The sequence below is a fragment of the Giraffa tippelskirchi genome, chromosome 6 (genome assembly GCF_054371585.1).
Source record: "Giraffa tippelskirchi isolate mGirTip1 chromosome 6, T2T-mGirTip1v1.2.pri, whole genome shotgun sequence".
In the NCBI taxonomy this organism is placed as follows: domain Eukaryota; kingdom Metazoa; phylum Chordata; class Mammalia; order Artiodactyla; family Giraffidae; genus Giraffa; species Giraffa tippelskirchi.
The window spans coordinates 141,190,666-141,334,844 of NC_137280.1; the positions used below are offsets into that span (position 1 = coordinate 141,190,666).

Below are 144,179 nucleotides of genomic sequence, written 5' to 3' on the forward strand. Positions count from 1 at the left end.
ATGAGATATTGTATACCTTTTTTTTCTTATTAAGTTTCTGAAATCTGGATGATTCTCAATCTGGGGCAATTTTGACAACTGTCTGGGATGTTTTTGGTTATCAGAACCAAGAGGGGTAAAGGGTGGCAGGCAGAGGTATATGTGTGCAACTGGCATCCAAAGGGCAGAGACCAGGGATGCTGCTAAACTCCCTACGGTGCATAGGATAGCCCCCCACAACAGAGGGTTATCTGGCCCAAAATGGTAACTGTTTTACACATAAAGCACAGTTCAGGTTAGCCACTTTCCAAGTTCCAAATAACCACATGGAGCTGGTGGCTACCATATTGGACAGTGCAGCTCTATAACATAAAATATTTGGACATGCACTTAAAAAGTCACATTTTTAGGAATTTGGGTTTTAGTAAATTTGTTTTCCTGCTCCTCCCTGAATAAGTGGCCAAATGAGATGTAGCTGGTTCGCCCATCCCTGGCTGGCTAAGGACAGAGCCCATCTGTCTCTGACTGGTTAGACTCTTCCAAAGCTACCCACCCTCCCCTGGGAGACTGAGCCTGGGATGGACAGTGAACCCTGTTGTTCTTTTCTGGGGAGACAGTGCTGCAGGCCCTGATACCTACCTGACAGGGCTATTGTGGCTCAGGGAGAAAAGGGCTTTGTCAGGACAGCAGCCGAGGAGCCTGCAGTTCAATGGGGCCCTTTATGTCTGCACTCCGGGATGTTCGATGCCAGCCCTGGGGAGGCTCCACCCCGTCCTAGAACAAACAGGGACCCGGAGGCCCAGAGAGGGTGTGGAAGGCCCTCCAATAGATCCCAGCTCCCTCCACCTCAGCCCTTTGCCCTAAAACATGAAATCCATCTAACTCTGAGAAGCCCTGCCTCAAAGCACAGGGTGAACTCAGTATTGCCCTTAAACTGGGCAAGGGGGCCCCTGACCCATACTCTGAAATTTAGCAGCTCCACAGATCACAAGCATGTATACAATTAATGTATTAAAGAACACGCATGTATTTGTCTCCCATGATCTAGGCTCAGCTCTGGCACAAGGCAGTGATAACCCAAGATCTTCTCTGGTGACTTAAAAAGCCCAGGCCAAAGCAAAGCACTCCATCTCTCTTGTCCTGTGTTCTTGGAACAATACAGTGAGAGTTTGAGGGTTGTACCTTGGCCAGCCTCAGAGATGGACTCCGTTTTATAGCACAGGTGGGATCTGAGTGGCAGAAATGCTTAGGTAAGAGTGTGCGCATGCTCAGTCGTGTCCAACTCTTTTCAACCCCATGGACTGTGGCCCGCTGGGTTCCTCTGTTTTCCAGGATTTTCCATGCAAGAATACTGGAGTGGGTTGCCATTTCCTTTTTCCAAGGGATCTTCCCAACCCTGGAATCGAATCTGTGTCTCTTGCATTTCCTGCGTTGGCAGGCGGATCCTTTACCACTGCACCATCTGGGAAGCCCAGGTAAGAGAAAAGACAAACTAAATCTCTCATCATGTCCTCCCTCATGGTGGCATAGACTCATTCATTTTCCTGTAATGAAGTATCATTTCCCAGGAGGGCCAATCTGTTTCTGACTGCTGTGCATTCCAGTTCCCGCTGGTCTTGAGAAGTACTCACCTCCATTTGAACTCCTGTGCCACATCCCTCCAAGGTTAAGGACAGGCTTGGATGTTAGGGGTTAAGACACATGAACTTGGATCTGTTGCTTCCCTTTCCTTTCTAATCTCTGGACCTCTGCCCTACCTACCCTCCCCTCCCCATGGTAAAGTTTACAGATAATGGATACACACAGACACACACACACAGACAGAAAGGAGCAGCAAGGGCTGTCTTATTTGACAGGTAAGGAAACTGATCCTTCTGGAGACAAGATAACTTTTTAAAGTCATTCAGTAAGTTAAGGGAAGCCACATGCTGGAAGAACCCATCCTTTGAGGCCCAGCTAGAAGGCCACCAGTAAAGGGTGGAGGGTGGTGGTTGGGGAGACAGCTGGGGGCATAGCAGCTCTTTTACTCCTGACACCCTCACTTACTGGCTATGGGACCTTGTGGTGTTGGGAGGGGTGTGTTTCTCAGTATTTAAAATACGACTTTTTCTATTCCTATATAAGATGTTATTATAGGAATCTGGTGACAGGTATATGGGAACTCTGTAATATTTTTGTAACTCTTCTGTAAGTTCAAAATTATTTCATAATCAAAAAATTATACAATTTTCCCTTATCTGTACCATGGAGATTAGCATCTGCCTCACAGAAGGCTTCAATGAAATATGCCTGTAAGGCTTTAGTACCTGTTTGGGAGTGAGGACTCAGTAAATAACTACTTTAAGAAGCTATTTCCTCCAGGAGGCCAGTGACCTAACAGAACTGACCACAACATGGGAGTCCCATGTCCTCACTACTCAGGAGCACAAGATTATTTTGGCCTAAAATGCCAGGCTTGGTGTGGCTGCTAGGAGCATGCATTTCATTTGGGCTCTTCCACTTCCTAGCTGGAACCCCGGGGCAAGTTGCTAGATCTCTCTGTGCCTCAATATCCTTTCTTTAAATCATAAAGCTGCAAGTAAGGTTGTTGTGAGGATTAAATGAACTGGGGACTTTTCAGCACTAACAGCTGTGACTGGCCCATAAGCAAGGACTGCCCAAGTGTTTTTATGGTCCAGCTCAGTGTTTCTTGAACTTTTTAGTAGCCCCCACAGTAACAAATGTAGTTTCCCTCACCTCCATTTTCTTTTTAATGGTGATTTGGAAAGCCCTGGTCTCTGGAGAGTTGATCCCATTTTGTTTCCCCTATTAATGATACATAAGGTTCTTAGGGGACAGGGAATATTTCTGATTCATTTTGATTTCTAAGTACTTCATTCCCTTCTCTCATTCAGTTTACCAAGTTTCCACCCCTCATTCATTCCGCATATATGTATGGACCATTTGTTGAATACTTACTTTGTGGGCCTGTTACCTATTAGTGTCCCCGTGCCCATCAGACATAGGTTGAATGAATGAATAAGGCAGGGAGGCGGGAAGGCAGGCAGGAAGGAAAAAAAAAAAAAACAGGGTCCCAGACACCCCTGGCCCGAGAGGGCTCCAGCTGACAGCAGAGCCCCCTTTTCCACCCCCACGTTCCCACTTCCACCTCGGCCAGAAAATAGCTCCTTCTGCAGCCACGCCGCAGCCCATCAACTGTGTCACCGGGGACAGAACTGGGTGTCGTCCGGCATCGCGCGGCGGGGCGGCGGCGCCCGGGGGCCCGCCCTCTCGCATCCTGTGGTGTGCGGTGGTGATCCCTCGCAGTGTGTCAGGCAGCCTCCGCACCCCAGGAGGGCATGCACCCCTCAGCGGGCAGCTCAGCACAGAGCCCCCAGCCTCGTGGAGTTGCCCAAGAGGCCGGGTGGCTCCTCCCCGGGGACCCTCCCCCTCTGGGGCGCGTCATTCTCCCCACCCCCGGGCCCCGACCCCAGCGGCTCCTCGCACGCCGGCCACGCTGGGACAGTTCTCAGCCACCTGCTCCGGAGCCGGGGAGCTGGGGCGCCGGCAGCCCGTGAGTCGGTGCGAACACCGAGGGCCCCATGGAGCTGCCGGCCAGCAACAGCAGCTGCGAGAACGGTGCGTGGAGCCGGCGGGGACCGGGGGGGACCCGGTGCACCCTGCGCTTTGCCTTCCCTTCGCGCTGCTCCTTTCTTCCGCGTCCTCTCCTGCCAGGGGACCCCAAATGGGGCAGGGGGTCCGCACTTGTCCCCCCACCTAGTTCTCAGGGCCATCTTGGGAAGGAGCAGGACTCTAGCTGACTTTCCCCCTTTTTGGACCTGGGGGGGCGGGGAGGTGGAGGGGGAGAAGGAGGCGTGGCATGATTGGAGCTGGTCCATCAAAAGGGTTGAGGGGAGGGTGTCGGGGTTTCTTTTATGTATAGTTGCTTTGGATATTAGTACCTGCCCAGGCCTGTCTTCCCTGGGGCTCACCAGAGATAGGGGAGTGGGCACAGAGCCCCACCACCCCCAAACCCATATCCACCTTTTAAGAAATAGAGGGAAGGAACAACCCAGGAAAGGAAGAGGAAAGATGCTGAGCCTCTTGCTCGAGTTATGAACCTGGGGAGTGGACTATGCTCTTCACTCGCATTATCCCAACTAATCCTTAACACAGCTCTAGAAGGCAGGTAGATATTACCACCTCTGTCATCATTCCAGAGACAGACAGAAATTGAGGCTCTGAAAAGTCTGATGAACTTGCTCAAAGTAATACAGTGGGGATATGGAATATAAAACCAGGGCTCTGCTCTTGGATTCTAAAACCTGTGCTCACACTACTGTGCTCACCCCATTTTCTGGCATATCTCCAGTTTTCTACCTGTCTTGGTATTGCAGCCTGTGGAATATCCCTGTTTTTCTAACTTCTCCAGTGAAGCTTTCAAAACAGGCCTGTTGGGTGTTGGCTGTCTTTGGTTTTGTGAACAATGCAGTCCATTTTCAGCCTCACCTTCCCCTGGGGATAAATATGTTCCTGGTCCTAGCATATTCTAGTGGGGAGGTAGGGACCATCTGGCCCAGTGTCCATTTGTCAGCCGCGCATCCGCCTCAGGATTGGGTTCCCTTTGGCCCTCAGCCTTCCCTCCTTTTCTTTTCACCCCTATGGGAAGACTTGACTTGATAGAGGGCACTAAATTCCTTGGGTGCCTCGGGCCTCCCCCAAACTGCCAAGCCCACCCTTTGGCTCCACCTGCTGGAGATGTACCTTCAGGAGGGCAGGGGAAGGGCATGGGGGTGGGCTTGGACTTCCTCTGAGGAGTTGCCTTCCTTGGCCGGCATCCTCCCAGCTCTGACTCTTTTCCTGAGCTCAGGGAACTCCCAGGACTTGACTCCTGTCTAAGTTGAGGAACAGGAGTGAGCAGTCAGGACAAGTCTGATTAAGGACCCAGATGGTTTCTCGTCTCCTCTTCTCTGGATTGTGACACAGGTGTGGGAAAGCGAGGTCTCCCACTGCAAAAGACGCCTGGCTGTCTCCTGCTGGGTTCCAGACCCAGTTCTGCCTCCAGGCTTTTGTGAGACTCAAGCAAATCCTTCCCCATCCCAGAGCCTCCCTTTTCCCAGCTGAGAAGAAAGAAGGTTAGATGGGCTGCTGCTATTCCATGCTTTCTATGCTGTGCAAGAAAAGTCAACATTGCCCTTACTTTGTTCCACCAAAATGCCACTCTGTGCTCCCGATGTGCCAGAGCTAAAGCTGCCTCACCTTTTGGGCATTGAGGCTCTTCCAGTGCAGGCCCAGAGGTCTAGCTTGGCCCAAGGAGAAGTGCTAGGCCCAGCCTTATATCCTTGGCACAGGAGCTTGGGTCTTTGTGACATACAGTTTGAAAAAGACCTTCTACCACCAAAAGTCACAAACTCAGATGCTTCAAGGGGCCGAGAACATAACAACAATGACTGACGGGAGCTGGGTATGGACTCTGGGGAATCGCAAAAATCGTGTCCTATCTAGGGGCAAAAACCCTAGCTGAGCTGTGGCCAGCAGTTGCCTATGGGACAGCGTACCCAGCGAGGTAAGCAAAGGCAGCCCTGAAGTGGAGTTTTTGTGGGAAATCTCCTGATTTTTAAGTGTTAGCAGTGAGTTCATATTTTAAGATAACCTTCAAGAGGCTGAGTGAAACCCAGCCCTCTTGCTGCCTGCTTTGTGAAGGGTATGTAGTGACTGAGAGCATGGACTTTGGCATTCTATGCACTTGAGAAATAATTCTGGTTTCACCGCTTATCACCAGTGTAGCCCCAGGTTACAGAGCTTGTCAGGGCCCCAGTTTCTTCAGGTAAAACCCTGAGCATCATCACTGTGCTGTTTCCATGATAGGGATGCTCCTGGAAAGTCCTGGAGCCGTGGGCCTTGTGAGTCCCAGCCTGTGTTTTGTACTGATTCCTTGAACTTGGGCAGCTTCATTCTACTGAATAAAGGCCTGCCCCTCATGCCCAGGTTTGTCCTCTTGTCCTTGCTGTTTGGGCCAGAAGTCTTCGAAGTAAGGCCTGGGATGGTTGGTTCTCATAGACAAGGATGCTGGTATTTCATCACCTTCAGGCCTCAGAGGGGCTGTTTACTCCAGCCTCGCTCCCTCCTGTTACTTGCAGGGACTCCTTGCTGTGGCTGGAGTTAAGTATATGTAAGTGAAGAAGCCTCTGGAAGGGGAGAATATGTGTGTTCCTGAGCTGTTGGAGGCCTCTGTGCCCAGAGGGTGGGAGATGTTTCCTGTGGAGGCCAGGAGGTTGGATTCAGTGACGCCTGAGAGCTGGGGGTGGGGGCCCTGTTTGGTGTGTGGAAGCATCTTTCTGGCTTAGTGATGAGGTGCTGGAGCTCCGGAGTCAGACAGCCTGCGTTCTTAGGCAAGGTTCCTGACCTCTCATGGCCTCCATCTCCACATCTATGAAATAGGAATCAAAGACAGTGCTTACCTGACATGTGGTTGGAAGGACTTGATGTGTTCATAAAGTCCCTTGTCTGGAGTAAGCACTCAGTGAACCTTAACTGTTCCTTTTTAGTTTGGAGCCCGGGATGTGGATGGAATGTGGCAGTAACTGAAGCATGGAGTCTGAAACAGTGGCCAGTTCCAGTGCTTCTAAAGCACGCAGATGTCCTCACCTGACTCTCTCACCATGCTCTTCTCAGGTTCCCTGATCAGCCTGTACTGCTCCTCCCAAAAAGTCCTGTGCCAGATCGTCAGTGACCTCCAGGCTGAGGTGCCCAGCAATGTCACCTCCAGCAGCTGGCAGGAGAGGTTCAGAAAGAATTACAGCTTCTACGTCGGTCTGGGGCTGGCCATCCTGTCCAGCTTCCTCGTTGGCAGCAGTGTCATCCTCAAGAAGAAGGGCCTGCAGCGACTGGTGGCCTCGGGTGCCACGCGGGCTGGTAGGCTCCTGAGGGGGCAGGTGTGGACGGGGTGTCAGGTGGCAAGCCCTCAGCCAGCCCTGTGTGCCTCTATTCATGGGGCCACTGGAGCAGCTTGCGAGCTTGTCCTCGGTGGGCACAGAAGGCCTGCTGTCAGTCCCATTGGGAATCTCATCCACCAGCAGGAGACTCTCCTTTATAATCCAGTAGTTTATGAGAATTACATGATCAGTTAATTGGGGTGAAGACAGGGAAAAGTCCCAGGACCAAGACTAAGAAACCCCACATCTAGTTCTGTTTTTTGTTTTTGGCTGCACCAGGTCTTAGTTGCGGTACTTGGGATCTTTGATCTGAATGCGGGATCTTTAGTTGTGGCATGAGAACTCTTAGGTATGTCACGTGGGATCTAGTTCCCTGACCAGGGATCAAACACAGGCTCCCTACATTGGGAGCATGGAGTCTTAGCCACTAGACCACCAAAGAAGTCCCCTGGCTTTATTTCTTATCAGTTGTGTCATTGCAGGCAAGGCATAACTTCCATAAAAAATGGGAATATAAAACTTCTACCCATAACAGTGTCAGGCAGTAATGTGTCCTCACTTACTATCAATCTGAGCTCCTCTAGAGGCTACAAAAGAATTACTGAGTCTCTGTCCACTGGGATTTGCTTGTTTGGAAAATAAGATGTGTATCCATGAAACAGTTGTTGAGAAAAGGAATCCTATGTAAAAGAATCGCTCCATTTAATCATCATTCATTATGTCCCTACTGTGTGCCAGGTGCCATGCTAGACCTGGGGACACAGGGCCCTTGTGGGTCATTGGGTTGAGTGAGAGAGATAGGCAAGTCAATGAGCACTTGTTCTGTAGCATGTTAAGTGCTATCATGGGGAAAATGGTTTTTCTAGTAGTCATATCTGGATATGAGAGTTGGATCATAAAGAAAGCTGAATGCCAAAGAACTGATGCTTTTGAACTGTGGTGTTGGAGAAGACTCTTGAGAGTCCCTTGGACAGCAAGGAGATCAAACCAGTCAATCCTAAAGGAAACCAGTCCTGAATATTCATTGGAAGGACTGATGCTGAAGCTGAAGCTCCAATACTTTGGCCACCTGATGCAAAGAACTGACTCACTGGAAAAGACCCTGATGCTGGGAAAGATTGAAGGCAGGAGGAGAAGGGGACAACAGAGGATGAGATGGTTGGATGGCATCACCAACTCGATGGACATGAGTTTGAGCAAGCTCTGGGAGTTGGTGATGGTCAGGGAAGCCTGGAGTGCTGCAGTCCATGGGATCACAAAGAGTCGGACACACTAAGCAACTGAACTGAACTGATGGCAATATTTTGGAGGGGCATGTAAATCTTAGGCTTGGAGGGTAGGGGAGGTTTTATGTAAAGGCTAATTTGAGGAGCTGAGACTATATGACATGGAGATAACAAGGTGGGTAAAAGAGAAAGATGTAGAATTCCAGGCAGAAAGAACATCATGTGCAAAGGCCCGGGGTGAGAGAGTGTGATTGATATTAGAAGTTGCAAGTATCTCAGGATGGCTGGAGCATGGAGGGGTAAGAGATGGGGTGAGGGCCAGCTCATGAAAGGTCTTGTAAACTAGGCTCCAGGGTTTAAGTGTAATTGCAAGTGATGGAAGTTTTAAACAGGCATAAATGATGTAGTTCGATTTATGATTTGAAAAGACCTCTAGCTGCTGGGTGCAAAATGGATTTGAGGGTAAGACTGGAGGCTGAGAGACAAGTTAGGGGAGAAAAACAATAGAACTTGGGCAAGGAAAGTGCAGTGGGAATGGAGACAAGTGGTGGAGTCCAGGGATAGTTTTTGAAGATAGAATGTACTGAGTTCGATGGTGCCTAACTCCAAAGGGAGGGTGAAAAAGTGAGTCAGGATGACTCAGAACTCTCCAATTTGAGCAACTGAGAAGATGATGGTGCTATTTTCTGAGATAAAGGATTCAGGAGGAGCAGGTTTATAGGAAGATGATGTGTTCAGGTTTGGACGTGTCCAATTTAATGTTCTGCGGGACACTGAGCTTTGGAAGCAGACTCCTTGAGTACCAGCTCTAGCTCCTTGGTTCCTGGTGATGTGATCCTGGGCAAGAAAACTCATTTTTCTGTGCCTCAGCTTCCTCATCCGACAAACTGGGGATAGGAATAGTCCAGGCTAAAGGATTGTTGTGGAGATATGTAGTGTGTTTAGAGAGATGCTTGGCACAGACTAAGCACTAGTCTTAGTATTACCGTGATCTAAGTGGGAGGGCCTGACTCACAGTTGGATACCCAGGACTAGAATCAGATGTGCTCTAAAAATGGAGAGCTGTAAGGTTTGGGGATAAAGTCGGGGTCGGTGGTCATTGCTGCTCTATCTCTACTTCTGGACAAGTGTTCCAAAGGCCGGAGCCTCCTAAAGTGCCAGAAAAACAGCTGCTTGCACTCAGGAGAGAGCAGGGCAAGTATCATTGACCATTCAGAAAGGCAACTTTCCTGGAATGAGTTTTTTCTCCAATCTGCTATTCCAATACCTTCTGAGATTTCCACTCAATAAAATGCTCTCAGAACTCTTAGCTTTTATGGGAGATTCTGACTCCTTTAAGAACCTGATGAAAGCCAAGGGCTATCTTAGAAAAATGAGCATTTACAAAAAACCACATTCAAGTTTTAGACAAAACTGTCTAAAACCCATCCTCCTCCTTCTCCTCCTCCTCATCGCTAACCTTGAGTGTTGACTGTGTGCCAGGCTCTGAGCCCATCATGTGAGCAAAGCAGACACAACTCTTGGCTTCGTGGAGGTTCCATTTTAGTAGGGGAAATGCCAGAAAATAGATCAATTCAAATTATAGACAGTAAGTGTCACTAAGGAGAAGAGCTGAGTGTGATGAGAGAGAAACCCAAGGGAGGGCATTTCAGGGGAAGCAATATTCAAGTGGAGACCTATAGAGTAAGTAAAGATACAGGCAAGTATTGTTAAGAAGACTATTCTGAACACGGAGACACACACACACAGCCCTTAGCACACAAACTCATCATTTTGAAGAACACAGACAGCCGAAGTGGCTAGACTATAGTAAGAAGAGTGGTGGGAGATGCCTTTGGAGAGGTGAGGAGGGTCAGAACTAGGATCAGGCTTGTTAGGAATTCTGGTCTTTATCCTAAGAGTATTTTGAAGCCACTGGCCAGCTCTAAGCTGAGGAGTGACATGATTGTTAAAAAACCCTGGCTACTATGAAAGGGATGGATTATAAAGGGATAGGATTGAGCTGGAGGAATGCTAGCAGGCGGTTGCCTCCACCCAGACCAGAAGTAATAGTGCCTGGGAGTTGGGTGGTGGCAGTGGAGTGGACACTTGTAGATGCTTTTTGGAGACGCAATGCACAGGATGGACTGGATGCAGACAGTGGAGGAGTGGGAGGGTCCAGTGTGAGTCCCTGGTTTCTGGATCAAGCAACTAGATACACGGAGGCGCCCCTTACTGAGTTTCATTTGGTGGGTTATTGTAGTTTTGGTTGCTAACTCTTGTCAACTCTTTTGCGACTGTATGGACTATAGCCCACCTGGCTCCTCTGTCCATGGGATTTCCCAGGCGAGAATATTGGAGTGGGTTGCCATTTACTTCTCCAGGGGATCTTCCCAACCCAAGGATCGAACCTGCACCTCTTTTGTCAGCAAGTGGATTCTTTACCATTGAGCAACCTGGGAAGCCCTCATTTGGTGGATGGGAGCATTTTAAAATTAAGAGTTCATTTAGGACAGAGTTTCAGATGCCTATGACAGACCCAAGAGCTGTCGAGTAAGCAACCGGATACACATCAGGGCTCAGAAGAAAGGATCAAGGTGCATACATGAACTAGGGACATGAGCATCCAGATGGAATGTAAAACTTTGGAAAGAATGCACTGGCTCAGAAGAGGGCCCAGAAGGAAGCCTGGAGGATGCACCACAGCTGATGGGCACTGAACCTTTAGAGACTGGGTAGGGGAAGGAGAGGAGGAAAGGTCCTGGGAAAACGTGGCCAACCTCTAACTTAGTGTCCATTCCTTTCTACAGTGGACGGAGGCTATGGCTACCTGAAGGACTCAATGTGGTGGGCTGGATTTCTCACGAGTAAGTAGGTCCTTTCTCTCTCTCTCTCTTTTTTTGGCTGTACCGGGTCTTGGTTGCAGTACACAGAATCTTCGTTCCCCAAACAGGGGTCAAACCTAGGCCCTCTGCTTTGGGAACTCAATGTCTTAGCCACTGGACCACTGAGAAGTCCCTTGTCAGTGGATTCTTTGCTACTAAGGACAGTGCCCTATCTATGATAGAGGCAGAGATGGAAGAAGGAATAGATGTCTCTATTGTGCAAAATATGCATCCAAGGCCCAGATTTCTAAAGTGGAAACCTTGATAGTCTTTGCAGGTAGAACATTTTACCTGGTGTCTCAGGTTACTTTCTCCATCCACAGTCAGTCTTTCATCCACAAAGCATCTGTCCCCAGAGAGGTTTGTACAGAACTGATAATGATAAAGATATAGTTTCTCAACTTCCCCTGAAAGGCAGGGAACTATAACTGCCTGTCAGAGTCTCCCAGACTCCTGCAGGGCACGGCCTGGGGCTCCTAAGTCAGCTGTCCCATTCCACAAGCAGTTGTTGGCTCACTTAGGATGTGACTGGTCTGCCACCTAAGGTTTGTCCAAACTTGCACGTTCACACATTTCCCCCCACTTTCCACCACCCTTTCTGGATTTCAAACCCTAATTCTTTGGGGTGGATAGAGAAGTAGTGAGCTTTCTGTTTATAATCCCCTAAGTCAGGTTTTGATCCCTGTCTTAGCCAGAGTTATCACATTCATCACCTGCTTTCAAAGGGCAGACCCAGGTCATTCTCTATGAGCAGAGAGACAGGAGTCTGCAAACTGGAAACTCATGTGGGGAGAAGTAGACCTTTTGGGAATGTCTGTCTAACCACCTGCCTGTCAGTCTAGACTGTCCACAGCTACTCTGGGAAAGACAGCTCCATGGACCATTTGGTACCTGGAGAATCGATGACTGTGCCTGTTTCTTTATTTGATAATTAATACTTGATAGTTATTGAGTCTCTAAGTCATGTCCGACTCTTTACGACCCCAGAGACTACAGCATGCCAGGCTTCTCCATCCTCACCATCTCCCAGAGTTTGCTCAGATTCATGTCCACTGAGTCAGTGATGTTACCCACCTATCTCATCGTGTTGCTTCCTTCTCCTCTTTGTTCTTAATCTTTTCCAGCAATATGGTGTTTTCCAATGAGTAGGCTCTTTGCATCAGGTGGCCAAAGTACTGGAGCTTCAGCTTCAGCACCACTCCTTTCAATGAATATTCAGGGTTGGTTTCCTTTAGGATTGACTGGTTCGATCTCCTTCCTGCCCCACTTTCTAGAACTTACTTTAATCATACAGACCAATCGTTGGTCTGAGATACCCTTAATCGTGCTTAGGCTAGAAGCCAAGAGACCTCTAGAACAAGAAGGCGCCATGTGACCCTGGACTCTAGGCCATCTCTTTATCTTTAAAATGAGAGGATTTGGTCAGGATGGTCTGGGCCTGACCTTTAGATGAGATTCTGCAGGGAGGAAGCGTAAGGACTGGGATTGTAATGAATGCTGGTCTGGGATTCTGTGAATGGGTGAACACTGAAGGAAGCTGTCTCCACCCACATTCATTTAGGCTGGAGATGGCGCATCAGAGCCGCTGTGACCTCTTCTCTCCCTTCATTTCCTAGTGGCTGCTGGGGAAGTTGCCAACTTCGGGGCCTATGCGTTCGCTCCTGCCACAGTCGTCACCCCTCTGGGAGCGCTGAGTATCCTCATAAGGTTAGTCATCTCTCCTGCTCTCTCTGACTCCTTCATGTTTTCAATTGATGTCTGAAACTGCCATATGGGGTCAATTGCTACTTGCAGTCAGGGACCTGGGTCAGTCCCAGCTCCTGGAAAGAGGCTCTGCACTGGGGATTGCGTGCTGCCTGTTGTTCTAGCATCCCTTCGGCTGCCTGGGCAGTGAAGGGGCAGGCCAAAGCCCATCCAGGGAAAGGGCTGTCCCTGCCACCAGGCTGAAGGTCTCATGTCAGTGTTTTGGTGCCATAGTAGGAATGGCACACACATTGAAAGTACAAGCCCTACATTAACTGTCCCTGAGTTCTAACCTTATCTCTGCCACTTTGTAGTTACAATTTATGGCAGGTCACTTAACTACTCTAAGCGTCAATTTCCCATCTCCTAAGTGGGGATGTTCATAATACCTGCCTGAAGGCATTGCTTCAAGGCCTCAATGAGATAATGCACAGAAAGTGCATAGTACAGAATCGGCACTGAAGAATAACCATGGCTAACATGTGTTTAGGGTTTTTGTTGTTGTTCTTGTTTAGTCAGTAAGTTGTGTCCAACTCTTGTGACCTTGTGGATTGTAGCCTCCCAGGTTCCTCTGCCCATGGAATTTTCCAGGCAAGAATACCGGAGTGGGTAGCCTATTCTTTCTCCAGGGATCTTCCCAACCCAGGTATTGAGCCCAAGCCTTCTACATTGCAGGCAATTCTTACCAGTGTGCTACTTTTAATCCTTACAGTATCCCTACTAATTAAAAAGGAGGGGAGACCTGAGGCCGAGAGAGGTTAAGCATCTTGGCCAAGATCACCCAGATCCCCGGAGGCTGAGCCAGGATTCCCTCCCAGGCAGTCTAATTTCAGAGTCTTGATGCTTAATCACTAGGCCATGTTTCCTGGAAAATGTTTGATGATTTTAAAGATAACTGGTATTACATGTGTGTGCTTCCCATTGCCCTGTTCCTCCCAAGCTACAAGACCCCTGCTCTGTGGGGGTCCTGTGTCCCGTTTTAAGCTGGCTCTGATTATTGCCCTAACCATGGAGTCCTGGTAAGTGCCAGCTCATCACACCCAATACCTGTAATTTCCTGTTTTGTTTTACCAGCTTGAAGATAATTTTGCAACATCTATACAGTCAAAAACCAGATAGAGCCGTGACTCACACTGCATAGTTGGCTGATGTAGCTGTGATACCACTATTGCATATCTAGTTAGTTTACAAATTCCCATCCCAGGTAGTTAGGAGAGGCAAGGAACCCTTCAATTTGTGACTTCTGCCTTTGCTAAGGCCACCAAATGCTGGTAAAAAGGCATCGTGGGTAAAATGCTTTTTGTAGTTTTAGAGGAGAGATGGGAGACATTTAGAGGAGCTTAGACATCAGTCCCCTCTTTCCTGATCTCTTTAAATAGGACTTGTGAAGCTCCCTGGGTGACCTTAGGTCAGCAAACAGATTTTTACCCTAAAGTAACGCCACCCTTGTAAAGAAACAGAAGCACGCCCCAGTGATCATATCTGACTTGTCCCATTTCCCTCCTGTCTTCCCTCACCTTTGCCAGCTCATTTGGAGGAAGTGATAGGAATGAAAGTCATATTACCAAAGAACAGCAAGGAACTGGAGGTGTTTTGCCCAGAAAAGACTCAAGTCACAATTCTCCTCAGTGAGATGTAGAGGGAAAAACCATGGGCTTTATAATTTGAATTTGAGCTCAAATTCTGATTTGTCTCTTACCAGTTGTATGATCTTGCCACCATTTAAGCTTCTATGGGACTCAGTTTTCTCATCTATAAAATGGGCATAAGTATATTTTTTTACTTCTCAGAGTTGTAAAATGTTAGTGAGGTAATAAATAGAAAGCTCCTAGCATAATGCCAGTGCAGGAGATGCAAGAGACATGGGTTCGATCCTTGGGCCAGGAAGATCCCCTGGAGTAGAAAATGGCAACCCATTCCAGTATTCTTGCCTGGAAAATTCCATGGACAGAGGAGCCTGGTGGGCTACAGTCCATGGGGTCAGAGTTGGACACAACTGCGCATGCACACATGCAGTGCATGTTGATAAAGTGTGCTCAAGACACAGTGCCTGTAATGGTCATGATGGTTGTTTATACTGGCATATACAAATGGAAGAAGGAATGTTTGTTCTGTATGGTGCAAGGAATAAGATATGGGATAAGTAGAAATTACATTTGGGTAATACCTCATAGAATGAACCTACAATGGATTCATCTGCATTGTGAAGGGGGGTGAGCTGTTTGCCACGAGAGGTATACAAGCCAAAGCTGAAAGCGTTTAACATTTGTTTGCAGTGTTACAGAAGATGTGCTCATTGGGTAGGAAGTTAGACACGAGTGCTCTGAAGGGCTGTTCCAACTCTTCTGTTTGGGGATACTCTCTGTCTCTAAACTGAAAGAAATTCACGTGGCTGTTGTCCATTCCTCCAGCCTACACTGTAGCCCTCCCATAAGCAAGTTTCTATTTCAGACATTTTCAAGGGGTCCAGAAAAGCTCCCACGTGGGACAGCAGTGAGCCCTCACTCAGCCTCAGCCTTTCTCCGGGATGCTGGGGCCAGCCTGGCTACTCTGAGCCCTTTCTCCTCTTCTGCACACAGTGCCGTCTTTTCCTCGTATTTCCTGGGGGAGAGTCTGAACCTGCTGGGGAAGCTAGGCTGTGTGATCTGCGTGGCCGGCAGCACAGTGATGGTGATACACGCCCCTGAGGAAGAGAAGATCAGCACCATCATGGAGATGGCTGCCAAGATGAAAGACACAGGTAGGTTCCGGCTCCCCTTGAGCAGCAAAGCGCTGGGGGTGAACCTTGGGGAGGGGCTGACTGGGTTATGGCCGTCTCAGGTGCTGCCACCTGGAGGAGGAGGAGGAAGCAAGTTTGGGGAAGAAAACTGATGGGCTGGTACTAAGGCTGGTTTACAGGGTCCCAGTCTGATAGGTATTGATGCTGTTTATTATGTGATGGGCACTGTTCTAAATGCTTTGTTTGCATTGCCTTAGTTCAAATATCATAGACTGGGTGGCTTATAAACAATAGACATTTTTCACAGTTCTGGAAGCCATCAAGTCCTTGATCAAGCCCTATAGATGTTGTTCATAGACATCTGTGTCCTCACCTAGTGGAAGGGGCAGGGGAGCTCTCTGGAGTCCCCTTTAGAAGGGCCACTAATCCCTTCATGAGGGCTCTACCCTTACGACTTAATCACCTCTCAAAACCCTCACCTCCAAATACTGTCACATTAACGATTAGGTTTCAATGTATGAATGGGAGGGAGCATTCAGTCAATTGAGTATATTATCTCATTTAATCTCACAAAAAAGCTCTTATAGGGAAGGTCCTATTATTATTCCTATTTTACAAAGAGGAAACTGAGATCTTGAGGGTTTAATGAATAACTTGTACAAGTTATTAAAAAGTTGTATTGTTGGGACTGGAACCCATGTTTGATTCCAGAGCCTAGATTTCCTTTTTTAACAACACAGATTTATTTATCTATTTATTTTTACTTATTTTTACTTGGCCTTGCCACAAGATGGGCTTCCCAGGTGGCACTAGTGGTAAAGAATCTGCCTGCCATGCAAAAGATGTGAAAGATGTGGGTGTGATCCCTGGGTCGGGAAGATCCCCTGAAGGAGGGCACAGCAACCCACTCCAATATTCTTGACTGGAGAATCCCATGGACCAAGGAGCCTGGTGGGCTATGGTCCATAGGGTTGCAAAGTTAGACACAACTGAAGAGACTTAGTCTCCCGACCAGGGATCAAACTCACACCCCTTGCACTGCAGGTGCAGAGTCTTAACCACTAGACTGCCAGGGAAGTCTTCCAGAGCCCAGATTCTTAATGTGACATCCCGCTGCCATGGTTGGGGGGAAGCTCTAGATGCTGATGGCATCCTCCCAGCTCAGGTCCTCTCTCTCCCTCCCCCACAAAGGGTACATCGTGTTCACTGTGTTTCTGCTGGTGTCCTGCCTCATCCTCATCTTCGTCGTCGCCCCACGTTACGGACAAAGGAACATCCTCATCTACATCATCATCTGCTCTGTGATCGGGGCCTTCTCCGTGTCCGCCAGCAAGGGTCTGGGCATCACCATTAAGAACTTCTTCCAGGGGCTGCCAGTTGTGCGGCACCCTCTCCCCTACATCCTGTCCCTCATGCTGGCACTTTCCATCAGCACTCAGGTCAACTTCCTGAACAGGGCACTGGACATCTTTAATACCTCCCTGGTGTTCCCCATCTACTACGTGTTCTTCACCACGACGGTGATGACCTCCTCCATCATCCTCTTCAAGGAGTGGTACAGGATGTCGGCCGTGGACATCGTGGGCACCCTCTCTGGCTTTGTCACCATCATCCTGGGTGTATTCATGCTTCACGCTTTCAAAGACCTGGACATCAGCCAGAGCAGCCTGCCCCACATGCACAAAAATCCACCTACCACTCCCGCCCCAGAGCCCAGTGTCATTAGACTTGGAGACAAGAATGTCCTGGTGGACAACATGGAACTCTCTAGCACCCCATCACCAGAAGAGAAGCCCAAAGTGTTTACAGCCCATTCGTAAACCCTGAAGTAGAGAAGTGAGAGGATGAGCCCCATGGTGTAGCCTGACTGCTTGATTTCAGAGCCACCTGGTTACTTCCAACACAACTCTTACCAATGGGCTCTTTTCTTGAGACTTTCATTTATACCTCATCGCTGTTTCCAGGAGAAAAATCCCTACTCAGTGAGCAGTGGTGGTATAACTTCCTGGAAACACAGCCTCAGTGACCAAATATCCTACTTTTCTTGGTGCCAGTAGGTCCCCTGGACCTCCCTTCCCACTTGTTTCCTTTGTGTTGTAGGGAAGAAGATCGGATTTGACCCATTGAATGTAGCCAGGAACTTCCCCGAAATGTTGGTCATCAGGAAGTTCTCTTCCTGAGACTCACTGTTCCCGAGTCCAAGGCTGAAGTACACCTGGCTCCCCAAGGCCCAGAGAGCAACTCACCATGCTCCTATCCAGAACTAATAGACACACAACTCTTGTCAAATGTCTTGTTGCTGTTGCCACCTCATCTTCGGAGACGGAAACAAGACCTTAGCTGACCTTCTTACTGTGAAAGCTGCCTGATAACTCAGGGAAACTCTGCCACCAGCCCCATTCCCAGAGGAGCCAGCCTGGAGCTTAGCATCTGCTTCCATCCGCCCCAGCCCCACCCTTCCCTCTGTGCTGTGCTCAGCTGCTTCAGTCATGTCCAACTCTTGCAACCCTGCTCCTCTGTCCATGGGATTCTCCAGGCAAGAATACTGGAGTGGGTTGCTGTGCCCTCCTCCAGGGGATCTTCCCGACCCAGGGATTGAACTCGCGTCTCTTATGTCTCCTGCATTGGCGGACAGGTTCTTTACTGCTAGCGCCACCTGGAAAGGCCTCTTCCCTCTCTAGATGCACCCCACGGAGTTGGTCACAGAGATATTCAGGTGGTTGTCCAAGAACTCAAAACAACACAACCAACCACCACAACAAAAGGTGGCGCTGGCCAAGCCCAGAGTTTCATTCTGCCTCACTCTAAGAGAATAGCAGTTGCACCACTGTTAAAAGTAGCCTGGTTATTGAGTAGAATGCACTTTCCTTTTCCTCAAGGAGTAAACCACAATATGATTTGGGGAGACAGGGAGAAGAGTGAGGAGCAGAGTCAGGATTTGGCAGAGAGCAGACACAAGCTCTCTGGAAACCAGGGGCTAACCTGTGTTTACTCTGGTGGCCGACCAAGAACCCAGGTGGGAAAAGGTAACCTCTGGGTGTGTGTGTTTTTTTTAAATGCAGCATGTAAGATCTTAGTTCCCAGACCAGGGATTGAACCCATGCCCCTTGCAGTGGAAGCATGGAGTCTTAATCACTGGACCACAGGGAAGTCCCCTTCTGCAGTGGAAGCTCAAAGTCTTAACCACTGGGCTGCCAAGGAAGTCTCCTCTGGGTAACTTCTGGGCTGAAGCCTTAGAGGCTTGGCCAGCGGGATCAGCTTTGAAGTTCAATGACCAAGTTGGGGTGTAAGCTAGGTACGGGGTGCATTCTGGCCATGGACCAGATTGCCACCAAGTCCCCACTCCACTGGTGAGCTGCCCACCCCGGGAGGCAGTGTGTCACAACTGCTGCACCACCACCTGCTTTGGGGACTGCCTGTGGTCCCCCCACATTTGGCTGGAGGCAGTCAAAAACCAAGAGCAGCTGGAGAGAGAGAATTAATATAGTCTCCCTTCCTTCTTTCCAGCAGTGAGAATGTGACAGTTGACTCAAGGACCATTGATACGGAGGTAAGGGGGTCAGTATATTTGTCAAGAAGGAAGCCCTGGCCCTCAGCCCCCCGAGCTGGTGTAGAGCCCCCCTGTGTAACTCCATACCTGTGCCTGTGTTTATGTCCTGGGCCCTCAGCACAGACAAGCCCAGGCCAAACTCCTGCTGGCCTTAGAGCTCCAATGAACAGACTGGCTTTCTGCACACATTCCAGCTGTAGAGCCCCAATTTTGAATGACTGTGGATTTCTCTCTATAACTAAAATCAATGCAACCCGTTGGATGTTGAGAATGGCCATGAGCTGAGGACCCTGAGAGTGTGGTCTGCGGGGTCAGTAATAAAGACCTCTGAGTGTGTTTACCTGATGCTTACATCTCGGCCCTTGGAGATGGAACAATTAAACTGGTTCTTCGAGTGCTGGGGGGACCAGGCCAGGCCCCAGTCTCTGGAGAGTTGTGGCTGTCAAGGAGGTCCTGTCCCTCCAGTGTCTTCTGCAGCCCAGCCTTCACTAGAGAGGGAAAGGTTGTCTGGGGAATACAGTCCGCTGAAGACTTCTGCACATCCCTTGTTTTTTTGTTGGTTTGTTTTTACCATCCCTTGTTAATGCTTGAGCCCTTAGGAGGAACCAATCACAATGCTGAGAGCCTCCCATGAATACTTTAAGCCCTCACAAATCCTCAAGGTAGGTCTATATCACTCATGTTCCGGGTGACCCCAGGCCTATTTAAACTAGACCAGCCTTTGTCCGGGTGCAAAGACAAGCAAAGACCCCAGGCTTACTCTGTAGCTCAGGTTCTTCCATGGTGGTCTGACAGGCTGGGCGGATGTTCCCTGTGGGAACTCTTCTGAGGAGTCCTCAGGGATGGATCCTATCCAGGCTAGCCAGTACAACATGAAAACAAACAAGAGCTGTCAAACCAGCCAACATTTCAAATGACAATTTAATTAAATACAAACAAGGAAAAAAGGCACCGTGGCCCATTCAAGTATTTTGCATAGATATACAAATATTGTAAACAATTAATAGGTGAATGAGAGAAAAGATCTGTTTTCCGTGAACAATCTCCCAAATTAAAAGAAAATTCACATTGCCCTGGATCCCAGACACATACGTACGTACACACAGTGGGTGGTGAGAGAGGGTGTGTGGAGGGGTGGCTCTGGGGGCACTTGGCATGGATTCTGCAGATCCTCTCCTTTACCAGGTTCCCTAGGGAGGGGTGGGGCACCATTCCAGTTGGCATAGTCTTGGTTTTCTTGGGTGTCCTGCAGAGCTGTTGTACATACATTTAATGCAATCTCTGACTTTAAAACCAGTCCCCGATTTAAAACATGAGAGTCTTCTATACCCCCGGCCAAAAAAAAAAAAAAATACAAATTGTGACATGGGTAAGAGGAGGCTTTGCTCTAAAGGATCACAGCAAGAGATGGAGAGGGGTCATGGCCATAGTGGATGGGGCTACGACATCACTGTAAGATCTACAATGAGACACTATAAGATCTGCAAGGCTCTAAGAGCTGGGGCAGAAAGGAGCTTTTCTTTTACAGGGAGAAGTAAACAAGGCTAAAAAGAACCGAAGGTAAGCAGGCAGTTACCACTGGAGCCCAGTGCCTGGGCTAAAACCCACTGAGACAAGGAGAGCCAATGCAAGCTCGCTTGAGATCCCTTGAGGTTTACATTTCAGAGATGCCTCCCAGGCTCTTAAGGAAAACAAGTCTAGGATTGAAAAACCGGTAGGAGGCTAAGTTAGCTTCTAAAAAGATTTACATAGTCTCCATCTGAACAGAAGGCTGGTTAAGTCACTCCACCAAGCCTCAGTTAAGCTCCTTTCCTCCCCATCATACCCTGAGCATGGACTCACCCTCGGCCAGACCCGACATCAGCCCCTCCCCCAAAAGCTGACCACAAAAATCTCTGTGGTTCTTTCCAGCTATGCTCACTCCTTCCTATAAAAGGCCTCTTCCTTCTGAGCGGTGAGATGCTTACAGATCTTGCAGCTGCTCAGCTCACCCGAGCAGTCTCCTAAAGCAACTGCCCTGTGCCCTTGACTCAACATTCCCTTCCCCAGTCTTGCAGTAATCCCTGCGAGTAAAGTCCTTCCTTCCCTAAATCCATACTAGGTTTTGTCACCTCAAAGCAGCACATGGACACAGGAGGGGAAAAGCGGGCCACAGCAGCCAGTCTTGTCCCCCCCTGGGCAGCCTCCCTGGCCTGCCAGAATGGTGCCTCCTGCCTCCCTGAACAGAACCAGGAGAGAAACAGTAAATAGAACAGGTTGCCAAAAGTCTTACCAGATTTTAAAAATTCAACCATCTTCCAGTTCACAGTACAATTTTTATCACATGGAGGTGGTACTAAAATAATGGAAAACAAACTCACAAGAAAGCAACAACCCAGGTCTCTTTCCGGTTTGGTTCCAGGGAGGGTGGATTTCAGATTCAAGAGGCTCACACCTCAGAGCCTTCTTCTACCTCCTGATGTGGGGGAGGAAAGCTGGACGGAACCACAGGATCATTGGTGAGGCATGGGATTGGGCTGAAGGGTGATTTTGGTGGGGGAGGTGTTTTAGCCTTTCATTTTCTGGGACCCAGCCTTGAGGCCTGGGGCATCTAGAGTAGCATACTTAAATGCAAGGCTGTCCCCTGACCCCACCAGGAAGTGAGGATGACGGACACTGGGTATGGGGTGCAACCAGGACCCTTGTCAGCAAGACAGAGGTGTGAATATCATCAGCATCACAACTACCTGATTACCTGAGGGAGGAGAACTTCATTTCCTGAGCTCTTTCTAAATCCACCCCGAGTCCCCCAGGTGCACAGCCCAAATATCCCACTTGTCTCCAAACCCAGAACATCAATTAAGCACCCACTGTGTACGGAGAGCTAGAATGGGGCCCTGGGCTAGTGATTGGGGGTGAGAACTCAAGCCTCTTCCTTGAACTGAGGTTTTCAAGAGCAAACATCTGTTCATTGCAGGAGGTGGGCAGCTCCCAGATGCCCAGCACCTTTCTGGGGTGGGAGACAGTCCCAGAGAACCTCGCCGGTGACTCTGACAACCGTCCCAGCCTGCAGAGCACCGCACAGCCCCCTTCCCTGTGGGGAGGACATGACCAGAGGACATCCGCTCCCTTCCCTACACCTGCCGCCATCCCTGAGGACTATGCTCAGATTCAGGGCAGGGAGTGAGAGGAAGACCTGCGCTCTGCTGAGGTCACAAAACCATGGACAATAAAGCCAGGAGCTCACAGCCATGGCCCAAGGCCATGCCAGTCATCACTCTTGAGAAACCAAGAAATCCCGGGGCCAACCGTCAGGCAGGACCCTGACCTGCAAGTCACAGCACCAGGTCCCAGGAAGTCAGGACTGCTGGGGAATCGCGTTCCACAGCACCACACATTGGGCAGGTCCAAGCGGGGAAAGAGAATCAAAAGCACGAGGCACTTGGAAAGTGCAGAAAAGAGAAAACAGAGCAAGCAAAAATCATGGCAAGCGGATGGCGACCTGTGGCTTGACGGCTCAGAGGGGCCCAGGCTGTGCTCCCCCTGCTGTCTAAATGCCTACAAATAGTACCTGTCTGAGTCAGAGTGACCCGTGGGAATAGGGGGAGGTAGGGGTTTGGGGGTGGTGGGGGGTGGTAAGGAGAGGAATTGATTTGTTCACATGTGACCACTGAGCCAGGAGTTATGACCTTGACCAAGCCCTGGGCAGTGGGAGGGACCCCTCGATCTCAGAGCTAAAAGGGAGGCTAAGTGCCCGCCTCCAGCCAGCCTGGGACCATGGAGGAAGACAGAAGCAATAGAAAGCTCTCACGTGTACCCTCCACCACAGATGTGGATGGATGGCTTCTCCAAGCTGAGTCCTGGCCTGAAGGTCTAAACCAGCTTCCCAGCTGGGCTCCAGCTCGGACCACCGGCACCAGCTGGACTGGCACCTCTGGGGGGACGGCCCAGCTGGAGGGTGGGTGTGGGAGAAGCAGCCATTCATCCTCCTCCGCTTTCCTGTTCCTACCTGGGGCTGGATATTGCACAAAACAACACTTGGATGCCGTGGGGTAGTAGTCACTCTGGGCCCCTGAGGAGGCTGAGGAGGCACTGAGTTGAGAAGGAGATTTTCAGAGATGCGCTGGTTCCAGAAGGAGGCGAGCGGGGGAGGAGGAGCTCGGAGGCGGCCAGACATGCTTCTTCCACAGCCCGTGGCTAATGGCTCCTCCGTGGTGTTCCAAGTCCTCAAGGGAAGGGAGAAGCCCCTTTAGACGAGTCTAGATTTTTGAGCTAGTCGTCCCCACAGCCCTCTGTGATCTGTATTCAGGAAACTGGGGAGAAAAAAGGAGATGAGGGGGAGACGTCAGATCCGTGCAGATGAATGCAATCGGTGGGGCGCTGTCCTCTTGCTTATGACAGGTGAGCAGACGTGACAGACAGCTGGGAATGATGGTTTCTACAGCAGTCTGTCCACCTGTCTTCTTGTCCATCAACTCTCCAGTGAGAGGCGTGGTGGCGCCCCCCCACCCCCCTCCCAACCCCAGCTGATCAGCTACCCCTACTCCTCTCAGCAAAGCTGTACCTCAGTCTACAGAGTTTGCAGGGCCTCGTGGGAACACAGGGCAGTCAGCCAGCTTCCTCACTGGCTCCCGTCTGCCCCAACCCCCAGGACTGGCCGCACAGAACACGTCAGCTTCAAGGAAGATATATTAGGAAAGGCCATTGTGCACAGCCTACCAAAGGCTGGCAGTTAATGGCAGTTAACTGCCTGGACCATCACAGCAACCCAGGGTGTGTGTGTTGGGGGGCGGGTGTTGTCTACTGCTGCTTCCTAAAAACCTCTTTCAAGATGAGGCATCAGAGACTCAAGAGTGACTTGCTCAGGGCCGCTCAGCTCATCAGCTGCAGAGCTGGTTTGAAGGTACCAGAGCTCAGCCTCCTTAACGTTAGCTTTCATGTGAAACTAAAACACCTCTCACCAGGGGCTGATATCACCAATTTAAGGGACAGTCATTCAGGCACCAAGAAACACTAAGCTTTTTGGCCTTGGCTTTTGTTCTGGAAGTTCAGCCTTACCCAAGAAGCATGAACTGGTCTGTTTTCTCAACCATATTTTTGCCCCCTGGATCCCTCTGTTCTCAGCTTTTACTTCAGGGGTTTCTGAAGACTCACCTTTGGGGCAGGTGCCACCAGGGGCCGAGTCTGCTGAGGGCCGGAGGGAGGGGGCCGCAGGATGGAGGTGCCTCCTGGCCTAGGGAGGTTCTTGCGGCCTGGCACCGGGTTAGCCGGGAGCGCCTTCTGAGGAGGCCGAGGCCTGGAGAGATCCTGTGGAGAAAGCCACAAGCCTCACTTAAAGGCCAGAGGCACCCGTTCAAGAGAAAACGTCCTCAGTATGTTACAGGCCAAAAGCAGATGAGAAGAGGGATATACCATTTAAAAAGAATGGTCCCATTCATAAAAACAGATTGTGTGCGTACATGTTTACCTGCTTAGGAGAAAAAGCCTTTTTGGAGAGCAAGTTGGCAGTATCTATTAAAATCAGAAATCATACTAAATTTAGAAGTGATCATTCTCTGACCTAATTCATGATTCCACTTCCTTTTACCCATGTTAGAGAACTATTTGCACAGGGCCACAGAAATGAAACTGCAAGGATGTTCCTCGAAGCACTGTTTGTGACAGCAAAAGGAATTATAAATAACTAAAATTTTCATCAACAAATTACTAAAATTACACAGTGACATATGACGCAGCATTTTAAACAAATGAAGTAGGCTGATAAGTGCTGAGGTGGAAAGATGACCAAGAGGAATGGCAAGGTGTGGTACAAGCTGCAGAGGATAGTTTAGAGAAACAAGTCACCCTCTCTCAGTCCCCTACTAATGTAAATGCAAAGGTACAGGGGGAAGTCAGAAAGGATGAAAACCAAATTGATAACAGAGGTCAGAGGTTAAGAGTGGGATGTGCATGGTGAGAGGGGTCGTCAAAGTGAACATTCCATTTTTTTTTAACAAGAGTATATATACATATATTACCTGTGCAAATAAAATTTTTAAAAAGAAATCATATTTTCCATATTGGTTGTCTATGGGTGGCACAATTCTTTCCTTTGTACTTTCACGTTACCTTCATGTTTTACTACCTTCTCAATGAGGCCTTCCCGAATGGCCTTATTTAAAATTATAACACCCTGCAAAACACAACCATAAACAATCTATGGGATGCAGCAAAAGCAGCCCTAAGAGAGAAGTTCATAGTGATACAGGCCATCCTCAGAAAACAAGAAAAATCTCAAACAACCTAGCCTACTACCTAAAAGAATTAGAAAAAGCAGAAACTTTGTTTAAACAAACAAAACAAACAAAACTTAAAGTCAGTTTATGGAAGGAAATAATAAAGATCAGAGAGGAAACAAATAACAGAGATTAACAAACAATAGAAAAAATCAATAAACCAAGAGCTGGTTTTCTGAAAGGATAAACAAAATCAATAAACCTCTGGTCAGGCTCACCAAGAAGAAAAGACAGAGGACCCAAATAAAACAAGAAGTGAAAGAGGAGAAACAACTACAGACACTGCAGAAATACAAAAAAGCATAAGAGAAAACTCTGAACAATTTTATACCAATAAATTGGACAACCTAGAACAAATGAACAAGTTTCTAGAAACATACAGCCCTCCAAAACTGAATCAGGAAGAAATAGATAATTTGAACAGATTCATCACTAGAAGTGAGACACAATCTATAATTAAAAAAAACAACTCCCTGCAAACAAAAGTCCAGGACCGGTGGCTTTACTAGAGAATTCTACCAAACATACAAAGAAGAACTTACACAAATCATTCTCAAACAACTCCAGAAAATTAAAGAGAAGGGAACACTCCCTAAGTCATTCTATGAAGCCACCATCATCCTGATACCAACACCAGACAAAGATCATCAAAAAAGAAAATTACAGGCCAATATCTTTGATGAATGTAGATATAAGAGCCCTTAACAAAATATTAACAGACTGAATCCAACACATAAAAAAGATCATACATCACGACCAAACTGAATTCATCCGAGGGTCGCAAGAATAGTTCAACATACGCAAATCAATTAATGTGATACACCACATCAAGAAAAGACAAAAACCACATGATTGTCTCAATAGACGCAGAAAAAGTATTTGATAAAATTCAACATTCATTCATAACAGAAACTCACCAAAGTGGGTATAGAGGGAACATATCTCAGCATAATAAAAGGTATTTATGACAAACCCACAGCCAACATAACACTTGACAACAAAAAGCTGAAAGCCTTCCCAACTACAATCCCGAACAAGGATGCCCACCCTCACCACTTGTATTCAACATAGCATTGGAAAGTCCTAGCCACAGTAGTCAAGACCAGAAAAAGAAATAAAAGGTATCCAAATTGGAAAAGAAGAGGTAAAGTTGTCATTATAGGCAGATAACATGATACTATATATAGAAAATTCTAAAGACTCATACTACTACAGCTGGAATGTTCAGTGGTTAAGACTCTGTGCTTCCACTGCAGGGAGAGCAGGTTCAATTTCTGGTTGGGGAATGACATGCCCCATGGGGCAGCCAAATTTTTTTAAATAATAAAAAAGGGGAATAGGCTTAAAAAACTGCACCACCCCCTCATTCAGCATTCCCAGACCCCTTTATCCTAATCTACTTTTTCTTTTGTGGTATATATCACTTATCCCTTTCCACCACAGTATACTTCCTTATTTTTCATTTTCTCTCTCTGTTCCCCACTAGACCAGAAAGAGGAGCAGGGGTCCTTTTCTGTCTAATTCAGTGATACAGCTCAAGCTTCCTGAACAGGGCCTCGTATACAGTAAGCACTCAACATACATTAGTTGAAAAAAAATAATAAAACTCTGCACTAGTCAGAAAAGTTCAAATAACTATATTTCTTCTGTGATCAAAAAACAAATTTTAAGGGGCAAAGACTGGACCATGCCACCACCCACAGATCCCCAGGCTGGTACAAGAGACAAGCTGATTCCACAAGTGAGGGTTTCAGAGCCTGCTGACCTGGATGGTTCCCCTTCTTGAGAAGGTCACAAGCAAGCATAAAAATGGCTAAATGGCAAGCATGGGGAGAGGGTGGGAGCAAATCAGCGATTTTCTGCAAGAAGCTTCTCAGTCAGCAGAAAACGGAGCAGAAATGAGTAAGAGCAGCAGATTCTTGGGGCCAAAAAACCACGCTGTCCCGCTCCATTCCTTCCCCTAAGGACCAAGAGATCCCACACCCTTCCAGCCCAGACAGCTGCCAAACCAGAGTGGCTGCTGGAGGCCAGGACAGAGACGTTCTGGCTGAAGCAACAGCTGGGTGCAGATGTCAGGATGCAGTAGGGAAATGCTGTGCTCCCTTGGCTGCTTGCTGTGCAAAATGAACAATTTGTGTGTGTGTGTGTGTGTGTGTGTGTGTGTGTGTGCACGCGCACTAACAGAGGTGATTTGGGCAGGAACCTCATCAGCATGGCAACACTGGGCCTCCCTGAGCAGGGTCATGCCACTGGCCATGTCTGCTTCAACCCAGCTCGGCTCTACTGGAGGCCTCACCCAACACTGTTTTTCTGGGGCAGAAACAGAGCATTGCTCTGGCCCAATGCTTCCATCCTCAGCAGCAGCACCTCTGTCAGTCAAGCTGCACAAACCAAACCAGACACTGGGCAGCTGTGCAGGCGGGGATCATCCCCTCCCAACCCTCAGCAGTAACTGTTCCCCAAGTCCTGTCTATTTTCTTTTCTATACACCCCTCATGGGCTTCACGCTGTCAATGCTACCATTGCCTCTCCTCCAGACACGGTTTAAACCTTGTAACTGATAATGTCTGTGCACCCAGCCTCATCCCCCTCTGATCAAATGCCACTGTAGTGGGCCTTTCATTTTTTAAAACAACTTTTTAATTAAAGTGTAATATACCTAAAAAACATGAGTCATAAATATTCAACCAAATGAATTATCAGAGTGAACACACTAACATAATCTTCACCCAGGTTAAAAAAAAGAAGGAAGATTAATAGCCCAAGAAGCATCTCTGGGCCCTCTCTTAGGCACTGTGCCTCCCTCTTCCCTAAATGTAGCCCAAAATGAGATCCCAAAGCAAATCTGATCACATCACCCACAGCCCACCACTGCCCTGTTTCCATTGAATGCAAACCCAATTTGTAATCCAGGCCTATGGCACATTCTGGCCTCTCTTGGCTCTCCAGCTTCTTATCATAGCTCCTTGGGCCCCAGGCAAAGGGGGTCTGAAGCTCCTTCCATCTGTGGGCTCTCTTCATCACAAAGCTTCCCCACCAGCAGGTCCCTGGTCCAAGAACCTCTCCTGCCCCTCACAGCCTGCTAACTCCTGCTCACCCCTCAGGTCTCAGCTCCAATGTCACCTCCTCAGGGAAGCTCTCCCAGATTTTCCAGACTAGATCAAGTCCCCAATAACTCTCTTTTTAAGCAAGCTGAACCTCTCCTTCATAGCACTTTCCACTACTGTAACTACACACATACCAGTGTCTTCCCCAGCAGGCTGTGAGCTCCAGGAAGCAGAAATGGCTTCTGCTTTGCTCACCACTGCCAGGTATGAATAGAAGTTCACACACATGTGCAGAGAGAGCAGAAGAGGTTACAAAGCTTTGCCTACCACCTCTCACAAGTGGTCCATGTCACCAGGCTAGGAGGTGGTGGAGCTGAGACCTGAGAGTGTGGATCCCCCCGGAGCCTGACCAGGACCTGACACAGAAGGTGGTACTGGGTCTGGAGTCAGCCCTAGGCACAAGTCCTGGCTACTCTACTCACCGACCGCCCCCTTGGCCTGGCCCCTCCAACCCTGTGAGACAGCTCCCCCGAACAGAAACTGAGGGCAGCAGACTCAGTCCTGGGACGGTTCCCAGGAAGGGTGTCTGCCCAGACTGAATCCCGGCCGCCTGCCCTCAGCACTGTTGAGAAATCCCTGTTTGGGCCTGAAGCCATGCTTGGGGTGTGTATTTTGGGGTAGCTGCCATGGCTGAGGGGCGTTCTGGGCTCTGGATTCCTGCTGGCAGCCTCCAGGGCTCCCCGCAGCTGGAGTCCACTACCCAGCCCCTCCCCCAACATACTGCTCAGCACCTTGGGCTCAGGCTGAAGCCATCTCCATTCAACAAGCCTCCAGTGCAAGATTTTTTGGAACACTGGTCTCAATGGACTGCTCCCTCCCTCCCCCTCTGTTCTCCCCACACCCTCGTCTGTGCATGGTTGCTTTCTCCCCTCTTATTCCCTTTCTCTCTCCTTCTGTGCCCTTCAAAACTCACATGTGGCCACTCTAACCGCCAGTGTCTCAGAATGTGAGTGTATTTGGAGACATGGCCCTTAAAGAGGTGATGATGTTGAAATGAGGCCATTAGAGTGGGCCCTCATCCAATCTGATTGCTGCCCTTAGAAGCGGAAATGTGGACACACAGAGGCATTGGGGCACACACACACAAAGGCAGGACCACGTGAGGACACAGGAGATGCAGCCACCTGCAAGCCAAGGGGAGTCGCTGCGGAAGAAACCAAACCTACTGGACTTCCAGCCTCCAGAACTGTCAAGAAGTAAGTAGTCTCTGTGGTTTTGGCACCACCCCCACCCCCAGTCTGTGGTGTCTGTTACAGTTGCCCAAGGAGCCTAACACACTCTCCATGTCCTCTTCTCTCCTCCTCTCTCTTTCTTCTTGCTTCTTCTCTCCCTGTCAGTCTTTCTTTTCTCTTTCTGTATGGAATTTTCTATCCCACTCCTTCCCCAGATGAGAAAAATGGGAGAGCAGCAGCTTTGCAGGGCTTCCCAGGTGGCGCAGGAGTAAAGAATCTGCCTGCCAAATTCAGGAGATGCAGGTTCAATCCCTGAGCTGGAAAGATCCCCCTGGAGAAGGAAATGGCAACCGGATCCAGTGTTCTTGCCTGGGAAATTCCATGGACGGAGGAGCCTGGTGGATTACAGTCCACGGGGTCACAGAGTCAAACGTGACTGAGCAATGGAGCATGCACTGCAGCAGCTTTGCATCATCAGAGAACCAAACCTGTTGCTCCTGGCTCTGCTGAACCATGACACTGCTATGTCCCAGGGACCCCAGGACCTGGAGCCAACCACAGTCCTTAGGGGCAGGGGCAGCCTGGGCCCCCTGGAGTCCTCTGGACCATGCCCAAGAACAACAATCCCAGGAGGAAAACGGGCAAGTCCCCTACCCCAACTAAGGGTAAAACACAGGTGGTTCCGGAAGGCACCACGCCTGGCCACCACCCAACATCTGTGTCTGTGCTGTAGGAACTTCTGCCGGAAGGTACAGCTGGAACCAGCAGAGCACAGACACGCTGGGTAAACAGACTGCTGGGCAGGATGGCTCTGCTTCTAAAGAGCACCAGTGGTGGAGAGATAGCCCAGACCCTGCCCACCCCTCCCAGAGGCAGGGCCCCTTGACCTGCCCCCTAGATGAGCAAAGCATCACCCTACATCCCTCAGGAAGACTTCCCGACTAGTGCAAGGTACTGATTGGCACAATTTGGTGGAATAAGTACCATGATGAGAGACATACAGGGACACCAGACTTGGGCTTGGGGGTCAGAGAAGGCTTTTTGGAGGAAGTAGCATCTAACAGGAGATCTAAGAATGAACACGAGATGTTGATGCAAAGGGAAGAAAGTGTATGTGGCAGAGGAAACTGCATATGCAAAGGCCTAGTGGAGAGGAAAAGACCATGGGGAACTGAAACACTAACTGAACATGCATATTTGGGGTGGAAGATGGGCGCTGGCTTGTCATAGAAGAGGCCAACCAGGGAGGAAGTCCTCTGTAGTATATTTCCCCATCTCATCACCTCACCCTCTGTGTGCCCAATATGGACCAGAATGCAGAAAAGGCATCCAGCCCAGGACTCAGCAAGCTCTCTCTTCCCAGCCTCCATCATTCCTCATTCCTCACAGCTGATGGCTTGACAAGTGATGCTCCTGATTCAGGGTTGCTGAGAAGCCACTTACCTGGGAGAGGACACACTTAGGTGCAGGGGGCACTGGCCGGCTTGGGGGCGGTCCCCTGGATGATTCTTTCCTCTCTACTGATGGTCTGGGCCCTGGGGAGTTTCTAGCAGCTTTGCTGAGGTGTGCTGGCAATGGAGCAGGTGGTGACACGCTATGCAGGTAGTCTGGAGGGGGCCGGGGAGGAGGCTGAGAGGGCTTCCTTAGGGTTTCAGGAGTGTTGGTCACCTGTATGCATAAGATGAGGAATGCCTGAGACACAGGAACCCTTATGCACTTAAAAACTTGGGGGTGGCCTTGGGTATCCCACGGGCACGAACAAAGACCTTGGATCCCAGAGGTCAGATGCAACTTTTAAAGTCATGAGGGGATGGTAGAACCAGCTGACCATCTCTCAGGCCAAGAAAGTTTCATTTATTACCAATCCCAAGGGGCCCACAAAGGTGCTTAAGGGAAAATCTAGCAGAGTCCTAAGAGAGGAGGTCAAAGTAGCAAAGTTCATGGTGCAAAGCCCTTACCTTTCGCCTGCCCTGGGGTGTCTGCAACTTGAATGTCGGGTTGGCGTGGCCTGTTCCACTGTTCTGAGACACCCTGAAGGGACAACTAGTAACAAGAAAGAAGAAGCACAGGTTGTTCATTGAAGGTCACTGCCTGAGTTCACTCTGACCCAGGTGTGGCCAGCCAGCAGCTCAGTCTTCCCTAAATCTGCTCTGGCAGAAGTGGGATTGGCCCTCCTGAAGCCCACCTCCCTCAGTGTGGAGACGGTGGCCAGTGGAAAACTCCCAAGGAAAGAGAGTTGGCCTCATACATAGCACAGTGTGCCTCAGGATCTTTTCTTCACCCTTTAAAGAACTTTCTCCCCCAAGAAGACAAGGATGTTACCAGCCATCAACCAATCTCCCTCAGGCATCATTCTAGGAGGACCTGGGATTTAAAAATCCCCTTTGGAAAAAGTATGATTTATAACAGAGGACTTGAAGATTATACATCTTCAATATCCACAGGAATGAATTACTTAGGAAAAAAATTACTCTTTGTCTTGAGTTGATGTCTAGCCACCTCTGTGATTGACTTGAGCTAGTCAGTTTTCCTCTGTTGCCTCACTTTCTGGGCTTTAAGATGGGGAGGAAATCCATTAGATACAGGATAGATTTCATTTCATATTCCAGCTTGAATTGGTTGGGGGCATTCTGCTGAGGAGGCTTCTGAAGTGATGATCAGGCTCAATCAAGCTTGCTTACAATAAAAATCAGGTAGTAATGCTGGCCGTGGTCATGGAGCATAGCAGAAGGGGAGAGGGTGATGTGCACTGGGCATTTGCCTTCCAACTAAATGACACCCACCACCAACAACTTCTTTTTTTAAAACCAGGTACTGCTTTCAGAAAGCTCTGTGACCCCCAAGTAGACCTCCAATCCTTCACAGCACCCCGTCATACCTGAACTGTTGCCTCAGCTTGGAAGGGAGGGCTAAGGACTTGAGGTAGCCCAGTTTGTTGTTCTGTTTACAGCAGCGGTACATCAGTATCAGGGCCACCAGCACAAAGATGGCTGAAAACACTCCGGCTACCACAGGACCAGCGCCTTCCAGAAACAGAATCCAAGTGGAAGATTTAGAAGCAGTTGGAGCTTCAGTAGTGGATTTCAAATAATATGTTCCAGATACTCTTCAGATCCTTAATTTTCATTTACCTTGTATTACTTAACTTAAAAACTATAACAAAAAAACACATACTATGTCCCACTGGGAAGCCACTAATATTATTACTAGCTTCAATAATCAGGTCAATTTGCTTGGCAGAGACCTCACAGTAGTTTCTCCAGCTAATTCTGCTTAATTGAAAAGCGTTCCTTTTCATATAAGGCAAGGAGCTCTATTATTCCAGCTCTATTATTATTTACCACTTGTTTTCCACCTAAATTATGATTTTCCTGGACACAAAGCAACCACAAAACACTGAGACGTATAGATTGATCTAAGATTAGAAGTCTCACGCATAATCCACAATTTCACATTTGGTTTCACCAAACTCGCCTCAATGTTCTCATGAATTGTAAATCTAAATGTACAAAATATATATAGACCAGTGACACACTACTTTTAACTGTTTTATATATTGAGGTTTCTTCCTTGAAAGATTTTGCTCAAAAAAAACACAAAAAACAAAACAAAACATTTTGCTATTATTTTTTTAAAGTTTGAAAACCAAAGAGCTAGAATCCTTGAAATACATTTCTGAGTTTCCAGCTCCTCATTTTAAGCTTTGTCCACCAAAGAGCATCTGAGTCACTATAATGTGCCCTAGGTTCATGATTAATTTTAAGTGGCTGAGAAGGGGTAGTTGCTACCACTGACCCCCAGATAGAATGGATTATTCAATAACCTGTGGTCTGTCTTAACCTCTCTGTAAGCAGGAACAGGCTCCTCAACAGAAGGGACAGAGACAGAGGAAGAGCAACTGAGCTGGGCCCCACACCAGGCTGCTAGCCTGAGCCACTCCTCCCATTCAGCCCCTCTTGTTCTCTCATCTATAAAATCAGGATGACAGTGCTGACTTATTATTCCTCTGCATTATGCCACCCATCCCTCCTCACAAAGGTGGGCAGGAGCCCATGCAGGCCAGCCACTCACTCTCGGGGGGCATGGGCCCGCTGTCGATGCTGCCCCCTTGCCCCGGCGTGTTGCAGAAGGGTGGGGCCCAGCCCCGGAAGCAGTGGCAGTTCTGGTTGTTGTTGCAGACCTGGAGCAAGGGCAGGGCAGGGAAGAGGTGTCAGCACCCTAGAGAGCTCTGGCCTCCCACAGTGCCTGCCCCCATGGACATCATCGCAGAGGAGCCTCCGAACCCCCAGCATACGTACCCCATGGCCGTTGCACTTCTTCGCACAGCCTTCCATTTCAAAGAACGAGGTGTTCCTGCACTGCCCCTCGAAGCAAATCTGTAATGAGAGGAAACCGGTCAGTACAACAGAAGGGACACTGGTTGGCAATTAGGAGACTGAGGTTCTGCATTCAGAACATATGGGACTCAAAAAGGCAGCCTGTTTCAGGTTATTACAGTGAAAAAACAACCTAAAAAGCCAAGGACAGGATGGCAATTAACTAAGTTCTGCTATTTCTCTTGTGATGAGGGAGAAAACAAAAAATATTACATTTTAAGAAAATATAATAACATAATGTGCATGCATGCTCAGTTGCTAAGTTGTGTCCAGCTCTTTACAATTCCATGGACTGTAGCTCACCAGGCTCATCTGTCCATGGGATTTTCCAGGCAAGCATACTGGACTGGGTTGCCATTTCCTCCTCCAGGGGATTTCCCCAACCCGTGAATCGAACCTGAGTCTCCTGAATCTCCTGCCATTGGCAAGCAGATTCTTTACCACTGTGCCACACCTGGGAAGCCCATATAATAGATATGTGTTATTTCATTCTATGTTACTATATATTGGTTATATGCTAATTACTTAATTGTATATTAATATGTACTAATTTAAATAATATACTTGAAGATATTGACCATGGTGATAGCTGTTTACTTTGTGCCAGGTACTACACCGAGTGCTTCAGATGTGTTTTACAATGTCATTCTCAGAGTTAACTCTCAGATAGCCACCCCAGGCTTCCCAGACTCCTAGTTTAGACCATTTCATAATTCATATGATAATTAATGATGAGGACAAAAGAGATAATAGCCAACCCTTCTAAATGGTTTACAGGGATTATCTCATTTAATCCATACAACAATTCTATGGGGTGGGTCTTGCTCTTAATAATATGCTCTATAAAGGATGCAAGCCACAGGGCTAGAGAGGTTGAGGAAGCTGAGATCTGAACCCAGGCATCCTCCCTCCAGACTCTCACCTTCAATCACTGCCCTCTGCAACCCAGAGGCTGCGTGAGGCTGGAGGAAGGAACTTACATGGTTATGGCCACATTTGGTCCCGGTCATCACCAGGCCTGGGTCCAGCATGTCACCCTCCTCCTCGGGACCTCGGTAGACGTGGGTGCCCCGACATCGGATCTGCCTTCCGTTTATCACGATGACGGTGTCGATGGGCACTGCATTAGACTCCAGGGGCCGGGCCTCGGAACTCTGACACTGGATCTTCCCACACTTGGCATCTCTGAGCCCAAGAGAGGAGAAGGGAAGGAGATGGAATCAGAGACAGGGAAGAGCTGGGACACAAAAGAGCTTCAATCTTTCTCAACTGAGACACCAGGTTATATGGGGGAGAGGCAAAAGGCAATGAGTATGTTGTAGGGACTCAGCCAAAATTCCTCTGTGTGGTCTTAGACCAAGGATAGGATGCTGCATCCTTATTTCCAAGCAGATGTAGCCAGAGAGCTGGCCTTGGGAAGTCCTCTTTACCGCAAGAGCAACTGCCTGACCTGAGCAACCTAACCCCTTATGCTCTTTGTACCCCAAGCACCTGGGTGCTGCAGCCAGAAGAAGCCTGGTGTCATCCCCAACCTCCCCCCTCCCTCCTAAATACCAACCCAAGTTCACACCACCATCCTCTCTTACCTAGACACCAGGAAACTGATCTCCCTTCTCCAGTCTTGCCCTACAAGGGCCTAATTTCCAAACTGCTCTCAAGCCAAAGTCCAAACTCCCCTAGCCATGTACTCAAGGTTTTTCATGATCTGGTCCCTGCTTAACTAGCCAGGCTCATTTCTCAGTAGTTCCCCCATCCCACTGCACCCCAACATTATATTTTAACTATATCAAGTTGCTATCAATTCTTCCTACCACCAGTTTTCCTCTACTCATTTCTCTGCCTGGGACACTCTCCCATGTACCAGCACCATTCCTCATCCTGTTCAAACAGATACTTTCTCCAGATCACAGCTTAAGCATAACTTCCTCTGGGAAACCACCTCAGCCCACTAAGGTGGGTTGGGTGGCTCCCACCATATTTCCATTATTACACTATCCTGTTAAGTTCCATATACTCAGCCCAGTATCTGGCACATGGTAAATCCACAATAGATAGTGGATGGGTGGGTAGGTGGATGAATGGTTGAAATCAATGAATGAATGGGTGAATGACAGGCTATTCAGATGAGGGTGTAATTAGTACCCTGCGGAAATGACGCAAGAGGGCTGATGGGCTGCCCTAGTATAAGAAGGTCCCAAAAGGAAATGTGACCAGCCTTCTAGGAAGCATTGCATCCACACCCTCCCTCTGACTTCCTTAGGGCTGAATGGTGCATTGTCAAAAGGGCCTGGAAGAGATTTACTGAAGGGCCTGCTCTAGGGCCAGCCAAGCTGATGAGTGGGCGGGAGTGATGAAAGAGCAGGACTTGCTTTGTCATCCTCATCTCATGGGGTCCGCCCTATCGTCATCACCTCATGTTGCACTTCTTGTGTTTCCCATTCATGTCCTTCCCGCAGTTTCCAAAGGTGTCCCCTGCCACATTCACCTTCTCGAAGCAGAGATCAGGAGCAGGCCGGGCTCCTGGGTGGGCAAGAAACATTTATCAGCACAAGAGCCAACTTTAGTAGAAGTCAGAAGCCCCCAAAGGGCAGAGCTAGCCCTTGGCAAAATCAGGAAGTTAAGGAAGTTTTGTGGAAGGGAATATTCAGCCTTTTCTTTACCCCTATCTGTTATTCCACCTCCAGCTTCTCAAGACCTACTCATATAAGAAGGTTTTATATCTGTTCTTTACACTTTATTGAGGTTTTATATCTATGGGAGGTTTGTGTGCTAAGCCTTCTTTCTCATGAAGAAGCCCTGTCTCATTTCAGGTGTTTGCTGTTTTTTTTTTTTTTAATAAAGGTAATACCTGCAGAAGATTTTTAAGAATAAAATATGTCTTTCAGTTTTTTCTACTTGGTCATTCCAGTTCCTACAACCCTAAAACCTGGAGAAGTAATCAATTAATAGTGTATTTTCTAAAGATAATTTTATCTCTATCTTCTAGATACAATTCTTGTGTATCTTTTAGGGATAATCTATCTAATAAAGAGTGGCAGCATGGTCTATTCACATGATTTTTTTTTACTTAGTACCTACAGAGCTGCATCCTTTTATTCAGCTTATGGAGTCCCAATGTATGGGTGCACCAGAACTACCTTAAGTGGTAGGATTTATTGAAGGATTTATGGGTTGTTATTGCTCTAACAATGTTGTAATAAATCTCCTTGTAAATCTACTTGGCCAAATACAAACGTAGGACACATCCCTAAGCAGTAGTATGGATGGGTCCAATGATAGGTACACTTAAAATTCTGGTATCTCCAAACCGCTTTCCACTGGGGTTGTACCCATCTGTTTCCCCACATGTATAATATGGTTTTCTCCACAACTATATTACTACTGTTCTTGTTACAGTATTATCATTCCAACTTATCATATCAATTCTTCAGTCTTTGCCAATATGATACATGAAAAAAATCCCATCTCGTAGTTGATACTTTCCTCACAGCTCCATCGTCCACCTATTTTGTGGGATTATTCTTATCCATTCACTCACTGTGAGAATTTAAAGCATCAAGGAACTAGGAAGAACACTGTCTACTGCCTCCTGCTGAAAGTCTACCTTGAGGCAAGGGGATAAAAAAAGGTAATATCTGGAGATGCTCTTTTAAAGCCTGATTCTAAGCAATCCAGAGTGTCTGAAGGGGGAGGCTGGCTAGGAAGCACTGGGGTGGAAGGAGGGTCATCCGCTCCCTGGGGAGAGCCTTACCAGGGCCCCACAGCTGCTGGCACTGCTCCTGGTAGGTGAGGCACATGCCGTTGTAGCAGTAGGCCTGGCCGTCCTCGCAAGGGGTGCCATCCATCTGGTAGAAGTTGGTGGGGCACTGGGGGGACTTGCCCGTGCAGAACTCCGGGAGGTCGCACTGCCGTGCCTGTTCACGGCACAGCGTGCCCGGGGCCAACAGCTGAGCCGAGGCACAAGAAAGGGGGATAAAGTCAATCTCCCACCTGTCCTCGATCCTCCCAGCAAGGGCTCATGAGCATCACTCCCATGGAACAGAATTTCCCATCACCATTATTTCAGAGCACTTTTTACATGACCTCGTTAGCTTAAACCACCATAAATCATCTAACACAAAACATCTAACACTTAGTTTTAAGGTGGTTTTACAAATGTTAACTCTACATAGCAGTCTTAAGAATCAGGTAAGAAATAATATTTATGCAACTATTTACAGTTCACTAAGTGCTTTAGTAATAACAGCTACTTTATGGAGCTCCTGCTTAAATGCCCAGTACAAATAATACTTCATTTAGACTTCATGACAGTCTTATGTAATATAATTATCCCTGTTTTATAGATGATGAAATCTGAGGCATGTCTCCAAAGTCTCATGGTTAGTAAGTGGCAGAAGAGCAAAGCCCACTAGTATATATGTACAGATACACACACACACACACACACACACACACACACACACACACACACACACACACACACACACACACACAAACTAGCATTCATGCATCTTTTAATTCACAAGCACTGTGGCAATAATACACCCACACTACCGAGTCAAGCTCTAGGCTAAGTATGTTACACATGTTCATCTCATGAGATCCTCACAACGTCCATGAGCTAGATACTGCTATTTGCCCCATTCTGCAGATGAAATAACCTGATCAAATAGCACACCTTGGGCAACTGGTAAAGACTGAGTTTCTATTTGAGTCTTCCAGCCTCCCTGGGTGGGGTCAGTGTTATTAGTACTCTTCCCATCTTACAGATAAAGAACTCAGGCCTGGATGGGTAATAGGCTGCCCCAAATCACACACAGGGCTGGAAATGAAGATCTCAGACTCCAGGGCTCATCTTTTCCCACACACTTCTCTGCAGGGAAACCCTTTCCAAGATCCAAGCTGAAATCCTGGGACCTAGAGATGAGTTCTCTCCACACTCATTCTCAGGCCTTAGCCTGAGATCCGAGGACATGACACAGCACAGCCTCTCTGAGGGATGCCGGGTCTGTCTTAAAGTCAAATAGATGGCGTGGGAGTTCCCCTGAACAGGCAAAGAGAGCCATGCCTGAGAACAGCGCCCCACCACACTCCTGGGTGACTCCACACCACCCACGAGGCATCCCAGGAGAGAAGGGGGGAGCGGGCCAGCTGAGCAGCTTGCTGACAGTCTCAAAGCAAGGGTGGCCTCAGATGCATCTCCCCACCCGAGAGGAGGATGGAGGGGAAAAGGACCCACCAACCCTGGAGCCGGTCTGCCTGGGTTCAAATCCCAGCTCCTTAGCCAGCAGACCTCTGTTCATGCACCTTTTTCATGGGTGCATGAGGATAATAACCCTCTCATGGTTATTGCTAGAAGGTCATGCTAGAAAGAACGTTCTAATAAAGCACTTGAACAGTAAGGGGAACATAATGAGCCCTGAGCATGTGGTAGGTGGAAGCACAGTCCACGATCTGATCTAAAACCCTGGGACCACATGGGGCCCAGACTTCACTGATTTGAGAAAGCAGACATTACACAGATGTACATACATATGTATATGTGTATATCTCTATATATATGCATACAAATGACATATGTATATTACATAACCCAGCATCAAGGCCTAGGATTATACTTTATAATCAAACACACTAATGTTTCAGCAATGAAATACACTATTTCCTATAAGTGTGATTTTTTAAAAAGACTATAGTTAGATTTATGTCAATTCAGGTCCAATTTTGCCACCAAATGAGTTTAAAAAAATTTTTTTTCAGTTTTTAGAACTTCCTGAATTTCAGAATTGTAGATAAGAGATTGTAAACCTATAGTAACATTAGTGGTAAAAATGGTGTGATCTTCCAATCAATACTAAGAATGTGGGCTCCAGTCAGAGAAACCTGGTTCAGCCCCTTCCTCACTGTTTAACCCTGGAGAAGTCACTTATATCCTCTGAGCCTCAGTCTCTACACCTTAAGTTGAGGATATTAACATATACCTCATAGGTGTTCTATAAGGACTGAATGAGATGACACATATAAAATTCTCTGCACTGTGCCTGGCACCTAACAAGCAATCCATTAATGTTAATCAAAACTGTGATGAGGATTATGAACACCAAATAAAATCAAGCCTGCTCTCTCTGGATTTTTTTTTTTTAATTTCCCACTTTCCAGGAGGCACACATAGCCTTTTGGGATGATCTGAACTCAGTGAGGTCAAATATAGAAAAAGGGAAACTTTGTTCAAAGGCTCTTTCTTCTTTCTGGCTCCATGTTTCTGAAACTTTGACACCACCACCTCCCCAGGACTGAGGCTGAATCCTGGCCATCAGCCCCTACAGAGCCTCGGATTGTCAGGTCAGAACCCTGGGCGGGGAGGGCCCCTTACCTTACAGCGGTGACAGCAGGAGCCATGAGCACACTCGGCCCCCTCTTTCAGGGTGCAGTTAGCAGCATTGCAGCAGGGGTTATCGCATTCCTGGGGAGGCAGTGAGAGGGGGCGTGAGCCTCCGAGGCAGCAGGGCAGGGAGACAGGAGACAAGGCAGGATGAGGGGCCTTTACCCCCTATCCCACCTCACGTGTCCCTGGAACTCCAGCTCCCTGGAAAATCTCTACCCAAAACATCACTTTATAGCTTTATCATTAAGATAGTATGTATATATTGTAGAGAATATACATAAGCAGAATCATCAGTAACATAAAACTTAGACACAACTGCATTTTCACACATTTATAAACATATAGTTATTTTACAAAATCACAGTATCCATACCGGTTAACACACCAACACACTACACCCACTTCTCCTTGTAATCATGGATTCTTCTAAAATGTGATTTTTAGCATAGTACTACATTAAAAGGAAATGTCATGGTTTGTTTTTCTCATCCCCAATCCAACATTCAGAGACCACGTCTTCCTGGGATGCAGGCAGACCTGTGTCCCTTCCCTTCTAGCGCACCAGGTGTCTTCCCACGCCAAGGCACAGCTCTCCCACCAGCTGAAGTGTGCCTTTCCCTCCTTGGGCCCCTCGCTAACTCCTACCTCAGCCTTCGAGTGTAGGGTCAGAGTCCACCCCCACCTGAGTAGGGCAGTTCCCCTCACATTACATACACTCCTAGCATCACGTTATTGGCTCTCCTAGTATTTACCACAGTTGTATTTATACATTTTTGCAGCTATTTGGTCAATGTGTGTTTCTGGCTTTGGACTATATACTCCATAAGGACAGGGACCACGTCTATTTTTTTCTACCTATTTATTTTCCTATCCCTGGCACATGACCTAGTATCACATACTCATTTGTTGAAGGAGAAACTGCTCTGAATATAAGCCATTGGCCAAGCTCACTCATAGGCTGCCCCTCAACCTCACTGGGCCCTCCATGATAATACAACTCTCTCCTTTCTGAAGGGTCTGGGCTGATCTCTCTGAACTCATGCTGGTGCAGGTGGGAAGCCTTTAAATGGTTCTTGTTTTATTAAAGTTACGTGCTGGCATTTTTAAAAAGTCAAACCATAGAGAAGATTAAAAAAGCAAATAGTCTTTTCCCACATATATAGACCCTTAATCTCATCCCCAGAGTTTATTCTGAATGCATAGACTACTGACACATTCTCCCACAAACTGTTCTGCACGTTAACGTTCATATTTTCACGCTTCATAAAATAGATATGAAACTATCCAGTTCTGCTTTTTGCAGAACCGCTAGCATCTGTTAGAAGTGACAGAGCTATGATACGCCCACTATATTCATCCTGAAGATCAGAAGGAAGGAACGGGCTTGTACACCACCAATTCTGCTCTTTCTTCCTCCTAGAAGCCCCTTTCAGGCTTGACAGGACTTCCTACATCCCCTTTCAATCATTTCTTCTAAAGGTCAAAGAGCATGAGCTTGTTATTTTAAGTATCCTCATAATGCCCAGGTTCAAGTTCATGTATCCAGCTGTGGACAGCCAAGGAAGCTATTTGTAGCTCTACTGGCCAAGACTGTGGTTTCTGGGTAGACCAGATGCTCACAAGAACTCCCCTGCATTTTGGACACAGATACTGTCAACCTCAAACTGGGAGAATCTACATAAATGGTCCATATTTAAGGCTTACTCCCCATATGTTATTTGTGATGGGGTCTTTGACTGCCACGTGTATGTAGGAAATGCCTATGACTAATTTTCAAATGCATGCTCTTTGACCTTGAGATTTGAAGTCAATGTAAATTCTTCCCCTCCCACTAACACGGCACGACACCTTACCTCCTCCTCCCCACAGTCACACTCTTCCCCATCTTCCAGGTACCCATTTCCGCATCTCCGGCCTCCATACAGCGTCCTGGTGTCTGGCATGTTGGAGAGACACATCCCCCCGCCTGACTGCAGATACCTGTCCAGCTCCCTCCTGTTGCATCTGTTGAACACTCTGGGAAAGGGGTGCCTGGGAGGAGAGCCAGGGTGGAATCAGCTGGGGGTCTGAGCATCAAGCTGCTAGAATAGCATCAATCCTGGTGCCCATGAGGCTGATCCCAGCTGGATTCAGACTCCCACAGACCCATGCACATACATTCTGCCCCCTGATAACATCACCTATACATTAACTTTCTATGAACTAAGAAATATTAACCATCCCATGATGTTTTTTTTCCCCTTTCTCTCCAGGGAGGATTTATTTGAGAATCTGAAGCAATGATTTCAGCCCTTTCCATGAAGGAGCTGCAATAAATAAAGGATAACTAGTATGTTACAATAGGTCTCTTGAGCCTTAGAGCAGAATAAAATTCCAGCCAACCCAAACTTTTCCTGAAGCTGATATTAGATGGAGATTTTCTTAGAACAGAAGACCAGGCCAAAAAAGGCCAAGTTTATGGGTTTAATTTTTTTGTTGGGCCAGTGATCTGATCTCTGCTCTAACGATGCAGGCAGCACTCCAAACTCAAACGCCCAACTCACAAACACATGGTCTTTATTGCAAGAGTGTGAAAGGCCCTGCATCCCGCTATTGGGGAAAAGAATCAGAAGTCATGCACTCCTTGGTGGCAGGTGGGTACCATGATCTGGGTGTACAGAGGAAGAGTTATCCTGATCCCCATTACCTAAATCAAGTAAAGTTTAGACACTGGAAGGTCTCCTTCAGCTGTCAGGAATGTCACAAAAAGCTTGTCACTAAAAATTGTTAAATTACTAAGATGTCTGAACAGTTTAAAACAAATTGTAGTAATTAACAGAACTCTCTCAACCACATGTCTACAAATAAGATTTTTAGATTGAGAGAGAAAGAGGTGGACTTAACAGCGAGTTTGAACCCTGTTCAGACAGCAGGGATTTGAGCACGAACCATGGAGCTGTCTCCTCCACATCAGCATCATCCTTTGTGTGACACTTTCTCCACGAAGTGAGGAGAAGATACTGGAACACAAGCAAACTGCATCTCCTCTCAGAGACCCAGCACCACCCCCTGAGCAGCGCGAGCAGGCCCTAGTGGCTTGCCATAGGAGGAACACAAGCTCCCACCACGATGCCACTGACCTGGGTCCCTGAAGAACCTGGTCCTCTCTGCTGTGTTAGTCCAGACACTGACTCTAAGTCCTCCGAAGCAACTTCAGAGTTCTCTTTCAAAGGCTCTGGTTTAAAGACCCCTCAGAACCATAGTGAGATGGAGCTGCCTTGTCCCTGTTCCTTGTGGCAAACGCAGCCTGCAAAACCTCTGAGGAGTCACCATGGGGTGTGGGGTTGCTCTCCTCTTCTCTTTGTTCTGGAGGCGACATCAGCGCTTCCAGTCAGGCCTAGGCGTGACAGCCCTGGTCACACTTCCTTCACATGAAGGGATGAATAGTTGTGGCTGTTATAAATGGGTTCTCAGCAAAAATTTGTGAAGTGGGAAAGACACATGTGGTCAGACCAATTTTACAGCTGAAGACCCCCGAGGCAGAAATTAAGTGAATCTCAGGTTTCATCAGCTTCCCTGGTGGCTTAGTGGTAAAGAATCCGCCTGCCAATGCAGGAGATGCAGGTTCCATCCCACGGTTGGGAAGACCCCCCTGGAGAAGAAAATGGTAACCCACTCAAGAATTCTCGTCTGGGGAATCCCATGGACAGAGAAGACTGGTGGGCTAGTCCATGGGGTTACAAAGAGTTGGACTAAACAATAACAACAGGTTCTACCACACCAAAGTTCCTGCTAGAAACCTGTGCTGCTTCTAACATTTGTTTTCTTGGTCTTCTTCCCCTTCTCTCTTCAAGGCCCATGTCAGAAGTATAACAGAGGCTCCCTGGGCCAGGAGCAACACTTGGGCTGCACTGGCCTCTCACGCTCTGCCCTCCTCTCCATCCTCAGCTTCCCTCTTGACTCACCCGGTAGCAGCAGCCATGATGCACCCACCGTCAGCCGCGCTGGCTGAGCAACAATCCGCGGAATCATGGCTCATGCCGAAGTTGTGACCCATCTCGTGGGCCATGGTGGCGGCCACGCCGATGGCATTCTCAGAGTGGTCCTGCTCAGGGAGAGAGTTCAGGTCAAAGACAGCTCCCCTCTGCAGCCCTGCCTTTTCCTTAGCCAAGCTCTCCATTGATAACATAATTGCTGGGCATACAGGCTCAGGGACTAAAGTCCATGATCTTAAGTACCCTGCAGCATCTGTCAGTAAGCACAGATGGACAGAGAGGTTGGCAAATAAATGCACAGCAGCCTCCTTGCTGTCGCCTTCACAGGTCAGAAATGAATAGCCCAAACATTCTTACAAACTCAGAGAGAACTTCAAAAGAAGGCAATAATTTCCTAACTGTGACTTTGAGACAGGCTCTTGCTCCATAAAGGTATACAGAACAACCCAAGACTTGAAATAAAAGCATTTTTATCTCTGTATCTTATAATTCGCCAGCCCTGGTCTGGACCATATAAGAGATGTAGTGATGTATGATTCAGGTAATTGCTTCAGGGTTCTCCTGAGTTTGAGAATCGGGGATAAATGACAATAAATGAAAACTCATCCCTTAGTACCTCCATCTCTCAGAACTTAATACCTTCATTTTTTAAAAAAAGTCCCTTCTTTATGTCCAACTTTTTTCCTGTAATACTTCATACACAATTATTTTTAGAAGATGACCTCCTGTTTTGTAAGGCAGTTTTCCACTTTCTGCAGCATTAATAATGGCTTGAGACTCACCATGTTGACTCCTCCAGACTGGTACACGGAGCACATGGCCATGAGGGGGGCCAGGCCGATGGTGGTGCCGTGAAAGGACATGCCCCTGCAGGAAGGAAGGTGAGAGGTGACTAGGGTAGGGGCTGAGGGGGCTGCTCCCATGTGCCCAGAAGCCATCATGGCATTCCTTGGCCCTGCTGACATTCCCAGATCATTCCCAAGGGGAGAGGTCCTGCTACCCTAAGCCAACGTGACAATTCCCAGGTCACCACACCTCTCAATTCCTCTCACCTACTCTCTCACCGCTCTAGACAAACAGAAAAGAAAGCAAAAGGTCACTTCTTCCCACAGTATGGCCACAATCCCATCCTCTGGAAGGAAATGGGCAGGGCTTGCAAAGCTGCATCCCATTCCTGCTACAGAGGAAAAGGTCAGAGGGTGGGGATGAGGGAAGGGTGGCACAGGTTCTGCTGCTGAAGTGAATCATGCCCACTTCCGCCAGCTGCCAAGGTCCCCCACCACATCCCTGGCTCTGTGGTATGTGTACGGTGGGGGAGCAGGGGGTGGTCAGGGCAGCAGCTGTGGGCGCTGACGTTTCATTCCTGAATCACTCTGGGGCCAAGGAAACAGATGTGTCCCATCGGGACAGAGTGCAGCTGGGTGCGAGGATGAGCTGTTTCTGCCTTTATCTTGCGACTGTGACCCTAATCTGCCAACAGCCAGCTACACTCCCCTAGTTTAATACACTCTTTTCTCAGCTGTCTGCATCCAGCACAGGGGCAAAGGAATGAATACAATACTGGTGTTTTCGTGCATGCCACACAAACCATGAAATTTATTTAAAGGATCTACATGGAAATTCATTACATCATGCTTTCATATCTCTGTGTTTGCCTTCTTATATAGTCCATGATATCTTGGAGAGCCAAGACCATCTTATTTATTTTGGGATCATGAGAACTTAGCTTAGAATCAGACACATAGCAGGTGCTTAACACATGTTCACTGAATTCAATGCAGATTTATCTTTAGAGAAACAATCTGCAAAAAAAAAAAAAACATACATGTAAATCTCTAGGAAGCCCTATTGGTTGTCTGATAAACTCAGACATGGCACGGAGGAGGTTATACCGGAAACTGGATTCAAGGTCTTGCCCAAAGCAGGACACCAGACTTTCAAAGATCAGGCCAAAGCTTTGGTAATCAAAGACTCTTCCTAGGTAAGTGTGTCATCATGAAACAAGAACTCAGGTTTTTGGTAGAGCTATTTCCTCGGTCTCTTTTAAAGCATAAACAAAGGTTTAAATGATTGTTGTTTCAGAGATATTTAGGGAACAGGAAAAAATGGCTTTATTATGTATGTGCTTTTTGTTGTAACTTCCTCAGAATACCTTTGGAAGTCAGCACTAATAAATACCAGATTGTCATCATGGGGGACTGTCATGGGCCACCACCCCCATCAGTTTCTGTTCTTTTCTCTCTGGGATTGAACAAACTCCAACACAACCACCCTCTCCCCTCAGTGTCTCCCTCCCCTCACACACACTATTCCCGCATCATCTGCCACTTGACCAGCTCGCAGTTGGCCCTGAAACCCTGGGAATGACACGAAGGACAAGCTGAGGAGGCCCCTCTCCTGGGCCTGCATGGGGAGATTAACTCCTGCACTAGAACAAAACGCCATGAAGATCAGGGTGAGCCCCTTAGAAAGTCTGTTTCAAAGCGGCCACGACGAACAGTCAGTCACTTCCCAAATACACACCCAGTTGATTCAGAGACTCAACTAAATATGTCTAGGGCACTAATTTTCTAATTTGGGTTGTAAACACTTCTTGGAATTGCTATGGCTCGGGCTTTTTAATATTTTCCTGAATATACTGGGCACAGAGCACATGCCTGAGGAATATTTGGTTACTGGAACGGAGAGTCAGGATAGCTTAGTCCAGCCAACTGTCAACACTGGGGAGGAAGGACAGACAGCTCATGCGCCGGGGGCAGGGGCTTTGCAGCCGAGGGCAAGGCAACACACGTGGAAAAGGCTATTTACGTGATTAACTGCGCGTTGTCATGGTTCTTCCGGGTAAGCAGCTTGCGCCTCCAGCTCAGAAATGACCAGAGGGTAGAGTACGGGTTCTCTGAAACTTCACACAGGTTCCCATGAGTCCACACTTCCAAGCCCACGAGGGCAATCCGGATATTCAAGGATCGGTAAAACTGAAAACACACGCGGAAACGTCACAGCGTCATCCGTGGCACCGCCCGAGAGTATGAACCCCTTCCTAGCCCAGGTGCTCGGAGCTCTGATTCCAGATTTCCCTTCTCCACCTGCCTCCAGGGGAGGAGGGAACAGGTGCTGCTCTTCAGATTTCTCAGAAGGGGACAGCCTAAGAGAGGGGCACAACATCCCAAGAGAGGCTCTGCCTCAGGTAGCAGAGCTGGGGCGACTTAGCGTAGAGAGACGGAGACGGAGATGGGACACAGAGCTGCTTTCAGACATGCACAGGGCTCCCAGTGGAGAGAGGACCAGCACTACTACACATGAGCCCAAAGTGGGGCTCAGTTAATAGGAAAAACAGAAAGGAAGACACATTTCACTTTAAAATAGGAAAAAACTTTCAAAGCTGGTCAAGAGCTAAGCCTCACTGTCATCTGTAACAAGTACCCTTGGCTCATGTGTCTGGTACAATCACCTCACCCAATTCCTTTCATGGCCTTTAGTTTCATACATGTCTAAAAAGTTCTCTTGTATATGAATATTTAAAACAACTTTATTAAGGTATAATTTATACATCACAGAATCCACCCATTTTAAGGGTAATATTTTTTAGTAAATTTACCAAGTTGTTGTGATCACCATCATCCAATTTTAGAGTATTTTCATCATACCAACAAGAACCTTTATGTCCATTTACTATCATTGCCCATTTTCACCCCTAGACCAGGGTAATCACTAATCTACTTTGTACCTCCACAGATTTGCCTTTTCTGGACATACTCTATAAATGGAATTATATAATACATGGTCCTGTGTATCTTCTTTCATTTAGCACGTTCTGAGTCTTATCCATCTTGCTGTCTATATCATTCTGCCATTTCTTTTTCATTGCTGACCAGTATTCCATGCTGTGGATATACCAAATTGTATATGGCTTTACTGAAAGATGTCTCCCACTCATTTTGTAAGTAAATGGGTATAAATGATAATATATACACATAGATGTGCTTACTCTCGAAATTTCCTTCCCCATCACTGTAAGTTTTCGGGTTTTGTAAAGGATACCACAAACAGGTTGCATGAGGCTGTAAACATCCCAGATAATCCTCATGATTTTGTGCAATCCAGAGATCCTGAAATTCTATAAATGAGACCTGATTCTTGGGCTCCTTAAGGCTAGAGCTACATCTAACCTTTATGACATGCTATCTTTCATCTCACGCACACGTATCAGGAAGAAAGTTTTCTTTAAAGCTAAGTACTGGAATGCGTAGATACCAGAAATTCCCTGACTGGCCAAGCCCTAGAGAATATTGAGGCAGCAACTTAAAAAAAAAAAGTCATCGTGGGGACTTTCCTGGTGGCTCCGTGTTTGATCTCTGGTCAGTGAACTATGATGCTGCATGCCTCATGCTTTGGCCTAAAAAAAAAGTCATCACAGGTAAACCTAGGTCATGTAAGCAGGAGATGTCATCTCAATCCAAAAGTGGCAGGTACAGCCCCTGGTAAAAATAACAATCGTAGCACCAGTGTTTATCAAGCACTTTCTACATATTAAGGACTGAGGCTTAGAGAAGTTCAGTAATTTGCTGAATTCTCAGCAGGAAGCTGGCCGAGTTGGGATGAAGACTTGGATTATTAGACCTCAGAGTCCACTCATGACCCTACACGGAAGTGCTACCCTATTTACCCACCCAGAGAATCAACTTGCTCCCAGGAAATTGTGGTGTAAATGGTCTCCAGATTCAGCAAAATATCAGTTGATTTCAATGGAAATTGTGATTTTCCTGTTTTGTGCCAGGTCAATCATTCCAGAAAATGAAGGGTTTGGATTCCAATTCAAACTTGCTTTTCGAGGACTTGACTTGGCTTTTTCATAGGGAAGGAAAAATATTTTAGACTGGGTTCATGATTCGGCAAATGAGTGCAGTACATTCCAGTTTTTGTCCCATAACAGTTCAATTCAAGGAGCTGGGTCAGCAAGTCTGAGAGAAATGGGCTTGCCTGCTCTCACCCCAGTGAGGGGTGACTAACCTCAGCTGCAGATGAGAGAACCAAGGCTGCTTCACAAAACAGACCAGCAGGCAAGGTCGGGGACTTCCAGCAAGGATGGGGTTGGCTAGTGCCTCCCTTCTCCTTCCACTTTTCACCAGCACCTCCGATTCTAACACCCAGACCAGCTGCAGAGTCCACAAAGGAGACCCAGCCAAGTCTCCCACCTGCAGAATCTCCAGAACAATAGACGTCACGTGGGTGATAACAGGGTCTATCCCAGGGAAACAAGCTTTTCTCATTTTCCCAGATGCTGAGTGTTTGGGTTGTGGGATCGTTTCGACATTATTGTTGAGGAGTTGAAAGCTAGAGAGAGGACTGGACTGGGTCCCTGGAGTCCTCCCTTCCAGGAAATGCCAGTGTTTGTGTTTAACTTTCACCTGTCAATGACCAGCACTTCCAGAGTCACCTAGAGCAAAAATTGAGGGAATAGACCCTCCCATCCAATGACTCCAGAACACTACCAAATTTGCTTGTAAATCCCTAAAAATATTGAAGTTCTCTTCCTTATCCTCCAATATTAAAAAAAAATGATTCCCCCTTCAGACTTGGGATCCATGAATCCCTAGCAGACCAAGAGTTAAGCTTCAGACATTTTCTGAGTGCCCTGAGACTGTATAATAAATGTGATCAGATTTTCAGAGACCTGCAATACCAAATGATTAAAATCTACTTTTTAAAACTATTTACTACTTGCCTATCAAGAGGTCACTATCATTCTAGGTTACCTCTCCTACTTCGTTTTGCATTCTTTCATATAAACAAAGTATTTCCAAGTCCCAGACCAGCCTATTCTAGTCAAAGAATTTGGGTATTTCCTAAGAGCATGTTTTAAAAGAGCCTGACCTAGGAAAGTTAACCCTCTGCTTGGCCTTTCTAAGAGACAAAATCAAATAATTTTAGAACAGTTTAATAGGCGGAGATGATACAGATTGACCCCAAGCAATCCACTCCTCAACTTTTAAGGCAGGGGTGAGGGTGAGGGTGTCAGAGGACAGTGCTCTGGGTCCTCAGCCCTGCTTCAGCTTTGAGGAGTCTGTTTTCTTCAGACTTTTATGTTAGACGTTGGAAAAGGGAGTCCACTGGAAAAACACAAATAATCAAAAGCTATTGGTTTAAATCAACCCTATTTTGTAAATTAAAACACAAAACCGCAACCCAAACAAGACAAGTTACTTGGCTAGGTCCATGCAGCTGACAACTTGTTGTGAGCACCAAGCCCCTGCAGCATTGCTACTGCCTCCTGGAAGCTGACAGGGCAGCCACTCCAGGAAGAGGCAGGTCAGCTCCTGCTGGGCAGCTCCGCTCAGGTGCTGGCACCTTTCCCACAAGTACACACCTGGTCTCACCTTATCAACGTAATTGGCGATCTCCATAAGCTTGTGTTTGGTGGCATCTTGGTCCCGTCCGTTCTTCTGAAACTAAATGGGGCAAGCAGAACTAGGTGAGACCCCAGAACCCTTCCCAGGACCCCTCGTGTGTCCCATTACTTGTCTGTGAATTCCTTCATTTTCTCTCATCTTCTGTGAGCAGTCATTTCCTTAGGACTATCTCCCTGACACACAGTGTCAGCTTGGCAAAGGCAGAACCTGAGTCATATCCATCCTGGTATCTCCAGCTAACAGTTCAGTGCTGGGCATACAGTAGGCATGCAGTAGCTGTGTAGTGAACTGAACTGTCTTCCTCCAGCCTGTGAGGTCAACCCTGTTCTCCTGTCCCCCTAATTACAAGGCCTTCTGCAAACTCCCACTGGGGCTCAGAAGAGGGACCAATCCAGTCCTTGCCACAGTCATCACCCCAGCATGGAGACCCCATCACAGGGATCACCCAAGGCCTCCATGCAGGTGATCAGTCAACATGGTCAAACTGTTGCTGAACACCCACAGTGTGCAGGGCACTGTACTTGGTGCTGGGTAGGACACAAAGTGTGAGGTCCTGGCCCTAACCTTGAAGGATCTTCAGTTAGAACACAGGGGAATCAGAAATAACAACGAAGGCTGATTATGTATTTAAGGAGTATGAAATTGAAACGGGCTGAGAAAACCCGCACAGAAATAACTGCAACAAGATGCCACATGAATGACACAAAATGAGTGCTGGCAATGAGGATCGTAAGATTCTGGCAAACAGGCTTCATCTGGCTCATCACTCAGATCAACTGGAAGTGCTTCCACAGTGAGAAGGATTCTGAGACTGCAAGGGGCTCTGCAGGAAAGAGTGCTCTGATCGATCAGAAATGTCTGCCATGGGTACCAGGAGGAGCACATTTCCATAGGTAGCCTCACATTCATCATGCCTGCTTCAAAAGGATAGATCATGTTCAGCTGCAATGATGAAGGAATAATTCATGGCATAAAGATAAAATTTGCCACAACTGCAACCTAAATTTGAAAAGAACAGATATGTCCCACACACTGCCGTGGTAACACAGAATTACTGTGTTACAGTCTGAATTACTCTGGATATACATGAATATATGTTACTTCAAACCTTCTCATCCTTCCTCCACAAAATCCCACAAGAATATTCAAGAACAAAAAGTTAACAGACATCCTGGTATTTGTCTGGATAGGGGTGTGTCTCAGCCATGATACAGGGAGAAACCCCTTTCCTTTTCTCCCACTGCTTTGGGACCCTCCTGGGCCTCCATCAGAACTGCAACCAACTCACTTCCATGACTGCCTTCTACACAGTTAAATTCCATGTAAGACTCTAGGACTCAGACCTTTCCAAGGTGTCAATCCTGAAGCTTCTCTTTACAGAGTCACTGCATTTCTAAACTGGTCTCACTGCACAGCAAGTGCTGCAGCATTTAGTGAATACTCATTGGAACATCAGAGGCAGACTTCATTGTCTTTCAAATATATTAATCCTATCTTTAAACAACTACCTGATAATACCACCACAGTTTAAGGCAAGTATCATGCTGTCCTGAAGAGCTTCAGGCAGGAGTCAGTCAACTTTTTTTTGTAAATGGCCAGGTTGTTAATATTGTAGGCTTTGCAGTCATACTATGTCTACCAGAACTACTCAACTCAGCCATTCTAGCTCAAAAGTAATCATGGACAGTACATGCACAGATGTGTTTCAGAACAACTTTATTTATAAAAATCTGGAGTGGGCTGGATCTGGCCATGGGCTGTAGTTTACAGACCTCTGATGTAAAGAAAACAGTACCTCCCCGTTACACTTTCTGGGTGGACACAGAGACTAAAAGACAGTGCATCACCTGGTCTTTCCCAGCTGGCCCACGTCCTGTCTGTATCTTCAAAGTCCTTGGCACACCTGTTCTCACAGCTACCCTGTCTCCTCCTACAACATCCTATCTTGCTCTTCCCCTGCATAGGTCTCCCGCTTTACCTGAGAAATGAATAAGCTGAAAAGCACCCTGGGGAACTTCCCTGGCAGTTCAGTGGTTAAAACTCTGGGCTTCCAAAGCAGGGGGAGCAAGTTCGATACCTGGTCAGGGAACTAAGATCCCACATGCTGTACTGTGTAGTCAAAAATAAAATAAAAAGCTTAAAAAAACAAAAGTATCTGCTTTATCTTACTAAAAACAAATAAACAAAAAAACAAAAAAAAAAAGCAAAAGACAAACTACTCCAAGTGCTCCAAACTAGGCCCAGGGAGCTGCTTGATCGTTTTTTCTGCTAAAAACCCTCTCTCCAGGCAGTAACGCCATCCCTGTCTCTACTCCCAATGCCGAGTTCAGAGCCCAGGAGAAGCCTGGCCTGTCTCAGCAACAGGTTTTAAATCACAGATAAGGTAGCCAGCCCCGTCCCTGTCTTTCCGTCCTTTCAGATTAATTCATTGTCAGGAATACATTGCTGCCTGTGGAGGATATGAGGCCACTTGGAGAGGGAGTGGGGGAAGAGGGGGTGACGGGGGCAGGGATTTGTGAGCCTGTGGGCCCAGCCTGGCCTCTCATATCCTCCAGCCACCCCTTTCGTAAATCAGCCAAAGCCGGGACCTGGGAAGTTAGCACAGAGCCTATCCACCATCCACAGAGCAGCAAGAATCATGACCTGTGGCAACACCTGCGAGGCTCCTGGTGGAGGCGCTGTCTTCTAGGACAGGAAGACAGTTCTCCAGGGCACCATAGTCCTGAAGGCATCTGGGGCCGACACTTTTCCTCTAGGGGTTTTGCTGTGACTCTGGGGGTCAGGAGACTAAAGACCTCAATTCCTACGCTGCCATCACTTTTCCAGCTTCTAGACTCACACCCACTGAAATCTTAAAACCTGGCACCAAGAGTCCTCTGGGGAGACTGTAGGGCCAAAGGGGAGCCTCACCCCACCTTTCCTTTAGAGCAGCTGTGTTTCTACACGCTTAACTATCGGGGTCCCAGGAGCTGTCATCTGAACAAAGATTCTGTGGCTCAAAAGAGAAAGGATATCCCCGGTCCAGTGGCTAAGATGCTGTGCTTCCACTGCAGGGGGCACAAGTTTGATTTCTGACTGGGGAACTAAGATTCTGCATGCCACACAGCATGGCCAAAAAATAGGGGAAAAAAAAAAATGGTTCGAGACCACCGTATTAGATGACCTTAGGTGTAACAGGGTCCTCACCCCTGCTTCAGCTTGGAGAAGTCTGTTTTCACTGGACTTTTATATTAGGCATTGGAAAAGGAAGTCCCACCGGGAAAACAAAAATAATCAAAAGCTACCGATTTAAATCAACCCTAGAGGAGTTCAGCTTTCAACCAGCAACCCTCCCACTAGGGCAGGTCTGTAAGTCAGGGGCCTGGGCCGTTAACCCCTCCCAGACTGCATAGCAGCGGCTTTCAAATCACCTTTGGCTTTTGTTCCCCACACTGCTCCCCCAATCTACACACACACCAGTCTTTGGAAATGAAAACAAAAGGGAAAAAAAAAAAAGGCTGCTGGAACAACCAACACCAACATCAATTAAAAAGCAAAACTCCTTTCAAAGCAGAACAAGATGTTCCTTCGGCCTAGAGGGCCCGGCACCTCCTTCTCTGCCCAGTAAATGACTCTATGTCCTCGCAGACACTCAAGGGCCACTTCCTGCTGCCTCCAATAGGCAGCTCCCCCAGCATGAAGTCAAATGTTCTCCCCCACCCCATACAGCCTCTGGGACCTGTGCTGTGGACTAACCACCTGAGAACAAGCCTCTGGGGAGCTGGTCAGGAAACCATCTTGTAACAGGAGGTAAATTGGCAGGGCACAACTTCTGAAAGAATGACATAGCCCAAAGACACAACATAAACCAATCAGAATCAAATGGGACCAAAATGGCAGACAAGACTAGGCCTTAAACAACAAGTGAAACGACACACCCAGAGGTGACGTGACAGTTCCACTGTTAAAAGACCAAGGAGTGGGTGGTGGCCCAAATCCTGGAAATCTCCACCACCTCCCCAAAATAGTTGGACTAATCCTCCCACTCATTAGCATATGAAATTACCCAGCCTATAAAAACTAACCACACCAAATTCTGCAGCGGCATTCGCCCTCTGCGATGGCCCACACTCTGTCTGTGGAGAGTGCTTCTCTCTGCATCTGAATAAAACCACTTCTTACCTATCACTTTGTCTCTCATTGAATTCTTTCTGTGATGAGACATCAAGAACCTGAGCTTCACTGGGTCCTGAAACCAGGTACTGTGGGTTTTGCCTGGGTTTGAGTCCCAAGCAGGGTTTTGGCTGGGTTTGAGTCCCAGCCATGTGGGTTTAAGTCCTAAACTGGATTTTGTCTGGGTTCGAGTCCCAGTCTGAGGTAAATGGTTTCTATCTGGATGGAGTGTGACAGACAGGAGTTTGATGAATGCTGTCAAAGGGAGCCCCAGGTGAGGTGCAACGTTAGAACTAGGGAGCGATCAGTTCACCTCACCTTCCGCGCCTGAAAGATATGTCAGTTATGTGGTTGAGCCACTACATAGAGTGAGAATGAGGTAAAATACTGCCAACTTAGGCAAACCTGGGGTCTGACCTCGCTCTTTAGCAGTCAGCTTCAACACCACCGTCTCAGGAAGGTTTCCCCCAGTTCCCAAGACCACGCTGGGTCCCTCATTATCTATGCTCTAATCCTCTCCAATGAGCAGTCATCACACTTGCAACTAGAGAGTTTTCGTGCTGCTCCTGTAAACTCTGCCACGTGGGGGGCAGGTCTGTATCTCCGGGGTCTAAGCACTGTGCTTGACACATAACAAAGAATCAGGAAATCAATGACTAAATGAAATGAAAGAGTGAGGGAAATGAGTGTTTATTAAATTTTAGAAGCCAAGGCACATGAGAACCTAACTTGCAGAATGTGGAATTAAAGGCCAAACAGCTACTCCTTTAGGTCAGTGATTCTCAAACCTGCCTGTGCATCAGGATCACAACGGAGGCTTGTTAAAACATGGATTGTTAGACTCCAGCCCCACATCTGGGGACTCAGAATATCTGGGTGCAGCCTCCGAATCTGTATGGTCACAAGTCCCTGGGTGCTGCTCATGCTGCTGGGCTGGGGACCACATTTAGGGAACTTCAGCTTAGGTACTCATTTGGCACCAACATGATTATAAAAATGGATCCACAAGTTGGCAGGAAATTGTATTCAATCAGATAAATACACTCCTTATCTTTGCAAAAAACAAAATTTTTTTTTTTTTAAATTTCTATAGAGAATTCATGGACTCCCAAAGAGTAAGCACAAAAACCTAAGGATCTTCCAGATCCGGTTTAGGAGTGTAAATCCAAATAACAGTCTTTGTCCCGATTTTCTGATTAATGTATTGAGCTTGAACAGACTTCTCCTTGCTTTTTTCCCAATTATGTTTAAAATAGCAAAAAGAGCCCTTGGTCAGATTTAAGGTCAAAATTACATGACAAACCGGAAAAAGATGCATTTTTTCCATCATTTCCCCCATTCAGCATTTTGGCACTTCAGCATTTCCCCAAAGCAGTTTGAAGGCTGGAATGGAAGTGATTAAGAAAGTGATTTTTCTGCTAAACCCCACTGCCCCTCCTTACCTCTGCATAATCAGCCACAAGGTAAAGCTCCACATACTTCATGGAGTGTAAATCTTCCCTTTTCATCTAAGGAAGAGACATAAACACATCAGAGCTATGGAAATGGTGGACTTGTCCTTATTTCAAAATACTGCTCAGAAGTGGTGGAGTTAATAAGCAGTGAACCTCATTACCAGGTTCCAGAGACAACCCAGCTATGGTCGTCTCACCGTCACCCTCACTACACCTTCTGCCCGCCATCTTGGTTATCACTGGAGGCTGCTCTGGGACACTGGATCCAGCCCTTTAGTCTCCAAAAATAATGAGCTGGCTGTCCAGTGCAGACAGAACAGAGGCCAACATACTGTGAGGGAACATGCTGACAATCAAGTTCCCAAAAACATTTAAACCATATACCTCTATTTTTGGTGTAAATAAATACAAGCATTTTGTGCATGTGGTTAAGCAGCTATTTCAAAAAGGGAGGCACATATTTTTTTTCTCACATTTTAAAGTTTCTAAAATCAGCACCTTAGAGTATTTTAAATGAAGTAATGTTTTCCCCCAAAGCAGTTATTCTATCAACTACAAGGGTTTCTCACACTCAACAATGACTTAGACTAAAAGGAAAACGCTGGGATTTCCTTGGTGGTACAGTGGTTAAGACTCTACGCTTCCAAGGCAGGGGGCACAGGTTCAATCCCTAGTCAGGGAAGCAAGATCCCACATGCTATGTGGCACAGCCAAAAAATTACTTTTAAATAAACAAAAGGAAAAAGCTATTGCCTCCTTCTTAGCCATCTCCATTCAATTTACAAATACTTCTGGATCCAAGGAAAGGGTGCTTAGAGGGGTTTATCTCCTGGCTGACTCTTGTACCGAGAAACTCACCCTGCGAGGTCGCTTCTTGGTCTGGTTTGTAAACTGGGGGACCCAGTCCCTGGCGGTGGGCTCGAACCCACAGTTCCCAAGAGGCAGCTTGAGATGTTCAGATCTGTAAATACGGTGGTGGCTCTCACTGTCAGGAAGGGGCTCGATGATGTAGCTGAGGTTACTGCTCACCATAATCAGTCCTCTGTCGACAAGAGAAACAGAATCTCTGGTCAAAGACTATGGTCCTGAAAAGCCCCTTACTCGGGCCTCAATCTCCTCATATACAAAATGGCACAGCTGGTTTTGATCACTGCTTCTTAATCTTATTATGGGGTCGAACACTCCCTGGTGAGAATCTGATGCAAACTCGGGCCTCCTCTCCAGAGAAACGTACATGGACATGAGATGTGGTGCACAGTTTCAGGGTGTGAAAGCCTATCATGGAGAAACTTGAAGGTTCCAAAAGGGCTGGAACAGGGACAGTTAATACTTGTAAAAGATGGTAGGGCTAGAATTCCAAAAAGCCTCTCAATCCCAAACATGGCATATAGCAAATCACAGGTCAAAACTTCACAGGCTGCGAAAGAGACAGTATGTTGACCACAGAAGAGTGCTGGTCTAGGGGAGAGGAGACCCAAGTTCTAATCTTAGCTCCAATATTAAATTGCCAAACGCTCTTCAACAAACTTCTTCAATCACTCTGTGCCTCAGTTTCCCCAATCAAATGCCAATGTTAATTTTCTAACTTCACAGGACTCCTGGGACGATTAAATGGAAAGTCAAGTATCTTTGTTCTTTGAAGCCAAAGCTAGAGACATCAGCTACCAGCCCCAATTTCCCTGGATCAGCAATGCAGCTCTGCGGTGAGGTGGTGGCCACAACCAAGCATATGTGACTACTTTTTTCTCTGGGTTACAGATGCTAGCCTTGAACTCAGAATACAGATGGACATTTGTGCATTATATTCTTTCACTCATCGAGTTCTTACTCTGTGTTAGATGTAATCTAGACACAATCCTTGTCCTTAAGTAACTCACATTCCACTGGGGGACAGACAGACATTCATTCCACAAATGCTTCCTGCTACGTGTCAGGCATTGTGCTAGTTGCTGAGGATGGAGCAGTAAACAGGACAGATAAGATGTCTGCCCTCATGGAGCTTGGAGTCTGAACATAGGAATAAATCACTGTAGCATGTAACAGAGAAGGCAAAAAGCTTTCCCCACCCTTAACACTGATGGATTAGACACAGATGCCTGGAATGCTGCATCATTGAGGCTTCTGGGCCCTTTATATGGACTTGGTGAGAAAGAGTGCCATGACTTATTATCAATCACTATCACCAATATCAATGGAAGGGACAGCAGAGGCCCATGTAGCAGGTATCTACCAATCCCTGACACTACAAGATGAAAAATAGAGCAAGGGAGTGTTATCAGGGGCCTGGGGAAGGAAGATCCCAGCAATGAATCCCAGGAGTTCCATAGCATTTTGTGTGCTCCAAAACCTCAGGCTCTAACCATCCAGAAATTTCAGAAGGTAAACGACCTGGCAGGACCTCTCTTAGGCTGTCTCAGCTTCCATCCCCACCCTGGACCCCTCCAGATCCCCACCCAGGTTTTGTCCTTTGGGAAGAGCCTGCAAGGCTCTCAGGAGAGACAGTGCCAGGTCCTAGTCAGCAGCAGCCCTTCCTGGAATCCATCCCTGGTTGACCTCGTTCCAGTGCCAGGGAGCCTGACGACTTTCCGGCTGCCTTGCCCAAGCTTACACAGCAATCCTGAGCCAGCCCCCAGCGGGACACCTAAGGTGCTCCCTGAGCAGCTGGGGGTGGGGATGGAGCAAAGACCAAGGGTCACATCCGCTCCTGAGTCCAGACGGGAAAGGGTAGAGGGCAGAGCTGCTGCAAGCATCCTGTTCCCAAGCTATCTGCTCATCTCGGCTGACCAAGGCCCCTCCCGACCCCTCAGTTTCCCCCCAAAGGCTGCAAACACTGGAAGCAAAGGGCCTGACCACAAACCAGGTGATGGCTTTGTCTGCATTCTGCTGTGGCTATGGAAATAACCCAGTGGGTGGAAAGTCCCAGTGTAGCTGACTGGGCATCGCCCTAACAAGCCTCTAGGCCAAATAGGACAGAGACCACACAGGATTCTGGTGCACAGTGAGCAGCAATCGTGGTGGCTATAAATCATTGAGTCTGTGCTATCGATCATGCACTGTGCTAAGTATTTTACTATTCATACAAACTTCTATGATTCTTACAAATATTATCCTCATTTTACAAATGAGAAAACTAAGGCTCAGAGAGGTTAATTAACTGACCAAAGTCATACAGACAAGAAGAACCTAAGCAGCCTGGTTCTGTGTCCTGGGATCTTAACCATGACCTCACACTGCCTCTGTCACAACAGCCCTGTAGAGCGGCTATCAGTGACGAGAATCAGCAACTCGCCTCTGAGGTGTGACTGGCCATCAGCCAACTCGCTTGTCTGCAGTAAGACACCAGCTGGGAGAGGCATTGTCTACTTTTCATTTTTAGACACCATTTTGGGGGGAGTTAATCATATGCCAGGCTTCCCAGGGCAAAGAGTCTGGAGTCAAGAGTTTCCCTGCCAATGCAGGCGTTGCAGATTCGATTACTGGGTTGGGAAGATACCCTCGAGAAGGAAATGGCTACCCACTCCAGTGTTCTTGCCTGGAGAATTTCATGGACAGAGGAGCCTGGAGGGCTCTACAGTCCATGGGGTAGCAAAGAGTCAGACAGGAAGGAGTGACTTAGCACACAATTATATGCCAAAGGCTCTGCATACAATTGTTCTTATTTCATTCCCACATTAATGCTATAAAGCACCATCATGGGTCCCATTTTATAGATAAGGAAACTGAGCCTCAGAGAGATTAAATAACAAACTCTCATGGGTATTGCGTGGCCAAAAATTTTAGGTCTGGCAGAGTCTAGACCCTATGCCCTTAACCTCTATGCTATCTGCCTCTATCAGTGAGTTCCAAACCCATGAGTCAGAGATAATAGGATAAAAGCTCCCAGAGCTATCCATTAGAATATTCTACAGAATGTATTAAAAATGCCTATGACCTAGAGACCGTCACACAGAGTGAAGTCAGAAAGAGAAAAACAAATATTGTATATTACTGCATATATGTGGAATCTAGAAAAAATGGTACAGATGAACCTATTTGCAAAGCAGAAATAGAGACAAAGACATAGAGAACAAACATGGACACCACGAGGGGAAAGGGGACATAGGATAAACTGGGAGACTGGGATTGACATACAATTATACCCAATATATAAAACAGGTATCTAATGAGAACCTACTGTACAGCATGGGAGGGGTAGGGTGGGGGGAATGCCTGTGTCCAGGCCCAGTCTAGGAAATGCAGATTCTGTCGTCTGAGCATCTGTACTGTGAGCAAGCCCCACACAATCCCCTGCACAGTCATACTCAGCAGCTCTGACCTGGAGCCCAGGCTCTGGAGGGGCCCGTCTTTTCACAGAGCTCCAAGAAATCCTGTTCCAGGGAGCAGGCAGATTACCACTAGAGAAATACAAGCTCAGAGGGACCCTGAGGGTCCTTGAGCAATAGGACTCTATGGCTGCTCTCCGCCCCTCCTTCATGTGGTCCCCCATAACTTGCCTGTGTCACAGCGGCCATCCCCCCACTCCCTAGGGTGGAGAAGAGGCAGGCATGGGCCCCAGCATGTCACAGGGAAGCCAGGTTTGAGAGTGGGGGGATCTGTGAGAACCTAGTTCCCAGCGGCCTCCCCTCTCACCACCCCCAAGCCCTGCTAACTGTCCTTCCCTGAGCACTCCCCAGTCATTTCTCCTCCTAAACATCTCTATTGATTTAATTTGTGAAATGTAAGCACTGGCAGAGCTTCGCCTGGGGGGCTCGGGAAGGGGACCCGGGAGGCTGGGTGGCCAGGACCTCACACGCAATTCTGCACTCCGCTCTGCATCCTATTTCTCATTGTTGAGAGCTTGATACAAATGAAATTCTACAGAGGAAGCCTGGTAGGGCAGGTCAGGCAGGCAGTGGATTTAACCCCTGAATGACTGCTGGACTCACTCAAATGCATCCTTCCAGGACCTGGGTTTGAGAACAGCTTCTTGGGAATTAGTCCATTCAGAGCTAAAACTAAAGGGGACACAGCCTACAAGGCTACACCCAGAGCTTCCTTAAGAGGTAATCACTCCATCACCCTTCTTTCCTTCCCTCAAAATGTTCCAGCAAGTGAGAAGGACGGAGTTTCAAAGGCAGCACTGAGGGGAGCCGAGAAGGCATGTGGGTGATGTGATCCCTCCAGGATGGGGGTGGCAAGGCACCAGTGGAGAGCCTGGGCTCAGGACGGGGGACATACCTGGATTCAAAGTCTGGTTCTGCTGTCTGCTAGCTGTGGGGCATGGTACTCAACAAGACTGCCCTCTCACAGGGCTGCTATGAAAACTGAAGTCATAAGCAGTGGTTACTAACCATTAGGGTAATATTTTAAAAGGACAGCTAACAGTCATTGGCCGTGTACTATACACCAGACTGGTACAAGGCATTTTATCAGTAGGCATTCAACACATATGTACTATGTGCACCTAATGTGTGCTAGGAACAGTTTGAGGCACTGGGGATGCAGCAGGCTCATCAAAAAAAAAAAAAAAAAAAAATCCCTGCTCTCAAGGAGGCTGCACTCATCACCTAGTGTAAACCCACCAATGACATCACTACTGTTGCTCTCATTTTATAGATGAGAAAACTAACGCGAGAGATCTAAAGCAAGGCATCAGGCTTTAAAACAGAAACTGCCTGACTCCAGAATCCACACCTGGCACAACCTGACGCTGCCCTGTGAGGGTTTACTCGGGGCCTGACACACAGGTGGCCTGCCTTATTTGCTCGGCAGAAGGAAGGCCAGGTAGGCAAAAGGGCAGACAGGCACGGACTGGCTCCTTCTGTTCCAGGCGACCCGCCTCCCAAAACTCGGCCTACTCTCCCTGTGGCGCAGAACTTCTGACACTGAAGGATCCTTTTCATGGCCTGGTCTACCCTCCTTTCTCAGACAAGAGGAACAAAAACCCAGAGACACAAGAACTTGCCCAAGGTCACTGAGTGAGGAGCTAGGGGCATATCCCAGGCCTCCTGTTGTCTAGCCTCATTACTTACGGGCGGGGCCCTGACGCCACCCTCAGCCCTGCACCCAGGACCCACTCCTGCCCCATGGGCACCATCTAGAGGGCTGAGTGAGGCTCATGAGAGGCAACAGCCTGGCCAATGCAAAGCTAGAAGGAAATGAAATCAAGCAGGGAGAGGAACACTCAACAGATCACTACAGCTGAGAGGTGTGAGGCGAAATCTAAAACTCAGATCTCTTGACTCTGAACTGTGAGCTCCTTCTAAGCCATCTCACACACGTTCACGCACATCCTCCTGTGCTCACTCTCAGCTTCGTACTCTCTCCCACAGAGTCTGAGTCCGGGGAGCTGGGGTAAGGTATAAGCACAGTGAGTGTGGGCCCCAGAGCACTAAGGACACATCTGCTACAATTTGAGCGATGCATCAAACAGATGACTACAGATGATCTACTGCATGTGTCTCAGAAAAACTTTACATATAATTAAACCCGCCAGACATTAATACATAAGATACTATGCAACTATTAAAAGAATGAGTTTGATCTGTGTGTGTCTAAGACACAATGTTAAATTGCTGCTGCTGCTGCTAAGTCGCTTCAGTCGTTTCCAACTCTGTGCAACCCCATAGATGGCAGCCCACCAGGCTCCGCCATCCCTGGGATTCTCCAGGCAAGAACACTGGAGTGGGTTGCCATTTCCTTCTCCAATGCGTGAAAGTGAAAAGTGAAAGTGAAGTCACTCAGTCGTGTCCGACTCTTCGCGACCCCATGGACTGCAGCCTACCAGGCTCCTCCGTCCATGGGATTTTCCAGGCAAGAGTACTGGAGTGGGGTGCCATTGCCTTCTCTGAACGCTAAATTGAGAGAAGGGGAAACTGACAGAATGGTATGTACAGGGTAATCTCATTTGGATTAAAGAAATCATATATATACACGATTACGTATTTCAATTACGTATAACCCTCCAACAGTGATTACAGATGGGAAATGAGGATGACTGCAAGGGCAGGACAGGATAAAGAATTTTCACTTCGTTTAGTTTTACGCTCACGTATTAATTGAATGTTTAACACACCCGTTAGCTATATAATTATTTTTAATGAGTATAAAATGTTTTTACTGCAATCAATACCTCTCCTGCTGACAGACAGTGAGCTGAGTAAGCTGGGGACACACACATGGGCACACACACATGTATACACAGTGTCTACCAAATCCCACAGGTTCAGTCAAGGACATCTCAGCCTAGTAATGCCTAGATTTCCTCACAAATAATCACTGCTCCTAACATTTCTACTTTGTGTGAATCTGCAAAGCATTTGTGCACACAAGATGCTGTGAAGGACATTTAGAAGATGAGTCCTTCATAGAAGACAGGCTTGGGGACTGTGGATACTATGCTGTTATCAGTCGCTAAGTCATGTCCAACTCTTTGCAGTTCCATGGATTGTAGCCTGCCAGGCTCCTCTGTCCACAGAATTCTCCAGGCAAGAATACTGGAATGGGTTGCCGTGCCCTTCTCCAGTGGATACTAAATATCCCTAAGAAATGGTGTGCCACATCTTTTCCTTGGTGTAGTTTGTAAGTATCCACAGCTGCCACTCAACTCTCAAAGGGGTCAGTGGCCTAAACAAGATTACAAAGCATTATATCACATATCCATGTTCCTTTTTGGAAGGAGTATTTCTAAAAGGAAACACAAGAAAGTGGTTAACAGTGACTACCTCTGGGGAGAGGGATTCAGGAAACAGGAAGAGACCTTTTCCACTGTACATTCTTGTATTATTTGAATTTATTTTTACTATGGTCCTGTATTACTTCTTTAGTTAAATTAGCCTAAAGAACTGCTTGGGGGAGAAGAGGGGACCCAGCAACAGCCTAGAAACTCAGCTGAATTCCTCTGGATTTGGATCATCACCCTGAGGACCCTACTTGGTATAAATCCTACCCAAATCACAAAGTGCTTGTCTCCAGGAGAGAAGCACAATTGCTATGGAGATTTTCCATTGCAGCATCACTTTATGAGCCTTGGTGGGGGGACAACGTGAGGGCTATATGAGTTTGAAGCCTGCTGCTGCTGCAGCTGCTCCTTCTCCAGAGTCCGAATTGAGCCATCTGGCTTGCGTTTCCAGCTCTTAAATCAGTCATGCCCACAGACACCCTTGGTTTCTTAAGGTGTGTAGCAAGAAGGCTGGGAAAATAAGGCGGGTGGACCCCACCACCTTTCTGTTTCACGTGTAAAACAGAAACACATGGATGGCACACTTGGTTTTCTCGTCAGCACGGCTGTGGGAATGATTTATAAGAGGCTGGGCCAAGTTCCCACTGCTCCAGACCAAGAGGGCAGAGGAAGAGGGGGAGAGAAGTGAGTCGCACCTGCATGTTCCCTTTCGTCCTCCTTGGGACAGACGTTGTTTACTTGCAGGCTGCAGGTGGCGGTGGCTGGGCCTGTAAACACCACTGGGAGTTGGCTGGGCTCAATCAGGTCACTTGAGCAGGGGATCTGGGGCCACTGTTATGGCCTCCCAGCCAAAGCTTGTTTCCTGCCTAATTCCCTCCGGCCGACTCAGCCTGAAGCCTTACAGAGGAGACATGGCTGGATTTATAAACAAACATGGGATCAGCAGCATGATGGGCCTCAAATTGGCATGTGAGCCTGGGTGAGTCTCAGAATGGCTTCACTGTGGTAAGATGATAATAATCCTGTCTGCATGTTGTAGAGTTAACACAGCACTTCACATTCTCCACCATGCCTCTCATCCATGTCTACTTTACAGACGAGAGACTGAGGGCTCAGGAAATTACTTTTATATGCTTGTCTTTCCTCCACCTGTGTAGGGCGCTGGCAGAGAAGAGACACCCAATATTAACTTGCTGAATGAAAGGAGCAATCATTAATGTCCACTGATGGACGAACGGATAAAAAAAGGTGTGGTACATATATACAATGGAATATTACTCAGCCATAAAAAAGAACAAAATAATGCTATTTGCAGCAACAAGGATGGACCTAGAGACTGCCATAATGAGTGAAGTAAGTCAAAGATAAACATTACGATATCACTTATATGAGGAATCTAAAAAAAAAAAAAATGGTACAAATGAACTCATTTACAAAACAGAAACAGAGTCACAGATGCAGAAAACAAAGTTATGGTTACCAATGCAGAACAGTGGGGAAGGGATAAACTGAGAGATTGGGACTGACATATATGCATTGCTGTATATAAAACAGATGACCAATAAGTACCTAGTGTACAGCACAGGGGACTCTACTCAATACTCCCTAGTAAGCTATATCGGAAAAGAAACTAAAAGAAGAGTGGATATGTGTATATGTAAAACTGATTCACTTTACTGTACAGCAGAAACTAACCCCAAACACTGTAAATCAACTATACTCCAATAAAAATTAATTAAAAAAAAAAGAAACGATTATTGACTGAATCAATCAAGAGAGAGGAAGGGTACACGTAGAAATACCTCCTTCTGGCTCATGAGAGCTAACATGTGTATATCTTCCCAATGATGCCTTTAGTAACATCACATTGACAGCTTTGAATTGGTCATGGTGGGAATATTTTTATCACTATATTGGCAAATGCTAAAAATAAGGGCTTTTCTTCTGTTTTTGTGTTCACAGAGCTAGTTTACCAACACACTGGGTACAGGTACTACATAGTATAGGCAATTGAAACTGAGGCAATTAGTATAGACAATTAGGTTTTTCAAATCATCATCCCTTTTCCAAAAGGAGGGGAGGGTGGGAAGAGTATAAATAAATGATATTTATTACTTCAATACACATCTATAAATCCTACCATATGCAGAGCACCAGGGTCGTCTGGAGGAGAGAAACAGATATTGAGACAGAATTCATATTCTCAAGGTACACACATACTCAGGTATAAACTATAACTTGCACATGAGTCATCTGGGGATCCTGGTAAAATACAGGTTCTGATACAGTAGGTCTGGGTGGGACTTGAGATATTGCATTTGAACAAGCTCCTAGGTGATGTTGATGATGCACCTCTGTGAGACTCACCTAAGAAGCAAGGGTCTGGTTGGTGACCGAGTGCCCATATGTACGGGCCGGTTAGCTATCTATTAGCACAATCTATGCTATTGTGCTTTCTCAATGTGCAATCCTAACAGCATGACAGAGGTCTATTTCCCTTACCCACATTTTACAAGTGACCCAGCTGGTCAACTGCTATTGGCTCAAAGCCAGGCTGTCTGGCTCAGAGAATGAAGTCACTCTCTTTCCAACATGCCATCTAAATGGAACTTTTCACCTCATTTCCTGTCCTTAAGATTATCCTTGTTCCTTCCTTCTCTTCCTGCTCTTTTCACTAGCTGCCCATTTCCCTTTTTACTGCTTATAAGCACTTCTACTGGAGAAGAGCAAAGGAGAAGTGGGAATAAATGCTCAAACTCATCAATTTCAAGTGTATGGACCATGTCTTTTATGTCCTGTATTTTGGTGCTTTGACATCTGGGGCCTTGCTCCTGCCCCCAGGGTTGGCCAATTCCCTGAGACAGAACTCACCAGTGAGCACAGCATGGTGTTCCAATGGGGCTCTCATTCTCTGGGCCACCACCCCCTTGCCTGTTCACCCCAGGGCCAGGTACCAGGCACCTAAGGACAGCCCCATGCCCCACATCCCACTGAAACTATTCAAACTAACCAATTCTAAGCCTGCTTACCCCACCTTGCCTGTTCTCTCCCACAGAAATAATAATAAAGACGTGCCCATATTCCCTCTCCCCCTCTGCCTCCTGAGCGACCCTTGGGCCCCCCACCAAGCATGGCATGCCCCGTCCTCTTGGGATCTTGAGTACAACCATCTTTCTAATGGCAGCTGTCTCCTACTCAACTGTTGGCTTCCCCATACCCAAATAATAACAAAACCTCAAGGTCCTCAGGAAGGTGTATGCTCAATCCCAGTGAATTTGTTGGTTATTTTTATCATCATCATGAAGGATTATCATATCTCCCGAGCTCAGCCTTTCTCAGAGCTGGCTTGCACATATTCTCTATGGACAGCTTCTCAAAGTCCCTGTCCAAGGCCAGCCCCACTTGTCCTAAACATTCCATTCTTGGGGAGAGAGCCAGGTGCCCCTCGCACTGTCGGGGCCTCTTACCTCATTCCCCTGCAGGTGCTGAGTGTGACACTGGACTGCTCTGCCGTCCTCACTGTCCCGTGGTAAAAGCAGTGATCCTAGCAAGGAGAGAGCGGTGGTCAGACCACAGGACACTGACAAGTCAGCCATGCTGGCATCCTGAGACAGTCGGGGATGATTGCACACCTACTGTAACCTTAGATCTGCAAAGAGCTTTCCCAGCCACTGTTTTATTTGATCCTCACAATATTCCTGGGAGGAGGGAGAGGGCGGATGCCATCATCCCCACTGAACTGATGAAGAAGCCGAGGCTCAGAGGAGCAAAGGGATTTGCTGAAGGTCTCTCTGCTGGTTGGAGAAGCCAGGATTTCAGATCTCTTTCTACGACATGATGCTGGTCACAGGAAACACTGGCTTCCGAAAAGCTTGCCTTACCACTAGAGTCACCTCTGTGACCTCCCCCGCCATGAGAGCTGAACTGTGTCCCCACCAAAATTCACGTCTACCCACTCTGCGTTTCCAGTGCGGGGGGCACAGGTTTGATCCCTGTCAGGGAACTAAGACCCCACAGGTCATGTGGTACAGACAAAAAAAATCCATGTCTGCTCAAAACCTCAGAATGTGATGTTACTTAGAACAGCGTCTTTACAGATGTAATTAAATCAAGATGAGGCAATACTGGACTAGTATCCTTATAAAAAGAGAAAAGAACACTGATATACACACTCCAAGAAGAAGGCCATTTGAAGGTAGAGGCAGAGATTAGAGTGATGAAACCAGAAGCCAAGGGGTACCAAGGATGGCCAGGAGCCACTGGAAGCTGTAAGAGGCTACGAAGGATACTTCCCTAGAAACTACAGTGAGAGCATGGCCTTGGTTTTGAACTTCTAACCTTCAGAGATGTGAAAGCACACATTTCTAATTGTCTTAAACCTCCAAGTTTATGGTACTTCTCTTCAGTGGCCCTAGGAAACTGATCTATCACCAGTCTTCCCTGCCTCCCTTGAATCCCCTGCACACCTGGACCAGACCTGATTTTGCACCTGTGTCCATGGACCCTTTCAGGTCTGCTGCTGTGCTCTCACCAGGGCTTATGTCACGGCCATCTGGTCTTCTCAACCCAGCTGGATTCCTCCTGGCTACACACTGCGATGTGCCAGGCCCAGGGCTAGGCCCTAAGACACAACAGTGAGTCGAGTCCAGACTTCGTAGGACTTAGCGTCTTGTGAGAGCCAGTCGTTTAGCGTCTTGTGAGAGCCAGTCGTAGTTTAAAAGTCATACAAAGATATAAATCGTAAAGAATGGCTTGAAATAAAGTTTGAGGTGTCAGCAGAATGTTTGATAAGTAGGGTAGCCAGAGTATTTATGAGGCAAAGCAGGACTCTGCTGAGAGTGATAAAGCGCTAAACCAGACAGACAGACACAAACCAGGGCTGTCCTCAGCAGACCTATGAGTGATAACAAGGGACACATTCCTATAAACTTTGTCCCAAATAGGTCAAAAGAGACAAGTTGGAGCAAAGAGAAAAAAGGTAAAATCCCCAGAGCAGAGTCTGGTTCTAAAGTCTTAAAAAGGATGTAAACTATGCAGTTGCAGACACGAAGCCTTATCTTTCCCCACCAATGTCCTGAGAGCAGGGCCAATCAGGAATGTCCGGCATTCGCCCACATAACAACAGTCTGAGTGAGCCATCACCAGGACCACGCTTGACTGCGGTCGTTCCCTGGTCCCCAGCAGGCAGGCATGTGAACCAGGAGACAGCTAAGTAAGCCATTTGTCTACATTCTCCGGTTCCAGTACCAACCAGCACTAGGCGTGACTGCAATGTAACATGCTTTAAATATATAAAGGGTCTTCACACACATCACCGCGGGACATAATGTCTGCCATAAACAACAAGAGCTAACATCTACCCAGCTCCTGCTCCTGGATAAACAACTTACACAGATTTTTTATTTTTTCCTTTTAATTCTGATCATAGTTTTACGAGGTAGATACTCTTATTCTCATTCTCAACTAAAGTTGGAGAGGTTTCAAGTCATTCACAGGGCCACAGTGCAAAGTGGAGATGCAAACCCCAGCAGCCCGACTTCAGGCTCCACGCTCAGCCTGTCTTAGCAAAAGCAGATCCAGCGAAGTACATGGGCTTAATTTGTCAAAGCTCTATTATTGGGACTTCCCTGGAGATCCAGTGGCTAAGACTCCATACTCCCAAGGCAGGAGGCCCCGGGTACAATATCTGGTCAGGGAACTAGATCCCACATGCTGCAACTAAGAGTTTCCATGTTGCAACTAAGACCCAGCACAGTCAAATAAATATTTAAAAAAATAAAAGAAAAAAAAGCTCTATTATCTTCCAGTACTGACCCAGACTGAGGTGTTAGTCTATGCTTTGCTGCTCACTGAAAGCAAGCAAAAAGGCATGCTCCTTTTTCCCATCTCCTCTCAATTTCCTCATCTGTAAAATGTAGTGCTGGAAGAGATGTTTATGAATTCCCATAAAAATCAGTGATTCATCTTACCCTTCCATATCCCTGAGAGTCATATGTTAGCATATCCAGTTTTCAGATAAGGAAACTCAACATTAACATGGCTGAAAGGGTTTTTCAGGTCACACGGCTGGTTAAAGCCAAGACTAAAACCCTGGCTTCAGACCCCAAACTCTGCAACTTGTTCTACTGGAACACACTCTCAGACCATTCCTCCAGTGACCTGACCTAGATCAGGGCTGGAACCCACGGGCCCGGCAATGAGCAGGATCAGGTTCCCAGAACTCCCACTACTCCCGGCCAAGTTTGGTGGGAGAGTGTGGTCCACAACACTTGGGTCAGCTGAAGCTAAGTGGTTTATTACATTCCCATTTCTCTTTGAGTCTTCAGCTCCCAAAAAGGAATGCTGACTGGGAGCCCCCAGGGCTGGGGGGGCGCTTTGCAAGAGCCCAGGAGGAGGGGATGTACTGAACAAGAAAACAGAGTCACCCCTACTTTAGCTGGGATGCACTCTGGTCAATGAGACCTTTAGGAAGGAGGGGCTGTCTGGGAGGGAGGGGAAGTTCTCTCACTGCCCTCTGTTTCTCAAAGGCCCTCACAACATCTCTGCCCAATCCTGAGAGCACAAAGAACAAGCACATGAACACAACAGCCATGAAGTCATCGCATTCCTTCTCAGTTTCTCGGCCTGAGGGGGCCACCCTGCGGGGGCTTTCGTAGCAGGAAGCATGAGCTCATGGCAGACTCACGCACTGAGACCCATTCTTCGGCTCTGGGTACAGAAGTGCAGCAGCCCAACCCAGAGGAGGGTGCTTTGTGAGGTCATCATGGCGAGGGGCTTCCAAGGCTTGTCCGTCCCCTCCCACCTCGCTGGCGACAGAGAACCGAAGTATGAAGGGAGGAAGAAGTTTCAACCAGGGGCCGTGAAAAAGGCGTGGAGCCCCAGCTGGCCAGCTCCCCCAGAGATGAAAGGACATGGGCTACTTTGCTGCAGGCCCTGGCCACTCCCTCCCCATCCAGGAAGGTCTCAGTGAAGAAGGCAGCACTGATCCTCACATCCAAAGATCCAACACGGCCCCGCAGTACCGACTTACTTCAGACCTCACAGACCCCATTGAAACATAACTGCCCTGCGTCCCTCTCCTCACTCAAGGGTGATCTGATCAACTCATCTCTGCTGTTAACAACTGACAGTGGCTGTCATTGTCTGTTAGGCTGTTCTAAAGACTCGCACGGCTATTTTAAAGACGGGGTCATGTAGGAATCTCGGGTTCCACAGGAAGCAGTTGGAGGGGCACTGAGGTACTGTGCTGCCTACAAAGCACACCTCCCAGGTCTGCGCCCATGAAAGCCCATGATGCCAAACCCCAAAGGCAAAAGACACCGCTCCTCCTGCCTGCATCCGTCTTCCCTTCTCCTTCACCCCTGCTCTTTGGCATAGAGTCTGAGAGTGCTAAGTCGCTTCAGTGGTGTCTGACTCTTTGTGACCTTACGGACTGTAGCCTGCCAGGCTCCTCTATCTATGGGATTCTCCAGGCAAGAATAGAGTCTGAGAAGGATCACTCAAATCCAGAATTTCTCTACTTGGGCACCACCGACATTTGAGACAGGATAACTGCTGTGGAGGGATGCCTGTGCACTGGAGGGTAACGGGCACGCCCCTGGCCCCTACCCACCAGACAGTAGCAGCCACCTCCCAGTCATGACAGTCCAAACTATCTCCACACATTGCCAAGCCTCCCTTCCTTTATTGGCCAAAATGGTCAAAGAAACAAATAGAACATTTTAGTTTGTTTGCACCTGATTAAAATTGGTATAAATCATCATGAAGCATATTTTCCTTGCTTTATTATGTTAGTTACCAACATATTCAACAAAGGTTTTAAGAAATTACTTAAACCAAAAGTACTCCTAATTGAGAACCACCACTCTAATCCTACAAATTCTAACATGACCCCTGTAGGAAAAGCTAGCAAATCATAAAAGGTGTGTGATTCACGAGCTTAAATGTCCACCAGTGACCAAATGGCATGATGAAGCAAACTAAAAGACTAAAACTGAAAGACCAGCTTTTAAATGACAAATCTTTGTGCAAGGGACTTCCCAAGTGGCCCAGTGGTTAAGAATTCATCTTTCAATGCAGGGGCTGTGGGTTTGATCCCTGGTCCAGGACCTAAGATCGTTGTTGTTTAGTTGCTAAGTCATGTCCCACTCTTTTGCAAGCCCATGGACTGCAGCCCACCAGGCTCCTCTGTCCACAGGAATTCCCAGGCAAGAATACTGGTGTGGGCTACCATTTCCTCCTCCAGGGGATCTTTCCAGACCAGAGATCAAACCCTTGTCTCCTGCATTGCAGGTGGAACCTTTACTGCTAGGCCACGAGGGAAGCCTAAGATCCCGCATGACAGGCGGCAACTAAGCCCACGCACCACAACTAGAGAGCCTGAACACTGCTACTAAGACCCAACGCAGCTAAAAATACATGAATTGTTAAAAATTTTTTTTTTTTTTTAGATTTTTGTGCTAACAGCCAGACTCAACTTTGAGGGAGAAAAATAGCCAATATGAAAATAGCGGCAAAATAAGAAAATCTTCACATCCTAAACTCACATTGACAAAGCAGACTACAAAACTTTACCCACCCATATGAAAAAGCAACTAGCACCTGACTGAGTGAGACAACAGCAAATCATTTCTTTTACTTAGATTTTTGTTAGGATTTAGTGATTTGTATCAATTTTAATCAGATGCAATAAGCTTAAAATACGGTTTATTTCACCTTTTTAGCCAGCAAAGCATTATGAATCCATGAAACAACAAATTCTATGTTGTTTTTCCTGCTCATTCCCTGGATCTCAGTGAGGGAAAACAGTTCTTTCAGAAGAGGCATTGTCTCCACTGAGCTTCTCTCCTGGCTTCCTAGGGGTGGGGTTGGGACAGGGAAGCAGCCTGGGAGATATGTGTTGATCTGAACTTACCTCAGATTTCAGGGTGGTGGTTTGAGCGTTGCCACTTGGAGTATAACGAGTTTCTGTGTAGGCTGGAGCAAAAAGGTGCCTGAATAGAATAAGAAAAGACATTTGTCTCCTTAGAAGATAGACTTTACCCTCATGGGAACAGTAGCCAGAGATTCTAACTGAACCTGGTAGAACCACCCCCAAGCATCTCCATGCAGAAGGAAAACGGCAGCCTTATGGAAGGGCTTAAGGAATAAAAAGAAAAACAGAATGAAGTTTGTTATGAATTCTGTGTTCACTGGGATCATCACTTAATTCAGCCACAACCAGATGCTGCTGACCACCAAAGCAGTGATATTAGATATTAATTTGTTCTGGGTCCTGGGAAGATCATGTGCAAACACACTCACAGAATTTCCCTGGGTCTATGGACCCTACTATATACCTTAGTTGATTATTTTTCTAGCACACCCACTAACTTTTGGTATCAGCACACCAACCATTCTTTAAGGGAATCCCTCCTCCCTGTTGCAGGTTTTGTTAAGATTGACAATCAAGGTATCCTACCTAGCCTTGGCCCATTGTGCAAGGCAAGCCAATGGAGTAATGCTGCAAGAACATAACAGATGGGAACTATTTATCTGCTCCTTTGTTCCTGCTGCAAGGATTCTGGAAGTTTCCTTTGCCCATCTTTTATGAGATCTAATGGTTCAGATTTCCTGAGATCTGGTTCTGTGTGTTACCTTTTCAATGTTTCTTTTTTTTCTTTTCTAATACTGGATGTTGGTTTCTCTCCTGTCACAGACCTCTTGAAGTTGAGGTTAAGAATCCCTCGCCCAAGGCAAGGTAACCCCAAATAACGCTTTTAGAATTTCTCTGAAAGTTAAAAGAGAAATAAAAATGCCAAATAGATTCTTCAACTAGTTCAGCCACATTAAAAGCAGAATGAATCTAAAGAAAATCGAGGTCAGGGAACAAAATGGTTTTTAATGGAAGGTATCATTAAAAATTGGAATCTAACAAAAAAGAATTAAGTGGATCTATATCTTTTACTATGGAAAGATGTTTAAAGTGGAGTCAGATAAAGAAAAATTTCAGGAAAGTATGTACTTTTAAAGATCCCTTTAAATGAAAAGTAATAGCAGTATACACTAGGGCATGCATTGACAATAGCTGGAGAAGGACATGCCTATTGGTAGTGGTAGTGATCTCAGGGGATTACAGAAGATGTTCACAATGTAAGCTGTATATTTCTGAAAAAGTGGTTGATTAAAAAAAAATAATTATCATGTATTTATTTTGAAAAGGAAAATCTAATTTGAAACTGCCTTTTAAAAAAAGAAAAAAATACAAGCTGAGGCCAGCACAGAAAGCCAAAGGAATCCGCAGGGACCACCCTGATTTTGTAAGAGGTGACATTTCCCACAAGACAGGGTCACTGAAGAGGGTTTCTAGGGTCACTCCAGAGTCACTTCCGGACTCTCAGATTCCCCTCCGCCCCCAGAGCACAGTCAGAAGGCAAACGCCACAAGCATCTTCTCCTGCATGATGTCAAGCCCTTCATCATCCAGCCTTGAACAAGAAGAAAAGAAACCCAACAGGGAGATGTACAAACAAAGCAAAGCAGAAAACCTAGTTTGTGTAGAGAAACTCCAATTCACATAGCAAGTTTGGGTGGGTAGCTAAATTGCCAGATTCTTTCTTCCTCTTTCTCCTTAACATCTAACCAGCCAAGGATCTAAGGGAAGAGCCACTCATTTGTCTAAAGGAGATAAACTCTAAGCCCCAGGAGGACAGAGGCCAAGCTGTTTGCTCACCACTATATATCGATGCTTAACATTTACTCAAAGGAAGGATGTGTTAACTAATTACTGAATGAATGAATGAATGAATGAATGGAGGTAGTCACTAAGCATGCTAGGAGCTTAGGGCATGGTGTGGAATCTGAGAGACTAAGCTTCAGGCCCTGCTCTGACATTTACTATCTCTATAGCCAGGAGGGAGTTACTTTACCTCTCTGAACCTCTCTTTCCTCTTCTGCAAAAACCCTTCTGCTCAACAGGGATGTCATCAGAGTAAAATGACATAATGCATGAAAAGAGCTTAAAATCAGGCCTGGCTCAGAGTGGAGCTCAGGAAACATTAGTGATTATCACAATTGCTTTCAACAGGAATTGTGATGGGAAGAGCCGAGAAAAACTGGCGGAATTTACCTATTTCCTTCCAACTCCCCCCAGCCATTAACTCCCCAGTATATCACTTGAAAGAAGCTAGAAAACAATGAGCTCATTCCTGCAGCCCATTTCTGTGGTCTGCTTTGACAGACTACATAATGGACGGCCAGTCAGGAGTTCAGAATCTAATGGTTCATCCCGGGTGCCAGACGTGAATGTTCCCACAGTAAGTGCACTCCTGGAAACACATCCTCAGCCTCTTCTGCATCTTGGGAGTTGGGGGGATGGGGTGGAATATTCATCTAGTAACACCAGGATGATCCAAAAAAGAGAGCAATCCAGACAACCTCAAGGGAGTCCAAATTCTTGTTGGTTCTCAGCCACACGTCCTCAGAAGGGTGAGCATCTTTCTGCACCTTCTTGTTCTGAGGTTCTGCCTCTGTCACTCATAGCCTCAGCATTGAGAGAGACCTCAAGAATCATTAAGCCAAACTCGCTAGACTATGTATTCCTTGAGAGCAGGGAGTACATGGCTGCCTTGTTTAAGGCTTCTCCTCAGCTCCTAGCACCAGGCAGGTTTATTCTGTGAAAAAGTAGATGAATGGATAAATGAACAAACAAATGAATCCTGTACCTTGTGTAGGAATCTGCCAAATGGCCATCCTGCACTGGACATCTCCAGACCACCCACTCCATTCCTGACCACATACATTAGTTACAGAAAGTTGTTACACTGAAACGAAAGCTACCTTTCTCTGTAATCTGTACCCACCGGCCTCATTCTGTCTTCTGAGTCTACATGAAACAGTTCTTCCACCTAACTGCCCTTTTCAGGATCAGCAGCATCAGTATCACCTAGGAACTAGTTTAAAATGCAGATTGAAAAAAAAAAACCCCAAAAAACAATGCAGATTGCCCTGCCTCATCCCAGATGGCCTGAAGAACACAGAAACTGATCCTGGAGCCCAATCATCTGTTGTAATAACTCTTCGAATGATTCTCATGCAGAACCACTACACCAGAGAGCAAGTTCTCAACATATTTTTAAGGCAGGCAAACTTCAGAAATATCCATTTGTCTCACCTTTCTGCCTCCATCGCACCCTGTATCTTTCTGAGCTTAAGAAACCCCGAAAAGTTGCAATCAAAATAGCTCATGTGTATTTATTTAAGTGTGAAATCATTTCACCTTCACAACACACCAGTGAGGACACTGTGACCTCAAGATCTGAAACTTGTCCAAGCTGTCACAGCACAGCGTCAGAGGCAGGTTTCAAAGCCAAGTCTGTTAGACCAGGACCACTTTTTAAGCAGTTGTCTGCTCTGTCTCTACTAGAAGTGATTGGCTTCCCTGGTGGCTCAGAGGTTAAAGCGTCTGCCTCCAATGTGGGAGACCCGGGTTCCATCCCTGGGCCGGGAAGATCCCCTGGAGAAGGAAATGGCAACCCACTCCAGTATTCTTGCCTGGAGAATCCCATGGACGGAGGAACCTGGTAGGCTACAGTCCACGGGGTCGCAAAGAGTCGGACACGACTGAGCGACTTCACTTTCACTTTCTTTCACTTTCACTTTCAGTTGAGTGACAGTTGCTCAGTCATGCCTGACTCTTTGCAACCCCATGGGCTGTAGCCTGCCAAGCTCCTCTGTCCATGGAATTCTCCAGGCAAGATTACTGAAGTGGGTTGCCATTTCCTTCTCCAGGGAAGGAAAAAGTATATTAGAACGCAGAAGCATAAAACAAAAACATTGTTAGCAGTAGTCCAAGGCACAATTTCACGGTGATGACAGCAGCTTTGAGAACATGTGATGCCACAAAAAGGAAGTTCCTGGCTCTTAGATATGAGAATATATGCAGAGAAGAGAAAAGGGGTAGCAAAGCACAGGGCAAGATAAAGAGGATGGACATGTAAGGACTTCAGCATTACTTCAGTCGCTTTTTTTCTAAATAACCCTTTCCCCAAATGGGGTTGCAATATTAGCCAGGAAGGTCGTCCTTCCTTCTAGAAGCAAAAGGAAGCGAAATGTTTTGTCACCACCATCTGTGCAATTGTACTGATTCATAAAACCCTGCTTTTAAATGCTCCCCAATGCCCCAAGCTAGGCCCATCTATGTCCCCATGCCCAGGTGCCTTGGCACTGCTCTAAGCATCAAAGCCGATCCCCTCAGAGACAGGGCCGCAGAGCCCCTGAGCAGCCCAGCTCAGTCCAGCCGTCCCTTCTCCAACCACATCTTGTTCTCATCTCCTCTCTGACAAGGGGCTGGCTCAGCAGATCTTCAGGAAGCCGTCTCTCACCACTAGAGTGTATTAGGTTTTTCAGGAAATGAGTTGTAAGTGATGTGCGTCCAGGAAGAGAGAAGGACTGTCCAAGATTTCCCACCCCGCCCCCTGCTTTTTCTGGCTTTGATGGAAAAGCAGTTTCTGAAGAAGTGTCTCCCACCCGTGCCCTCGGGGCTCACAAGCCCATTGGCAGGCAGAGATCACACACCATCCCGACACTCACTGCAGTGCTCACTTTGGGAGAAACCCTGGCCGCCCTGGCCCCAAAGTCCTCAAGCAGTCTCCTGACTCTTTGCATCTTCTGAAACCCAATTGGGAAAATACACTGTCCTCCAACTACTGGACATAAAATGTAAGGTCACTCTCCAGAGAAGGACCACAGAATTGCCCATGGTGGCCTGGAAACTGTACACTTAGCCAGACCCCAAACACACTGCAGTTGCAACAGCCCTGACTCACCTTTTCCAAGGCTCACAGCCCTCAAATCCAGAACTGTCCCTTTAATGATTATGCATTATTGTTTAGTCGCTAAGTTGCATAGACTCTTTGCGACCCTAAGGACTCCAGCCCGCCAGGCTCCTCTGTCCATGGGATTCTCTCCATGGGATTCTCCCAGCAAGAATACTGGAGTGGGTAGCCTTCTCCAGGGGATCGTCGCCACCAAGGGATCAAACTCTCACATCACCTGCCTGGCAAACAGATTCTTTACCGCTGACCCACCAGGGAAGCCCTTAAGGGGTATGGACTTGTCAGACCAATTTCAAATGCTTCTCTAAGTTTCTCTAAAACTCCTTCTGGGGAAAGAAAAGTGACAGGACTAAAACAGATTTGCAAAACACCTTCCGGAGTTCAATCCCCTTACCCTGCTACTACAGATAAGCAAATCAGTGAAGACAAACTGGTTAATAATTTCCAAACTACCTTGAAAAACAACCTACCCAGACAAACTCAGCATAAACAAACATTACTCTGCTCATCCCCAGTGGCTATTTTTACTGACACCTCCTTCTCCCAGGTCTTGTTTCATATCCGGCTCTTTCAAGAGTACTGGGGCACTTATACACTGGTGATGCTTGGGAGGTAAGCTGTGCTGGTCCCTCTTCCCCTCTCTGGGGGAGCTGCACCCTTACCCCGTCCACCTGTGGTGCTGATAACAACAGGCTCTTTCATTTCTCACTCATACTCCTAATGCTGTCATTATGGGACTCGCCACAGTAACACAACACCCGGAAATGCTGTGGAAAAATATAAAACCCCAGACCCCACTGAGAATTTAAGTCTCTAGAGAAGGACTCAGAAATCTATATTTTTAATAGTTTTTCCAGGTGATGCTTTTTCAGGCTCTGGGAATTCTACTCCATTGTACCAATTTTAACATTCTTAATTCTTTTTCTCATTTCTAGCCTCCTAAAGCACCCTCTCAAAAATCTAAAGATGATACCAGCCCAACCTAGAAGGCAAGTCCAAGGCCCAGAAAGGTTTGGTTTCAGTACCAGTTGCACTCTCTAGCTGTCATTTCAAACCCTGAAAATGAGGCAAAAGATCACGGTGGTGCCTTTCAATGTTATACAAGAACACTGACAAACTGCAGATTCTGAGAAGCCTGACTGAGCTTCTTTGGACTCTGTGGGGGAAAATGTAGCTTTGAAAGACTATTTACAATTAATTAGGGCAGCTCTTGTAAAACCCTGTAAGATTAGATGTTAACTTGTAAAAACTTAATAAGATACAACATCGATGCAAAGGATTTCCACCTAACAGAAAAGATAACCCTCAAGGTTATGATTTTATTGCCCCTAGGATATTAACCAATTTTATATGTAATTTAGCAATGTTATCTCAGCACTGTGTCCACTATTGAAATATATATACACATACACATATATATGTTTCCCTTATCTATCCAATTTTTAAAGCAGTTTTATCATTTTGTTGGTTCCCTCATTAATTAGATAAGTAAAACTTAGACAAACGCTCACTATTTGTATTTATACAAATAGTGAAAAAGAGAACTGTTTTCACTTGAGCCACCTAAATTCTGTTTCCTAGACTCCAAATAAACAATGTAATAATTATGATCTCATAGCCCCACTGAGAGGATCAAATGAGAAAATACATTCAAAATACTAGCTATGACATTTTTAAGTTCTGTGAATTTGGACAAATTAGTTAGCCTCTCTGAGTCTCAGTTTTCTCATCTATAAAATGGGGAAATAATAGAATCTACTTTATAGAATTGTTATACAAAGTTAGAAAAGTATCTATGAATATCTGCTAAATAAAATGAACAAAAGAAAAAGAACTCTTCGCAAAGTATAAAGTATTTGTTTCTACAAATTTCATTGCTAACATTTTCTCCAGGACTAGCTATGTGCACATGGGCCTCTCAGGTGGTGCAGTTGGTAAACAATTCGCCTGCCAATGCAGGAGATGCAAGAGACCTGGGTTCAGTCCCTGGATTGGGAAGATCTAGAGAAGGAAAGGGCAAACCCACTCCAGTATTCTTGCCTGGACAGAGGAGCCTGGTGGGCTACAGTCCATGAGGTCACAAAGAGTCGAACACAATTAAGTGACTGAGTGCACACACACATCTATGTGCACATGGGGTAAAAACTAGGTAATTTTCAAACCAAGACAATGGGTTTCTGAGGTTTTAATAATACTAGCCTCTCTCCTTTTGGGTATGTTTGGAAATTTCTATATTCATATTTTTTTAACTAGAAAGGTAATACTAAGCATGTCACAAGCTCCTCAGCCTCAGTTTCCCTTTCTCTCAAATGGAAATGGTATTACCCAGGACAGGCAGACATTGGGAAGAGCTTTTGAAAAGCAGATAGTGATATTCTAGTATAATGGCTAGTGTCCATATTTGGGACAAAATAACAGATTCAGTAAGTAGTGTTTTGTTGTCTTTTGTTTTCAAAGAACAAGAAAGGGGAGGAGAGAGCTCTATCTATCTCAGAACCAAGACTTTCAAAGAAGTGCTCATTTCACCTCTGACTCCAAAGAAATGGAAACAAACCAACATGCCAAAAGCAAGGACTTAAAGCCAAATAAGGGGCCCACGGGCAGAGGCACTCCTTGGGCAGAGGCATTTCTCTTTGAGGGATCAGAAAACCAAGGAAGGGGGATCTTCAAAGGTTGCTTCTGATGTAAAGAGTAGGAGATCTCCTCTACTGCAATCACTCACTTGGATCAAGCATCGTGGCTGCCAGAGGGCCAGCTCCAGAAGCAGTGCCACAAAGCAAGATGGTGCCACCCACAAGCCTGGCATAAAGCCAGAGCATGTTGTCTTTCCTTCTATTAAGGAAGTGTCCAAACAACGCATTAAATCAACACTCCTTTTCATGGATCGTATCTCATTACATCTTCTCCCAGTCACTAAAAGACCTGGCACCCTTCCGACCAGCTCCTGGTCCTGTGTTTGGCTTCTGTGTTGTTGACCGAAGGATGTTTGGATGAGCACCGTTTACTCCTTTGGCCAGCAAGGCCTTCATTTAATCCTCTTCAGGCCTCACTCTTGGCTGCCTCCACGATGAATAACCTGTCTGTGCAAACAGGGCTGACCTCTTGGGATAGAGATGCTTAACTGTCAGGGACCTAAGAGGCCTGCAGAATGGCTCACCCAAGAAGAGTTTATAAATTTGTTTTGCAGTGTCCTGTAAAGTACCCACATAGGCACTTATGGAATTGGATAAGAAGAGTTCGGGGAAATGGGGTACTACTCAGAAGTTTACCACTTCTGAGAAAGCTTAAAAAAAAAAAAAAGTAACTAGCGCACTAGCAAACAGTTTCTGGTAAATAACCACAGTTATCAGATTAACCCGAAGGGAAGAGTCAAAGCAAGAGGCAGTGGTTAAACTGTATAGTAAACTTTGGGGATAACACATGGGGCAAGTGAAGAAAAGAAACCTCTAAGACCACAGGATCTCTGAAAATGTGCTTAGAAAAAGGGAGTAGGTAGGCCATTCCATGAATAAAAGCAAACAAACAAAAAGTGAAGACCACAAACGAACCTGCCCTAAATATGAGTTCCTGGTCCCTTTTAGGCTCTGATTAAATATCCCAGTAACTTTGATAAACCTTGTCCAGTGTTTTTCAGCATGCTAAAGGACAAATCACAGCAAATGCACACGTCAAGAAGATTAGAACTTGGAAAGTCCTCCTAGATCACAGTGGACATGTGTCATCCTGGAATGCCCAGTATCTCTGCCACTTCCCTGGGAAAACAGTGCAAAGTTTGCATCTAGAGAAATAGTCCCCTCTTGCTGCATTCTGAGTTGGGTCACCTGGAGTTAGTCATAACAAACTAGGATGATCAGGTCTCATTTCATTGAATTTCAAGATGAGTGACATCTGGTGAAAATGACTGGAACTGAGACACATCATTGGTGGCACCAAAAGAGACCATCTGACTTCCTAACCCTGTCCTTTTCAAGTCTTATTTCTTCAGCTCTTCCCTCACTCTATTGCCTCATATCCTTCTCATTAAGCAGTTTTTTTGGAGAGGAGAGGGATTGGTGAATAAATTTCAGACAGCAACAAAAAAAATCTTTATATATATAAAATCAGGCTCTCTGTTCAGTGCTTCCCACCCCCCCCACACTTTTACCAGTGCAGAATTTGGAAAAGAACAAAAGCAACCTACCAACATCACACAATTGTACTTTGCTTCAAAACTCATCAGTCTAAATAAAGTTAGCTAATCATCAGCAGTAGATAATCCAAGAGTTGGGCCATCCAGACACTGCCAGGAGGCAGAGAGGAAGGATGTTCATGAAATCTCATCAATGAATGCTTATTAAGCAGCATAATATGGTACAAACTACAGGGCACATGACCTCAGGAAGGCCAAGTCCCTCCCAGCTTGAATTCACCACGTATTTGCTCTGAACTCTTGGCCAAGGTGTGGTACCTCTTCAGAACCTCAGACCATGCACTTCCAGGGCCTCTTTGGGACACCCATTCCACAAATAGGTACTGAGGCCAATGATGTGCCAGGCACTGTGCTAGGTGGTGTGGAGGAAGCAAATACTTCTTTCCTGCCCTCCACGTGGCAACTCGCTCATGAGGATTAGAGGAGGCTGAATGGGTGGCAGATCATGGCACCCCAGATGTGCAACTTTAGTAAAAGGATCATTTTGAGCTGAAGGCAACTGAGAAGCAGCAGATACAAGGAAAGTTCCCTGTCCTCCTTCCATTTGCCTAAAAACGAGATATCAGTTCTCAAAGGTCCTCTACCAGGAAATATAAAAGCTAATCATCTGAGAGTTTTAGGCCCCATAAGCCTGGAGACGGTACCAGAGGGATCTACACAACAAATGTTACAAACCAGCCTTTATCTACCATGCATTTTACCTTCCCACAGCTAACTGCCTTTAGAAGCCTATAACTTCTTTCCTTTTTCCTACCATTTCTCTACAAACTTATTGTCTTTTGTTGAAGATGCTACAGAAGCCTGACTTCCAACTGTTGCTCATTTTTCTCTGGGTATCTCCCATGTATACGCTTTAATAAACTCCTGTTTTTCTCTTGTTAATCTCTTTTGTTACAGCTGAGAACTTGAACAGGTAGTCAGAAATTGATTTTTCTTTCTTTCCAAGGCCATCTGTGAAAGTACTTTGAAAACACTAACAGGCCACACAGAAGGTAGGTATTACTAGTTGCTCCCTAGAAACCAAGTTTCTGTTTTACAACCTATTGGGCTGGCCAAAAACTTCCTTCCTTGCTAGAACTATTGCAAACCAGAGCAGCAATCAACTTCCAATTTCCCCTAACAAGCTGCCTACACAGCTTTGGAGGAGGGGTGCCTGTGCCTGAGTGTGGGTGTGTGGAAAGCACAGAGAGGAACAGCCACCTAGAGATCAGGGACTCACCATCCTCAACACTGCTAATCTCCTTTTCCACAGCCATATTCCTGTCATCACACAAATGAAAGGCCAGTTTAACCTTTGCATTCTTACCAAAGCCCCCAATCCAGCGTTAATCTGAGATAAAGACCTTCTAGCATACAAGGAGTCTAACATCTCCCAACACTTAGATCCCCTCTTTCTCTAGCACTTCAGTCTTCCTCCAAGGGAATCCCTTCCCATGACTTGTCCTTCCTTTCCTGGGAAGGGGGACTTGGAAAGAGAAACCATGCCTGATATAATACAGCCATACAACCCGTGGCCCATCTGGATCTCTCTCCAGGGAGACTGATGCAAGAGAAGAAAACATGGGGGCTGCCAGTTTTCTGCAAACCCGTAACCTCAGGGGTGAAAGGAGGAGGAAAAGGGGGCAGTGGGGCACATGGGCACCACGGAGGGGCCTGGAAGACAGCCATAAGTACAGAAGTCATAAAGACCCCAATTCTCCTTAAACTGGCTGAGGAGTCTGGCTCAGCTCCACCCACTCAATGATATCATTGTTTTCAGCAAAAGTCAATCTGAGAATCCACAAGGAGGCCCTCAGTGAGGCCTCGCCAGTTCCTGGGAGACCAAGTGCTTAGAATTGTAGATAAGGGGGGAAGTCTATATACAAAGAGTCCAAATTATAAAGATAACCAGAGTAAGGACATACTTTGCTTCTGCCAGGACTTTCAGGGTCATGGAAAGAGTATTGGATGCTACTTTTCACATAGATTTTATCAGTGGATTCCCAACCACCATAAGCCTGCAAAGTTGACGACTAGGGGTTGTTACCTTCAACTAATGGGAAAACTAAAGATCTGAGAAGAGAAGTGGCTTATCTAAGGTTCCACTACCAGCTAAAGACAAACCCTGGGACTCAAACCACCGTCCTGCTACTTTCTCAAGTCAGGAATCTCAGATTGGCCTTGGAAGCCATCCTCTTCCTCAGCTCATATTCAACCCATCTCTCGGTCTCCATGATGTCACCCTATAAATATCTCTGGAATTTGACCTCTTTTGCCTGTATCTGCAACCTCTTCCGTAAATTAGATCATCCATTACCACCACCTCCCCCTCAGATTCTAAAAAAGCTTTTGAATGGGTCTGATTACTATCACTAGTCTTGCCCCTTTCCATCCATCCTCCAAACTTCAGTCTAAGTAATCTTTCTCACATGCTTTGGATGCTGTCACTATATTGCTTTTAAAATAGTCTTTATGTCAGCTTCCTGTTGCCTTCAAGATACACACCAACCCTTTTAATGAGGCTACAAGGCCCTTCAAGGACTCTCCCCTGCCCACCTGGATCATTTCTTTCCTCTTGCTTTCTATTCTCATTTCATCATCAACAAAGGCCTTGGTTTCTGCTACTGGCCCTGGGTGGAACTCACTCCCTTATATAAACCAACTCTACCACCCCTCTACCACCACCCTACTTATTCCTTTTACTTTACTTCCTCCTCGAAGGCTTCCCCAACCCCTGAGCCAGGGTAGGTTCCCCTTCCCCATGCTCCCACAGTACCTTCTACTTCCCCCCTATCATAGCATGCCCCACGCTGTCAATAATGATTAGCTTATTTTTCTCCTCCACTGAGCAAGCACCAAGATAGCAGATAGTGTCTTGCTTGCCATTACTCTTTCAGGAACACCCAGGATATAGCCCAATGCCAGCCAAATAACTGGTATGCACAGTATTTGTTAAATGAAGGAATAGAAAGTAAGAGAGACCGGAAGTTAAGAATTCCCAATGAGTAATCCATAACTCAAGCCCAGTACACTGGAGACTCTTGTTAGAAAAACCAGGGATTCTCTGACCCAATACCTGCTCCCAGATGAGTTTGAGCAAGACCTGCAATTTGCTCCAGGGTGCCCAAAAGCCTGTTTATACAGCATTCAGGGTATCAACCAAAGGTGTGTATATGTCACTGAGTTCTAAATAGAAAAAGCCTAAAGTTTACCTTCTTAAAATCAGAATAAAAATGTAAACGTGTCTTCATCTCAGGACAGAATGAGTCCAAAGGCCTCAGAACTGGCCTCCTCCTCCCACAGAGAAGGAGAACTCTTCCCCAGATAATCATGCTCCATTTCCTAAGCACAAACGCTGAAGAGCAGAGATATCCTCCAGCTTCCAGAGAGTCTGGATGAAGAATCTAGGCACATCCTTGAAGATGAAAAATTAGGTCTGTAAGGTGGGACTTCAAGCACATCTCTCAAATCCAAATGCATAGCCATACATCAATCTGCATCCTGCTCTCCAGGCCCTGCTTCTCAGAAGACCCCCCCACCCACTCTGAGCTGTGGAAGAAGCTATATTTGCCTTGGGCCAGCCCCTCTCAGGCCAAGGCTCCATCCACCAGGTCCACCTCCATTCACTTAGCTCAGCCCAAATTTCCCTTCAGTAGAGAGGGGTGGCGGAGAAGGCAATGGCACCCCACTCCAGTACTCTTGCCTGGAAAATCCCATGGATGGAGGAGCCTGGTAGGCTGCAGACCCATGGGGTCGCTAGGAGTCGGACATGACTGAGCGACTTCACTTTCACTTTTCCCTTTCATGCACTGGAGAAGGAAATGGCAACCCACTCCAGTATTCTTGCCTGGAGAATCCCAGGGACGGCGAAGCCTGGTGGGCTGCAGTCTATGGGGTAGCACAGAGTCGGACATGACTGAAGCGACTTAGCAGCAGCAGCAGCAGCAGACGGGGGTGGAGAAAGGGCTTCTACTCATCGGAGGTGCAGGAAATACAGGTCAGCTTTAAATTGCACCTCAAGCTTCTTCCCTAAAAATATCACACCTACCTCTCTGACCATGTGGTTTTACCAGAAGCAAGAGAGAAACCAACTCAAGGTCAAAAATAAGAGGACCAAAAAAAGAAAAAAAAAGTGAACTCTAAGTCACTCAAATCCTCAGGTAGCCCAACTGTGGAAGGGCGAGAAATCCCTTCCCCACTGCCACATACCACTCTTCTGAAATACAATGATTTGGCTAGCTGGAATACTGAATTCCTAAGAGTTTATTAGCACTACAGTTTTGGTTCCCCTAGATCCAGACCAAATATTTATATATTAATTTCTCAGTCTGAATTCCTTTCTTATTCTTCCACTCATCTCTCCTCCCTCCTTCACCCAAAGCCTCCCCTCCTTATTCCCACAAGACAGAGCTCCAAGGAACCCTCCTTAGGGAAGCTTTCTGTAGCCTCCAATCAGAAATTCTTCCTTCCTTATGGCTCCCTCAGCACTTTACTTTTAACTCTATTAAGTAAATCTATAACCACCCTCTTATTATGCTGTGAGTATATTCTTTCCCACAGAGAGTAAATAGCTGGAGGGTAAGGATATGGTCTTTGCATCTACTCCCTAGAACACCTAGCATGGGACTTTACACATAGGTGCTCCATCAATATTTACTGAAATCAATACTTCCAAGCTACAGTAATCAAAACAACATGGTGTTGGCACAAAAACGGATATGTGGATCAACAGAACAGAACAGAGAGCCCAGAAATAAACCCACACACCTACCATCAATTAATCTTTGATAAAGGAGGTAAGAATATACAATGGAAAAAAAGTCTCAGCAAGTGGTGTTGGGGAACTTGGACAGCTGCATGTAAATCAGTGAAGTTAGAACACATCCACTCACCAACACAAAAATAAACTCAAAGTGGCTTAAAGACTTAAACATAAGACATGACACCATAAGCTCCTAGAAGAGAATATAAGCAAAACATTCTCTGACATAAATCATACCAATCAGGTCAGTCTCCCAAGGTAATAGAAATAAAAGCAAAACTAAACAAATGGGACCCAATCAAACTTACAAGCTTTTGCACAGCAAAGGAAATCACAAACAAAATAAAAAGATAACCTACAGAATAGAAGAATGTATTTGTCACCGAAGCGATGGACAAGGGCTTAATTTCCAAAATACTCGAACAGCTCATACAACTCAACAACAAAAAAAACAAACGACCCAATTCAAAAGTAGGCAGAAGACCAAAACAGACTTTTCTCCAAAGATGACATACAGATGGCCAAAAGCACATGATAAGATGCTCAACATCACTAATTATTAGAGAATGAAAATAAAAATTACAATGAGGTACCATCTCACACCAGTCAGAATGGCCATTATTAAAAATCCTACAAAAAACAAATGCTGGTGAGAACATGGAGAAAAGGGAACCCTCCTACACTGTTGGTGGAAATGAAGATTGGTATAGTCAGCAAGAAAAATAGTATGGAGGTTTCTCAGAAAACTAAAATACAATTATCATATGATCCAGCAATCCCACTACTGGATATAGATCCAGACAAAACTATAATTCAGAAAGATACATGCGCAGCAGCCAAGACATGGAAATACCTAATGTCCATTGACAGATGAATGGATAAAGAAGATGTAGTACACACTGCTATATTTAAAATATATAACTAGCAAGGTATACTGTGAAAAAAAATTAAAAGATTAATTTTAAAAAGAACTGTGTATGTCAATAAGTGTTGATAACATGAAAAAAAGATGTGGTATATATACATACACAATAGAATACTACTCAACTATAAAAAAGAACAAAATAATGCCACTTGCAGCAACATGAGTACCACTAGAAATTATCATACAAGTGAACTAAGAAAGACAAATACCATATGATATCACTTATATGTGGAATCTAAAATACAACACAAATGAATCTACCTATGAAACAGAAACAGAATTCTGGACATAAAGAACAAAGTTGTAGTTGCCAAAGGAGAGGGGATTGGCGGAAGGATGGAGTGGGAGGTTGGGGTTAGCAGTAGTGAACTATTATATATAGAATGGATAAACAACAAAGTCCTACTGTATAATACAAAGAACTGTATTCAATATCCTCTGATAAACCATAATAAAAAGAATAGTAATAGAATATATATAACAGACAGCTGTTAACACACTATAAATCAACTGTACTTCAATTTTTTTAAAAATTTGCTGAAATCAAACTTGTAGAGTGGAGTCAAGTAAGCTCTGGTTTAAAAGGCAGGAGAGCCATCAACTGATGAATGGATAGCACTGTGTGGTACATTCATACAATGGAATACTATAAAGCAATAAAAAGGAATGAGGTATAGATGCATGCTGTACAACATGGATAACACTCAAAAACATTACACAGTGAAAGAAGCCAGTCACAGAAAAAAAAAAACAATACTGGATAATCTCATTTATATGAAATACCCAGAGTAAGCAAATCTATAGTGACAGATAGCAGATTAGTGGTTGCCTAGAGCTGATGGCATTGGGGAAACGTGGGGAGTAACTGCTTACATTAGTTTGCTAAGGCTGCTTTAACAAAGTACCACAGACTTAGAGATTTAAAAACTAGAAATTTATCATCTCACAGTTCTAAAAAGTTAAACATAAGATTAAGGCACTGGCAGGGCCATGCTCCTTTGAAGATACTGGAGAAGGATCTGTTCCAGGCCTCTCTCCTAGCTTCTAGTATTTCCTTGGCTTGTGGCCACATAACTTCACTCTAGTCTTCACATGGCATTCTCCCTCTGTGCACATCTGTGTCCAAACTTCCCCTATTTATATGGACACCAGTCATACTGGATTAGGTGCTATTCCGGGATGACCTCATCCCAACTAATTACATCCATGATGACTCTATCTCCAAATAAGGACACTGATGTACAAGGGGCTAGGACTCTCATATATGACTTTGGGGGAACACGTTCAATCTGTAACACTGCTAATCACTTCTTTTTAGAGTGATGAAAATGTTCAGAAATTAGAATATAATGATGGCTGCACAACTCTGATGATGGCTGCACAACTCTGTAAATATACTAACAAACACTGAATGGCATAATTATTTAAACAGATCAACTATGTAGTATGTAAGGTACATTTCAATAAAGCTGGTAAAAAAAGACAAGAAAGTTTGGATTTAAAGCAACTGCCCAAGCTCAGCAACTAATCTGTTAGTGAGAGCGTGTGAAACAACTTCTCTCAACACAGGCAGTGGGTTTAACTTACATAGAAGCCAAAAGCAAAGTGCCTTTAACTACCTACATGTTCTGTGTAAATTCCCTGTAACCCAGTGGTTCACATCTAGGAAGTGATCTCCCAGAAGTGCCTCTCAAAGAACATGAAGGTGTCCACTCTAGCACTATTTGTAAAAATGGGGGGGAGGAAGGAATAAAAGGAAAAAATTGCTTGAATATCCATCAAAATGGGTGATTAAATTAATCATGGCATCTTGATTTTTACTGAATCTGAATGATGGGTACATGGGGATTCATTATATCATTCTCTCTACTTCTGTGCACATTTGATAATTTCTCATCATCAGTTCAGTTCAGTCGCTCAGTCATGTCCGACTCTTTGCAATCCCATGGACTGCAGCACACCAGGCCTCCCTGTCCATCACCAACTCCCAGAGTTTACCAAAACTCATCATAAGAAATTTTAAAAGTTAATTATGGCATACACATACAATATACCATCATACAGCCATTAAAAATGATCCCACAAATTTACATAGAAATATATCCATAATATACTCCCAAACTGTGGTACAGCTTTTGAAGAGGAATCTGTGGAATGGGAAGTACAATTCGTCAGAAGTTAAAACATGTTAGACATATATGCTATATGACCTTGCAGTTCTACTGTGAGGTATTAATCCTACACTGATACTTGCAAATGTGTTTAAAGATTACGCATAAGACTATTATTGCAGCATTACTTGTAATAGCAAGAAACCATTCAGTGGAATCCTCTGTCATCATTAAGAAGAATGAAATAGGTCTATAAATAAGTTAGTGTGGAAGGATACTGAAGCCAAATAATAAAAAAGCAAATTACAGAATGGTACATAAAGTATGATCTCATTCATTTTAAAACCTTATTTTGTTGTTCAGTCACTAAGTCGCTTCCAGCTCTTTGGTGAGCCCATGGACTGTAGCCCACCAGGCTCCTCTGTCCATGGGATTTCTCAGGCAAGAATACTAGAGCAGGTTGCCATTTCCTTCTCCAGGGGATCTTCCCGACCCAGGGATCAAACCCGAGTCTCCACCACTGGCAGACAGATTCTTTACTACTGAGCCACTAGGGAAGCCCAAAACTTTACTGCTTGTGCAATTATTTCCAGAATTTTATTATCAAAGTTTCAAACACTCCAAAAATTTCTTCTGTAATTTTAAAAAAAATAATTGATGATTCTCATGCTGTATTTCAAAATTTTTTAAAAAAATAGATAATAAAACTTAGGCTATAGTATGACCCCATTTGGATAAATTTACATGGAAATTTATACAGGGTTAAAAAAACTATGTAAACTAGTATGTTCATGGTAAATGTTCACTCATTGGATGCCAGCTATCGTTATTATCTTAAGGTAAACAGCTGATGATCAAGGGTTCCTCAAACTCAAGAATCAACTCCCGACTTCCTCCAAGTACACAGCTTCCCTTCGCTCTGACAAGGGTCCATCTAAGGCCAACAGGGCAGTTGACAGCTTCCTTCCATTCATTTTACCCTGTGCTCCTGCTGAAGGGCTGCCAGGAGAAATAAGCTTGAGACAAAAGAAAACTATGGACATCCTTCCTGGCTATACAGGCAGCCCTGCCTGCAGGTCCCTGGAAGGAGATAGAGCCGGAAATGGTGAACAAATTCTACCTGCTTATCAGACAGTTCAAAGCCTTGCCTAGGGAGGGCACGGATTCTGCAGGCAGAGACAAGAGGTACAGTTTGGCCGACTGGACAACCCTGCAAAGCTGTATTCTGGAGATACAGTTAGGTCAAACTGGGCACAGTGCGGGAGCAGAAGTGAGTTTCCTCCCAAGGGCAATGGACTTTAAGGTCGTCTTCCTAATTACATTTGGAAACCACCTCAGGGGAATTCCCTCTTACTACATTCTTAAATGTTTTTCCCATCCTGCAAAATACAAATGAGAGGGACTCTTGGGCTCTCACAGTGCACCAGGCACAGAGTAAGTCCTCGAAGAGCATTGCATTACCGAATAACACACAACATCTGACAAGGTGGCCACTATTATCCGCCCCATCATGTGGATGAGGAAACTGAGACTTGCAAAGGTAAAGCAACTTGCCAAAGCTTACACCCCCAGTGGGTACAAGGAGCCAGGCTCTGAATCTAACATGCCGAGATTACACCACTACAATCCACTGAAATCCAAATCCAACCAGGGAAGGCAGAAGGAAAGGGAAGAAGGCAAGCAGAAAATCAGAGGACACCAAGTGTTCACTGAAGAGCATACTGAGTAAGGACGGGGCATCCATGAGGCAATTTGAGGCCACAGCTAAGAGCCTGGGCTTGGAGTCAAAGAGATCCAGCTCCACCCTTCCCTCCAAGGGGACTGTGACCAACCCGTGCTGCTCCATGCCTCAGGGTCCCCATCTGCCAAACAGGACTAACACACGTAACGACAACCCATAGGGTTGCTGTGATGATTCAATTAGATGAACTATGTAGAGACTGCACAACAGAGCCTGCTATAAAGGCATCTCCTACTCTGAAGCTGTTACCATGACTGACGATATCATTATCTGCCTGTCTGATGATCAGTCCTCAGCCAGAAGCTGCCTGAAGGCAGACTGCATCATACAACACGACCCGGAACTCAGGAAATGCTGACAAACTAACCACACGTGCTATGTCTCAATGTGTTTTTCTCTTGTCACTCTTACTTGAAAACACTCACAGGGGCCATATGCAATGGTTTGCATCACCAAGACTCTTTAGAAAACATCTGTTCATGATTTTACATTAATGAAAGTTAATATGTACTGAAAACCAGCTTACTTATGCACTGTAATGATACTAAGCACATCGTAATACATTATCCCTAAGGCTCACAAACATAGTGGATTTGTTTCCTGTGCCCGGTGTGTAACAAATTACCAGAAACTGGGTGGCTTGAGACAATAGAAAGTTAGCAACTTCCCCGGTGGTCCAGTGGTTAAGACTCCATGCTTCCACTGCAGGGAGTACGGTTTCCATCCCTGGTCAGGGAACTCAGATCCCACTTGCCTCAGCCAAAAAAAAAAAAAAGATGAAAAAGAAACCAGAAAAAAATAAAATTTTTAAAAAAGAACAGAAAGTTATTCTTTTAGGGTGCTGGAGGTCAAGAACGCAAAGTCAAGGTGTTAGCAAAGCTGCACTCAGTCTGAGAGGTTTCATTCCTGGCTTCCCCCCACATTCCAGTGGCTGCCTGTATTCCCTGGCTTGTGGCTGCATCACTGCCCCCTCGGTGGTCACAATGCCTTCTCCTCGGGTCTGTGAGCAAATCTCCCTCTGCCTTCCTCTTACAAATACTAGTGACTGAATTTACAGCCCACCCAGAAAATCCAGAATCATCTCTTCTCAAAATCCTTCATTAAGTCACAGTTACAAAGATTATTTTTTGCCACATAAGGCAGTATAGTCTCATGTTCCAAGAATTAGAATGTGGGTCTTTTGCGGGTAGGAAACATTTCTCAGCCTACCTTACCCACAATGAAGTTATTTTCATTTTCTATGTGGAGGTAAAGTATAGTAAGAAGTAGATGGACCTGAGTTTGACTCCTGGCTCCGCCTGAGAGTCTCCCCATTTATAAAATGTGAATAATAATCATACCTTCTTAAAAGGGTTGCCACGAGGATTAAATAAGATGGTATGTGAAGTGCCTTTGCACAGTGACTGGCCCTCAGTTAATGCTCACTAGTGAGTGAGCATTATGGTGAATACCGAAGCAGAAACAACATTCAGAAGACAAGTGACTTGCTGAAGGCCACCTAACCAGACAGTGTCAGTGCCTGGAACTGAATTTGGGTCCTTCCAGCACCAAAACCCAAGCCTCTCCTACTATGGATTAGGCATTTTGCCTTATGTTCTCACAACCTTCAGAATCAACACATCTGTGGGAGGTGGGAGGGAGGCTCAAGAAGGAAGGGATGTAGGTATACCTATGGCTGATTCATTTTGATGTATGGCAAAAACCAAAAAGAATCAACACATCTAGGTTATTACAGTTGTGGTTGCTGCCTGATACTCCCTTCCAGCTACTGTCTAGCTGCATCCACTCGGATCACCATTTCCAGTTACTGAGACTGAGTTTACTCAGTGGACCCTAACAAAGCAGTATCATGTTTCTAATGATTCAGAAATAATGGAGCCCCTGCTTAAGCAGGGGTGGCGCTGAGAATTTAGCTGGTAGAAAGACCACATCACATTGGCTGGCAATCCAGTCTGCAACTCCAGGGGTTCTGGGCAACATGGGAATCGTGACATCAATCTCCATCTACAAAGCTACAATTGGAAGCTGCATTTCAGACAGGACTATGTGGTCTCTCTGGGGCAAGGTGCCTAAACTAGCACTTAGAATTTAAATCCACTTATGCATTCACTACCTCAGAGTCAATGCAGTAGGGTTAATTCCAGCTCCTGGTACTTCAAAAATATATATATATATTTGAATAAAATTTCAGCCACTTGGAGGCAGCTCTCTGCAAATTCTGGTGTCCCCACCCATCTATCCAACGGTTTCTTCAGCACTGGTCTACCGGAGTTATAGGATCTCAGCTGCAGGGAATGGGAAGCCCAGCTGTGTGCTGAGTTTGGAAAAACATTTTGAATACTTTGGATCTGCCAAATACTTGGTTAAAGAACGATATCCTCCAATTTCTTAAGCCATGTGTATTTTAAGTGAAATGTAAGCCATATGTCTGTGACTCATTTAAATGCACTTCAGTGAAGCATGGTTTACCGAGAGTGCTGGGATATGCCTAAGCCTTTCTTAAGCTTCTCTTTGATCCAGGAAATTGAATTCTGCCAACAATAAATGAAGATCCTGACAAGAGAGGGTCAAAGAGAGCTGTCCTTTATCCTAGATAAAATGTTAAAGTCTATTCCTCACCCACAAGGAAGCAGGGAGCCGGGAAGAGGTCTGTGGCCTGGGTGGTATGCAGAGTTTTGCTCCAGATCAGCCATGTATTAATATTACCACCAGGCCTCCTTGGAAGAGAAGTACAGTGGTAAGCGGTGGTACTAACCCACCCAATCTATGGCTGAGAAAACTCCTCTTCTGCCTCTTTCACCCCTTCTTGGGTTCTCCAGTATTACATACAACTCAAATAGGGTTGAAGAAAAAGAGTCAAGGAGCTGGATCACTCCATTAGCCGTGAACAACTATTCATTTTCCAGGTTGCAGCTTGATTTCCAGGATAACAAAAAGTCTCTATCCCTAAGATATCTCTGAAGGACTGAAAAGAAGTTAGAGATACGAAGAGAGATGAAAGTCAGAAGTAGTGGTAGGTACAATAACCAGTAAACCTCCAAATATCTAAATTCTGCCTTGACAATTACTATTCCCCCTGAGGTCTGGAGGTAGATATACACACAAAAGAAAACAAATATCCCCTTTTATAAGCCAGCCTTGTACAAACTCTGTTTCTCTTTCACTAACAGGGCTGTGGTGAGACCAAGGGATATCTCTCCCTTTCCCAAGCCAAAACCTAAATATTAGCATCATTTAGACTCAAGGGAGGAAGTCTAATGAAGAGACGACAGTTCCAGAACGTGTTTAAGGGATGAGAAGAGAGAAGTAGGTGGCCGAAGGTCCTCTGGGCACAGCGTCCACTGGTTGGGCTGCTCATCTGCTTTTGAAGGTGACCTTGTAATGTAGTAACATAGTCAGTGAGCATCCTGCAAGCAGGTTCAACAGTTTAGTGTGCCCTCCTTTGGGGAAAAGTGAGAAGGGAGAGAGTCAGGGCCTACATCTTCCTGGAGGCATCCAGATGTCCAGATGCCTACAGTGAAGAAAGATTCCATTTGATTTCAGCAAACAAGTTGTTGTCCCATATGGTTTCTGGATTGATGAGGCAGTCCTCAGTGTCTGAGGAAAATTACATGGAGGACAAATATTATGGATTTATGCCTCAAAATTGAGGGTTATGAAAATAGCAGCCTGTAATTTCTTCCCTGTAATTTTCCTCCTTGTGTTTATGTTGCTTAAACAATGGGTCCTGAGCTAGCAGTTCATCCTCAGTTTCTGTGGTTTTGAGGGTATTTGCCTTTATCCCACTGCCTCCTATTTTCAGGAATGTCTCCAGAACTGGGGAGCAAATGCCCTGAGCCAGGGACTTCTTTTTCATTTTCCACTTATGTGGTGTCCTTTAAATAGGTAATGCAGGAAAGGCTCTTAGAGCCTAACTGGGACAAAACCCCCATGCAACAGATGAGAAGGTGGAAGCCCAGCAGGGCCAACTGGCTTGCTGACCAATTCCACATCACCTGTCTCTGAGCTCAGTACTCTCTCCACTGTACCACAGAGTCCCAGTCACAAGTCAGGTTATGCTAACCACAGCTATACACCAACATTTGCAAATGATCAGTACAAGTGTGAATAAACATAAAACTAGGGAACATATGCTGAAGTTGAAGCTCCAATACTTTGGCCATCTGATGCAAAGAGCCACTCACTGGAAAAGATTGAGGGCAGGAGGAGAAGGGGGTGACAGAAGATGAGATGGTTGGATGGCATCACTGACTCAATGGACATGAGTTTGAGCAAACCCTGGGAGACTGTGGAGGACAGGAAGCCTGGCATGCTACAGTCCACGGGGTCACAGTCGGACACGACTGAGCAACTGAACAACAAAAGGGAACATATATGTTATTAGAGCAGAATACTACCTTCATCAACACAGTTGAGTCTATAAAAATAAGCGTGGAGCAATATGTACAGCATAGTCTCATTTCTGCTCTTCTGTCAGCACAAAAGTAGCAGCCTAGCTGTGCTTCTGTGTGACTGTGCCTACAAGTATCTAAGTGCGTGCTTTCACACACAGAGAACAGGTCCATGGTGGGCCCACCAACCGTTCACAGTGGATTCTCCCTGTGGGCGGGAGGCTTTCATTTTTCTACTCATTATGTTTTGGTATTGCTACATGTTTTACAATGAGTATGCATTGCTTTTGCAATTAGAAAACCACAAGCAAGAAAAAAATAGTAGCTGCCACCTACAGGGTATATAGAGTACAAGTCAGGCACTATGCTGGCGCCCTGACAGGCGCCATCTCCTCTTGTCCTCCCCATGGCTCTAAGTGTGGGACTCAGATATATTATATCCCAGATAAAGAAACTGAGGCTTGAAGAGGACATACAGTTAGTAAGTGGCAGGGTCATGATCCAACATGGAAGCCACGTTCAGATTATCCTTGTGATATCACTCTTTTCCACCTGCAATCAATAGAGGGAAGGGTGTGTATCCCCCATGGGAATGTCAGCCATTTATCCTGAGCTGCCTCACAGTGGAAAAAGGCTGCCGCCGGCCGTGCTATGGAACTAAGGCACCCTGGGGTGTCTGCTGCCTGAGCTGAAGACCCATTTGCTATGCCCTCACTCCTGGCCCAAGCCCCACACTCCTGCATCCTCACCATTGTTGGCAATCTCTCCACGTGTGAATTCCATTAAAGGCTGGCTCACTGCTATTTTGGGCCACGCGTTAGCACTTGGGCTTTGATTAAATGAGAGAAGGCCAGACACCTCGGGATGATGAGAAAGAAATGAGAAATGTCCTGTCCCTGCCCTCACAGTTCCAGGAGTCCTTGTCCACCGCTCCTGGGAGGCCTGAGAATCTAACATGTGGGGGAATGTGGTTGGGGGTAGGCAGAGGGAATGGAAACCTTCATAGTCTAGTAGTGTTTTTGAACTCGGCAGCTGTTCCTGCTCCTTGGAACTGTCATCTCCCCGCTGTTCATGTGGCTCACTTCCTCACCTCCTTCAGGTCTGGACTCAAATATCAATTCACCACCAAGGTTGGCTCTGGCCGCCATTCCAAACAGCACCTCCCTCCCTCTTCGGAGCCCTAATGCTTCTTTGTTTCCTCCATAGCAGTTGTCATCATTTGCTTGTTTATTTATTGCTCACCCCTACTGGAATACAAGCTCCAAGAAGACAGAACTATTTTATCCACAGCTGGATCTCCACTACCTGCACTGGTGCCTAGAAAGCTATAGATGTATCCGAGATGGGAAAGATGGATGAATCAATTGAGGATATTAAAGAATCAGAGCTAGTTTCCCCTCAAATATCATAGGATGATAAAAAGTTTATCATTTTTTTTATAAGCGTTGAAAATCAGAAAAGCAGCACCTCCTCCAAACCCCTCCCCACCCCCCAAGCTGTTTTGAATCCAGGCTCACACGCACCATGAATGAAAAGGCTTTGGGAAGTAAACACACTAGGAAGTCGTGTGCAGTTGGAGTTCCGCTCGCTAACACATGTTCAAAAAACAAAAAGCCCAGTTTAGACGAAAATAGCAGGAAGCCGTCCCTAGGGATACCTGGTGAGGTCATATTGCTTGGCTCTGCGGCTTCCATTTTTGTCAGATCTCCTGCCTTCTGCCAATTGGAGGAGGCCAGGAACTATATCCAGCCCACTGCTGATCACTGGGAAACAAGAGAGCTGCTCCCAGCAGCAGACAACTGAACCACATTTCCGGGCTCTCCTCTGGAACCTCAGAATGGGACAGTAAAAAAAAAAAAAAAAAAATCACAGTAGTAGTCAATTATTTACTGTCTGCTCTGAAGCACTTTGTGTACATCACTGCATTCAGCCCTCATAGCCACGCTTACGAGGCAGGTGTTACTATCCTCATTTTATAAGTAAGGACACTGAGACTCCAAAAGACCCGTCAATGTGTCTCCAGGTTAATCAGCTCGTAAGTTGAGTCTGGGTTTCTGTGACACAAATGATCCTCATCTCATCGCTCTCCTTTACTTGCTGTGTGGCCTTAAACAAGTTCCTTTCCTTCTCTGGGCTGAAGTTTCTGCTTCCATGTGTAAGACTGCTGCACTCAGTGTTTTCCAAGACATCTTCGTGCCCTAACTTCCTATGACCTCTTGTAAAGATTACAAAATATGAGGGAAGGATGAGTCCCGGGATCCTTGCCTGGCCAATCCAACTCCCAAGAGTTTGCCCATGACACCAACCCCATCACATGGGCAGCCCAGAGGAAGCTGAGGAGTCAGATACTCTAAATGGAGGCAGGAGAGGACAGCTGAGATGGAGGTAGCAATAGGAAAACTTCAGTCTAGAGCTAGAGGGCTGGGACTGTAAGAAACTGTAATAGGTCCTGAGAGGGACTCAGAACACACCCTCTGAGGGACTTCCCTGCAAGACCAGAGGAAGACAATGCAAGGAGAAAGCCCAGGCAGACAGGGCCTACACTCTCTGCACACACAGCCAGCCAGGTCTATTCTAGGGAAATGGAACAGAAAGAACACATTCCTGGGCCGGTTTCACTTCAGGAGGAAGGCACAAGGAAAGGACTGCTTTCACTCCAAGGAGGAAAGCAGCAAAAATGACTGAGATGTCCATTTTTCTGGCTTCCTAAAGGCCACCGCATCCTGGAGGCAGAGGAAAGACATGGATGAGCACTGCACACACTGCTGAAGTCACGCTCATAATGCACTTCCAACACCACTCATCCTCCTCCGCGAGTGTCCAAAAAGCCTAAATTTGGAATAATTTATATTCTTGCTTTCCACCCAAGCTGAGCAGTCATTCCCATCCTTCTGGATATGGGAAGGTCCCTATCTATCCCTTTCTTGGCAGTGATGTGTGTGATTACTCATCTGCTTCCAGGGGACTCCACAGGCTGCCAAGAGGAGACAGGCAATTCTCTGAGCCATGCAGCCTTATCTGCAATGTCTGTGTGGCAGAATGTAAGCAGGACCGTTGATGAGGAGACAGCAGAAGCCTTCAGAGGGCCCTGGCCAAGTAAGGAGAGCTCTCCAGTGCCCAAAACAGACTGGGATTGGCCAAAGAATGGGCAACACATGCAGCCGTACCTTATGTCTATTTAGCTGCTCGATAACATCAATCAAGATACAACTGTGCTTGACGGCAAATCAATGTGGAAATATTTCTGAGCAAGGCAGCCACCCAAGAGAAATGAGACTGGGGATATGGAAGAACCAGCCTGATGAAGCCAGGAGACTGCTGGCCATGCCCTTATTGGCAGAAGCTCAGATGTGACTGACCCAGAAGAGACGGAGCAGTTAGGGTGTGAGCGTCAAATCCCAAAACACCCTACTTCGCCTCTCTCCTCTCTGCTGCTTTCCTCTAATCTCCTTCACTTCCTGCCATGCGCTGTGCTGGAGCCAGTAACACAGCTGCCCAAGTCCTCCACCCCATCCCTTCTTTTGTGTCTGTCTGTCTGTCTCTCTCTCACATTCACGCAGACAGTGAACCCTAAGAGGCCCCAGAAATTTCCCCAGCTTGAGGCAATTCAAGGAAGACGGTGAACAGTCCAGTAATTTCACAGCAAGTCAAGAGATTGTGGAAATGCAGGCTTTGCAAGAATGCTCCCAGTAAATGAACCACAGGTCGACAGCCTGGGTCACTTCATTAACTACTTCCTTCCAAGTCAGTGGCACCTGCGTCCGGCACTGGCACACAAGTGGGTTGTCTCATTTTAGACAAAGGAGAAGTCTACTTACTCATTCTTCTCCAGGTCCAGGATCAGCTCTCGCCCCTCAGCCATCACCCTGAGCTCCGCTTTCAGTGGATGCTAAAAGAAACAACGAAAGAATGTCAGTTCCGAAATGCAGGGGCTGAGGCTCCCAAGGAGAGGCAGAGGGTCCAGCACAGAGCTCTGACATGCATGGAGCCACAGGAAGTGAATGAGAAAGGGTCAACTGCATTTGCAGCCCAAACATGAAATAACTTCAGTCCCAGAAGGACCCAATTCTCCTCCCCCATCTGCCTTCTCCTCAAAGACAAAGGAAAGAAACTCCAAGTTGAAATGTGGTGTAAGTGTCTGCATGCAGGCCTGGAAAAGGCAAACCCTAAAAAACACGATCCTGGACAGCAAATTTGAGTGGAGTCAATCTGGGATCAAGTGTAGGCTTCAACATTACAGCTGTGGAATCAGGCATGTTACTGAACCTCCCTACAGCTCAGCTTCATTTGTAAAACAGAAGTAATAGTCAACTTTGTGGGAATATTGTAAGGATTAAGTGACAAAGTAAACGTAAAGAATTTATTATAGTGCTTGGCACACGGGAAGCCCCTGTTACATGTTGGCTGGTACTTAAGATACCAGGGAAAGCCTCTTCATCATGGACTCTTATTTTACAGTGGCTCTCAGTTTGGATACCCCTCAGTCATCTCAGAGGAGACAACTGGAAGAACCTCCAAGTAAGGTTTTAAAGGTCCAAAAGATACATTTTACACAAAAAATTTACTAAGAGCCAAAGTAGCTAGATACCCAGAAGAGACCATTTAAGGTATAATACAAATGGTCAGTAAGCATTAAAAACATGTTCAGCATCACTGGTGACTGCCCCCCACCCAAAAGTATTTTTTTAAGATACCTTTTAAAAAATCAGAGCAACAAAGATTAAAGAAAAAAACATAAATCACAGTGCAGCAGAGTATACTATAGAATGGGCACTCTCACACCCTACCTATGAGAATTTAAATTGATACCTGCTCACCAGAAAATAATCTGACAGTATGAACCAAGAGTTTAAAAATGTTTAGACCCTCAAACCCTATAGAAGATTTTATCTGAAGGGAACAAATGGAAACACAGGCAATGGTTTATACACAAGTATGCTCATTACTTACAATAATAACTAATGAAACACAATCCAAATAATCCAGATGTAGGAGAATGGTTAAATAACCAATAATCCATTCATATGACAAAACATTAGACAGCCATTCAAAATGATGGCTTTCAATCATTTTTAAATTATTAAGAAAGTACACGATAGTGATTAAGCACAAATGTTTAAAACATAACACTGTATGCTTTATTCATACATATTTTTATAAAGGGACAAAAGTAGAAATAAACCAAAAGGTTACCATAGTTACTTCTCATTAGTGAGATCATTTGTTGCTATTTAGTGGCTCAGTCGTGTCCTACTCTTCTGCAACCCCATGGACTGTAGCCCGCCAGGCTCCTTTGCCCATAGGATTTTCTAGGCAAGAATACTGGAGTGGGTTGACATTTCCTTCTCCAGGGGATCTTCCCGACCAAGAGATTGAACCTGCATCTCCTGCAGGCTGGGTTCTTTACCACTGAGCCACAGGCAAGCTCAGTGAGATCACAATTCGATTTAATTTTATTTTGTGCACTTTCCCATGTTTTTATAATGGCCTTTTATATTTTCAGAAATGGACTTTTAATCTCCTTTTATCTAATTATTGTGGAAATTTTCAGACATTAGAAATCCAAGTCATCATAAACTTTCATGCTTTAACAAAAGTTCAATTTTGCACAGCTGAACTTTTCTTAAAGGCAGAAATTATTTAATTAAAACAGGGTATTTACGTATTTAAACATTTTTAAAAGGATGGATTCTCTGGGTGTTTTACACGCACATTCTCCAACTTGGGACCAAGGAACTGATAAACTCGTGAAGTCTCTTTCAATTCACATGAAGCTCTTGCTAGAGGAAAGCTTCTATCCCTTTTAAGGTCAGCCTCAAAACTCAGTCTTGGCATATAGGAGCAAGGGTGTCACCTGCTTTGCCACCTCTGGTTGGGGGCCTGCCTCTTCTAAGCACATTTCTCTTCTTATCAGCTTCAAACTCCATTTCCCATTAGGGTCCTGGGCATCCCTGAGGCTTTTGTGCCACTGAGGGCTCTGATATGGTCTGAACATTGTGATCTTGGGTGCTTGTGCAACCCTGTCCTTTGCTTTGTTTTGCAAATTTATCCTACTCACTTCTCTTAAAGGACATGTCAAAAACACGGGAAGAGGAAGCGATAGGGATGTTTATGCAAAAACTTGCACTAAGAAATTCACTTCTCTATTTTCTGACGCTGGGATTCAGCTCTACCCATACCTATTTCTGGTTTGTTGCCTCACTCTGGGGAGTTCTGGAACAAGGGCCCTGCCCAATCCCATTAAGTATCAGGGACACAGTCCTAAGTGGGCACTTGAGGAAACGCACACAGCTATAGAGCTGTATCTATTCCCTTATCCAAGAGGAGGGCGGCCTGGAGTCCACACACAAAGAAGGAAAGTTGACACAAATCAAAATACTGTCACTTCTCCCCCAAAGAGACACAAGCTGCAGCATGAGTATAATTTTAAGTGGGTAATCCAAAACTATTGCTCTCTAGTATGGAAGATGCTCAGACACTGGTATTTAATATATGATGTTCCCTGCTTCCAGGGGATGTTTCAAGCAAAACAATGAAACAGCACTACAAAGATTCATGTAGCTTCCCTGTCTAGATTTACTCAGGTTTTTCTCTCGCAACTCCACTCTGTGCTCGGAAGGGGCGACATCACCTTTCCTAGGAAGTGAAGGGAGTTGACCCACTGTTTATACTTCCCCAGGGCAGGGTTTTAAATGCCTTTCTCTTTTGAGGTAGATTAAATAGATCTTCAGCTGTACAGGGTATTGGAAATCTATACTAAGTGTCTGCATTCCCCTTAAGACATAGTACATGTATATTTAGTATGTAGTCTTAACTAACATTTGCTAAATGAAGTAATTACATGAATGAGAATAAGATGCCCGAGTGAGACCTACCTCTCCTCTCCCTCTCTGACATTCATTCGTTCAACAAATATTTACGGTGCCAGGCTAGTCCTACAAAGGACAATGACCTGGGCAGATTCTGGGCAGACAATGGCTGGGAACAAAGACAGGATCTGAGCTCCACTTTGTTTCTCAGGCCCTTCCTGAGGATGCCCGGCATCCCACATCTGGAGAGAACAGAGAGGCATCTATAAAAGTATCAGATCCATTCCTCAGACAATAATGGATAGGCTGGGATATCCAAGATCTTAATTTTTAAAAATAACCTGCCCTAGGATGGCCATCCATTAATTTGTCTAGACTTTTCCTGGAGCTATTTTCAGTCTCTCCTAATTTTGGATGAAATGAACTCCATGCATTTATTATCTTTAGGATAAAATATTATTTGCTTTCATTTGTCCTAACATTTTTGCTGTAAGTTTCCTCCAAATTGGAGCACTTTTTTGAACATGTCTGCATTCCTCCAGCCATAATTTCATGGATTCTGGGCATTTCTACTCGCCGTTTACCTTTCCAGACTCAAGGACTTTGAAGTCTGAAATCTTTCCTGACACCGCTCTCTCCTCTCTCTCCTACTATAATCTTGCTGTTATATGTTGCCCAATAAATCACTGACCATTTGAACCCAAAGCACTCTTATTAAGCACCCCTCCTCTCCAGCCCTCTTCCTTCTTATCCCCTCTAAGTCCTATTTTTTAAATGAGGAGACTGGGCTCAGAAAGTGAAAGGTCCTATAGCTGGTTATTGGCACACAGCAAACACATCTTCCTTTCTAGTTCTTTTCTGTCTCACTTGAGCTAGAAGAACCAGAACCAAAGACTATCTTAGATGCACAGGTCCTTCCTGCAAGAACGGGATAATGTTTTCTGTCTTATTCCCAATCCCCTCGTTGAGGCCTATGCATTCTGCTGGTGTTGTGGCCCAAGGAGCCTACTGAATTTGAAGATTATTGGATTTTAAGACAGACTTAAGGCAGTACTAGGTCCCTGTGTGTGTGCTCAGTTGCTTGGTCGTGTCCGACTCTTTGTGACCCCATGGACTGAAGCCCCTCAGGCTCCTCTGTCCATGGGATTTCCCAGGCAAGAATATTGGAGTGGGTTATCATTTCCTCCTCCAGGGGATCTTCCCGACCCAGGGATTGAGCCCGCATCTCCTGCATTGGCAAGTGGATTCTTTATCACTAAATCACCTGGGAAGCCCTACTCTGCCTCTTATTTTAAAAATAGTTTGGATTTATCATTTTTCTCTCCAAGAATATCTCATCAATAAAGTGAAGCACATATTATGCAGAGCAAAAAATACTAATGACAACATTTAATCAATCCCAATTGAGAGCCAGTGATTTTTGTGAAACATACTTGCATTTAGCTTATGTCGGCATTAACATGGATTTTCATTTCCTCAACTACTGGCATCTGGAAGTGTTATAGTAGGTTGTCACACAGTGAAGGAAAGTCCCATCAAGGATTTCCAAAACTGGAGTACACAGAGGATAGAGTGGGCCAGAAACAGAACTAATGGTGACAACCATTAGCACCTCCAGAAAAGTTAAGCAGGTGACCCCCAAGCCTCACACAACAGAGCTGTCAGCTTCTGCCTGTGAAAATGAGATGCTTTGAGTCTTACCTTTTCTCTCATAGGGCTTTCTGCAGCCTTCCACTGAGGTATTATCAGTTCATGCTGCAGCTGGGGGCTGCCTTCCCCACTTCCTCCTGCCAATATAGCAAAACACATCACTGGAATCCCAGACCTCTGTACCCTAGCTAACCCAGGCATGCAGGGCCAACAGGAAAGACTCCACATTCGGGTGTTAGGAGACCTGTGGATTCCAGTCTCTCGGCACTTACTATGGGTCAGGCACTCTGCCAGGTGCTGATAATAGAGCGGTAGATCTGTGTATACTTCACTGGCTTATGTTCTAGAGATGGGAAGAGGATGACACAAATATTCTCATATGGTACAACAGGGTCATGAAATAAAGAGACACTGAAGAGGGGGTACCTATTTTAGGATGATCATCAAGGATAGCATTTAATTGAGACTTAAGGGACCGGAAAGAAGATGCCAAGATCTAGGGGTCTAAGAGTGTCCCAGGAAGAAGGATCAGCAAGAACAGAAAGGCTTGGCCTGTTAAAGGAATAAGCAGAAGTTAGAAGTAGCTAGAACTGAGCAAATGAGAAGGGAAATTGGCAGATATGGTCAGCAAGACAGATATGGGGTCAGCTATCACAGAGGGCAAAGTGGGAAAGTGTCTGGATTTTATTATAAATCCTGTGACTTGGAAGGCACTGGAGGGTTTAGACACAGAGCAATATGATTTGTATTCGGTTTGTGAAAGATCTTTCTGACGGTTGGGTGGAGACTGAGAGGGTGGAAGTGCTGTAGGGGCAGGGCTGAGAGTAGAAGCGGGAAGGCAAGGATGGAGCCTTGCGGGAGCCCTGGTCAGAGTTGCTGGTAACTCAGACTAGAATGACATCAGTGGAGAGGAATGAAGTGTTTGGGTTCTGGGTATATCTGGAGGGCAAGCCCCTGGGTATTATTCACATTGTGCTTCAGTTTTCTCATCTGTAAAATGATACCCACCTGCCCATCTCACATCATTAATGGGGAGAGTTACTGTGAATGTGCTTCCCAATCCACAAAAGCATCATTGCTTTAACCTGAACTTCCTAAGGGCAAGGCTGCATTTGCATATCATTTCCTACTTTCCAAATAATTCTCACCACTCAGATCTCTGTACTCAACACAACCCTGGGAGAGAGGTAACAAGATTCCTCTTTTTCAAGAAAGGTGAACTGAAATCTGTTTGAGGACAGACTTGTTCTAGGCAGGGCAGACTTCAAACACTGATTGCAGACAATCTTAATAAAGTGGTAATTGCTCAAGACCTGAGTAAATTAGTCCGTTAGGAATAGGCCACATCCACAGAACTCCTGAGGTCCTAAGTGAGAACTCCAAAAATCTATTCTTTCTAAACCAACCACATGAATCGCATAGAATATGAGTTACATAGAAGATGGTCATATTTGTTCTGTTACACTGGCTCAATGATGAGTGATTAACTTCCCCTTCAGATTACTGATATGATGCATTCTCAGTCAAAATACATCCTTTAAAAAGTCATTAGACTAGCATTAGTGTTACCATGTTAGTAAAAATGAGAAGCAATGCATTCATTTACACATTTTCTGAGTGCCTAACTATAGGCCAAACACTATGCTAGATGCCTGATACTCACTGAGGAATCAGAAAGACAGTTTCTGCTCTAGTGGCTCTGATAAATCTAGATCTTTGCAACAAAAAGGAATTATGATATTTAATAGAACATTTAAAGGAATGAAGTGATCTTTATGATTGCAAAAATTACGAAAAGCTAGGCTCAGTAATAGAGAAACAGTACAACTTAAGAAAAACTGTTCAAACCTTAGAAATAAAGCAGAAAGAGCAAGTAGGATGTCCTTTCGATGTCACATTTGGAGCATTGGTTAGCAGGCCTTTTCACAGATTAGTGAATTATCTAGGGAAATGTACCTTTGTTTGCCTTTATTTACTAGTAATTAAAGGCTATACTCTGCGAAGTTCTGTGTTAACTGTAACTTTCAGTCTGGGAGAGATGCAAATGACTCTAGCATAGTAGACAGATAACTAAGAATTATGGTTGTTTGACCCCATGGAGCACTGACCACTTTTATATCTGTTCCAGCACAGAATTTCAACACTGTCTCCAATGCCCATATCACTCCTTTTTCCTCTAATGCTTTAAACTAGTTTTATCATTCTATTCACTGCCTCTCTGAAGAATCAGATCAATCTTTGCCAATCCTGCATCCTATATTTGTACGAGAGTCGTGTTTTTAACTTTCTGAAAATTGTACTTCTGCAATTTCTTGGCAGAATTTACAATCATTGAAACCATGTTGTTGGAGAATGTAACGATGTGGAAATGCTCATAAAGTGAAGTGGAATATGCAAGACACAAAACCGTACATACGGTATGGTTCCAATTTTATCCAAACGTATTTACAGGCACACACACAAAGACTGGAGAAAAGAAGAGAGACTCGGAAAGCAGCGGAAAAGCCAGAAAAACAGAGGAAAAGGAGAGAGAGGGAGGCAAGCCGGGGAGGGACCCACTGTTTTCTGCCTGCTCTGGATCTCCCGCATCTCCACCACCTCCCAGGGCGCACAACGTGGGAACAAAGCCGGGGCTCCCGGGCTGGGAGACAGCAGGGGCGCGGCTCCGAGTTGCTGCGGGGGGTCCCCAGGTCCCCCAGGCAACCCACGTCCCCCAGTCTACCCACCTATAAAGCCCCCCGTCACCCACCCCACAGCCGTTCCGCTCCGCTCCGCTCCTTACTTCTGGTCCATCCAGGCAGGGCGAGCACCAGCAGGCAGAGCTGGGCGACGCCCACGCCCCGGGGCATGGTGGCAGCTGGCCCCTCGAGCAGTCGGCGCTCACCAGCACGCGGCCATGCCAGCCCCCTAACCAGGCCGCCGCGCTTCTGGAATCCACCACGGTCGCCCAGCAGCTCCCAGCCCGCTCCCAGCCATTGACCGTTCGCTCCGCCCCTCAGCTCCACCGGGGCTGGAGGAGGGGCGGGAGGAGGCTGGGTAGAAGCCAGAGCGACCCCTGCGCCTGGCGCGGGGCTGGGGCTGGGGCGGGGGAAACTGCTCAGGTGACGGCGATCAAGGGAGGGAGACTCTGAGCCCGAGGAAGGGTAGGGATTCTTCACGGTGGGCGCTGCCTGAGGAGGACTGAGGGCTCGAGTTTGTAAGAATTAAACTGGACCCTTCTCTGCACAGCCCATTTTCTCTGTCCCACGCTGGGCTAGACGCCTTGGATGTCACTCAAGAGGCTGCTCACCCAGCACCGGCCTCCACTCTTGGAGGCAGGCTCCGAAAGAGTTAACCTGGCACAGAAAACTAAGTGCTATAAGGAGTTGTTTTCTTAGCAGGACACAAATCAAGGATCCTTTCCTTCTGACTGGGAGGAGCGGGGTGGTGAAGAGAGGATTCCCAGAGGAGATGATATCTGAGCTCCGGAGGAGGCGAAATGGAGCGGAAAACCCTAGACAGACGGACTAGGGCGGAAAAGCCCATGGGCTGAACTGGGGGAAACCGGCATTTGGGATGGTTAGCATTTAGGGTTTTGAAGGAAATTGGAGGGAGATGAGACTTGAAAATAATAATAATAATGACTGTCACTTACTGAAGGTTTCTGCTAGAAGAAAATAATAACCGAGACTGATACAGCATTTCCTAAATGCCACTGTTCTCAGCACTTTACATATGTCAACTTATTTAATTAATCTAGGAGACGAATTACCTTTTATTGCCCTTTAAAATCTTCCAGGGACTTTGTATACATCATCTCTTTTCATTAGCCCCATAATTCCCTGAAGTAAGTACTAACAGTATCCTGGTTTAGAGATGAGAAAACCAAACCTGAGAGGCTAAGTAATTTACTCAAGGTCACACAGCTAAAGTCTGAGGCTGGATTCAAGTCCACATATGAATAGTTCCAGAGCCTCTTACAGCACATCTTATTTTACAGATGAATAAACTGGGGGTTCCCAAGTGGCTCAGATGGCAAAGAATCTGCCTGCAATGCAGGAGGCCAGAGTTTGATCCCTGGGTCAGGAAGATCCCCTAGAGAAGAGAATGGCTACCCACTCCAGTATTTTTGCCTGGAGAATTCCGTGGACAGAGGAGACTGGTGGGCCATGGACAGAGGAGACTGGTGGTCCATGGGGTTGCAAAGAGTTGGACACAATTGTGCAACCAATACACAAACTAATAATCAGAAAAAAAAACTGTCTTGCTTAAAATCCCTGGCAAAGTCTGAGCCTCAGATCTGTTGTTATCTATTCCTTTTACTCCATCTCCTTCTTCAAACCCAGGGTTATACAGCTAAACAAGATGCTGTGTTTTGGGGAGGTATTAGTAGGTATGTCTGTTGAAACCAGTGGGCATAAATAAAATATATTGCTCTTGCCACTGATGCATTTATAGGCTATATTAGTCTTTTCACGCTGCCATAACCAAAAACTAAAGACTGAATGACTTGAACAACAGGAGGTTATTTTTTTATAGTTTTGGAGATTACAGTGTTGGTTTGGTTGCATTTCATATGAGGCCTCTCTTACAGGCTTATAGGTGGCTGCCTTCTTGCTGTGGCTTCACATGACCTCTTCTCTACTTGTTTGGAGAAAGCAAGCTCTGCTGTCATCTGCTTCTTAAGGACACTAATGCCATCAGACAGAGCCCTACTCTTATGATCTTCTTTAATTTTTACTACCTCTTTATAGACTCAATCTCCAAATACAGTCACACAGTATTTGAGTGGTTAGGGCTTCAACATATGAATTTGGGGACATAGTTTAGTCCATAACATTCTATTCTGTGGTCCCCAAAATTCATGTCCTTCTCACATGTATCAACTGAAAAAAATGCACAATATGAGACTTGTGAGTTAAGTTTTATTTGGGATAAAATGAGGACTATAGCCTGGGAGACAGCATTTCAGGTAGCTCTGAAGAGCTGATCCGAAGAAAGGGCAGGTCAGAATTATTATATATGATTTTAGGGAAGGGGGGTGGTGGTGCATGCAGTCAAGCACACATTTTGGGAGATGCTTGCTGCTAGTCATGAGGAGCAAATGTCACCATTAATGATTTTAGTGCTTTTGTAGATATGAGAAGATGCAAGAATCTGAGCTCATAAAATCTTCTCCTAAAAATATCTAACTATCTCTCTAAAGGCCTGTTCTGCCGGTTTTTCCCAGAGCACAGAGTGCCTCATTCTTGATCTCCATCCTTACCTCTTTTCAGGGAGTGTTGAAGGTCAGCTACTGCAATGGCTAGTGACTTGAGTGCATGCGTGCTCAGTCATTTCAGTGGTGTCCGACTGTTTACGATCCCATGGACTGTAGCCTGCTAGGCTCCTCTGTCTATGTAATTCTCCAGGCAAGAATACTGGAGTGGGTTGCTGTGCCCTCCTCTAGGGGATCTTCCTGACCCAGGAATTGAACTTTAATTTCCTGCACTGCAGGCAGATTCGTTACCACTAAGCCACAGGGGAAGCCCAGCTAGTGACTTACTTCATTCTTATAGAGGGAAATGGCAATTTTTAGTTGATACACGCAAAATACATTTATCCCATCCCAGCAACACCAAAAGATTTGCCCCATTCCAGCATCAGTTCCAAGCCCAATGTCTCATCTAAATATCATCTAAATCAAGTATGGGGTGACTCAAGGTATGATTCATCCTGAGAAAAAAATTCTTCTCCATATGTGAACCTGTGAAACCAGACAAGTTATATGCTTCCAAAATACAGGTTAGGAGGACTTTCTCATTCCAAAAGAGAGAAAGAAGGAGTCTCGGGCAAGTCCAAAACCTAGCAAGGCAGATTTCATTAGATACTTTTTTTTAATTTAAATTTCCTTTTATTTTGATTACACTGGGTCTTTGTTGCTGCCTGCGGGCTTTCTCTAGCTGTGGTGAGTGGGGGCTACTCTTTGTTTTAGTGCACAGACTCTAAGCCAACAGGCTTCAGTAGGTGTGGCTCACGGGCTCTAGAGCATGGACTCAGTAGTTGTGGCCCAGGTGCTTTGTTGCCTCGAGACATGAGGAATCTTCCCGGACCAGGGATCGAACCCATGTGTCCCTGCATTGGCAAGTGGATTCTTATCCACTGCACCACCAGGGAAGTCCCCACTAGATCTGAAAGCTCTAGAATAATCCTCTGGCAGGACGTTCTGCCTTCCCAGCCCACTGGGGCAGTAGTGTCACCTCCACAGCCCAAGGCAGTGGCCCTGCCCCCTCTGCTCTGGGCAGCAGCCCCGCCCTGTGCCTTCTTGCTGCCCTTGAGGTACTGAGCAGGGGAGGAGTGGCTCCCTGAAACCAAGAGGGTGTCCCATACTCTGAAACGAAGAAAGCAATAGCCTTTGCCCTCTGGGCCTGTATGCTCTATAAATAGTGAGAATGGCAGTCCTGATGCTCTCTGAATCACCTTCAGGTGGTTCTCCCCTTTTCTTAAAGGACAAAACATATTCATAACCAAATAGCTGTATTGGCCTGTCCTATGGGTCCCAGCAGTTCAAAAGCCCTCATGTTATCTCTGTTCTCCTTGGTCCAAACTGGCAGCGTCTCTGCTAGCATAAGCGCATCTCTATTTCTGGTAGCTGCAGAGATGGCTGATAAATGGCTTGAGTCATCTCCATATAGAGTGATTGTCCAGCCACACCCTCAGTAGCCTCTCTAGAACATGTGTTCTTTTTTGCAATGTAGATGGGCTGAGAATTTTCCAAATCTTCAAGCTTTGGTTCCTTGTTGCTTAGAATCCCTTCAGTTTATCTCCCTCCTCTTGTATTTTACCATGGGCAACAAGGAGAAACCAGGTCACACCTTGAACACTTTTGCTCAGGAATCTCCTTAGCCAAATATCCGAGTTCATTGCTTGGAATTTCTACTTTTGCTGCTGAAAGCTCAGCTTATCTATACATGGGTGCTGAGTCAAATCTCAGAGACACAGTTTTGGGTGAACAAGAAAAGGATAGCTTTATTGCTTTGCCAGGAAAAGGGGACACGGTAGGCTAACGCCCTCAAAACCGTGTGTCCCAACTTGGGGAATATAGTGAAAAGTTTTATAATAATAATTGCTTAAAGAGGGCGTGATCAGCTGGTGGACATTCTTCTGATGGGTTAGCAATGAGGTAAGTGGGAGTCAGCATCAACCTTCAAGTCCAACTAGTCTGGGGTCTATATGCTTGTGGGCAGCATACCATTAACTTCTCCCACCTGGAGGGGGTTTCGGTATCTGCAAAATAGCTCAAAGATATTGTTGTGTGTACACCTTAGTGGGAAACAGGACCTTGCCCCAAGGCTGCTCTTGGCTGTTTGTTTCTCCCTGGTCTGGCATCCCTGTGTGTGCATGCTAAGTCACTTCAGTCATGTCTGACTCTTTACAACACCAGGGACTGTAGTGCGCCAGGCTCCTCTGTCCATGGGATTCTTCAGACAAGAATACTGGAGTGGGTTTCCGTGCCCTCCTCCAGGGCATCTTCCCAACCCAGGGATGAAACCGGTGTCTCTTATGTCTCCTGCGTTGGCAGGCAGGTTCTTTACCACTAGCACCACCTGGGAGGCCCTGGCATCCCCTCCCTTCCCTAACAACTGCTTGAATCTGCCCATTGGAACTCAGGGGAACTCATGGAGGCTGAATGAAGGTTGTTTCCTATAATCAAAGAAATAGGGTCCCAGAAAGGCCTTGTGCACAGAAGCCCCATTGAGCCCTGCACGATATCACTTTCCACAAAACACTAGGACACAATTCAACCAAGTTCTTTGTCAGTTTATAATAAGGATCACCTTTGTTTAGTTTCCAATAACATGTCCTACCTTTCCATCTGGGACCTCACCAGAATCACCTTTAACATTCACAGCTCTACCAAAGGTCTCTTCATAATATGTGTCTTCTCGAAAATGATAGCTACTTTCTTTGCAGTACTTCTGTTTTCTTCCTGAACACTCACCAGAATTGCCTTTAACATCACATTTCTACCAACAGCCCCTTCAAGGCAATCTAGGTTATTTGTAGCATGGACCTCAAAGCTTATCCAGCTTTTACCTATTACCCAGTTTAAAGTCATTTCTACATTTTTAGGCATTTGTTATTGCAGGACCTCACTTCTTGGTACCAAAATCTGTATTAGTCTTCAGGGCTTTGCACAATTGAATACCATTGACTGGGGGTGGCTGAAACAACAGAAATTAATTTCCTCAGTTCTGGAGGTTGGAAGTCCAAGATCAAGGTGTTGACAGGGTTGTTTTCTGGTGAGGCTTCTTTTCCTGGTTCCTAAACAGTTGCCTTATTGCTGTATCCTCACATGGCCTCTTCTCTGTGTGAGCATGCAGAGAGAGAAGCTCTGATCTTCCTCTTATGAAGACAGTAGTCCTATCCGATCAGGTATAGCCTCATTTAACCTTACTATCTCGTTATAGGCCCTGTCTCCAAATACATTGGGGGTTAGGGCTTCATCATATGAATAGGGGTGGAGAGGATACAGTTTAGTCCAGAACAGGGGCTCTAGCCCTAGAAACATGAGACTAGAATTCTAGACCCAGCTCTCTCCAACCAACTCTGTAACTCTGGGTAAGTCTTCGGGATACTTCTCCTTTCTGGGCCTGAGTTTCTGATCAATAGCCCAATGGTAATGGCCACCCCAGTCCATCTCACTCAGGACCTATAAGAAGTTATTGAGATAATGGTGGTGAAAGTGCTGTGCCAGGTAAAAATGCTAAACTATCAAGTCTAACTCATTCTATGGACAGTCTACTTGCAAAAGGAATCCAAGCCCATGCCTGAAATTTGCTCTCATTTCCTGACCCTCAGTTGATCAATATTTAATCAGCTTAGGTACCTGAAAATTGGGAAGTAGCTCACGAGAGAAAAAGTCTGGTAGTCTCTGCACTGACCAAAAAATGAGAAATTTCCCAATTCTGTTTCTCATCTACCCCCTTCCACACTTATATACAGAAACAAACATATACACATCAACTTTTGACCCCCCCATAAGACTTTCCATTTATTTATAAAGAATGTGTTTGTTATTTATAAAGAATACTACATCTCTACATAATCTTTAAAATATTCATGCCATTTAACCTAGTAATTACATTTCTGGGAAACTAGCCTAAAAAAATAATCTGTGATTTATGGACTAGAATGTTAATAGTAGTGTTATTTATAATAGTGAAAATATTGGAAACAACCTAAATATCCAACTGTGAAGAGACAGTTAATAAATTATAGAATATTCATATGATGGGTTACTATGTGGCCACTTAAAATAGTGTTCGCAAAGAGTTTATGCTCTGATGTTAGGTGGAAAAAAAATAGTGTCCAAAATTACAAATGTAAGTATGATCTCAGCTATGTAAATAAAAAACTTTTAAAAAAGACTAGAAGGAAATATGCCAAAATGTTAGTGGCTGTTACCTCTGGACGGTGAGATTATGGAAGGATGAAGGGTTTTTTGTTTGGTTTGGTTTTGGGGGGTTTTGTTCATCATTTTTTGTTTGTCTGTTTTGCTTCTTCTATTTTCTACAATACTTATGTACTTACTGTGTTACTTTAGCAGTAGGGGTGGGTGGATAAATGGTAAACACAGGAAAGAAACACAAAAGGAATAATGGTTCATCCTGGTGTCTTATGAAGACAGTTTTGCATACTTGACCTCTCTACACAAGCTTGACTCTCTCCTCTGATGTTAGGGAAACTGAGGCAGAGTGAGACTCACTAGTTCCAAATTTCAGGAGTCCAGGTGAACCAGGTCACTGTTCCTTTGAGCTACAGTGAAAGAACAATATCATAGTTAGAATGTGGCCACACTTCCATGGCTTAAATCCCTTTTCTTTTCTTTACCAGCCGTGTGACCATAGGCAAATAAACTTTTCTGTGACTTTGTTGCCTCATCTATAAAAGATGCTAACAATGATAGTTCCTAAATGATAGAATTTTTGTGAGGCTGAAATGGCTGCTTAGACTAGTACCTCTCACATAGTAAGCAGTTAACACATGCTAATTTTAATTATTCTCATTCTGCTGTTAATAATGTGGGGGTGGGGACCATATTCATAATGTTTAGCTTGTGCTTTTAGTTGTATAATGTGTGAAGAATTTAATTATATACTGATTCTTTAAGTATTATCAAAGATAATTATCATGTCATGCTGTATTAATAACTGTCTTTTTCTTACCCTACATCCACTACATTGTGAGCCCCTTGTGAACAGGAGCTGGACTTTTTCCTTCTCTCATCCACATTTGGAAGACAGACAATAAATGTTTAAGTTAATTATAAATTAAATGTGTGTGTTAGTTGCTCAGCCGTGTCTGACTCTTTGCTTACTTTGCTAGCGTGTGAGATGAGTGCAATTGTGCGGTAGTTTGAGCATTCTTTAGCATTGCCTTTCTTTGGGATTGGAATGAAAACTGACCTTTTCCAGTCCTGTGGCCACTATTGCATTTTCCAAATTTGCTGGCATATTGAGTGTAGCACTTTCACAGCATCATCTTTTAAGATTTGAAATAGCTCAACTGGAATTCCATCACCTCCACTAGCTTTGTGTGTAGTGATGCTTTCTAAGGCCCACTTGACTTCGCATTCCAGGATGTTTGGCTCTAGGTGAGTGATCACACCATTGTGATTATCTGCGTCATGAAGATCTGTTTTGTACAGTTCTTCTGTGTATTCTTGCCACCTCTTCTTAATATCTTCTGCTTCTGTTAGGTCCATACCATTTCTGTCCTTTATTGTGCCCATCTTTGCATGAAAAGTTCCCTTGGTATCTCTAATTTTCTTGAAGGGATCTCTAGTCTTTCCCATTCTGTTGTTTTCCTCTATTTCTTTGCATTGATCACTGAGGAAGGCTTTCTTATCTCTCCTTGCTGCTCTTTGGAACTCTGAATTCAAATGGGTATGTCTTTCCTTTTCTCCTTTGCCTTTCCCTTCTCTTCTTTTCTCAGCTATTTGTAAGGGAAATATCCATTCAATATCACAGTAATCCAAGTCTACGCCTTGACCAGTAATGCTGAAGAATGTGAAGTTGAATGATTCTATGAAGACCTACAAGACCTTCTAGAACTAACACCCAAAAAAGATGTCCTTTTCATTCTAGGGGACTGGAATGCAAAAGTAGGAAGTCAAGAAACACCTGGAGTAACAGGCAAATTAGGCCTTGGAGTACAGAATGAAGCAGAGCAAAGGCTAATAGAGTTTTGCTAAGAGAACACACTGGTCATAGCAAATACCCTCTTCCAACAACACAAGAGAAGACTCTACACATGGACATTACCAGATGGTCAATACCGAAATCAGATTGATTATATTCTTTGCAGCCAAAGATGAAGAAGCCCTATACAGTCAGCAAAAACAAGACTGGGAGCTGACTGTGGCTCAGATCATGAACTCCTTATTGGCAAATTCAGACTGAAATTGAAGAAAGTAGGGAAAACCACTAGATCATTCAGGTATGACCTAAATCAAATCCCTTAAGATTATATAGTGGAAGTGAGAAATAGATTCAAGGGATTAGATCTGATAGACAGAGTACCTGATGAACTATGGACGGAGGTTCGTGACATTGTACAGAAGACAGGGATTAAGATCTTCCCTAAGAAAAAGAAATGCAAAAAGGCAAAATGGTTGTCTGAGGAGAGCTTACCAATAGCTGTGAAAAGAGGAGAAGCGGAAAGCAAAGGAGAAAAGTAAAGATACACACACACCCATACACACACCCACACACATATGCTGATGTTGCTGATGTTTTGTTCTCAGATTATATTGATGCTGAAGCAAGTTTTGAGAGCCACTGTATTTGGATGTCATTGAAAGGAACTCTAATTATCCTTTTGCCTCATTTCCAATTTTTGGATAATTTTTCTCAACAGTTATCAACATTAAAAAACCAGAACATTAAGAATAAGCAGAACACTCTTTGACATAAATCATACCAATAATTTTTTTTGGATATGTCTCCTAAGGCAAAAGAAATAAAAGCAAAAAGGAACAAATGGTACCTAGTTAAACTTAAAAACTTTTGCATAGGAAAAGAAACCATCAACAAATGAAAATACAACCTGTACAATGAGAAAATATTTGCAAATGACATGGCCAATAAGGGGTTTATATCCAAAATACAAGCACCGCTCATACAACTCAACATCACATACAACTCAACATCAAAAATACAACCTGGGATTTCCATGGTGGTCAAGTGGTTAAGAATCCACCTGCCAATGGAGGGGACACAGGTTCAATTCCTGATCCAGGAAGATTCCACATGCTGTGGAGCAAGTAAGCCCATGGGTGGTCTAGAGCCAGTGAGCCACAACTATTGAAGCCTGCTTGTCTAGAGCCTGTGCTCTGCAACAAGAGAAGCTACCACAGTGACAAGCCTGTGCACCGCAATGCAGAGTAGCCCCTGATCTCCACAGTGCTCAGCAAGGAAGACCGAGCACAGCCATAAATGAATAAATAAAAAGAAATCAACAGGCCTTCCCATCACTAATTTCCAGGAAGCTGAAAGGAGAACGGTCTTGCCCAATATCTATACTAAGAATGAGAGGGAAAACAAACATATCCCTTAAGAATTCAAAACAACAAACCAGTCCTCAGATTTACAACCTAAAGTCACCAAATCTGATAGGTATGAAAAAAAAAAACATACAACCTGATTTATAAATGGTCAGAAGACCTGAATGGACATTTTCCCAAAGAAGCATACAGATGGCCAAAAGGTACATGAAAAGATGCTCAGCACTGTTAATCATCAGAGAAATGCAAATCAAAATTATAATGAGCTGTCACTCACACTGGTCAGAATAGCTATCATCAAAAAGAACACAAATGACAAATGTTGATGAGGATGTGAAGGAAATGGAACCATTGTCTAATGTTGATGAGAATGTACATTGGTGAAGCCACTGTGCAAAACAGTATGGAGGCTCCTAAAAAAACTAAAAACAGAACTACCATATGATCCAGCAATTCCACTCTTGGGTATATATCCAAAGAAAACAAAACCATTTATTTTAAAAGATATATCTACCGCGATGTTCATAGCAGCACTATGAACAGTTGTGCTATGAACACTTTACAATAGCCAAGATATGGAAACAACCTAAGCGTCCATCAGCAGATGAATGGATAAAGAAAATGTGGTATATACACACAATGGAATACTATTCAGCCATAAAAATAATGAAAATTTCCCATTGTAACAACATGGATGGATTTGGAGGGTAATATGTTCAGTAAAATAAGTCAGACAGAGAAAGAAAAATCCTGTATAATATCACTTACATGTGGAATCTACAAAATTAAACTAGTGAATATATAAAAACAGAAATGTACTAACCAATATAGAGAAAAGTAGGGAGAGGGAAACAGAGGAGGACAAAATAGGAGTAAAGGATTAAGAGGTACAAACTAGGATACATAATGTAAGCTATAAGGCTATATTCCCTGCACAACACAGGGAATATAGCCAATATAACTATAAATGAAATATAACCTTTAAAAATTGTGACACCATGTTGTATGCCTGAACCTTTATTCCATTTCAGAACAAATCTCTTTATATTAAAAAAAATCACTGATACACACTGTGCTATAAAAAAATATCTTAAAATGTGGAGAAAATGTTTAAGACTGTGCACTGGATGCAGGAAGGGGGGTGTTCTGCTAAGTCTTTTCATACTGTATATAATATTTCAAGATATATATATATAATAATATACATATAATATTATTATATATATATAATAATTCAAGATTAATCTTGAAGAATCAGTAGATATTTTCCAGGTAGACAAAGTAGTTGTGAGTGAAGAGTGTTTCAAGAAAAGAAAGTAATATTTATAAAAGCACAGTGGTGTGAACAAGTCTTCACTAAAAAAAAACATTCATTCAACCAATGTTTACTGAGTTCGCACTAACTGCTAGGCTCTGGACTAATAAGGGAACTGCAGGAGTTCAGACTGGCTGTCATTCAGGCAGCCACAATGGGGTAGAAATTTAGAACATAGTCTCTGGTGTCAGATTTGAGTTCAAATCTTGGCTGCAAGTTGTACAAACCTGGGTAAATTATTCAGTTTCTGTGTGCCTTGGTTTCCTTATCCATCAATACTTGCAGAGAGCATACACAAGAAAATGTATGTATTTTGCCCAGTGCCTGTGTGTGGTCACATGTCACTCACCAGTGTCTTTCATGTTGTTAATTTGGTATAAATGAGTACATATTACTTCTAAGGGTGTTCAGTTCAGTTCAGTTCAGTCACTCAGTCGTGTCCGACTCTTTGCGACCCCACGAATTGCAGCATGCCAGGCCTCTCTGTCCAGCACCAACTCCCGGAGTCTACCCAAACCCCTGTCCATCGAGTCAGTCATGCCATCCAACCATCTCATCCTCTGTCGTCCCCTTCTCCCCCTGCCCCCAATCCTTCCCAGCATTAGGGTCTTTTCCAATGAGTCAACTCTTCGCATGAGGTGGCCAAAGTATTGGAGTTTCAGCTTCAACATCAGTCCTTCCAATGAACACCCAGGATTGATCTCCTTTAGGATGGATTGATTGGATCTCCTTGCAGTCCAAGGGACTCTCAAGAGTCTTCTCCAACACCACAGCTCAAAAGCATCAATTCTGCGGTGCTCAGCTTTCTTCACCGTCCAACTCTCACATCCATACATGACCACTGGAAAAACCATAGCCTTGACTAGACGGACTTTTTTGGCAAAGTAATGTCTCTGCTTTTAAATATGCTACAAGACAATAAACTTTGTGTAACAACAATCCCAAAAACTCAGGAGCCTTTTTTCTAAGTCTTGATCCTGGCTTCCCTTCAAAAATTAAAAGGTTGGGCAATAATCAGCCTAAATTCTCCCCTGGTCACATCATCCATTTATTTTAAAGGCATTTGATTTCCTATCCCAGGAAAAGATGGTGGAGACATAACACACACTTCTGAGGATAGGCATGAGCATAGCTGGTTAATCCTCTCTGATTAATTCAGACACCAGGGCTGACTTCACAGAAGTATGACCCAGTCAGTTACACAGGACCTCAGTCTCAAATGGTCCTCATACTTGGCTTAATACCTTGCTGTTGCTATCTTGAAGTTCTTAATAATTTTTGGACAAGAGAAACTGCATTCTCATTTTGTAGAAGGACCCACAAATCATGTGGCCAATTCTGCAGCCACCCCACACTTAATCTTAACCTTCTCATCACCAGATTGCTAAGGAGGATGGAAAGGTGATTTCAAGATCAGAGATTGCAGGGGAGAGGGTTTTCAGAAACTATCTGGTTCAGCAGACAAGGTAATTATTTAATTTTATAGTGAGAGCTACCAAGGTCCAGAAGGAAGGAATTGAATTCCTCAAGGTCATGGACAAATCCTGAAAGAGGAGCCAAATTGGAAGTCTAAAGTGATGAGTCTGCAAGGCAGTGAATACTAACACTGCCAGTGAGTTTATGTATCTGAGGTACCTCTGCATACCAATGAGAAAATGCCTGTTTGTCACTTAGCTCAGTCAACTTTGGGTTGATCTGACTGAAGGAGAAAGAGATAGATAAAATGGAAGGGTGGGAGTGTGATCTTTAAATTGATCAAGAAAATGTTATAAACAGACCCAGTTTAGGATAAGGATTAGAAGGGAGGAAAACATTATATATGAACTCCATCACTGTATTTGTTATAAAGAGCAGACATCCACCTAAACCCCAAATGAATTGCAAAGGGCGAAGGTATTCAGGAAATGCCAACATACTGCCTGATTAAAAATGGCAATCAAGATTCAAGGAGGCACTTAATTTCAGCTGGCCTCACTTAACTGGAAAATAGCTCGACTACTTGTAGTTCTCATTCTGGTTTTAGGTTAATGACTGCATACACACAGTAAGAGAGTTGAGTCTCTGCAGCTGACTGAATGGTAAGCTAAACTAGGAGATAAGCAAATAAGTCAGCTCCAGGTGGCCTTGCACCTGTTCACATCTGCTTATCGTTTGAGTAGGGTGGAGCCTCCTCTCCTGCCCACCTACCCCTGTAGAGACAGTCAAGGAACCAAGGCCTGGGAGTAGAACTCCATCCCCAGACCCATTGTGTTTGGCTCATTGTTGGGTATGTGGCCCTAATTTGGACCAATGAGCATCCTCCCCAAGACTCTTGACAGCCCTACCAAAAAATTGCTTCCTTTTCTTCTGAGATGGTGACCAAAGTAAATTTGAGGATGTGGCTAGTCCTTTGCTACCATGTCTGGTAAGAACCTGTCTGAAAATTAAATCAAATAGTGACAAGAGAAAGAAAAAGCAAGACAGGGGGTGGGGGTGGAGCTAGCTAATAATATTTGAACCTGTGGACCAAGCCATGTCTGAGGTGAAACTTCCCCTGGAACTTCTCAATTACATGAGCCAAAATTTTCTTTTTTGCTTAAGCTTGTCTTAGTTAGAAGTCTGAAAATGTCTGACATAAAGGCCTTCTCCATCCCAGGCACTCTGTAAGGTGCTGGAATTATAATAGTGGACAAGACACATGTCATTTCTATCTTCGTGGTACTTAAGAGTCCAGTGGGAGAATGGCAATAAGCAAGCAACTACACAAATAAATAAAACAGTAATCACACACTGGGGTTTGTAAACAAAAGCAGCTAAAAAAGGATAAGAAAGGAGGACTATGTAGACAGCATGGCTGGGAAAGGCTCTCAGTTGGGTGTCTTTTAAGCTGAGAGTCAGCAACATGAGGGGCTTATGCATAAGAGTAGACATCCACCTAAACCCCAAATGAATTGCAAAGAGCAAAGGTAGTATGTTGGCATTTCCTGAATACCTTCACCCTTTGCAATTCATTTGGGGTATAGATTGATTTTGCCTCATTTTGTACTTTATGTAAATGGAATCACACAGGATGTGGTTTGTAGCTGGGGGAGGGGAGGGGATTGTTGGGATGCCCTGGCTTCTTTTGCTTAACATTGTATTCATCAGATTCTATTATATTGTTCATGTGTTATAGATTGTTCATTTTGTACAATATTCCATTACTGGGATGTGCCACAAGTTATTTGTCTATTCTGCAATTTATAGACATTTGGATAGTTCCCAGACTGAGACCAACTGTTGTGAACATTCTTTTGGTCACTGTATATCTGCATTTATTTGGGGTATATGCTTAGGAGTGACATTGCTTGGCCATTGAATGCTGGGTCAGAGTATATGATCCACTTTAGCAAATATTGCTAAACAGTTTAGCAAAATGATTCTAGCAATGTATTACACCCTCACCAGTTTTGTAATAGAATTTGGATGTTTTCAAATCCTCAGTAAAACTTGATACTTCCCTTTTTAAACAACTGTAGTCATCTGGTAGTGGTATCGATTGTTTCAATTTTCACTTCCCTAATGATTAACAAGATTGAAACTTCTTCATATGATTATTGGCCACTGGACATCCTCTTTTCTAAAGTCTATTCAAGTCTACTCTCCATTTTTCTACTGAGTAGTTGATCTTTATCTTATTGGCTTACAGGGGTTCTATAAATATCTTGGTAACAACCCCTGGTCAGATATATGAATGCAAATATCAGCTTCCACTTTACAAAATGTCTTTCACTTACTTTTGATGAAAAGAAATTCTTAATTACTATTAATATATCCAAATTAATCAATCCTTTTTATGGTTAGTACCTTTTAAGTCCTATTCAAGAAACTGTCCTACCCCAGGATCAGAAAAATGTTCTCCTATGTTCTCCTCTAAAAGTTTTATTGTTTTTATTTTACATTTAGATCTACAATTTATCTGAAGATGACTTTGTTTATAGTGTGAAGTAGAGGTCCTGGAATTTTTTTCCATTTGGCCATGGCTCGCAAACTGTGTAACAAGTCACCCTTGTGTACCACAGTAAATTCACACAGGTGTCATGGGATAGTTCACATTTTTGAATGAAGAACAGTGACAACCACTGGGTACCACATAAACTATTAAGCTGAAGTAGTTCATAGTTTCAATATTGAATTGTACTATATTCTCTTCAATAACATCATATTTTTGTAAAACTGGGTTTTTCAAAGTTCCTGTGACATAAAGGTGACAAGAGTAATGGTTTTCAATCAGATTCTAACATCTGATAAGGTCTGCAGTGCCCAAGAGGAGCACAAGTCCATTAGCAAACATTGTGGTTGCTTAAAAGTAAAATAAAATATTATTTTTTCTTTTAATTTATGTACATATAAATACTTACTAAGTTGCTTGGATCTAATTATATAATACACAGAATTGTTAGGTATTTATATTTGGGTCTAGAGCTGCCATTAAAAAAATGACTGAGACATTAAAGGTGCTATGTATCAAGAAAGTTTTGGGGACTTTCCTGGTGGTCTAGTGGTTAAGAATCTGCTTGCCAATGCAGGGGACACGGGTTCTATTCCTGATCCAGGAAGATCCCACATGCTGCAGAGCAACTAAGCCCCTGTGCCATGACCACTGAAGCCCATGACCTAGAGCCCGTACTCTGCAACGAGAAGACATGGCAGTGAGAAGCCTGTGCACTGCAACAACCTGTAGACCCAGCTCAGCACAACTAGAGAAAGCCTGCATGCAGCAACAAAGACCCAGAGCAGCCCAAAATAAATAAACAAACAAACAAATAAATAAAACTGGGGGAAAAAGGAATTTCGGACTCTCACTGAGGTAAAGTATAGAGCAGCCCCATGATTCCCACCTTGGTGCTTATGTTGTGTGATTTCCCTCTTCATGAGTGTACATTGGACCTATGACTTGCTTCTAACCATAGAATATGGCAAAGGTGATAAAATATATGTGATTATGTATCTGTGATTATGGTACTTAAAATTGTAACACTCAACTTCAAAGGAGTCCCTCTCTTTCTCTCTCTCACTTATTGGCTTTGAAGAAGCAAGCTGCCATTTTGTGAACTACTCCATGCAGGGAAGCATGCAGCAATGAAGTGAGGGTTGCTTCAGGCCAACAGGCAGCAAAAAAACAGGCCCACAGTTTGGCAGCCTGCAAGAAATTGAATTCTGCCAATAATCACATGAGTTTGATTGTAGATCCTTCCCCAGTTGAGCCTCTGATGAGACTGCAGCCCTAGACAACATCTTGATTGCAACTTTGTAAGAACCTGAAGCAGAGGAACTAGTTAAGCTATGTCTTAACAAAAGTATTGTCCACAAAAACTTTAAGACAGTAAGTGTGTGTTGGGAATTTCCTGACAGTCCAGTGGTTAAGACTTGGGAGTTTCCACTACAGGGCTATGGGAACTGGTGGGGAACTATGATCTCACATGCCATGTGGCACAGTCAGAAACAAAAACAAAAAGAAAACTAAGTATGTATTGTGTTAAAGTACAAGTTTGCAGTAATATTGTTACATGGCAATAGGTAACTAATACACTTACCATGTGGATATCACATTGAACAGCCTCATTTAATGAAAATACCACTCTTTGCAGTGTCACCTCTGGCATAAATCAGACATAGCTTTTTAAATAATAATGAAAAGAAGAAACCACCCAAATTTCTAATAGATTTTTTGATGACTAGATTATGATACATTTTATCTATTTGACAGAAAAATAGATGACCAATAAAAATCATGTGGGAAAACAGCTAATTACATGGAAAAGTTTTCACAATATATAACTGAGTGAAAAAATAAGTTATAAAATCATATGTTCTAATATATTCTAATTGTTTTATTTTGACTGCATTGGGTCTTAACTGCAGCATGCAGGCTCTTTGTTCTGTTGCTCAGATTCAGTAGTGGCCACGCTCAGGCTTAAGCACTCCTCGGTATGTGGGACCTTAGTTCCCTGACCAGGGATGAAACCCGTGCCTCTGCTTTGGAAGGCAGGACCACCAGGGAAGTCCCTGTATCTGCATTATAAAAATGGTGTTAAATTGCCCCTGAGAGAGGAAGGACCACAAGTGTTTAACAAGCTTTTTGTGCATTTAAAAATTTTTCTACAGAGACACTGCCAAAAATTTTCCTACAAAGAGAACATATTACTTTTATATACACAAATTTGCACATAACTATTATTTAAATTAAAGTCCCCGCCTTGAGGAATTTATAGGTGATAGGAGGAGACAGCAGCAGAAAAACAAGAGAATATAGAGACTGTACATTCATGACCATTTAGAGACACAGTTTGAACGATCTTGACGCAAAAGCTCTTGGGCTGCGATTGGCTTTGCTTGGGTTATATACCATCCTTGGACCAACTGCAATATCTAGAATATAGGGTTCTAGAGTAGGATCATGAGTCTACTCCAAGGCCCTTGCCTGTCATCAGCACCACGTGGAGAGTTGGTGAGAGGGGATCTTCCCAAAGGAAAAAGAGTGCCATGAACAAAAGAAGAAGAGGGATAAGAAAGGAGACAGTGAAAGACCAGACAAGAAGCAATCAGTCTCACTTGGAGGAACATGGCAAAGGCACAGGTGAAGTGACACTTAAGCTGAGTGTTCAAAGGTGAGGGGGTGTTTTCAGGTATCTGGCGTCAAAAGGGTATCTGAGGAGGAGGAGGGAATGAGTGATATGAACAGTGGTAAAGGGAGCCAGAGAGACAGAGAGACCAGATGATCCAGAAGTGGCTTCTATATCAGCCTAAGGTATTGAGCTTTCATCCTGAGGATAATGGGGAGCCCCTAAAGAATTGAAGGCAAGGACCAATGTGTCTGATCACCTTTGCTTACCTTGCAAGGTACAATACCCGATGGATAAGCAAGAACAGTAATATTTTCTGTCTCCTCAACTGCCTTCATGAACTCTCCAGTGGCTGTGAGGAGGATACTTAGAGGAATCTTTTAAGATAGCCTCCACTAAACCTGTATGTTTCCATGTTTTTGACCATGATCCTCAGTAAGAAATACCTTATACATCACAATTCAACTGGATTTCACTGAAATGTGTTTAAAATGAGCAAAACACTCCACTACACTATCAGCTCCACAATGGCAGTGACCAAAACTGTATGACTCTTTTGATCATCACTATAGCTTCCATATCTGGCACAACGCTTTGACCTATGGTGGGCCCATATTACTTATTACTAACTATATGTTTACTGAATGAATGAATACATGGAAGGATCAGTAAGTGATTCAAAATGCATTGCAAACTACAAAGAATTACACAGATGCAAACAATTGCTGTTAGCATCCAACTAAAAGTTGGGTTTATGAGACTGCATGTCAGATCACCAGAGCAGGCAGCGGATGCTGAGGGCAGAGTAGAATTGCGATATAATGCCAACAGTCGGTGGTGCCCCATTCACCACATTGGAATGATTCATACTATTTCCAGAACGAGAGTCCCTCGCCACAGCCCCACTTCCTCTTTACAGACTATGAGTAATTTCAGTGGCATATGGAGACCATGATTCAGAGATTGGAGATGAGAGGGTTTGAAGATTTTCTCTCATCAAAGGTACAAGGTAGTCTTCTTCACTGAATAGGGACCTGGGACCTGGGTTTTAAAAGTCACTGCTTTAGATATCTTCAAAGTGCATTTGGCTCAAGGAGGATCACCAGGGACCCCTTAAACTCATTATATCCTCTCTGCTTCTTGAAGCTTATTGATCAGTATTATTTGCAAGGCCCTTTCCTTGTGTTCTCTGTAACCAAAGTTTTCTAAGTGAAAGCCAAGCCAAAGAAGCAAGTCTAAAAGGAGCAGTTTGCCCAAATATTAGCAATACTAATGGGAGCTGAGAATTACTTCCTCCAAGCATCAATATTCCTGCAAGGTTTAAGGATTAGGATCCCACTTGAAGAAGGGCTGGTCAGAAGAAATAGTGATTTTCTGTCCTTTTCAAAGAGCCAGAAATCTTCCTGATGAACAAAATCATCATTAAAGATCATTAGTCTCAGGATTGCACTAACGATAGTTTAATAGCTATAGATGACTATGAGAGGGCTTCCCAGGTGGCACTAGTGGTAAAGAACCTGCCTGCCAATGCAGGAGATGTAAGAGACACAGGTTCCATCCCTGAGTGGGGAAGATCCCTGGAGGAGGGCACAGCAATCCACTCCAATATTCTTGCCTGAAGAATCCCATGGACAGAGGTGCCAGGCAGACTACTGTCCATAGGGTCACAAAGAGTTGGACATGACTGAAGTGACATAGCATGCACACACGCACATACAACTGTGAGAATTTCCAGTGTCAATCACATACAAACTTTTTCATTCAAAAAGTAAGCCAAGAGTTAAGACAATGCTTGAAAGCTAAGTAAAGTTCAAGATTAAAGGACTCTGGGAACAAGACCTAGGTTGGATTCCAGTCTCTTCCCTGTGCCCTTTAAGTAATCACTTTGCACAAATTAAAGAACATACCTCTCTACCTCAAATTTCTCAGTTATAAAATTTCAAAGGAGACAAGTGTGTCCACTTTCACCACTATCATTCAACATAGTTCTGGAAGTCCTAGCTACAGTAATCAGAGAAGAAAAAGAAATAAAAGGAGTCCAGATCAGAAAGAAGAAGTAAAGCTCTCACTGCTTACAGATGACATGATACTATACAAGAAAACCCTAAAGATAGTATCAGAAAATTACTAATCAGTGAATTTAGCAAAGTTGCAGGATACAAATCGATACACAGAAATCACTTGCATTTCTATATACTAACAATGAAAAATCAGAAAGAGAAATTAAGGAATCAATCCCATTCACCATTGCAACAAAAAGAATTAAATACCTAGGAATAAACTTACCTAAGGGGTCAAAAGAAGTGTACACAAAAAATTATAAGACACTAATGAAAGAAATCAAAGATGACATAAACAGATGGAGAGTATTCCATGTTCCTGGGTAGGAAGAATCAATATTGTGAAAATGACTATACTACCAAACTCAATCTACAGATTCAGTGTGATCCCTATCAAATTACCAATAGCATTTCTCATGGAACTAGAACAAAAAATTTCTCAATTCATATGGAAACACCAAAGACCCCGAATAGCCAAAGCAGTGTTGAGAAAGAAGAATGGAGCTGGAGGAATCAACCTTCCTGACTTCAGATTATACTACAAAGCTACAATCATCAAGACAATATGGTACTGGTACAGAAACAGAAATACAGGCCAATGGAACAAGATAGAAAGCCCAGAAATAAAGCCATGCACCTATGGGTACCTTATTTCTGACAAAGGAGGCAAGAATATACAATGGGCAAAGACAGCCTCTTCAATAAATGGTGCTGGGAAAACTGGATAGCTGCATGTAAAAGAATGCAATTACAACACTTCCTAACATCATACACAAAGATAAACTCAAAATGGATTAAAGTCTTAAATGTAAAACCAGAAACTATAAAACTCTTAGAGGAAAACATAGGCAGAACACTTGATGACATAAAGCAAGATCCTGTATGACCCACCTCCTACAGAAACAGAAATAAAAACCAAAGTAAATAAGTGGGACCTGATTAAACCTAAAAGCTTTTGCACAGCAAAGGAAACTATAAGCAAGGTGAAAAGACAGCCCTCAGAATGGGAGAAAATAATAGCAAATGAAACAACTGACAAAAGTATTAATTTTAAAAATATACAAGAAGCTCATACAACTCAATACCAGAAAAACAAACAGCCCAATCAAAAAGTGGGGAAAAGACCTAAACAGACATTTCTCCAAAGAAGACATACAGATGGCTAACAAACACATGAAAAGATGCTCAACATCACTCATTATTAGAGAAATGCAAATCCAAACTAAAATGAGATATCACCTTACACCAGTCAGAATGGCCATCATCAAAATGTCTACAAACAATAAATGCTGGAATGAGTGTGGTAAAAAGGGAACCCTCTTACACTGTTGGTGGGAAAGTAAATTGATACAGCCACTATGGAAGATGGTATGGAGATTCCTTAAAAAACTAGGAATAAAATCACCATATGACCCAGCAATCCCACTCCTAGGCATATACTCTGAGGAAACCAAAATTGAAAAAGACACATGTATCCCACTGTTCATTGCAGCACTATTTACAATAGCTACAACATGGAAGCAACCTAGATGTCTATTGACAGATGAATGGATAAAGAAGTTGTGGTACATATACACAATGGAATATTACTCAGTCATAAAAAGAAATGCCTTTGAGTCAATTCTAATAAGGTGGATGAACCTAGAATCTATTATACAGAGTGAAGTAAGTCAGAAAGAGAAATAAATATCATATTCTAACACATATATACAGAATCTAGAAAAATGGTACTGAAGAATTTACTTACAGGGCAGCAATGGAGAAACAGACATAGAGAATAGACTTGTGGACATGGGGAGAGGGGAGGAGAGGGTGAGATGTATGGAAAGAGTAACATGAAAACTTACATTACCAAATGTAAAATAGATAGCCAATGGGAATTTGCTATATGGCTAAGGAAACTCAAACAGGGGCTCTGTATCAACCTAGAGGGGTGGGATGGGGAGGGAGATGGGAGGGAGGTTCAAAAGGGGGGGGATATATGTATATCTATGGAAGATTCATGTTGAGGTTTGACAGAAAATGACAAAACTCTGTAAAGCAATTATCCTTCAATTAAAAAATTAATTAATTTTAAAAAATTTCAAAGGTACTCTGAGGATTAGAAAAAAAAAGTGTAGAAAAGAATTTAGTGCTGTACCTGGCTCGTCATGTGTTAGATAAATAGTTGTGGTAGTGATGATGATAATGACGATGATAGTGGTAGTGGTGATAATCTTTATCATTTTGTTCTAACGCAATATAAAGAAATACAAAATCAGGTTCATATTCAGAATCCAGTTGGAAAAATGAGTTGGATTCCCAAATAATCACAGTACCAAGCAGAATTCAAGAATAAGTACACATTCCTATCTTCTTGACTTTATACAAGCTGTTTCATCTTCTGGAAAAGATGTCTTATACCATGTTCACCTCTTCAAATATGGCCTGACTTTGTTTCAAATGCTATTATTCTATGGTACTTTCCTTGGTCACTCAAGTCAAGCAAGCTTTCCTGTAAACCTCCTACCCTTTATTTGTGTGAGACCCCCCCTACAGCCTTTCAATAAACACTGCTTTCTATCTGAACTAATTTGAGTGAGTTTCTGCTTCTTGCAACCAAAAGAGTTTTGATTCAGCTACTGCCAATGTGTACGGCTTTAGACATATTGAATGTGAGGGTGTTGGAAACACAAGGGAGGATGCGATCAAGCCAGGCGGAGGGTGGGATGTGGGAGTCACAGGCTGAGTATCAAAGGTGGTTCAGAACCCATGAGATCTGTAGAGAGGCAAAAAGAGATGAGAGAAAAGACTGGAAACATGACTGATTTCAAGAAGAACTTAGATAAATTCTTGTCCCACTAAATGAAATCACACTATCACTCAGTGTGGTAGTGGCTGGGCACTGCCTAGTGACCAGGAGAGAAGGTAAAGCAAACACAGCCTCTGCCCTTCCGGAAATTATAGCTACATCTTCTGCTGAACACAGATGAAGTGTAAAGATGACTATCTTGTGGTTCTTTATCTTATTTACATGGTCTTAAAACATGAAATAGAAGAATTGAACAAGATCATACCGAGTAATATATTCAAAAGTGCTTCAGAAATGGAAACAGCTTTGTATATATAATTGATACTAGTATTCACTCCATAGTTATGACCTAGTGTGCCAAGCAAATCATTTATACATACATATATCAGTGGCAAATCATTTATACATATTCTTTGAAGGGAAAAAAAAAGTGCCCTAGAAGTAAATGCTATTATCCCACTTTACAGATAAGGAAACGGAGACACAGAGAGGCTAAGTCTTGCTCTAAGGTCATGAGGCTGGTAAGTAGCAGAACTAGAAGTAAATGCACATTTGTGTTTAACAGAGTTTTGACAGAAGGGGGAAAAATTATCTTCTCAATAAATGGTACTTTAACAACTGGATATCTGTATGAATAAAGGAAATGTTGACCTTTACCTCACATTGTATACAAAAATTACCTTGAAATAGATTATAGAGCCAAAATTAAAAGCTAAAACTACAAATTGCTAGAAGAGTCACAGAACATATTCACAACTGAGGGAGGCAAAGATTTCATGGACAGGACACAAAAGCATAAACCACAGGAGAAAAAACTGACAAATTAGATTTCATTAAAAAAAAAAACTTCTGCATTTTGAAAGATACTATTAAAAAACATAAACAGCAAGCCACAATCTAGAAGAAAATATTTGCAATGTAAATATCAGATAAAGGGCTTGTAACCAGAATGTATAAAAAGGAGGTAACTCAATCTTTTTAAATGGACAGAAGATTTGGATATACTCTTCATAAAACATGATATATGAATGGATAACAAGCACAGGAAAAGATGTTCAACACGACTGGTTATCAGGGAAATGCAAATTAAGACCACTGTGAGATACCACTTTTTACTCATTTTAGATTGACTAAATTTATTTTTTTACATGACCTTCCCAAAGTCCCTAACTATCCCTTCCCTCCCGCCTCCCGGCCCCCGCCAAGCATAAGTTCATTTCCTGAGTCAGTGAGTCTCTTTCTATTTGTTAATAAGTTCATTTGTATCACTTCTTTTTAGATTCCACGTATAAGGGATGTCATGATATTTCTCCTTCTCTGTCTGACTTACTTCACTCAGTATGAAACTCTGACTGAGAATCATAGGGAGAATGACTTTTAAAATGACTGACAATACCAAGTGTTGTTGAGGATGTGAAGCACTGGAACTTTCAGATATTCCACTTTAGAAAACAGTTTGGCAGTTTCTTATTAAGTTAAACATATACTTATTCTATGACCCAGCAATTCCACTCCTAGGTATTTGCCCAAGAGAAATGAGTGCACACATTCACAAAAGATTTTTATATGAATGTGCACAGAAACTTCATCCATAATAATCAAACAATGGCTAACTCAAAGGCTAAACAGATCATGGTACATAGAATAGTACATTACTCAGCAACAAACAAAGAACTATTAATATATACAACAACATTGATGAATCTCACAAACTTTACGCCGAGTGAAGGAAGTTCGGGAGCAAAATACTACATTCTCTTCTGTTCAATGTACATGAGATTCTGAAAAAGGCAAACTAAGCTGCAGCAGCAGAAGGTTGATTGGTGGTGGCCCGGGGTGGGGGGTGGGAATTGCTTGGAAGGGGCAGGTAAGAATTTTCTGAGGTTAGAGAAGTGTTCTATCTTGATTGTAGTGGTGGCTATATGTGTGCACTGCTGCTGCCGCTGCTCTTTGGTCTCTCAGTTGTGTCCGACTCTCGGCAACCCCATGGACTATAGCCCACCAGGCTCCTCTGTCCATGGGATTTCCCAGGCAAGAATACTGGAGTTAGTTGCCATTTCTTTCTCCAGGGGACCTTCTCAACCCAGGGATCAAAGCTGCGTCTCCTGTTTGGCAACCAGTCAATCCTAAAGGAAACCAGTCCTGAATATTCATTGGAAAGTCTGATGTTGAAGTTGAAACTCCAATACTTTGGCCACCTCATGCGAAGGGTTGACTCATTGGAAAAGACCCTAATGCTGGGTAGGATTGGGGGCGGGAGGAGAAGGGGACGACAGAGGATGAGATGGTTGGATGGCATCACTGACTCGATGGACATGGGTTTGGGTAGTACTCCCAACTCCCGGGAGTTGGTGATGGACAGAGAGGCCTGGCGTGCTGCAATTCATGGGGTCGCAAAGAGTCGGTCACAACTGAGTGACTGAACTTAACTGAAACATGGTGAATTTTTCCACAGGCACTATAGCAGGAAGAGTAGATATATTGTGGAAGACAAGATGCTGGTAAGGGCCAGAAACTTTCAGGGACTAATTTTGTTTACAAAATCACTCTCCACTTTGACCTTTCACAGTCCTAGAAGCTGCAGTCCCTCCTCAGGTCCCATCAGACATGGAGTGCCAAGCTGGCAGGAGCAGGACTGCCCACAGGACAATTAACATATGGAGAAAGGGGTCTGCTTTTTCCTCTCAGCCCACTGGACCTAGGACAGATCATCTGACTTAATTCTAAATTCTCCATAAAAGCCCTCATATCCTCTTCCCTCCTCTGGCCTCACATTCCCACCTCACTTCCTTAGAGGGCTGTCTCTCTGGCTCTCACTTGGCAGCCAGAGACCCCTCACAGATCCTTGGGCAGCAAAGAGACTGTAATAGCCATCAGTTCTGAACCCTTTACCTTCTCCTTCAGGGAAGCCACAGGAAACACTGGATGGAATAAATCCTACCAGTCACAAGCATTCAGACAGCCTCATAAGTACTGTTCTTTTAAAAAGCTGGAAAGTTGGGGTGAGGAGTTTGGGGCTATTTTTAGCACCACACACTATAAAAAGGAAATGCCACTGATGATCTTAGATGGCTATATTTTTATATGGGATAATTCAAGCTTCCTTCTTAGAGTTTCCAGTCATAAGAAATTCTTAATAAAAATATTACCTCAGGTCATACCCTCAAACTCAGCTTAACATTGCTGAAATCCACTGGGGCTATTCCAGTCAGGACTGACTGGGAGAACTAGGATTGCATTTTTAGCCCATTTTTATGGCTACTCCCTTCCGAGTTGCTCAAGTCTGTCCTATCAGAAGAAAACAACCAATTAATCAACCTATGTACAAATATTTATTTGTAGTAACCATGTGGAAGCAGCATGGCAAATGAGTTTGTGTGCAGGCTCTCATCAGACTTAGCCAAGCTTGGTCCCTATGTGGCATTAGGCAAGTGGCTCAGCAGTTCTGAGCTTTCCCAATGAAATGGGTCATTGTGAACCCTAAGAGCTAATGCTTAATGTCTGACACTTAGTAAATGTTCAGTAAATGTTGGTTCATTATTATTATGTGTTCAGTATGCCTCTTACCACAGGGACTGCAAAAGTGTGGTTTTGCCTTTAGGAATTCTGTACCTCATTTTGATACTCAAAACATACAGACAGCAGAATAATAAAAGAACAACAGAAGTAATGAGATCTCATGGGTAGCTCAGCTGATAAAGAATCCCCCTGCAATGCAGGAGACCCCGGTTCAATTCCTGAGTTGGGAAGATCCCCTAGAGAAGGGATAGGCTACCCATTTCTGTATTCTTGGGCTTCCCTGGTGGCTCAGATAGTAAAGAATCTGCCTGCAATGCAGGAGACCTGGCTTCAATCCCAGGTTGGGAAGATACCCTGGAGAAGGGAGTGGCTACTCACTCTAGGTAATTCCATGGGCAGAGGAGCCTGGTAGGCTATAGCTCATGGAGTCGCTAATAGTTGGACATGACTGAATGACTTTCACTTTCACATTAGTGAAGGTCCTAAAAAACTTGCATTGTAGTCTTTCAGATACTGCTGGTCCCCTGCTTGGAGCTTTATTGAAGAGCAATTTGTCAGTGTATCAGAAGCCTTTAAAACATGTTTGTCCTTAATAAAGCAATCTGTCCAATTGTCTGGACATACAAATGAGGAGTGACATAGGAGGACCATGCCATTCCTATAATATAGACTAGATAACTTTAAGGTCTCTTAGAACTCCAAGAGCCTGGGGCATCTTTTAGAGAAAATATTAGTCTGAGTTTGCAAAGTCATAGGGGTTTGGGGTACCTAACTCCATGTATTCTGTTTAGCTAGGTTGTAACAGGTCACTAATTTCACAGAACCCAAGGCAGGACTTGGGATTTACAGACATAGAAAATAGTCATGGCAGTTGTGTTTCCATTGTATTTGCACCCATCACCTCTCATCCCAAGAACAAGGAATAAATCTGCAGCTGTTGTCTGAACTTCTGCAATCTGAAACAATTTGAAAACTACAGCTGTTAGAGGCATAAACCTGATTCTGGCTTTGTCCTTGGTCCATGTCTCATGTTTCATGGGACTCACTAAAAACCATGCTTCTGGGGGTTAAGTCAGAGAAGGCGACTTCTCCTAATCATCATCCTTCTAGAAAACAGAGGTGCTGAGTGCTGATTCCTAAGAGAACTTTCCAGCGTGAAGCAGAGTATGTCCATGCCTTGGTTCAGTGGAACCAAACCCCCAAGAGGGGTGTTGACATTCCTAAAGTCCTATGAAAAGTTCAGCTACCACTCAGCTTTGCCCACTGGCTAGCAGACATGGATACTATGGCAAACACCAGCATCTAGCTACCAGCAGTCTTGCTCTCTGGGGAAGGGGCAGTCTGGAGGGCTTTAGTGCATCTCAAGTTAACCTCACTAATCTACCCTCACTTCCACAGAGAACAGCATACTGTATTCAGGGATCTCAGCAACAGCTGTGCCTTCCAAATCAAGACACTGTTCAGAAAGATGATCCAAATGTGGGCTATGTGTTTCAGCGGGATTTGGTGGGACTTTCCTACTCAAATGGTCTTTTGTGTGCTTCTCAAAGACAGGATATTGACTTCATGCATGGCTAAAGCATGATGGATGACTTGGAGTTCTCAATTTACATTTGGCTTGTGGTCAGAACTGAACTGTCAAAATGCGTGGGTATCTGATGGACAGTGCCCCCCTTGTTCAGACTTGTTTCTGATGGAGTGAGTGGATCCTAGGGCTTTTGCTCCATCCAAGTTTGATAAGCTAAACATGGCTGGAATCTTATAATGTTCCTCTCGGGGCAGCAGAATTCAGTGTCTTGAATTGGCAGTCTCTTTTCCCCTTTTTGTTTATAGTCAGCATCTTTATCTAATTCCAGATCTACTCTGACACCTGTCCATTTGTTACAAAGTGTGGTCCCACCCAGCATGGAGGCCGCAGGAGTAGAGAGCCTCTGCTCAAGTCCCCTCTCCCTGCTCCTTAAAGTCACCTGCTTGGTCTTCTTGCTTTCTCAGTAAGATCCTTTGCAAGTGGGAAGTGATTCTGTCTTCATCAGGACTCTGGACTGTCTTTTCAGGCCAAGGGGAGTCAGAAGCTGACCTTCCCTACCTTGCCTGGTACAGATTTGCGCAATTATATGACAAGAGTTCAACACTCCCAGGCTGGTAGTGGGGTGGGGGTTACGCCTCCATTCTCCTACAAACCACAGTGGACAAGGTGAAGAACTGAGCTTTTAGAGATTCTAAAATGATTCAGATGTTTTGGTTCCCAACAAAAGCTATGGGGGAGACTTAGCTTGCCTGTTGCACTGACCCCTTGACTAGGCCCAATGGCAAACCAGTCATCACGTGGCAGGAGCTAAGTTCAGTACCTGTGGTGTCACAAGAAGTTATGAACCCAGAATCAAGCCATTATAAACCTAATAAAGGACCCAGGGGAATGAGCACTCCTCTGAGCTGACAGACCCTTCTCTCCACATGCTGAGTCTTTTCACTTAGTGTTATAAAGGTGCTGGGACTGAGATGTGTGGGCAGCTGGCCTGAGAAGAAGGGAGGCCTGGGTTGGGGTAGAGAATGGCTTCATTCTCCATCATGGAGCCCTGGTTCTATGTGTAGCCTCTGTACTGCTCACTGGCATGGGCAACATTGAACCCAAGTAAGAGACACCTCGGTAGAATGGGACTTATCCTTAGTTCCAACCTTTGTGGGGTTTTTGTGCTCTGGCCTAGCCAGAGTGTAACAAAAGTGGGGTCCAACTGCTTGTTGCTCAAAAGCCAATACAGAGGCAAAGTTGGTGGAGAAGAAAGTTTGCTTTATTTTGGATGCCAGCAACTGGGGGAGAGTGGACAGACTCTTGTCCAAAGGCTGACTCCTCCTCCCCATTCCCTGACAATCAGTGGGCTAGAGCTTTCACAGACTGAGGGAAGCGGACTACATGTAGAAACGGTACAGTCAGCTCTGACAGTCATCTTGAAATTAGTCATTGGTGGTCTGACCAGCGTCATCTTGATTGTTTTAAGTACAGCTTACCTGGCCCATTTGTTCCCATTTCCTTGAGGCCAATTCTTGGAACTGTGGCAGCTTATGTCATGGTTACAATCTGGTCATAATGTAGTTAACTTCTCCCATGTGGTGAGGGTTTCAGTATCTACAAGACAGCTCACAGGATATGGCTCAGAATATTATATAATCCTTAAGAAGGAACTGGGACTTCCCTGATAGCTCAGTTGGTAAAGAATCCATCTGCAATGCACAAGACCCCGGTTCAATTCCTGCGTCAGGAAGATCCACTGGAGAAGGGATAGGCTACCCACTCCAGTATCCTTGGGCTTCCCTTGTGGTTCAGCTGGTAAAGAATATGCCTGCAATTCAAGAGATCCCAGTTTGATACCTGGGTTAGGAAGATCCCCTGGAGAAGGGAAAGTCCACCCACTCCAGTATTCTGGCCTGAAGAATTCCATGGACTGTATAGTCCATGGGGTTTCAAAGAGTCAGACACGACTGAGCGACTTTCACTTTCACTTAAGAAGGAACTAAATGTCCTTGATTATGTTTAATGACTAAACTATTACTAGTTGATCTCCTTTGACTGTTTTCCTTTGTTTTAACTGTTTTCCTTTGTTTTTGCATTTTCTGCGGACAAGTCATTAAAATGACTACTGTGAGTAAAACTTATTCTTTTGGCTAAACTTTTTCCACAAGCAGAAAGCAGGCTGAGGACATGGGGTACAAGGACCATAGGGTCCTTGAAAGGACCTTCATTTCAAGAGGAACCAAGAGAGCCTTTTAAAAGTTTAACACCATGGAAGCTTTTATAAGATCATACTTTTAAAGCTCTGGCACTGAATTTACTTACAGGAAATCTATTCTAAAGAAAATAATTTATTGTACTCTCAGTGTTGGTAATCACAATACATGTCAGAAATAATTTCAATTCCAATAGAAAAGGATTGGTTAAAGAGATTATACCTATACAAGTAAACCATTAAAAATGTATTCTAGATTAGCACTTCCTTATAGAAATATAACCCACCACCAAGATGTTCAAACCTGATCAAACCTCTAGATCTAATCACTAATTTATAGAAAATTCAGAAGGCAGAGAAATACGTTACATGACAGCAAGGCAATGCAATCAGGAGAATTCAGAATGTAAGTATTCTACACAAACCTAGTTTAATCTCCAACAAGAAAAAAATACAAGGAAAAACAAAGACCAAACGGGAACATACAGAGAAAAAGACTTAGGATATATGTGAACCAAATGCAATGGGTAGACTTTTTTTGAATATGAATCCTTTCCTCAAACATACAATTTTTTTTTTTAAAAAAAAGGTCATTTATGAGGCAACTGGAGAAGGTGAACACTGCAGCTGTGTGATATTAATGAATGATCGTAATTTTGTTGTTTTTTTGTAAGAGTCCCAATCTTTTAGTACTGAAATGTTTATGGATAAAATATAATATTTGCAATTTGTTTTTTAAAACTCCATGGCAGAGGAGAGTAAGAAGTACAGAATTGGTGATTATTGAATATGAGTGATAGGTGTAGAAAATTTATGATAGTATTCATGCTCTTTTATACAGTTTGAAATTTTTCATAATACTAACTTTATAAAAATCATGTTGTAGAGGAAATCTAGTATCATGGAAATGCTTATGGCATACTACATAAAAGAGGGGGTTGCATCTTAAGTCCCATTATGATCTCATTTTTGTAACTATGTATATGTTAGAAAAGTCTGCAAAATTATATGAACCAAAATGACTGATGAACTATGATTAATTCTGAGTGACTGAATTACAGTGATTTATACTTTTAGTATGTTTACTGCTATACAGTTTTACAAGAGTCACTATTATTCTTACAAGCATAAAATAAGTGAATATATTTAAAATTGGAAAAAAAATATTTCTAATTTTATATCTCAGGGAAGCCCAATTGCTGCACTGCAGTCAGTCCATGGAGTCAATAAGAGCTGGACACGACTGAGTGACTGAACAAGAAAAAAATATATGCATAATTTAATTTGCACAGAAAAGTTATGGAAAGATAGTCCTAGGATTTGGGGCCTTCTTGTGTTTTCTTAATTCACTGAAAAGAGTAAAATTTGTTATAGAAAAATTTAGAACAAAGAAATGTTGGCTTTATTTTAGGGCATTGAAATGGTTCTGATTACCACCTTCAACGTGGAGTGGGGGGATGCATTTCCCATACCACCAACAGGCAATTCTCCATGACACCAGCTGTGTATCCTACAATGTAACTCAATTCTGACACCATCTACCTAAGGTAATGTCAGATCCCACAAGCGAAGGGGTCAGTCTCACAAAACTGTTTCCACCCTATTTCAGATGCCAGTCTTAAGCCAAGGTTACCACTTGTGCTTCTGACTGACCAGCTATAGACTGAAACTTCCCAGTTACCCTCTCCTAATGTTCAGCCAATTTGCTAGAGTGGCTCACTGAACTCAGAGAAACATTCTACTTATTAGATTACCAGTTTATTATAAAATGATACATCAGGACCACCCAGATGAAGACATGCAACAAAGCAAGGTATGGGGAAAAGAGAATAGAACTCCCACATCCTCTCCAGGCATGATACTCTCCCAGAAGCTCCATGTATTCACCAATCTGGAAGATCTCTGAACATCATACTTGGGGGATTTTTTATGGAGGCTTTATCACAGAGGCATGATAGATCATTAACTCCATTTTCAGCCCTTCTCACTTCTCAAGACAATCAGGGGTGGGGCTGAAAACTCCAAGCCTCTAATCATGGCTTGGTCTTTCTGGCTGACCAGCCCTCACCCAGGAATCATCCAGGAATCCACACAGATTCACATTATCAGAACAAAGACACTCCTATCACTCAGGAAACTACAAGGGTTTCAGGAACCCTGTATCAGGAACCAGGGTCAAAGACCAACTACTAGACCAAAAGATATTCCTAGTGCTCTGATCACTTTGGAAACTCCAAGAGTTTTATAAGCTCTGTGCCAGAGACAAAAACAAAATCTATATTTATTGCTATAAATCATAATATTACATACATTTTAAGAAAATGTTTGAATACCTACCAATTTATGTACTACCAATTTATGTACTCTATCTCTGTATGAAGTTGAACCATTCCCTGGTAGACCTGATTTCTGCTCTTGAATGGAGGACCTCCTTGATGTGGGACAAGTCAATTGCTCCTCACTGAGTCTCAGTTTCTTCAGCTTTAACTTATGTTTTTCATGTGCTCGAAGGAGAGATCCAAGTGTCCTGAAAGGCTTTATACAAATGTGAGGAGGTGGTAAGTGGCTGGTCCCCTCCTAACAATTGTATCATCACACCTTAAGGAGAAAGAAAAGCTAAACACTGGAGGCAGGTGAACACTTGAGTAAGATAAAACTAATTTTTCTCCTAGTCATTTTTTCCAAGTTGGCCTCATGATAGCAACTTGGAGGTTTCAAGATGGATGTCCCAGAGACATGATAGAATGGGGAAGGGATGCTGTGTGCTGTTGCTAAAAACACAAGAGGGAAACATCAAGACACAACTACTGCTAATAACATGCACCCAGCACTGTGTATGGCATAGTGGTAAAGAATCTGCCTGCCAATGCAAGAGACATAGGTTCAATCCTTGGGTCAGGAAGATCCCCTTGAGGAGGAAATGGTAATCCACTCCACTATTCTTGCCTGGATAATCCCATGGACAGAGAAGCCTGATGTGCTACAGTCCATGGGGTCATAAAGAATTGGACATGACTGAGTGACTGAGCATGCGCAACACTGAGTACAGTCATTAATCCTCAACAATAATCCTGTGAGACAATTATTATTTTATTGTTATTATTAAAAAACAATTATTATTTTTATCGTTCAGAAAACTGAGGTTTCAAAGAGGTGAAGTCACTTGCCCAGTGTAACATAGCTGCAAAGTGACAAAGCCAGGTCTCTTCCCGAATTATGCCTGATCCCAAAACTGATAGAAATTCTTACACACTAGTCTCTATGGCATCACTAGAGGTAAAAACTGCAATGTCAAGAGTATTCCCTGGGTTTCAAGATGTTAGATGGCTCCTTGCATCCCACAAAGGCGCCTTTTTATATGTCCCCATGTTTGTCCAGACTAATTTGCAAAATGTAGAAACCCACTACCACAGCAAAAAAAAAAAAAGCTTGAACTAGCTAACTGGCTCAAGGAGCAGTGCAGGTGTGAAGTTGTGCTCTGTAGTGAAGGGAACCAAAAACTGAGTGTGGATTCTCTCTGTGTCATTCTGTCTCTACTTCCCTGTTGGCATCATGTGCTTCTACAAAAGATGGGCTTTACCCAAAATAAAGAAAATATGGCCATGGTGGCTCCAGAGCTACATTCTTAGAGAAACACTTTCTACAAAAAAAGTAAAGTTGCTCTATCATGTCCATTTAGAAAAATGCTTGCATGAATACAATACTGTGAATACAGAGCTGTGTTTGTTATTCTGTTGGCCACCATGTATTTGTTTTTCTAGTTTCTAGAATATTTGCTCTGGTTGGCTCTCAAGGAACTTAGAATGTAGTGGGAGATATAAATAAAGGCATTGTATAAAGCAAGAACAACTAACTTAGTCTTTGAGGATTAGAGAAAACTTTCTGGAGTGGAAGTATTCTGAATGAGCTAGAATTTGGTCCAGCAGCATGTGATACAAAACACAAAATTACAGCGGATTAAACTAGTTAAAATTTACTTTTGCCTTACATAAAAGCCTTGAGGAAAGTAATTCAGTGCTGGTATGGTGTTTTTACTTCTCTCTTGTTTTTCTACCAACCTTAGCATGAGGTCTCTGTGGTCCAAAATGGCTACTCAGATTCCAGCCATCACTTGCATATTCCTGCCAATAGAAAGGAAAAAGGGACAAAGAAAGGGCTAACCTCTCTCTTTGAGGGTATTTTATGGAAGTTGCACGTGAAAGTTCCATTGACATCTTATAGTCAAGAACCTTAGGTACTTGATACCACACCTTGCTTCAAGAGATGAAACATAGCTAAAACTACAGGGTTATATCACTTGAAAAGAAAAGCAATCATTAGGGGAAAATTGGCAGATATCTAAACTGAGATATGAAGAATGATTAGCAATTAAAATGGGAGGCTTCAAAAATTGTCCAGAAAGAGGTACTGGTGTGTTTCCTTTGCAGGAAGGGTCACCATGCAGCACTTTTCTTTCCACGTGCTCTGTTCAACATCCTTCACATTGTGACCCCAAGTCCAATCTAAGAATGAGACTGCTTGCTTTAGCCATTCAGTCCTCAGATGTAAAATGACCTCTAAAATGACATAAAAACCCAACATATCACTGAAATTATGGCTGCTCAAAGTACCCGTTCCCCTAGTCTGTAAGAGTGCTCACTCTGAAATCTTATTATTAAACCTTACTAGGACAAATTACTGAAACCAATTTGGAAGAAACTGCAATCCTAACTCTTTCATGTGATTATGGCCTACCTGTCTGAAGCAATATTATGTAAACATGAAAGGTCATCATTTACGAAGCTATACAATATGAAAAACAGCTCATGATAAAATATTGAGGAAATGCAAATTTGTGTATATGCAAAATTGTGTATGTGTTGTGATTACAATTGTGTGAAAATGTGTGTATATGGGCAAATATAGAAAAACCATCATAAAATAAAAACAATTATTGGATGGATCACAGATGTTTTCTTCTCTGAAAATTCCCTTTAGCATAGTTACATTGTTTTCATGGCAAGATTTTAAATGCCTTGCAAACTTTACAGGGTGTCAAAGATAAGAGTGCTTAAGAATAGCTTGAAGAGCTTATTAAGAATGAATATTCCCAGGTTCTAGCCAGAGAAATTCTGATTCTATAGATACAGGGAATGGCTGCATTTTTAACAAGGATCCCAGATTATTTTGTTGGAAGCAGTGTACTGACCACATCTGTAAAACACCATCATAGCTAGTATCTCAGAGATACTTTAAAAAACTATAGTTAGAATATTAGGTGTACCCAAACAGCCCAGATTTGCATTGTACTAAAGACTCTGGGGGGTGCTTTCCTGGTGGTTTAGATGGTAAAGAATCTGCATGCAATGCAGGAGACCCGGGTTCAAGCCCTGGGTCAGGAAGATCCCCTGTGGAAGGGAATGGCTACTCACTCCAGTATTCTTACCTGGAGAATTTCATGGACAGAGGAGCAAAAGGCCCTTATGCTGGGAAAGATTGAAGGCAGGAGGAGAAGGGAACAACAGAGGATGAGATGGTTGGATGGCATCACCGACTCAATGGAGAGTTTGAGCAAGCTCCAGAAGATGGTGAAGGACAGGGAAGCCTGGCATGCTGTAGTCCATGGGGTCACCAAGAGTCATACACAACTGAGCAACTGAACAACAACAAAAGACTCTGGCCAATATTCCACTATCATTCTTGGGGAAACAGTAAAAAAGTTTAAAACAAGAGACTCCATATTCACAAAAATGCTTTCACTCTCTGGTTTATAAAGTGAAATATCACTAAAAGGTACAGCTTTGATCATTTTTCTTTTGTCTTCCAAGTAAGATTGAAGCTGTCTGATAAAAGCACCCCAGGTACTAATAGCTATGTGTCTCCAGTTCTCTTACAGGCTCTATGCATCCTGGCACTTACCCCACGCCTTTCACATAGGCCTGACACAAGTTCAGCTATAATCTGCTTTTGTGAGTGAAGTTCAGAGATTTCAAACTCTACAACTGTATAGCACAACATGCATAAGTGTAGATCTACATAGATTCAGATGATCCAATATTCACTTTAATCATTAGAATGTTCAGCTTATCTCAATTTGCCCAGGAATTTCCTGCTTTTAGCACTGGTCCTAGATCCTCCCCTCCCCGCAACCTCGCCCCTCAGTTCTGAGCAAACCAGGACCGTTGGTCATCCTATACATTTCCACTTGTTGTGACCCAAGTGATTATGCACAGCTTAAAAGAAAAGATCCTTTCCAGGAGGGGTTATCAGCCTCCACAGTCCGTGTCTGACGTAACACAGGCAAAAACATAGCTTTTGGAAGCTCTTCCTTTGAAAAAACAATACATATAAAATGCTGTTCATTATTTTTTAGAAACAAAACATTTTCTGAAGTGGTTTCAGAGGAGCTGGAGGTATAAAAGCATATCAAACAGTCCTCCTCCTCCATCTCCATCTCCCCGCTTTTCCTGCAAGCATTCATCATTTAGTGAGAAGTTAACTAAGATTCCTATGTATTACGCATCAGAAAGAAGACATGTAGGGTTAGGTCAGGCAGTTAGAAGGAAGAAGGTAGAGATAAAGGGTAAATCTGTCTAGAGGATGTGGAACTTCTCATCAAGGAGAATTAGAAACTAACTTGCTTACAGAAAAGTAGTTTTATACTTGAAGCCCTTGGAATCTCTCTAAAATCCTAAAAACTTAAGATGATTCAGAACGCTGGAGAAGGATGTTCCTCAGTAGAATCTATCCTAACACATAGGCTAGATTTTTCAGACTAACACTGTTCACCTTAAAATTATATCTCTTTAAAATACTGCAAGTTGTGCACAGAATCCCCAGAACTTCATTTTGAAATCAAGTGATAAAAGTTCCAAACTAATACTTCCAAAAGTACTTGTATTTTTGGCTCAGAAATAATCCTTCTGACAGCTGGTTTTCACTGTGAAAAATATACTTATATGGGAATTTAACACATTTGTCCACTTGAAGCTTTGGATGCAGTATCAACTTTCATTAAAAAGCCAGTTTAGTGGACAATCGAAATTTATAACAACTCTAAGTTTCAGCTCTTCAATCTTTTAAGACCATCAGATACTTAATGCAGAAAACAGTTTAATGAGCCACCACCTTCTTTCAGTAAAGGATTTAAGGATTTTTCCAGTTAATGCAGAAAACCAAATTGGAAACCAGCAATTGAAAACTGAAGCAACCAACTATAAGTAGCATTTTCCAGAGCGGATTCTGTTAGACATTATGTTAAAACAAACAAATAGAAAAAAGTATATTTAAGCTAAGGTAGAATAGCACAAGATAAACTGAGGTCAACATACTTCATGGCAAGATTTTGGAGAAGCAAGCAGGGGCTACTCTCTA

The 144,179-nt window shown here is 44.7% G+C and overlaps 2 protein-coding genes and 2 long non-coding RNA genes across 10 annotated transcripts; 3 read left to right on the top strand and 1 right to left on the bottom strand.

Moving 5' to 3' along the window:
- The first annotated feature begins 1,027 nt into the window (after positions 1-1,027).
- On the top strand, positions 1,028-19,340 carry NIPAL4 (NIPA like domain containing 4). 6 transcript variants are annotated; one of them, XM_081500472.1, is made up of 7 exons: positions 1,028-1,201; positions 1,312-1,454; positions 6,507-6,873; positions 10,909-10,965; positions 12,600-12,690; positions 15,306-15,466; positions 16,637-19,340. In XM_081500472.1, exons 3-7 carry the CDS (start codon positions 6,597-6,599, stop codon positions 17,263-17,265), a joined length of 1,215 nt encoding a protein of 404 aa, XP_081356598.1. In that variant the 5' UTR covers positions 1,028-1,201; positions 1,312-1,454; positions 6,507-6,596; the 3' UTR covers positions 17,266-19,340. The 6 variants fall into 6 exon arrangements, 4 of the variants coding, with proteins under 4 accessions (XP_081356598.1, XP_081356599.1, XP_081356597.1 ...); XR_014056689.1 differs by lacking the exons at positions 1,028-1,201; positions 1,312-1,454 and adding an exon at positions 3,259-3,597 and having other exon boundaries at positions 6,634-6,873; positions 16,637-18,461; positions 18,953-19,340; XR_014056690.1 differs by lacking the exons at positions 1,028-1,201; positions 1,312-1,454 and adding an exon at positions 3,259-3,597 and having other exon boundaries at positions 6,634-6,873; positions 16,637-18,161; positions 18,953-19,340.
- Positions 19,341-19,897: 557 nt separating this feature from the next.
- On the bottom strand, positions 19,898-107,299 carry ADAM19 (ADAM metallopeptidase domain 19). Of its 2 annotated transcripts, XR_014056688.1 has the most exons (24): positions 107,092-107,299; positions 104,361-104,446; positions 99,669-99,739; positions 72,854-72,932; positions 67,407-67,483; positions 57,138-57,321; positions 56,268-56,333; positions 50,641-50,712; positions 47,072-47,238; positions 45,046-45,130; positions 44,234-44,373; positions 42,143-42,320; positions 40,278-40,367; positions 37,656-37,851; positions 36,316-36,424; positions 34,885-35,089; positions 33,827-33,904; positions 33,600-33,708; positions 32,407-32,551; positions 31,487-31,571; positions 30,972-31,196; positions 24,129-24,281; positions 22,984-23,287; positions 19,898-20,249 (listed from the first exon to the last, which is right to left on the bottom strand). XR_014056688.1 is itself a non-coding variant. In XM_081500470.1 (23 exons), exons 1-23 carry the CDS (start codon positions 107,156-107,158, stop codon positions 23,234-23,236), a joined length of 2,721 nt encoding a protein of 906 aa, XP_081356596.1. In that variant the 5' UTR covers positions 107,159-107,299; the 3' UTR covers positions 19,898-23,233. The 2 variants fall into 2 exon arrangements, 1 of the variants encoding a protein (XP_081356596.1); XM_081500470.1 differs by having other exon boundaries at positions 19,898-23,287.
- On the top strand, positions 29,432-33,141 carry LOC145510115 (uncharacterized). Its single transcript, XR_014056691.1, has 3 exons — positions 29,432-29,552; positions 29,694-30,479; positions 32,340-33,141. It is a non-coding gene; the product is annotated as an uncharacterized LOC145510115 (long non-coding RNA).
- On the top strand, positions 33,604-44,747 carry LOC145510116 (uncharacterized). The gene is made up of 2 exons (XR_014056692.1): positions 33,604-33,923; positions 42,542-44,747. It is a non-coding gene; the product is annotated as an uncharacterized LOC145510116 (long non-coding RNA).
- Positions 107,300-144,179: the final 36,880 nt, after the last annotated feature.

Bases quoted from the DNA above. Each gene is read 5' to 3' on its own strand.
- ADAM19 (XM_081500470.1), bottom strand. From the start codon at position 107,158: ATGCCCCGGGGCGTGGGCGTCGCCCAGCTCTGCCTGCTGGTGCTCGCC. The intron at 72,933-99,668 runs GTAAGTAGACTT...TATTCTATTCAG, and splicing joins CTGGACCTGGAGAAGAATGA to GCACCTTTTTGCTCCAGCCT. The intron at 32,552-33,599 runs GTGAGTGGCTGG...TGTTTCTGGAAG, and splicing joins CGGGCCCATGCCCCCCGAGA to GCGCTGGTCCTGTGGTAGCC.
- NIPAL4 (XM_081500472.1), top strand. From the start codon at position 6,597: ATGTCCTCACCTGACTCTCTCACCATGCTCTTCTCAGGTTCCCTGATC. The intron at 12,691-15,305 runs GTTAGTCATCTC...TTCTGCACACAG, and splicing joins GCGCTGAGTATCCTCATAAG to TGCCGTCTTTTCCTCGTATT. The intron at 15,467-16,636 runs GTAGGTTCCGGC...TCCCCCACAAAG, and splicing joins TGCCAAGATGAAAGACACAG to GGTACATCGTGTTCACTGTG.